Source organism: Xenopus laevis, chromosome 9_10S, assembly GCF_017654675.1.
Source record: "Xenopus laevis strain J_2021 chromosome 9_10S, Xenopus_laevis_v10.1, whole genome shotgun sequence".
Taxonomy (NCBI): Eukaryota; Metazoa; Chordata; class Amphibia; order Anura; family Pipidae; genus Xenopus; species Xenopus laevis.
Window position 1 is genome coordinate 80,545,804 of NC_054388.1, and position 144,179 is coordinate 80,689,982.

The window sequence follows — 144,179 nt, forward strand, 5'->3', positions numbered from 1 at the left end:
TTGAAATTTATCATGTACCATCTCTTTAAAAATTCAACTTCGACCATTCGCAATCTAAAACCTGCCGACTTGCTGTTTTAGCCTATGGGGGACCTCCTAGAACCTATTTGGAGTCAATTGGTGGACTCTTCGAAACTTCAAATCGAATTTGATCAAATGCGCTATTCCTTCGATTGGTACGATTCGAATACGGACCTATTCGATTGAAAACTGACCTATTCTACCAAAAAAAACAGACTTAATTTTGGTTGGTCTTTTTGAATTTTGAAGTTTTTTCAATTCAAAATTTGACCCTTGATATATATATGCCCCTTAGTATTGAAAAAGAACGATCATTCCTGTGACCATTGGTTACAGGAAAGATCATAATTGTAACTTCTTTTGCCACCTTAAGTCATTGAGCCACCCCGATGTACAGTTTTTCCAGTGTTCTAGTATGCTAATTGGGTTTCTCATGGTGGCCTTGCTTAGGAGAACACCATGTGCACAAGATTTTTTTTTATTTTAGAAACTATAATGTTAATGTATACAGTGGAAAGTATATGGCCATTAGTGCAAGGTGTATTGACTTTTGATTCTTCTACTCTGTGGCTAGAATAACAGTAGGTCAATAATAAGCAGAACCACTTCACTAATAAAAAATTCCACAGTGTAAAATGTCCTTTGAAATGTATTTACCAATTACATAAATATGGTGTTCATTTTGTATATATTGGACCATATTCAACTGGTTATTTAATTTCATACGTATGCACAAAGATGACTGAGTTTCTGAGGTTTTTTTTTTTTCTTTGATACAAAGGAAGATTTCACTAAAATGTTCCAGTTTTTGGTTTCCAAAAGTGGTCCTGCCTTATTCGCTAGGTGTTTTGAGACCTAAATAAGAGTTAAATAAAACCAATAAACAGCAAAGCACTCACTCATGTTTCCTTTTAGCTTACAATTGAAGTTTTAGAAGCTCCCAAGTATGGTTTTAATTAAAATACTCTATTATGAATATTTAAATACCATAAAGCTTTACCTAAAATATTCTTGGAAGTCATATAAATTAAGTACAACATTATGGGAATCTCAGCATCTTAGTCTGAAAGATGCCATAATAGAGGAAAATCAACTTTTATGCTCTCTTAATACTGTGTGAAATTGTTATGCAAAGTTGCACACGTTTTACGTATTTCAGCATGAATAGATCATGGAAGGCTATTTTATATAGCGAGTTTGAGCAAAAAATCTCCTTAATGTTGTCATTTTACACCCCGTTTGAAATCAATGTGAGTTTCAATGAGAAAATGACAGCTACAAGTATGAGGATTTAAGCCATGACAATAAAATTAGCAGCCCTGCACATGGTGACATCCATTGACAATAGCTGCTCTGGCATGTCTTTTAAACTTGAAATTAAATGCAAACAAATATGGAAACTATTGGTTCTGCATAATCTGCACAATTAGCTAAGGATGTATAAAATTATTTATGATTGAGATTAGGGATTTAAGATACATGGTGGAAAAATCTCATAAATGTAGGGCTTTTTCCCCCAATTTAAAGTGTACCTGATTACTACAAAAATTCCTTCTGTAAATCTGCAGTTTAATGGCCTTTTTAAAGATATGGAGATTAACAAATTAACAGAATTTTCTTTCTGAAATAGATTTTTTTTTCATCAGGAATTTTGATGCAGTGGAACAAATCAATGTTTGAAATATTAGAAATAAACAGTTTCATGGGTATATTTTCACCTCAAATGCAGTCTGGGTGGGGGAAGAGAAACAAGGAATAAAATCTCTAACACAAACCAAATTTAAATTATTTATGTGTTAATGTAGTCTGGGCATGAGGAGACATGCTACATTAGGGCTATGCACCAGAGAGCACCTCTTCCCAGTATCTCCCTGTCTCTCGGCTTTATACATGTCACTCCGTCTCCATGCTGTCCTCGCTGACACCAACCCATATAGACAAATTTAAGGTAATGTAATTCAAAAAAAAAAAGGCAAAGTTTAGTACAGCTGTAGTAACCCATAGCAACCAATCTGATATCTCTATTCAAGCACCCAACTAGTAAATGCCATAATCTGATTTAGAGATAAAGCTTCCCCAGTGACCACTCCAACTACACACAATGCCAGGTTCTTTTCCTATTCCCATCACCCCAATGCAAAAACAAGGACTGAAAATAAAGTGTGAGTTAGCTTAAAACAAAAGTTTTTAAGACTATATAGTCCATAACAGCCTGCACTTTTTTATGCTTTTGGTATTCATGCTAATTATTATATAATCGCTGTGCTTTTTAGAAACACCAAGGAAAATAAAACAATAACAAAATAAAAATAAAAAAATCTTTTTTACAAAATTATATGGTTTATTTTTGTACCTTAGATGCACCTAATACATCAAAAGTATCTCCACTAGCTGTGTAGACTAACAGAGCCTACACTACCCTAGGGGAAAGGTATAGTTGACATGTCCACCCAGTCCTTCAATGTGCACATTGAGAGAGCTGAGGCATTGTGTCCATGTGTGTGACTGGTATGGGGGTTGGCAGATGCTCGCTAGGATGTTTTTTCTTTAAAAGAAAAAAAAACATTGTTTGCCCCATCTGGAGTGCAAACATAAACAATTTTGATGTGATAGGCACCCTTTACTAAAAACAAAATTATTGAAATCTATAATATTCTGAATATCAGAAGCTGCCCCTTGATTTATCTTACAGGGTATTGCCTTATTTATTCTGATGTAATAAGCTCAAATTAAATTTTAATGGAATGGACAGTAGCCAATCTTTATTAAGTTTCAATGATGTAATACCATTAATTTAAATCAGTTTGAACCATAGTGAACTGGAGACTGGATGTAATAGAATATACTCCCACATATGCCAATTACTGTGCATAGCAATGAAGTGCCATAACCTAAACTTTTTCCACCTTCCTTTAAGATGCATGATACAAGCAGGATAGTGTTGGCGTGGTATTGGTTCCAATGTAAATGGCAATCCTATCGGCCCTAAATAGTTGAATGCAAATATTTGTTGCCCTGTTGGCAAAATCAAGTCAGTTCTAACTATTTTAATGTTAAAAATGAATATATCAATAGAGAATATAAACTGTATATGTATGCACACACACTCTAATATGCGTTTCAGAAGAAACCCACTATAGGTTTTTTTCTTGATCATTATCATATAAGAAAAAAAACAGACAGAATAGTGGTTTTGTTTTGTCGCAGAAAAATAGTTGCATGCAAACAAAAATCCCATTGTTCCATTTATATTAAATATGTCAATAATCTGGGGGAAAATAAATTGCTTGACATAATCAGATACAATTCCCATTGACTCGGCAGCATGTACTTGTCAATTTTTAATGCAAATTTTTTTTTGCCTCATTGTGACTATATGAGTTTTCAAAAATATATATTTGCTTTTTTTTAATTGTAGAAAAATGCAATCACAAATATTGATAAATCTACATTATGGTTTAAGGCAGAGATAGAGACAAATCATGACAGAACCTCAGCTGCAAATACAATTTTACTACAGTGAACCATTTAAATTCTGAAAGGTGTTTATTTCTGGTGGGACAGACGGTTGAGAGTACAGAGTTGTCAATTTGAAGCCATCTCCTGTTTCTATTGGGGTACATTAAGAGACATTGATTTTGCTGGCAGAGGCTGAACAGCAGGTACATTGTATTTATGTGTATTTCATGTAAGTGTTAATTGAAATGAAAATGATGCACAAAGAGGCATTTAATCATTTCCAGGCCAAACACATTCTACGGTTTATTACACATATTACATTCTTAAATAAAAATGCGTCACATAACATTTTTGCATAGATATCTTACAATAGACCAATTTAAAAAAGAATTATGAAACAGACCAGTAACAAAAATAAATTTTTTTCTTCATTAATAATTTTGTTACATTAACATACCACCATCATATAATACAAATAATATTTTATTTAAATCTTAAGACTTTTGTACAGCAAAACAAAAAAGACAAAGAAATATTTTCATATACGTATAAAAAACACAAAAAAGTAACAAAAAAACTCTGAATGAAAAAGGTAATTAAAAACAAAAACCATAAAGGGTATACGGAGAGCTAGAATTGGGTACTTCTTGGATATAGCAGAAATACCATAAAAGGCCTGAGAGAATATAATTAAGGGTCTCTCCATAAGCACTTGTTCGACACGCCAGCCAAAAATAAAAAAGAAATAATAGTGCAAAATGAATTTTTTTTTTCAAGCAGTTTTTCCAGTTTGAGTAGCATTCAGAATTTTCCCAAAGGTTTTTTTTAAATAGATGACTACATTTAGGGGCCCATTAACTAAGGGTCGTAGTGAATTCGAAGTGAATTTTCGAATTCAAAACTTCGAATTTCGAAGTAATTTTTGGTTACTTCGACCATCGAATAGGCCAAAATTCATTCAAATTGAAAAAACTTTGAATATTCGACCATTCGAAAATCGAAGTACTGCCTCTTATTTCTACAATTCGATGCTCAAATTTCGAAGTTTTACCACTTCGAAGCTCGACCCTTAGTAAATTTGCCCCTTAAAATATAACCCCAATTATATAACTGAAGGCAGTATCATCTTACTATATGCTCTTAGAGCTGTTCTAATTTATTGTCCATCTATTGCAATGGACAATACTCTTTTCAGTGGAATGTTAACTTATTTTACCCATGTTGTGTGGTTAACTGTAACTGAGACAATGACGAGTCATGAATGCAGTTAAATGTGTTTGCTTTTAAAAGACTGCATCATACATTTGTTGAAAATAGACAATGTTAAATGGCAAAATGACTAATGGGTGCAGAACCTCAAACTGAAATTAATGAAACCAACTTGTACATTTAAAGTGTTTCCCTAAAAATAGTAGCTTTTCTAAATTTAGAACCTTTATGTGGCAGTATTAATACGGTCATGAAGTATATAGGTAGATTGTAGGGCATTGAAAGCATATATGGCACAATCAAATCATTAAATAGGACACTCCCAAAAATCAAACTTTGCCCATTCCACCTATATTAACAGTTAATCAGTAAATTGGTTCGGAAAAGCTATTTTTACTGAAATATTTACCCTAGAGGTATCCTAGAACTGTTCATTAATGCAACATCTCCATTATGTTTGTCTATTAAAGGGGTTTTTAAATACTTAGAAAGCAAGATCTAATTTTAAAGATTCCATCATTAAAAAAAAATCCATCACACTGACTCTTTTTTCATTGGTTAGTGGGAGAGCAAATGGCTTAAAATAGAACTGTGCATTGCAAGTCATTAGTAGGGTTCTCTGCTGCATGAGTATGCCACTGATATTAATAAGAATAATTATAATATTAACATAATATATATATTACAATATAATAATATGTAATAATTATATTATTCCTATTAACTATAATATTGATATTATGACTGCTATTGATTTATCTTAACTCTGAAATCATATTTAGAGTTCAGTTGTAATAAATGTATACAAAAACCTTTTTGTACCCAGTTACTTTGTTCAAAATTCTGAATGGTATCCAAGTTAAAAAAAAACAAAAAAAAAACACACACGCACACACACACATAAAAAGGCCTGAAAATGAAAAGTTACAAAGGAAAATGTTCAAACCCTCCCAGTGCCAGAGGACAATCAAGACACTGGTTTGCTGGTCCTTCTGGCATTGTAGGAATATATAGAAAGAAAATAACAGACTTTTAAAAATTTCTACCTAGACAACTCCATTAACGGGGTTGAAAATAAGGCAGCAGAATTACCCCATACTCGCTGAAAATCTGCTTACCAAGAATTACCATTAGGGGAGTTAGACAAGACCACAGTCACTCTTCTCTTTCATTCATTCAACGGAGGGTAGCAGAGGGTGTTCACCTACTCAGCCTCTGTGTTCTCAATACAAGATTGAAAAAAGTGCAACATTTATGAAATACTACACTAGTCTTGAGCTTAATGTGATCATTTTCAGGATTACATTAATGATTGGGAGGTAAAGGGCCCCAAGACCCTGCAAGCAATGAGTGATACTTTAATACATTGACAATCTTCACCATAACCTATTGTGTAAAAAACAGTTATTACATGAGCTGTGGAAAAAAAAACATTATTTGATTTGAAGAGATCAGTTTGTTTTTACTTTTTGGTGAATCTTCATCAGCTTCTAAAAAGTGATTGGCCATTTATAAGTACAAGGGTTTTTATTTGGAGTGAAAAGCCAGGTTAGGGCTTCTTGAAAACATTTTCTTCTTTTTCTGTACACAAATATAACACACAATAAGAACATGGAGACCTATACTTTTAGAATAGTATTTTTATGTTTCTTTGAAAGGTATATGTTTTGATTGTTAGTGTGGGTTACTTTAGATATACAAGAAATTACCAAAGAACATAAGCTGACATCTCAGCAATTCCTGATTATCTGACAATGTGTTAAATGGCAACGTGCCCAACCAGATATCTATTGCCAAGTTAGAAAATCTTAAGGAGGTGTACATAGGCCCCACTGATTACAACTAAATATATGTATGGCCAGCTTTCATCTATGACATATCAGCACACTAGGTCTAAAAGAATAATTCTGAGTTGGAGAATTGTGTGTTGCCTAAACTCATTAATTTCAACAGGGCATACAAATTTAAAATATTGTATGTGCTTGTCACATTTTAATATTGCAATTAATCAAGTGTAAGAAACTGTTGACAATTTTTTTTCTAATCTCATTATTGTCAATGTTATTCTCTAAGCCTAAACAGCAATAATATAGGTTACAAGGCAATTGACTGGCAATTTTGTCTTAACTGCTTATCCTGCACATGGTGGTACCCACAAACCAACACTTTGAGTCAACTAACATTTTTGTATGCAAAAAGGTTATAGATTGGCTTTTCTTATAGACAGTTCTTTGGGGTTTTTTCTCTGCAACTTTGCATGAGAAAAAGTCACCATGATAGAATGGTCACGTGCCATAATGCTAGGGCAAAGAAGAAAACTGGGCAAAAGAGAGAAACTACTTTCTGTTTCAATTCCATGGGTTTGCCTTTGGCACAGATTAATACTAGAGATCACTGTGATAAAAAGGTTAATTGTTACAAGAAAGGTTCAAGAACATTTCGTGGATTGTTTATGCTTGGTTTCTACTAGCAGCAATACTAAATATTACATTTAAAATGATAGGAGCCTTAACTTAAAGAACACAAACTGACAAGCTTCTGTACAGGTTACCGCAGTTTTTTAAATCTATTGTTTTCTAAGAATATCACAATTGGTGTAAGGGGGCTATGCTGAGCAGGTATGCCAGTGGCTGAAATCTGCTCCTTAGGCTAAATGTACAGTATCCAATTTGTCAGTATTTAGAGCAAGAAGATATTCTGAATCCCAGTTAATTGAAAATCTTACCATAATAGCCAATGTTTTAATCAGAAAGCCATTATAGCGCCAGGCACCAGGAGCAGACATGCCATAAATATGTTTTAAAGCAACAGGTTTACCTTCCTTGGACACAACTGGGGTCCAGGACATGTGTCTTTTTGTTTTTATGCTGAACATGGTTCTGCTTTCCAACATAGTGCAGCATTAAGTGCATCATGTCAATTAGTTTACCTGTCTGGCAAAATAAAGTCTGGTTATTAAACTGGTTATTGTTGTCAATGATAATGTCTGATGTTAGGAATCTATATAGATGCATCTTAGACTTACACACTGACTGCAAACAGTGCAGGACTGCTGCATGCATTTATATTTCTGTGAATAGTAGATAATATTAACACCAGGACAATTAAGGGATAATTCACTGTGGATCTGGCTACCCTAGGGGGCACATTTACTATTGGTCGAATATCGAGGGTTAATTAACCCTCGATATTCGACCCTCGAAGTTAGGATTTAGCGCAATTCGTTCAGTCGAACGATCGAAGGAATAATCGTTCGGTCGATCGATTGAATCCTTCGAATTGAACGATTTTTCTTCTATCCCAAATTGCCTAAAAGCCTATGGGGACCTTCCTCGAAGTCGAAGGTTGAAGTAGCCAATTCGATGGTCGAAGTAGCCAAAAAAATACTTCCAAATTGGAAGTATTTTTTATTCTAATCCTTCACTCGAGCTAAGTAAATGTGACCCTAGGTGTACCCGAAGCAGTGGGTGGAAGTGAGATTTGGAGTAAATGTTTATTGTTGTTTCTAGATACTAAAGGAACAATAGCAGGGAAATGCTTTAAAGCAGGGCTCACCAAAAGGGGGGCCTCCAAATAAGGGGCCGCTTGAATCGAAAATGTCTGAAATGCTCAGGTTTAAGGCCTGTGTCACATCAAGAGTTATGATTGCTGCTATTTGTCAGTAAACCAAGAGGTCTTCTTTAGATGATTGTCACCTGCACTGCATACGTTAATACCTACTAGCAGAGCATTGCCCCTTCATTCCTTACCAGTACCATGGCCCTACCTACCATTCCAGTCATTTTCAGACACATAGTAGTAAACAGTGACTAAAAGTATAAACCTGTAGCAGAACAGAAAAGTGCCCTTATTATTCATAAATGTTTGTCTACCTTTGATACCGTTTCGTATACAAAAAAAATAGGGGTGCAGAGCTATTTTGCCAAATGCATTCAGCTCCTATGCAATAATACACAGGGTACAGATATAGTTAATGTACATTTTTGTGCGTGTTAGGGAAATTTGATGAGATTAATAATGTGAATGTGTGTTCTCTACAAAGCTATTCTTAATTTACAAATAAAAGGATAATGATAATACTATATTTTGCATACTGCAGTTCCTAGTTATATGTATATATGTAAGTATACAGATTATGAAACAACTGTGCATTATTAGAAAATAACTTGACACATACAGGGCCAGGATATATAGCACCCTGTGCCCAATAGTACAGTGGCTGCCCCTCAAAACATTTGAAATGCAGTGTTCAAATTACAGTGATCTTTTGAGCTACCACTGGCTTGAAAATCTTCTCACCTTTAAGTACATACTTAAATGATTTTACTATGCGTGTAAAATCATTTCCTGCAAACCCAACATTTTAATTGGATCACAATGGATCATTCCTAGGATGAATTTTTCCTTTATAAATAAACACTGGGGCCTTGGATCCTTATCAGGGCACTAGCTGTGTAAATTTTTTTTATGAATTTTCCTGTGTTTGTGTGGGTATTTTTCACCCATATGTTATACATCCCTGCAACACGTCATACGTCATAGGGGTATATTTATCATAGAGTGAAGGTAGAGATTGTCACGGCAGATATTCAGCCACTCTCCATTTATTTCTATGGGATTTTTAAAAGCGTATTTATCAATGGGTGAAAGTGAAAGTTCATCCTTTGATAAATGCGCCTTTCAAAATCCCATAGAAATGAATGGAGAGTGGCAGAATTTCACTCTAGAGGACTGTGGCGATCTCTAACTTCACTCTTTGATAAATATACCCCATAGATTGTTAAAATAATAATATTGAAACAAATCTAGCACCAGTGAGAATCTGGAGGTGACAAGCTAAATGAATTTGCATGCGTGCACAAGAAAACATTTCTGATTGCAATGTCCTTCACTGTCTCAGTCCTATATTTCAAGAGCCAGACCCAGACACCCTCTCAGAACTGCCTAACGTAGAATAGACACATTGAAAGAGGTTATTAAAGCCTCACTCACTGCGGGTCAACAAGGGGGTTAAGAATGTCTAACATGAGTTGGTTTGTATGTGGACTTTAAAGGAAGAACAATTACTTTTTGTATTTAGTGTCCTAGAAAGTGATGGATTTGGCTAATGCACTTACATCTTTTCACCCATCCATTTATTAATGCGTATTAATTGTGGTTCAATCTGCATTTTTGTTCAGTCCATGAAAGCCCAGGCTTACCTATAAATCTAGAAAAAGCCAATGTATACATCTCCAGTGAGTAGCTCTTTGCACTGGACAAGGTTTTAGGCAAACCTTAGCTTAAACAATATACAATACATATAATATAATATATGTTATTAAACATCCTATTGAGCAGGTAACTATAGCATTCAGTGTGATACGTGAATGTGTCAGTAATTCAGTGCTATGAAAAAGCAGGTTACACATGACATAAGTGATGCAAACCAGCCATTTTAAATTGATTGAACACAAAAGGACAAATTTTTGTGGTATAAAATGAAAGCTTAATTAATTCTCCTTCTGAAAATGTATTGTATGATTTAGAAATGTCTACTGTAAAAGCTTGTGTGGTTAAATTAAACATTTGCATCAAGATGCATGGGGTTATATAATAATACAGGCAAAAGCGTGTACTGTGCCAGTAACCATGGCAACCACTCAAATATTTGCTTATACTGACAGCACAATATGAGCAAAAGTTAACTGCTGATTGGTTGCTATTGGTAGATGAAGAAGGGCAAACTGTGCCTATTCTACCACATAACCCCTACAATTTCTTAATGCATATCAATGACCTTGGCTTTTATCACCCAATTAAAAACCCATCACAATGGCCATAACATTAAAATATATATATAATATTTTTTATATGCAGAAGCAAAAGGCTACAAGGATTGTCAACAAGCAGTGCTTCAGGTATATTTAAGTACATTTTGTTTTTTTAAATCTTTGGAATCAAACATTTTCTTTTATCCGTTTTTGTTCATAAGGATCTTCGGAACACCTAAAATGGTCTTAGATTTTGGTCTCTGATCATGTACATTTTTCAACGCCTTACCACCAACAATGAAACAATGGGAATATAAAGAAAGAATTCAGTGACAAAAAAAAATTACCTATCTATCGGCAGGTTCTCTACCTCAATTTTAAGGGGAGGTAAAAATCCATTTAACAGCCCGAGGGTGTTATCTAGGCCCTTTGGCAGTTAATGGCTTAAACCCCAAGTGCCAATGATGCTCTTTACGTTATCAGTCTATCATTTTTATTTTTGAAATATTTATTTTTTTAATTATAGTTTTTAAATTTTTTTTATATTACTTTTTCTTTTTATAGTTTTTTTTGTTTTCCGTTTAACAGTCAAGGAGTCAAAACAAGTTAAAAATATGCCAGTTGGCTGGGATAAAAGAGCTGCTTTTGTCAGGGACACCATGGGACCATATGTGCAATTTTACTAGTTGTTTAGGGATGGCCCCAGAATATCCAAAATAGATAACCTATCCCCCTCCACAACTACTTGAATTGACCACTTGTTACAATTTGCAGTCTCTAGAAGCAAGACTAGTGACAGCATAGTAGTATGTACACAAATTTCCTGATCATGATGGATTCAGGGCCGTTTTAAATATATGAGAAAATGATTGATTTTGTTGGGTATATAAAGCTGTTTTGTGACCCGAAGATATTACTAACATGAGATTACAATGAATTTACAGCTCTAACATATTACTGTAACCCTGTAAAAAAATCACCAATGGAAATTATATCCACTTAGTTTACAGATATCTGAGCTCTTAACTAATTTAAGAGCATCCTAAATAATAACCTTGGTATTCAAGGTAGTGTCTCCTCTTTCGTTTATTAATGAGTCAATCCCACAAAATCAACTTACTGTACTTTAAGGTGTCCTCCAATATCCAGTGTTGTAAGGATTTATATATTTGGCTTTTTTGTTGTTAGACACAAACAAAATATTTAGTACAAAAATGCAGCTGCTCTCGAAATAACATCAAGTTTCTAACTAGTTATATTGTTAGGATTAAAAATCACTAATCAAGCACGATTTTGGAAAGTTCAGTTGGTGATGGCTTACAGCCCACTGACATTAGAAGTCAAGTCTAAATTGCTGGTCCAATCCAAGCTAAAAGTGTCCAGACAGAGAGCAAGAAGTTGAATAAGATAAATGTTCAACGAGAGAATGTACTGTAACTGAACAATGTTACTCATTGAGCCTGTTTAAATTAAAAACAAGTTAAAAAAAGACAAAACAAAAACTGTAAGGTCTGTAACCTTTGGAAGTGTGCACACTGGTAGTCACTGGTAGGACACTCTAGCTAAATCATTTTGATCCCACTCAGTCAGTGTTAGCGGCTTGAAAAGTCACTAGTGCATAAGGTGTGCCACACCAAAATAAGTAAAAAACAAATAAATTAAGGGAATGAGGGGATATAAATGTTTTACCATTGAAGAGTTCTGTATGAAACATAGACCAAACAATTGCAGAACCTTGGTCATGCTTGGAACTTCACCTGTTTACTGCCAGTAAGGCCTATGGCATTGAGTTAAAAAGGGTTTTAAAAGCTCCATAATCAGGTAAAACCACATGTAGTTAGATCCTAATAGAAATAGGACAGTTTTTTGTTTTTGATTTGCAGTCTTCAGATTCACATACATGAAGCAGAAAGCTCATGGACTGAGATTTGGTTTCCTAGTTCGCAAATCCATCTTTTTTTAGCCTCAAAGATTTAAAACAAAAAATTTAGTTCTACAATTCGAAAGTGGATTTTAGCAGCTTCTGAGATGCAATAAATTGAGTTCTTCAGAGCCTCTCAAATCTACTGTCCACTTGCAGAGATGTCTTGTTCTCTTAGTTGCCATGGTGAGACATACAAGATCACCCAAAATGCAATTGCTTAGGATTTTGTAGATCTTCAATCATTCAAATCTCCATCCATGTCTTCCATGTCTTTCTCACTTAGGCTGGGGGTAAGGCAGAACAAACAGGTGTTGTATGCATGAATGTGTGACGGTGCATGAACTTTTGATATGGATTTTGTGTACAGAGTTTTACATGTGACAATGTTCTCCTGCATAACCACAATTGCCCACTGCAACAGATGGTCTGTTCAAGGCTGGGATGCCATCTCTATTTTTGAATGTCCTTAAATATGTCTCTTCATATGGAGGGCAAGGTGATCAGACCTTGAAAAACACCTACAGGTAAAGCAAAGAAAAAAGCATTTAGTACATGTGTTTATCATCATCATAAATATTTTAATAACCAGGCATATTATGTAGAGGAAAGCAATTTTTATCTGTCAACTACATGGGCCTAATATACAACACCAATGTGAATAGCTATGGGGGACACACAACCCAACATTTTGTGCCTCCCATTTACACATACATATTGTGATGCCAAAATGTATTAAAACTAGTGTTTAATTATGGGTGCTGGAAAAATAGGATGTTGGAAATTTGCCACATTCAAGGCTCTTTTTTGTATTTTGTATAGAAAGAGCAAATTCCTACAAGAATATATTTGCAGTCTCATTTAGGTCTAAGAGTTAAATTCAGGAGCTCCAATGCATATACATTTGAAGTGGTACCCATGGAAGTTGCAATCTGTGATGTGTGCCTTGTACTGGATTAAAATAGGCACAGTGGAACCCTGTATTAAATACCTGTCTTTGGTAAAGGGCAAGTACTGGGCTCATTTGTGCCTAGCATCCTTATAAAGTATTTCCTTGTGTGCGCTTAATGACATGGAGAGGTGTGCTTGGAATGCCCACCTCTATAGTATGTGGCCACTAATAGTTGTGCTTATAGGTGCCACACTAGCTTTGGAACCTTGCTCTACTATTTAGGGCACTATTGTATTAAATTTCCTTAAAGGGAACTGCATTGTAGTAATTAATTGGTGCACTGGACCTCAGGACAAATCATGGCCAGTGATACTGTAGTTCAACCCTTACTTGTATTCTTGGAGCAGCACTATAGCTGTTATTTAACCAGGAGTCACAGTAAAACACTTAGGGGGTTATTTGCTACGCTCTGAATACCCGAAATTTCCCCGAAATCTGAAATTATTTTTTGTGTTATAATAGGCTTAAAAAAAATTCACGAGTTTTTTATTAAACCCCGAGGGCTAAAAAGCCAGAATATAAAAACACGGCATCTTAAACCTGTCGAGTTTGCATAAAAGTCAATGGGAACAGTCCCATTGATTTTTGGTTGTGTCGTGGGTTTTGGACAATTTCACTTTGTTTTCGGAGCTTTCGGGTGAAAATTCACAAAAAAAGTCGTGAAAATCTGAGCTTTTCCCGCAAAGGTAATTTTAGGGAAAATGTAATAATAAATAAGCGTTAAAAACCTGAGCGGGTTAGATCGGAGATTGTAGCAGGCGATATTGAGATAAATTCAGACCTTGATAAATAACCCCCTAATTGTATTCATATTAAGGTGCATTTAGGGCCCTTTTCCAACGTATCACTTTAATCTGCTAATATTAAAGAAAATTAGATTACTCTCCAGATCCAACATTTCATCTCCTATAAGACTTCCTACAAACACTATGAATTTTATGATTATTTACCTCTCCCCCACCTCTGCACCTTCTGCTTGCCTCTGATTTTTGAGCCATCTGTTGAAGATACATTAGTCTCAGACTGAGTACTTCCACCTCCCTTAATGTTCTCCCTGAAAGCCTGAATATCTCAGGCACGGCTACAAAACTCTAAGTTATATTCTCCCCTCCAATATAATGCACATTATTTCATTAGGATGTCAATTAACAGGGTGCTGACTAGATTGTCAATTAGGCAGGGCTGAGAATGTTTAAGAAGAGACTTATAATGAGACTGTTCTACAATAAAGGTATCTATTAGTATCTGAAGGCTTATTCTTAAATAACCAAGCCATTTGTATGAGAATTGATCAGGTCATTAATATGTTTAAGGTTCTCTACTGGCACAGAGGTAAGTACAACAACAACAAAACATACAGTAAAGAATGGAAGCATAAATGATTTTGTGCATAGGGAAGTTCTAAATTGCATATATATATATATATATATATATATATATATATATATGATGGCTGCCATATTGCTTCCTACTACTTCTGAAACATTTCCATAGATAATAAAAGACATTGCTTCAGTTAAAGTCACAAGGGATGGTGATGCTACTGCGGGCTGTGCACAGTTGTCAAGCATACATCTGTGGAGGCAACAATATAGCTACAATTGCATAGAAGAAGAAATGTTATTGCATAAGGTTATGATATATGAGCTTACTAAAGCTTGTAAATTTTACTCCAGTTGCTTCTGCATAGATTATATAAATATGAAAATGACAAGAAAAAGGGAAGGGGTGAGGAAGAAACTCACCCAACTAAAGTTCACACCAAAATTAGGCTGGAAATTAGTGATGAGTGAAATTTTTTGCCAATATTTGGTCGCCCATAGACTTCAATGTACTTCAGAAAATTTTCAGCAAAGTAAAAGGGGTCAGATTCACCCATCACTACTGGAAACACTGTGGTATGCTTTGTGTTTCTGTAAAAGGCCTATCAGAGCCTCCGAAAACACCCTTACTATTGTGATTTTGTCTATATTGCATATTCAGCAATATTCATCAAAAAAGGTAAAGAACATGAGATGCTGTCAGTTGCCTGAACTAAGGAACTAAATCTCAGCATAAAGTCTGTATGCTATACAAGACTGAATCACAATCAATACAGTATCAGATTATGGTACGCTGTACCAAGGAAAATAGTTAATTTATTAAATATTATTTTTGTATAATCATTTTGATTCCCAACACCTCCTAAACTTAGCTTCTCAACAGCAGCCCAGTGCACATTGAGCATGTGTAGTGTCACTGACACTCATAAGATGGCCTGACAGAATACGGAGAGCTGCTCCGGACAGCTTTGAAGGCATGGGTCATTACTGTTAAAGGGTTGCTAAACCTCTGGGTTGGTACAGTTAGTTCAGTATATAAATTATAGCTATATTCATTTTAGGCATTACTTCTATTTTATGAACTTAACTTCCTAGCAGTTTCAGTGCAACAGCAGGCCCTTCAGTGTTAGAGTGCCCCTGTCTGGCTCACACAGACCACAGCCAGGTAAGTTGGGAGGGGAGTCAAGCTCTGGAACATATTGGGATAAATGTATAACCCCTGAATGCTATAAATTTGATAAATCAGTTTTTATACTTTCTGGTGGTTGTCTAGTATACCTATGAGTAAGTGCCCCAGCAGGCACGAAACGCGTTAGGTCTTGCTCTGATGTCCTAATAAATTTTTCAATTTTTTAATTGATTGATTCATTATTTTTGGGCATACTCACACTTTCCTTTTTTGAAATGTTGATTTGGTTGGCTAGTATCCCTAGTTCAGGCTAAATTCAGTGGACAAACTCCTTTTTCCTGGATCTCACAAGTTGGAGTATCATGAGGTGTCCATCTGGGGAAAATGCTCTTGCCTATGAAATTGCCTACCCTAGCTGACGGCCCCATTTTCGAATGATTCCAAAGACTGAGAGACTTTAAGCCTGTTTAGTGTGGTGAATATATATGATAAAGGCAGGCCATCCACCAGCAGATCTGCAGTGATCAGTGAGCAGGTTTTTAGAAGAACAGACCAGTTGTCACCTGAGGCCCACATCCAGGATCTGAATTAGTCTTATTCTATTTCTATTTGGCCTCAATCAATATCTGCGTAAGCCCAGATACTTGAATAACGATAAGATGCTGTTAAATTATCAGGTGATAAGTAATGCTATAACATTGTATGCAAAGGAACAAGTTTATGTAGGCCTGTATGTTATCTGCCTACTGGCAAGGACTGCCTTCATTCCATGATGCCTACCACATGGCACTTAACTATTATATATTTATAATAATGTCTGTCCTTCCTGTTTGTGCATCTATACAGACAAACAATCCCCTAATGCTTATGTACTGTGAGCATTCAACTCGATGAAAAAATAAAATCCAGTGGAAAGCTTAGACAAAGGCTGCTTTGGATAGACATTTGTGATAACACTGCAATAATCTGAAACCTGAGATATCTGGCTACTTTCCATTCCTTCTAAATGTAACATTAAATGTTTTCTGCATTACTCGAGAAGTGATAAGCCATCATATATTAGAATTTCCAGTAACTTCATCCCTCCCTGTAAACATTTAGGGTTCTGTTACAGAAAGCTAATGTATCAATTAAGAAGTAAAAAGGCAGAAAATGGTTTAAAAAAAAAAAAAAGAATCATCATTGCTCAAGGATATAACATTGCTCTACTAAAAGGCCGTAAAACATTTCCTTTATTCTTCCTTACAGGTTAGTAATTGCACATCTCCCCCCATTATATGAAGAATAGTTGCTGTCAATCCAGAATATGAACCCCTAACATAACATAAACCTCCCTCCACCCTAAAATACATATTTCTTTCACAAGGGCATCAATCAAGGAGTAGATTAGCGATGACAGCTTTGAAGCAAGTACTGCACATATACATATGTTTAGTGGAAATCCTGCCTGCGGCTTTGCATGCTGAATATGGGTTTCTTTTTCATTCTTTCCTACCAAAGCAGTATTACTGTATATGGCTGATAAATTGTGAAAGGTAGGAGGAGACATGATGTTTTTGATATGACTTATTGCATTTCAAATATAAAGCAGAAAAATATTACAGGCAGAAGAGGAATGTGCTAAGAAAGTTCATGTATTACCCAGCTTCTCCAAGTAGTTTTGATTGAAAAAGGACAACTGGCCATCAAGTTCAGCCACTCCAAATGAATTCCTAATGTGTATCAGTTTAAAATAATTATGGACGATGGTCTTCCTGTAGAACTTTCTGGTTAAGGGTTGTTGAGATTCTAGATGTGCTTTATACAGTTAGGCCCATAAATCTTTGGACCGAGACGACTTTTTTTCTAATTTTGGTTCTGTACATTACCACAATGAATTTTAAATAAAACAACTCAGAAGCAGTTGAACTGCAGACTTCCAGCTTTAATTCAGAACAAAAAGATTTCATAAAAATGTGAGGAACTAAAGCCTTTTTTTAACACAATCACTTCATTTGGGGGGCTCAAAAGTAATTAGACACACTAAAATTCAGCACTACTTCTGACAAAGTAATTGTGGGAGGCCTATTTCTTTTTCCAATCTAAACAAATTACAACAACATAAAATAAAACATTTAAATCAACTAAGCCCGTCACTCGCCCTTGCTAGAGGGGTTTTAACAAATCTTCTACTGTATACGTTGCAGTGAATCCTGGGAGGCAGCCACTACACCCATTCTTTTTAGGTCGTTGTTGCTAGAATTAGAGGGAAAATGTTAATTTCTAATACTTCGTTGAAAACCCTTTGCTGGCAATGACAGCCTGAAGTCTTAAACTCATGGACATCACCAAATTCTGTGTTTCCTCCTTTTTAAAGCATTGCCAGGCCTTTACTGCAGTGGCTTTCATTTGCTGTTTGTTTGTGGACCTTTCTGTCCGAACTTTAGTCTTCAACAAGTGAAATGCATGCTCAATTGGGTTCAGAGCAGGTTACTGAGTGTCCATTCAAGAATATTCCACTTCTTTGCTTTAAAAAAAACTCCTGGGTTGATTTTGCTGTATGTTTTGGGTCATTGTCCATCTGTATTATGAAATGCCTCCCAATCAGTTTGACTGCATTTAGCTGGATTTGACCAAACAGTATGTCTCTGAACACCTCAGAATTAATTCGGCTGCTTCTGTCCTGTGTCACATCATGGATAAACACTAGTGTCCCGGTGCCACTGGCAGCCATGCACGCCCAAGCCATCACACTACCTCCGCCATGTTTGACAGATGATGTGGTATGCTTTGGATCATGAGCTGTTCCTCAATTTCTCCTTACTTTTTTCTTGCCATCATTCTGGTAGAGGTTGATCTTGGTTTCAGCTATCCAATGAATGTTTTTACAGAACTGCGCTGGCTTTTTTAGATGTCTTTTAGCAAAGTCCAATCTAGCCTTTCTATTCTTTATGCTCATGAGTGGCCTCTGTATTTACTTTCAAGCAGTCTTCTCTTTATGGTAGACTTGGATTTCGATACGCCTACCTCCTGGAGAATATTGTTCACTTGTTTGGCTGTTGTGAAGGGGTTTCTCTTCACCACTGTTGTCTTCCGTGGACATCCAGGTCTTTTTGCGTTGCTGAGTTCACCAGTGCTTTCTTTCTTTCTCAGGACCAAACTGTACATTTTGCCACTACTAATATTGTAGCAATTTCTCAGATGTGTTTTTTCTGTTTTTACAGCTTAAGGATGGCTTGTTTCACCTGCATGGAGAGCTCCTTCGACCATATGTTATTTGTTCACGGCGAAATCTTCCACATACAAGCATCCCCCCTCAAATCAACTCCAGGGCTTTTATCTGCTTCATTGGTAATGACAGAAGAAAATAAATTGCCCACACCTGCTCATGAAATAGCCTTTGAGTCAATGGTCCAATTACTTTTGAGCCCCTGAAATCGTAAGCATGACCACAAGGTCAGATAAAGCTAACTAGATGCACCTTGATTCCAGTTACCGTTTCCCCAGAGGGTAACAGAAAAATAAACCTGAAAAGCTAATGGTAGAGAGATAGGGTCAGAGACAACAAAAAGGAGGGTGATGAGTACAATACAGAAAGAGGGAGCCAAAAAGATTTATAAGTTGCCTATTGAACTTATGTCAGGCTTTACTGAAGAACCTTAGAACATTTAGTATAAAATCAATAGTATGTTTTACCAGGATTTGTTAAATAAACATAATATTATTACACCATGTCAAAAAAACCAATGATATAAATGTTATTGCTTTCTGAACTCTGTCAGATAACAGGCTCACACAGAAGAAGTGTCTTCTAGGTACAAAGACACAAAACAGGGAACAATAACGCCACAAATCTGTGCTATTTATTGGATTTTACCATAGCATGGTTTATTACAGTATCTTGACAAACAAAAGACAAACCTGACAGGAATCCTAGTAAAATTTCTAAAGCCTGTCAAAGAATTTACAAAGAAGCCCAATAAGGCTCAAAGCACATGGAATTCTCTGCCACTGTTTTTCAGAAAAGTAAAACCCGACACAGCAGCCTGTTATTCTTAGTAATGGAAACGCCTGTCACCACTGGTTTTCTTCCAGAAAAGATGCATCTGAGCAATCTCTGGCCGAAATAAACTAATGACAAGCTCCTCAGCAGACATTGTTTGTGACTGGTTGCATGACACTCTCACCATTAATGTCACTGGGAATCAGGAGGTTTGTTCACATTGTGCAATCTGATCTGATGCCCAGCAATAACAGTAATAACAACATAACAATAATCTCCACATCTGAACTTTATGTACAGTTGATTCGACTGAACTGCACAGTCACAACTGTGATTGAGTTTGAATTTGTTACATTGTAAGAGACAAATTACAATTATCAGTATAGAAAAGTGAGAATATAAGAGTAATAGTATAATAGAAACGGTAACAGCTTCAGTACATCATAGCCTTACCATTGCTAACATTTCTGGGTGTTTCTAAATCAAGTAGAGGTCATATACCCTAAATATCGACTTTGGAAAAGTTTAAATGTGGAGTAATTTCTCGGAAATTAACTGTACAAGTGCATACTACTAGGGGGTTATTTATCAAAATCTTTCAATAAATCAATAAAGATTTTTTCTGATTTTTTCAACCAAAAAAGTCTGACCAAACTAGAATCCACGATTTGCCCTTATTTAACATTGAAAAAACTCAATAAAATTGGTTCTGAATAAAACTCGGACAGTTTGGGTTTTTTCAAATTTTTCTTGTTTCATGCCTGAAACGCTTAAATTTTTCATGAAATTGCTCAAACCACAGAATTTTTCAAATTTGAAATGGGACCATTGCCATTTACTTCTACAGGACCCCGACAGCTTGGAGATGGAGTATTTTCGGATTCAGACTTTATGCAGCTTTGGGGTATAATAAATCAAAAAAAATATGAAGTTTATTTCCCACTAAAAATTTGGATCTTATATTAAAAGTAGTGAGTTCTTGGCATTCGGACATATAAAAAATAACCTCTTTAGTGTCCATACATGCTCTTTTGCAAATTACAGAGTGCTAATGCACCCCTTCAGTCTGCTGCATTGATGCAAGGGAAATCTGGAACTGCCTAGATCTGGGGGTAATTCCAGGGTATCTCCATGTGCCACAAATTCATTGCACATAATTTATCAAAACAGATGCAATTTTTCATCCATGAGACACTGTACGGAAGCTGAAGAGGATGCAACTCTTAAATGAAATTACACCAGCATAGTCGTGAAAACGCTGCATTGTGGCCAAAAAAAAGGGATGGCTTGTTTGCACTGTATTCAGGTGGAGCTGGCTGACTTATATCACATCTCATGAAACTGGTTTTAATTATCCAGTTCATTTGGAACGAATATGACACACAGCAGCATCAGAGATAAGGATATTCAGGATATACAGGTATGGGATCCGTTATCCGGAAACCCATTATCCAGAAAACTCAGATTACGGAAAGGTCGACTCATTAGACTCCATTTTATTCAAATAATCCAGATTTTTAAAAATGATTTCCTTTTTCTCAGTAATAATAAAACAGTACCTTGTACTTTATGCAAACTAAAATATAATTAATTCTTAATGGAGTCAAAACCGGCCTATTAGGTTTATTTAAATTATTTTCTAGTAGTCTTAATGTATGAAGATCCAAATTACGGAAAGATCCGTTATCTGGAAAACCCCAGGTCCCAAACATTCTGGATAACAGGTCCTATACCTGTATAGGATATTCTGTTTGCAAAGAGGAAAATACTGAAAATTTTGGTCAAAGGGGGAAAAAAAGCAAATATACAGGAGCTTGTTATATCAATCAGTGTATTTAACCAATAAGACTGTTAAGGATAGAAAGGGCTTTGAAAAGCAGGATGTACAAGAGCCCACATTTCCTTGCAATCAAAGTCACAGACTGTCTTCCTGTTTCCTGACCTGTTATTCTACCAGTAGCTAAATATAACACACTGATTGTATTATAGACATTTTCCTGGCCTTTTCTTTTAATGCTACTCCTGAGTTCTTTGGCTTGATAACTCATCTTTTTCTCAATCCTTTTCTAATGTGATTAAAAGCACATCTTTATTCAATAATGTTGACAGCAGCTTGACCAAAGGCTTTGCTTAGCCTGCTAGGGCCTAGGCATCTCAGCTCTCATAAGATGATAATGTCAGGCCTGTCACTTGTAATTACACAAGCACTCACTTTCTTTCACCCTTTTGACACTTCTCCCCATAGCAGAAATACAGTAGTTGATGCTTCTGGGAGATTTCTGCTTTTTAAGACACTACATAATGAGGAAAAAAGATTCAGCAGTGATGCCACTAACAGGAGGGAGACAGTTCTTTTCAAACTAAACATGACATCCAATTTCTATTACTTATTCAAGCATTCATAGCTGTTGTAAGCTCATTTTAATATCTCAGCTGTCTGCCCCTCCTCTATGCCTTAGACAACTACTTTCACTTTCCATTCAGCACTTCCTAGATGTCACTGCTCTCCCCACATTCCCCCGTTCTCTTCACCTTTAATTGTGTAGCCTGGGCATGGGGATGGACATCAGACCCCCATTCTGGTGCACAAACAAGATTCTGAGATGATGCAAGGCTTGTCTTAATAACAGTGTCTACAAAATGGCTTCTGCCTGCTTGCTCTAATTATGAATTCCCAGACTGAAGGAAACAAGATTAAAATAATTTATATAGTGTAATTAAAGTTAATTTTGCCTGACTAAGGTGATAAAATAGGATTTTGAATAATTTTTATGGGTGACATGTTCCCTTTAAGGTAGGGGTGTCCAAACTTTTTGCAAATAGGGCCAGATTTAGTGAGGTGAAAATGTGTGAGGGCCGACCATGCAACCTGACATCAGTTCCGAGGTAGCTAGCTTGTGATCAGGATCATTCACTCCTGGAGATGGACACGTACATGGCATTTAGGAAGTGGAGAAGTGGAGTCTGTTTGGACTTATTCTCTGCGCCTCATTTAAACAAGAAATCGCGTAGCCGTAGCAGTAATATTTGGGCACATGATTAGTGAAATGATCTGTCACTTGGTCTATACTGCTGCCTGTGTGTGTTTACTGTACTGGCACGTCAGCACATCTATTGCATTTTTTTCTATGCAAATGGGATGACTGGAATATGGCTCTAGCCAGGCGCCAGGCGACTTTTCGATCTGGCGAACAATCGTTACTCCACAAATTCACTAAAATCTGGATTTTACTGAATATTACCTCTTTCGCCAGAGTTGCCTTCGCCACCTCAGACCAGACGAAGTGCAATAAAGTAGCTAGATCTTCCTCAATCTTCTGTCACTTACATCATATCCTGTGAGCCGAAAATGCATCAAAGTCCAGAAAAAGCTGTCGACTTTTCCTTTTTTCAGCGTGATTGCCTGCAAAACTCCTAACTTAAACTTTTTTTGGGTAACCGGTTTTCCCCATACATTTTCAAACATATGGAACATTAATTTTACAGTGGGCACATGTGTAGGGCATTATATTAACTCTATTGTGTTTATTAAGGTTCCCTGGACATGTGTTTTAAAAAGTGTAATTTGTATTTGCACCAATATTTAACCTTTAATTAAATTTCCTGCCCTATGCAAATTGACCTGAGCGCAAGATCACTAGCCAATTTTCGCTAGGCAAAAATGAATGGTAGCTAATCTTCGCTTTGTTCAGGCTGCCAAAGAAACGCTAGCGAACAGTTGCAAGCATTCGGCGCCCAGGACAAAACTCCACATATTAGACAATTGTTGTAGTCTGAGTGCATTTGTGCCTTACGAAGTGTTGCGATGGGTGTGAAGCGGACGATGGCGAAAATTCATTGGTTAGTGAATTTGCCCCCTTGAGTGTCAGCATGTTAATTCAATATAACCTGGAAACCAATGGGGGCAGATTCACTAACCTCCAAAAATAAGAACAGATACTAAACATAAAGAAAATGTACAGTAGAAAACATTAATTGGACCAGATTCAGACGCAAGCAATTCAACATGAGGTAAAACTGCTGTTCTCACCTGTCGCAGTGGTTGCATTTGAATGGCTTTGCCCCTGTGTGCTTCCTGTAGTGCCTTGTCAGTTCATCACTTCGAGCAAAACGCCACTCGCACCCTTCCCAGGAGCACTTGTATGGCTTCTCACCTACATTGACAAAAGAAAGAATGCTCTAAAATTCCAATTCACCTAAGGATGTTAACACATTACCAAACATAACAAAATCAACTCTTGTATAAAAATTGCCGTTTGGAAAGAAATTCTTTCAATAACACGTATCATGCCTTAAATATTTTAAAGCTGCATTTTTGTATTAAAGGAACAGTTCAGTGTAAAAATAAAAGCTGGATAAATAGGTAGGCTGTGCAAAATAAAACATGTTTCTAATATAGTTAGTTAGCCAAAAATGTAATGTATAAAGGCTGGAACACTGCTTCCTTCTTTTCAGCTCTCTAACTCTGAGTTAGTCAGTGACTTGAAGGGGGGCCACATGGGACATAACTGTTCAGTGAGTTTGCAATTGATCCTCAGCATACAAATCAGGTTCAAAAGCAACAGTTATGACCCATGTCCCCTCCCCCTCAAGTCACTGATTAGTTACTGCCTGGTATCAGTGGAAACCAACAGAGCTCAAAAGCAGGAAGTAGTGTTCTGGCTATTATGTTAGACATCCAGTCACTCCAGCCTTTATACATTACATTTTTGGCTAACTAACTATATTAGAAATATTTTTTATTTTGCACAGCCTATTTTCCCTGTTTTTATTTTTATACTGAACAATTCTTTTAAGAAAATAAAAACCTATTTAAAAACATTTATAATCACCATGGATAGGAAAAACAATTTGTGGCTACTGTATATATATGGTATATGTATTTCTCACACACCCTACTTGTGCTCATCAATACAATCCTTATGGGCCAATTTCCCAGTTACATCTGCTTTGGTGTAAGATACAAAAAGGTACAAGGTACAGTGTGTAACTAAAGGCTTTATAAATATATGCCCTTGTTCTGCTTGTGTGCTACCCCTTACATCAGCGGTACTAGTTGTGCACATTGTATTCAGTTTACTAGTTGGCACAAATAGTCCATGGTATCTGGAACAAAATTGTATTTTTTTCACACAAATGTTAAAAGCCCACACAAAACATAATAAAAGAATAAGTAAAAACAAAGAATCATTTGACCTATAAATATCCAATAGGTAGTGAAGCGCCCTAAAACAATCAAGGGGAAATTTGCAGTTATGATTTCATAAATGTGATCAAATTAATTTTTTCCTGCAATTGCGGTGAGCCTTCATGTTTGACATTCTGCACTTAGGATAAACAGATCGTTGGTAACCTGGAGGTATGTGATTACACTGTAATTTGTCGCCTTCATATTTTTGTTTTATACTTTTTGATGGAAAGTTTAGAAGAACCACTACTTAATTCTTGTATTGATGCAGGCAAAATTGAGACATCCTTATTATTTCTGGGGTTGTGTTTAGGTGCAATATCTAAAAACTATCGGAGTGTAATTGATAACATTTATGTCCAGAAAGAGAACAATTCATGGCAATATTTTAAAGTGTTATGGCACTCTGATGTGCTGGAAACCCCCACATGTAATCAGACATTTATGGATGAACATGTATTAATGGCAAGTCGGAGCACTATTTCTCTAACAAGCCAAGCTCATTTTTGCCAGCTTCAATCATACATCATTAGGTAGAGCAAGCTGATCTCTTCTGGATATATCCAGACATGGCTCCAAACCACCTAGATAAGAACATTTTTAATTGTTTGTGTTTCCCAGAGCGACACTGATTTTTATAATCCCTTTTTTGTAATTAGTTTATTTTTGTAGCTAATGCTTGTTTTTCCAGTTCACGGTATCCCAGTGCATAATTAGGAGGAAGGCTATAACAATTGGCAGTTTTTCACTTTCCACTCCGTTTATATTCATCTACCTGTTTTCACAAGAAAGAAAAGAAGAAAACAAAAGAAAGAAAGAAAGCAGGAAAGACAGACACAATTTTTCCAGCTCTAAATTATTGCAGAGCCATCTCCAATCTGAAGCAAATATTTCACATTCCTAAAAAATGTTTACATTTTCTCTGTAACAATAAAACAGTACCTTATAATTGATCCTAACAAACGGCATTAATCCATATAAGTGGCAAAACAACCTACTGAATATATTTGAGAAGAAGAAGCAGGCACCCAAACGGATCCACAGGACCAGAGAAGATTAGTTAAAAAATAATTTTATTTATACAAAGTTAAAAAATTTATATTTGCATCTCTATCCGCCCTACGCGTTTCGCACCCACTTAGGGCACTAAAGGTGGCCATACACGGGCCGATAAAAGCTGCCGACAGACCGTGTCGGCAGTTTATTGGCCCGTGTATGGGGGCCCCCGACGGGCTTCCCCGATCGAGATCTGGCCGAAAGTCGGCCAGATCTCGATCGGATGGGATTAAAAATCCCGTTGGATCGCGGCCGCATCTGTTCGTTGATGCGGTCCCGCGATCCGACCGCCCGTTTGGCGAATGCTAGGATCCGATCGTTGGGCCCTAGGGCCCACGATCGGATCAGCCCGATATTGCCCACCTCAAGGTGGGCATATCGGAGGGAGATCCGCTCGTTTGGCGACATCGCCAAACGAGCGGATCTATCCGTGTATGGCCACCTTTAGTCATGGGCTCTTATTACTGAATATATTTAACATTTTAATGAAAAATATATTCAGACAAAATACGATGATTCAAATTACTAAAAAAAACCCTCATCCAAAAAAACCCCCAGCTCCCAAGCAATCTGGATAATCAATCTAATACTTGTATAAGCATTCTATTTTTTTTATCTCACAAAAATATTCAATACTTACTAGCATTATCATTCACACATATATACCCTCCTAACTCCCAAAAACACCAAAGTATTTCCCATTATAGTTACACTTGCTATTCAGTTGCAGAAAACAAGATTAATTTCAGCCCTAAAGATACTTACAAAAGATATGAAAATATCTCTAGTCTCAACAAAATAATTTGTATACATATTACCCTATTCCACGGGTTTTACCAACAATGCTTTATTTGAATACTTGTATTTTATGTTTTGTAGGTCTTTGATATACTTCTGGGTTTTAGACTATTCCATCTATTCAACTGGATACAGATATGTGATTTAGTATCTGTAATACTTTGGACTTGGGGGTTTCTGGATAACAGCTCTTTATGTAATGTGGAGCATCAGTCTTAAAAAAGCTTGCATTACAACATATATAAAGAACACATATAAAAATAGTTGTGGGGTGAATGTTCAACCCTACTTGTACAACAGTACTTGTTTGTAATACTTTTGGGGGGGGGGTATGTAGTTACAGTTTTTCATTAGGACAGGGTTTGCCCTACACAAAAGTCTACTCTTTCTTTATATTAAGAAAATATGTATAAATATTACATTATTCCAGTTTCTAAAACCCTTCTTATTATAGGGTAAAATATCAGAAAATTGAATCCCAAAACACAATATGTAGCTAATAATCCCAAAATGAACTAACATATGTAAACACAGATAAAACATGTTTTCAGACACAACGGCATCCATTGAAATTGGAAGGAAAAATGGTTCCTAATAATAAGCGGACATTTTTTTTAAAGTGAGTTATGAAGTTGTGGAAATATTACCTGAAGAGGTTGCACTAGCAGATACATGAGTAGCTTCAAAAAAAGTAATGGATGGCTTTTTTACAGGGTTACTGTATTAGGTCATAGCACAATGTTGATCCAGAAAGGAAATATTTCCCACTCTGAGGCAAATTCAAGATAGTTTCAAAAGGGATTTTTGTTGCTTTCCTCTTGATCAACAAGCAGTTAGGCAGGTTCAACTTAATGGGCATTTGTGTTTTTCTAACCACATGTTACTATACATGTTTCTGTATATTCTGGATTGCAAAAATTGATGGAATTATTCTAATAAATCAGTACTATTGGATACTAACGAAAATTAAACTTGTAACTTAACTTGCAATTAAATAAAGTAACATTGCAGAGAGTATGAGTAAGCATAACTATAAATCAAAATTTCACATTTAGCATTTCAACAAACATGCAGCAAAATGTTAACTGTGGCAGGAATGTACACAAACAGCCAATAATTTATGCCTTACCCTATATGGAATTACACTATATTTATGCTGGGCTTTGTGCAGCAGTTCTACAGAGATATATTAGGTCTGATAAATTTCTCCCCATTTTTTCAACATTTAGAAAACTATGGGTACATCTATCATTTGGTAGACAACGATTCATTGCTATGCCTGAGGCTACAGTAGACGGTTCAGAGTGAATCCAACTGTATTGCTTAAAGCTAAATGTGTAGGTGACCTCTTAAACTCAGTCAAATTAGATTTTTCACCCTCAAAAGATTAGAGACAGACTTAAATGAGATGTGCTTCTTTGTATTATGAATGGGCCAGAAGCCATGGCCATGTGTGAAGAGTAAAGCATTTAATCAAACACTATTAATCCTAATTGTAATTATCCTTTATTTTATATAATGCCAACATGATACACAACAGAGAATAAACAGAGATTGTTTAATAGTCACATGAACCCAACTCCTGTCCCAGTGGTGCATACAGTTTAAAGTCTCACAGCCACATAACACAGAGGGGCCAATTTACTTAGTTCGAATGAAGGAATAGAGGAAAAAAAGTTCGAATTTCGAATATGGCTACTTCGACCATCGAATGGGCTACTTCAACCTTCGACTTCGAAATAAACGTTTCGAACTAAAAATCGTTCGACTATTCGACCATTCGATAGTCGAAGTACTGTCTCTTTTAAAAATTCTTCGACCCCCTAGTTCGCCACCTAAAACCTACCGAGGCCAATGTTAGCCTATGGGGAAGGTCCCCATAGGCTTCCTAACAATTTCCTGATCGAAGAAATATCAAAGAAATATCCTTCGATCGATGGATTAAAATCCTTAGAATCGTTCGATCGTAGGCATAGCGCAAAATCCTTCGACTTCGATATTCGAAGTCAAAGGATTTTACTTCAACGGTCGAATATCGAGGGGTTTATTAACCCTCGATATTCGACCCTAGGTAAATGTGCCCCAGACTATAGTCAATTTTATTAGCAACCAATTAACCTTCCTGTTGTTGGAGTATGGGAATAAACCAGAGTACCTAGGATAATCCACATTGACATGGTAGAATATACAAAACCCATGCAGATAGGGGGCAAATTGAAATAAAACTTAAAACTGCTGTGATGTAAGTTGACATTGTTTATCCCAAACTCAACCAAAGGGTTTTTAACAGGATAGGATAGCCTAATCAAGAGCTATTTATATTCTTTATAACAAATCCTGTTAACAACATCTACTGTATGTTCTTAGTGTGCATACAGTAAATCTCCACAGAAAAATATAAAAAAAGATGTAGTCAAAAATGTGTGTCTACAGACTCACACAGTTGACTTCTCTGTGGAGTTAATGACAGAGATCCCAGAAAAAAAGTGGTCACCTTCTAAGGATTATTATCTACTCAAGATGAATGTTTACACCTTCTGTGCAGGACAAGAGCTGAAATTTATCCTACAGGCATTCAGGGAACTAAATTAGTCAGATTAATTTCTTATCCCATAGATGCTTATTAAGTGTCCAGATTAGAACAAAGGCTGAATAAAAAGATGGCATCCAGTATTATTACTGGAAGACCTGGGGTTATTGGAAAAGGACTATATTAAGAATTTTAGACAGAATTTTTTTTTAAAGATTGCTTAAAAATATGTAATATAGAAGTTTAGGGATATGAGCTGGTAAACTGCCCCCCCACCACCACCCCTCACACACAAAGAGAGCATATTCATATATAGTTATACATTCTTCAAGGGAAAAGACTTCTATTGGTAGCCTTCCAAACAAAACAAAAAAAACCACAGTTGCTAAAAGGCTATGGTGGCATTGGGCTACTACAGAAGGCCAAAAAAATTGCAGTAGTGGTCATAATAAAAATAACCTTCTGTAAAGGCACTGGTATCTAATACCGCTTACTTGCACTTGGAGCTTTGCTTTGCTTGGTTCCTCTTGTAAATCTACACAGGAGGAGCCTGGAGCTAGCTATCCTCAAAAGTGGTGGTAGATCTAGGGTTCCCTTAGAAGTTTGCAATAACTTAGACAACTCGTCACTAAAGAATCAGGTGCGGACTTCATTTTGACACAGAGTACCCCAAACAATGACATCCAAACATGTCATAGAGCTACACACTTGGTTTGTTCTAATGTGATGGCTTCAGGTGCATCTGTATCTTGTGGCCACAATTAAATTACAATTAGGGCAAAGAAAGCTGTATTGTGGGTAAAAAGAAAAAACATAGTGACTTTGCCCAAAATTGCATTTGAATGTATTTATTTGTAACAAAAGCCTCCAGTAAATCCACAATGCTACAGATTATCTAATTGAAAGCATGACAAGGGGTGCGTATATATACACCTTATTAGTCCAGCTCTACTGGCTCGGAGCATGCACACGCACAAGGTAGGGGGCGTGTGTTTGTGCTGCAAAGGTTTATGGGCGGGCGCTAGGACCATGCGTCCTAGGGCTGCCACAAAGGTAAATAGCTTAAATTGAAACTGAGCAGTTAGCCTTTTTTTAACTATTGCCTATAAAAAGAAGTATTGAGTTTGAGAGATGTAAATCTGCAACTTGCTACTCAAGCATACTATGTATGAAAATGCAGCTAATTGCTACTCCTTTGATTTTTCCTTGGCTATCAGCACTGCTTCACATTCTGTAATTACTAAGCAACGTTTCTTCTCATAAAAAAATACAGTGTCTACAATCTATTGTTACACTCATGGCTACTAATATTGAATAATATCTTTAGGTCAGATATGATCAGTTGGTACATCCCAATCATCTGTTCACTTAAACTTGGTTCAGCTCCAAACAACAGCCTTATAAAAATACTTAACATTTGTATTATTATATATAATATTATTTAATATTTTCACAGTTCCATCTTTTTTACAGTGTGGACAAAGATGCCATCTACACTACAGTTAGGAGACCTTGGTATATACATATGCTACTGGTGCACTATGTGGCTGTTTTTTGCACCTAAATACCTCAAGTCTACAATCAGTGTAAATGTTGGCAAAGACTTTATTTGGACATGCACCAATGAACACAACAAATCAGAGGCAAGAAAAACCTACAAATATAAGAATTCAGATTTTTAAAAAATTATTTCCTTTTCTCTGTAATAAAACAATATCATGTATTTGAGCCCAACTAGATATTATTAATTCCAATTGGTGCCAAAACAATCATATTGGGTTTAATTAATGTTAAAATGATTTTTTATAGACTTAAAATATGGAGATCTAAATAACAGAAAGACCCTTTATCTGGAAAACGCTATGTCTCATTCTGGATAGCAGGCCACATACCATGACTTGGCATGATAGGTATGGGATCCATTATCAAGAATTATTCAGAAAGATCTGAATTAAGGAAAGGTCATTTCCCATAGACTCCATTTTATTAAAACATTTTAAAAAAGATTTTTTTTTTGGTAATAAATAACTAATACCTTGTAATTGATCCCAACTAAGTTATAATTAATCCTTATTGGAAGCAAAGTCAGCCTATTGGGTTTATTTAATGTTTACAGGATTTTCTAATAGACTTAAGGTATGAAGAACCAAATTACACAAAGATCTATTATCTGGAAAAACCCAGGTTCCGAACATTCTGGATAACAGGTCCCATACCTGTACTACAAAAACAAGATATAGTGATTATATAATAATTCACACTTTTTTAGTTGATTTATTTGCATCTATTTACTTTATCAGGGGAAATTATGAAAAGAGCATTGCTATGTATGCAGCATCGGACTGCAGCATTGGGGGCCCACCGGGGCTGCAACATCGAGGGCTCTTCTCCTGGAGTCTCGTGCATGCGCCACATCAAAACACATCATGTACATTCTCCAAATTAACTCAGCAGCTGTTTGGGGGAGCAGAACTGGGCTGGCAGAGCCCATTAAGGGGCTGGGCAGATTTATTAAGAGTCAAATTGAGATTTTGAGATTTATCTGGCCCTTTAAGAACTCGAATTCGAATATTCGCCACCTAAAACCTGCCAAGTTCATATATAAGTCAATGGGAGAGGTCTAGGGACCAATTTGGACATGTTACTAGCCTTCCTGACATCGTGTTTAATCAAATTTGATTCAAATTCGATTCGAGTTTTGGGAAAATTCATCCGAGTTTTAGATATTCAATTTTTATTTTTTTTTATAAATAATCCCCCAGTCGAATTTTAAGTATATTAAAATTTAATAGAGTGTTAAAAAACATGAATTCGAACTTTAATAAATGTGCCTCTATGTGTATGTTTAACTGTGGAAGCATCTGTAGCATTCTGTTGGAAAATGCATATCTTTCAGATTTACCGAAAGAAGGAGAAATGAACATGGCAGTTTTGCACATATGATAAATACTAAAACAAAGATATTTATTTATGATATTATACGTTTAGGCTAGAAGCAGAGAGTCTCCACTAACATATCAGTTTCTGAAACAGCATTAAAAATTGTGCATGGTCCCTCAGCTCTTTCCATAAGAATATACTGTTACATTCTCAATTTCTTTGTACATGCACAAGATACAAATCATGCAGTCCAACAAAGATGAACCAGAAGTGCTGTACAATAGTCACGCAGCAGCTTTGATTTTGAAACAGTTCATTCTATAATTCTAATTTGGGGAGGATTCTACACACCAGTTAAGAACCACCCTAATTTGGCAGTGCACTAAAGGCTGCAGCATCATCTCCAAATATATTTGCAAAAGTTTTATTTTATGAAACACCTTGGTTTATTGGGAATTACAAAAACAGCTCTGACAATGTACATTACTTATTAACTTATAAGTAAATATGTAAGGATGTGGAAGAGTCAAGAGGAAATTGACATTTCCCTGTAGTTATTTACAAAGGAAAAAGTACAGGAAGGGATATCAGAAAGAAATAATTTGCTGTAACATGTGGTTTTGTGGGAAATCACTTTAAAATGAACCTAGGGGCAGATTCTAAAAATGACAAGCCTGGTATAAACAAGAAGAGAGAAATGCATATTCACTGACTGTTTTAAAGAACGATGGAGTTTGTGATATCACACCTAATGTGAGGGAAAGTGAGTCTTGAGAAAAGGGAATGTTCGAAAAAGAGGTGAAAACAGCCTCTGCCCTTTACACCTCTAACAGATACTGAAATATCCCATGTTATATAAATGTGTAGTCCTCCTGAAACAGTATCGTGAAATAGCTAACCATAAATAGTCGAGCCGTGCAGGAGGTATAAATTCCAACTTTCCTATCCAGCCACACTGTTTAACCCAGCATTTCGTGGAGCACACAGTCTCAGCTGTAGTGATGTTTTCTATCACAGGGCACCGGGGCAGGCTGTCCATCACTCAGGAATATGTGTGTGCTGCATTCTCCCCCAACCCCCCCCTCTAAAATCTTCCTATTGTGAAGAAATTGTTTTGCACTAAGAGACTCTCTTTCATCCATCTCTCTTTCATCCTCACTGACAAGACTGTCAGATTTACAGCAGCATGGTGGAATTTACTCATGTTTGGGGCCTGGGCAACAAAAGTAAGTGTGTGAGCAGGGGCGTGAGTACCTTGCCTCAGAGTCTCAGACGGCAGCTGCCCAGGTGTTACCAGGGGCGGCAAAAAGCCACTCCTGTAATTTTAAGAGCAGAATTTCCGTTTTTTAACCCGGAAATTCGGCTTTACTGACGCAGCGAGCACAATTTCGCTCTCTGTGCTAGTTGTGAGCCTCTGCTGCAGTTTGTGTTGGGCCTGCAGTTATCCAGCCTTGTGTTTGGTGAATTTATGAATGAAGTTCTGTATTTATCCTAGTTTGTTTTCTGGGGGATTGATACATAACGCGTTCATGGTTTTTATTCTGCCAAATGTTCTGGGTGCAGGCCCGGATTTGTGGAAAGGCCACCTAGGCCGGTATGATTTTAGGGGGGCGGCATGCTGCCCAACCACACCCACATTGGTTCAAAAACACTTGGTATGCGCTGGAGATACAATCATTTTTTAAATTTCCCATGCGCCAATCCCCATTGATGATGAAAATTTGAAAGAATAAAGGGGTAGGGACAGGGGCAACGAACGCCAGTGGGCCTAGGGGCACCCACTATGTAAATCCGGCCCTGTCTGTGTGCCAATGTTCTGGGTGGATTATAATTTAAATTTGCAAATTTGCATTTACCTTGTTGCATTGCCCTGATTGTACATAAATTGCCAGGGGTGCCAGAACGCATTGCCTCTCAATATTCTTAAAGTGCAAGTGCCACTGCATCTTCCTTTGGAGAATGTGTTTGTTGTCCCTGAATCCAGTGCCTTAGACTAAATAATGTGCTGGAAATGTTATGTCTCACTTTATATTGTGAGGACGCTATCTAATTGTGCTCACTGTACAATATAATTTTGGATCATATACAATACCTTTTATTATGTTATAGAATGGTCAATTCTTAGCAACTTTCCAATTGGTCTTAATTATTTATTTTGTATAGTTTTCAAATGATTTGCCTTCTTCTGACTCAAATCACTGCCTGGTTGCTAGGGTAATTTAGACTCAAGAAACCAGATCAGTTATTAAATTCCAAACTGGAGAATTGAACAAGATATTTTAATTTAATATTGGTAGGCCATTCAAGTTTCTTTTTTTTTAAAATAATAATGTTGATTTTGATATTTATTTGTGGGCGCCAGGCATCCCAGGCCGACACTGTCTATATATTTAGAGGTGCCTTGTCGGGTTGTGTTGGGCGCAGGTTGGGAGTGATGGGTAAGGGTTGAATGCAGGTTGACTTTTTGTCGACCCACACATCACTATTACTCACATTCTAATTTACTTCTGTCAGACATGCCCACTATTCATTTTTAAAACAGAGGCATTTTGAGAAATAATACAGAATTATTTTCAAAAGGGCCGTAATAAACCTTATGATTAAAGCATATAGTGTATTTTAATGTACTGTGACTGATAATTTATTTTTAGGGGACTGTATAGTTACAGGGTTCCAAAAAAATCATGCCTACAGCAAAGGGAATTCTGGGGAATGTAATGTAACACTATTAAGGCATAGTAGAAGCTCTCCCTGGATTCTCTTCATGAAGAAGCTACGTTTAGCAGAACGTTATGCATGCTAGTTATAGCCTAGATCACTCGGATTGGACTGTTTCCTCTGGGACGAAAGGGAACATAAAAATCTGCAGAAAATCAGGTACATTAGGACCAGATGAAGGATCTCTAACAGGACAATAGCTGAGTTTCCGCCAAACCCCAGTCTGCAGCAAGAGTATGAACCCACTGCTACTACCGCTACTGAACAATAGTTACAAAATCATACACTACAGCAGATTCTTGGTTTTGAGCCAATTTTTAAGCAACAAAGAAATATGTTCTCCTTGCCAAGTGTAATATAATAGTACAGATACCAGAAAATAGCCAAATACAGTATATGAAATCTTCCACCTTAAAACACTTATTTTAAAGTTACTAAACCCACTGAGATTTTCCCTTTAAAATGCAATTCTAAAAATAACAACTGTCTTCCCATTTTATAATGTGTACACATTTAATTATTTGGTGTGTTACATCTTATCCCATTTAAAGTAATGCAGGCAGTCAAAAGCATATACAGCAAGCAGAATAAAACACCCTACATTTAGGGGGTTATTTATTAAAGTCAGAATGCCTAAAATTCCATTTTTTTTTTTTTACTATAAATTCTGAATTTTTAGTGAAAAAAAACCTCAAATTTGATTTATTATACCTTGAGGAAGTCAGAATCTGAAAATCCGGCACTTCAGTCCTGGTGAGGTTGTACATAAGTCAATGGGAGAAGTCCCAAAGATATCCTGATTAGGGATGAGCAAATTTTTTCGCTGTGTGGAAATGATGCCCATAGACTTCAATGGGAGAAAAAAATATTGTGTTTCAAAAGAAATTCGCCACGCATCAAAAAAAAAATTGTCAACCATAGACAAATGCATTTTGGCAAATTTTCGCAGGCGGCAAATTTTTGGCAAAGAATTCGCCTAATCCTGATCTGCGCAGGGTTTTGTGCATTAATCCGAAGATTTTGTGGTTTTCCTGCAAAAATCTGTGTTTTCAGGCGGAAAATACCAACAATTTGTACGATCTGAATTTTTCATGATTTCTTCTAATTTTTTCGTGCAAAGGAAATTTTCGTTAAAAATGCATTGATAAATAAGGGGAAATAACCCATACTGATTTGGTCGGAATACATTTCAGAAATAAATTAGATAAATAACCCCCTTAGCTAGCTATGGATTGATAGAAGAAAAAAACGCATTAGGCATTGTGCATTTTCTGGTATGATCTTTACAGATCCAACTGTAAAAACTATTAACCAAATCATTAATTATGGAAGAAGCCCTTACTGTGCATCACAGCTGCTGTGGGATTGCAATTTATTTAACCCTGTGATGCCAGAACAACGGGAATTGGCATTTACAGTAACGCGGCGCCTATAATAAAACAGTAAAAGAGAGAGTTTTTTTAAGGTTCTTAACAATCCAAAAAGCTTATGCAAACTAGAGAAGTGTTTGATGTGTTCTTAGTTGTACAGGATTTGGTTTAAGGCTGAATTTGGGCAGGACGCAGGTGGCAGACATTGTGTTGAATTTACACTTGTGCTCCATTAATTGCTGACATATCCTTCTCTCTCTCTGTCTCCCTCCCCCTCCTGCCAAGCGCCTCCAGGGAGAACAGCAGAGATGCACGCTCAGACTGGTACCCGGCAGAAACACCAAGCAGCCAGTCAGCCAATTAGCCCTCAGAATGTAAAGTGCGAGGGAGAGAAAATATGTGGTAGTCTAGCAACAGAGCCACTGAGAAACAGCTGAGAAGCAAGGCAAGGGCTGGTACCCAGGTTTTAACATGCTAGACAATTAGCACACTGCATTTAATGCTGATGAGGTTGCCTAGCAGCCAGCATCATCATCACTTGCTCTGCTCCCCTCCTCACCAAACACACATACAGCTCATTTCCTTTGCCCTATGTAGCACCTTCCTCCTATCACTGTACATGCCTCTAATTATAGATCTCATACCTCCTCTCTATTATTTTGGATCCCTGGGGTGTGGAGATAAACATGTAAGTGCAACCCTTAACCCTTTATTCATAAGGAATATTTGAAGATGTCATTCTGAGCCATGTAAGTTGGCTGCTGTTCAACCCTTGGCAATTTAATGGTTGCTCTGCAACACAAAGGATATGGACTAGGTTACCTTAAACTCAAACTTAACAGTAATTAGTCTAAAGATCATTAGCAATGTACAGAACCAGTAACTACCGACTGTAACTGCTGTAATTTATAAGAATGAAAAAAAAATTAGAAAGAAAAATTAGCATGCCATGTGGAATTATATTTATCATATATATTGCTCTTAACGGCAAGGGATACTTTTTAATTTTTGCTCAACTCTTTGCTGAATTTGTGCAACTGCATAAAGTAGCCCCAGAAGTAACTTGAAGCTGTAGTAACAGGTCGGTTATTTGTGGGCAGCTGACTGCTACAATATTGTTTCAATGTTGCATGTCGTTATAACCAGCAGGCCAATGAACAGCAAAGGGCAGCCAGATATTGCTTCAAGGGCAATTGCATTTACACACTGTAATTAAATTGTAATTAATATATAATGGGAAGTTGCACAGAATTAATCATATTATATCTGGATACTATCGGCAAGGACTTTGTATGTTGTTTCTGTGTCTGTAAGGGTGTTCTCCCACACAATAAGCAATCGCTGTATAATGCTGTGTAAAATGCAGCGTGCAATGGATAGTGTAACAATTTAGTTATGGTGAGTAATGTCCACCACTGTGGGTGTCCACAGCTGAGTCTGTTATATTTACAGGGGTTCAAAAAATATTGTAATTACTGGAAAAAAGGTGGAAGTATAGAAAGGACGATAGATAAATATTAGCTGGCAGAATTACTGCACTGTATTTAAGGCAGTGGTAAGCCATGTAGGGTTTTCTGAATTGAATAGTTCATCATATTCATTATGTCTAGGATCACTTTAAGACGTGGTTCCTTAATATACAAATACACAACATTTAGGATAAGTGCAAACACAATGATCATTTGAATATTTTTGGAAGCTCTATCAATTATAACAAAAAACAAAACCCTCCCTAACTGGCACAAGGAACTCTGCCAGAAGCTAAAGGGAAAGAAAAATCAATTTTTGGATGCTATCCCATTTTCAATTTCATCTGCCATCAAATCATTCCAGGCAATGTCCTCCTGTGATCTCTCTATAAAATTTCTTAGTTTTCACTTTAAGTCCAGTTTAACTATATGAAATGAATTGAACTGAATTTCAAACAATGTAAATAAACTGAATTCTGAATGGATAGCTACAAAGGTTTGATAAAGCATTAACACTTTAAAGCTTTTGTCACAAGCTCCTTTCAGCTTGCTTATTTCAGGCGGCTGAAAAGTACCCTTGACTACTGCCAATAGGAACTTTAGGAAATAAGCTGAAGCAGAGATGTGAATCAATTGTTCCTTTTATTGGGTGCTTTTTGGTCATGTCCTGGATTGCTCTCTGAGCTCTGTCCAAAAGTGCCAGTGTTAAAGGTATTTTATGGGGATTTTAGTACTTAGTGTTAATAGTAATTTTCAAATTAGTGCAAATTTCAAGCAGCAGAAGGCAGGGCTATAAAAGTGGGAAGGGTTGAGTAATCAGTGTCAGACTGGCCCACCGGAATACCAGGAAAACTCCCGGTGGGCCCTAGTTACCAGATTGCTTAAAATGCAAATCGAAGAGCTGTTGAATAAAAAGATAAATAACTCAAAAACCTTCAATAATAAAAAATTAAAACCAAATACAAATTATCTCAGAATATCATTCTCTACATCATACTAAAAGTTATCTGAAAGGTGAACAACCCATTTAAAGGGTTTTTTTAACTTTGAGTTAATTTTTAGTATGATGCAGAGTGTGATATTCTGAGATAATCTGCAATTGGTTTTAATTTTTTATTATTTGTGATTTTTGAGTTATTTAGCTTTTTATTCAGCAGCTCATCAGATTTCAATGTCAACCATGCAGTTGCTAAGGTTCAAATTACCCTAGCAACCATGCATTGATTTGAATGAGACTGGTTTACAAATAGGAGAGGGATGAAATAGGACAGATAAGAAATAAAAGTAGCAATAACAATACATTTGTAACATTACAGAGATTTTGTATTTAGATGGGGTCAGTGACCCCGGTTTGAAAGCTGGAAATGGTCAGAAGACGAAGGCAAATAATTAAAAAACTATAAAAAAGAAAAAATTAAGGTCAGTTGTAAAGTTTCTTAGAATTAGCCATTCTATAACATACTAAAAGTTAACTTAAAGGTGAACTGCCCATTTAATCTAAACAAAATGGGGCTGTGCATTACAGTCTGTATATTTGTGGAGATACACAGGAAATATGTAAGGAGCAAATATGTAAAATGAATTGATATGTAAGTTGTTTCAGACAGAATAGAGGGGGTGATGAGAGGTAACTTGAATAAAGCCAAAATACACTGAGGCTGGCAGGTTAAAACAACGGCACTGTTAAAGATTAGGCAACAAAGGAAAAGAAGATTTAGAGAGTAAATATACAAAAAGAATTGGAAACATGGGGCGAATAATACGAGGTCAAGAAAGGAAAAATACAGTTTAATGCTACTAAATAGTGATGAGCAAAATTTTTCACCAGGTTTATCACATGAAAAAAACCGTTTTGAAGTCTATGGGGAAAAAATGGAAGTGAAGTCTATGGAGAAAAAATGGAACTGAATTTGGAGAAAAGTTTTTTCTTTCCTTTAATTGAATCTCGTCCATAAATTTCCACAATATTAAACCATAAAAATAACTTTTCTCATTTAATTGAATCTGGCCCGTTGTTTCAAAATCAGGACCAGGAGAGAACTGAAAGAGATACTGCCTTGATTTATAATCTCAAACAAATGTGTATTATAGTATTTAGCACTGTTTAATTAAAGTTGCTTAGAAGAAGAAGTAGCAGGGAAAGCATTGTGGAAACTGGTGTCTGTGCTGGAGGAGGGTTGACTTCTGCTACATTGTTTTAGAAGTCTGAAACAGAAGTACAGAAAGGGACTAATAAATAATGCTTTCAATTTCTATTACATTTATATACACAATTACTTTAGAACAACTAAATATTTTGAATTTATGAATATTGGAAAGTTTCTTAGAATTACAGTTTCTTTCATTGGGTTAAATGTACACACAAGTATGGGTTCAAAGCCCCTTCGATAGAACTTGAATAAATAAATTCATGTGCCACAAGTCACTACAATGTGCCTAAACCACTGGTCATTCAAAAACCCATGCTGAACTCTAACAAAGTAAAGCACAAAACTGTTGTGCAAAACCAAAATCAAAGTATAAAGTACAAAGTATAAAGGAGAGAATTGACCTGTTGCTGAACTACATCACTCAGTAACCCTGGAGGCCTTAAGTGTTACAGGTCAGTAAGAGCTCCATGGTCAAGGGATGAATATCCATGAAATAAAATGTGTGCTGGTCAAAACTAGAGCAGTACCTGTGTGTGTCCTCTGGTGGGCTTTCAAATGTGAACTCTTTGTGTAGACTTTCCTGCAGCCATTAAATTGGCAGCGATGAACCCTTTTCTTATTTTCAGGGGAAGCTTCTCCTGGGCCCCCAGTCTGTTCACTATCACTATGGCCGCACTTTGACGTCACCGCCGTTGATGCTGACTCTGCAGCCTTCCCCAAGCTTACTGTGGCCTTTTTTGCAACTAGTTTTAAGGTCACGGTGCCATCTACAACAGAAAGGGACTGTGGGGTTTTGACTAGATGCCTGCTAAGTTCTGGGGATGATGGCGGCGTTAGAGATGTAACTGCATTCAACTGCGCTTGGTTTACAGACGTATAGCATTCTGTAGCGGGCTGTAGGCTGACGCACGTCTCTGATAGTAACTTGTCTTGTGAAAGTAACACATCCATGCTTGGACGTTTTTCATAGGTACTAATATCCACTGGAATTACAATTGAATCAATCTTGCAAGCAGTGCCATCAGCAGCCTGAGCAATGGAGGTGTTCAGAAAACAGTCCAAATCTTCTCCAAATGTTTCTGACATTTTTTTAGGTTCTGTCTGCAAATACCGCTCCAGTTCCAGGCATGTCTGTGAAATAAAGGGGATAAAGAATAATTAACAAGTGAAGGCCAACTACAACACAGAACTTTACAAATCACATACTGTAGTTCTAGTGCATTTGCCATAACCAGGGCTGGTCAGTAACAACCAAGTTTTTCATGATTCAAAATCTAATTTAGTGAAGTGTCACCTCTTTTTTGGTCTGTGTGTTGGAACTTCCCTATTCTCTATCTACTTAGTACTACAGGTATAGGATCTGTTACCTGGAAACCAATTATCCATAAAGCTCAGAATTATGGAAAAATAATTTCCCTTTTCTATGTAATAATAAAACAGTACCTCATACTTGATCCCAACTAAGATATAGCAGATTAGTAGTCAGCACAACTGTAACTCTCTTCTTTGGCTGGGTGCACGTCCTCCAATGGCCACCTCCCACTGGCAATACTGGCGAAGAAATTAGTACAGCACCCACTGTTTAGAATAAAACGGCCTTTATTGGACCAAGGGCATTACAGCTGTAATGCCCTTGGTCCAATAAAGGCCGTTTTATTCTAAACAGTGGGTGCTGTACTAATTTCTTCCCCAACTAAGATATAATCAGGCCTGGGTTTGTGGCAAGGCCTCAACGGCCCAGGCCTAGGCCGGCAGAACTTCAGGGGCGGCATGCCGCCCAGTGGCACTCAAATACGAGCACTGGAGATTGGGTGCGGGAGATTTGAAAATCGATTTCTGCGTCTGCCTTTGAGCGCTTGCACTTAAAGGAAGTGGGCGGGTAGCAGACCGGGAGGGGAAATCATACTATTGGGTTAAATTCATGTTTTTCGTAATTTTTTTTATTAGACTTAAAAAATATAGATCATGGAAAGACAGGTCCCACACCTTTATCACTTAACCTACCACCAATACTCTTTCTAAAAGTTGCATGGCTCTGTTTTATACTAGAGGCACATGTATTAGAGAAGCACCTATTTTTTGGCCAGAAAGTTGGCAGGTGTCAACAGTATGCAGCAGAGGCAATTACAGTAATTTATCTGGTGGCAGAAATATACTGAAGGAGATAATGCCTAGTGTGCCATAAGCCTTAGATGGAAGCTGGAGATACAGGTATGGGATTCGTTATCCGGAAACCTGTTATCCAGAAAGCTCCAAATTATGGAAAGACCGTCTCCCATAGACTTAATTTTAATCAATCCAATCATCCAATTTTTTTAAAAATAAGTTCCTTTTTCTCTGAAATATTAAAACAGTTCCCTGTACTTGATCCAAACTAAGATATAATTAATTCTTATTAGAAGCAAAACCCGCCTATGGGGTTTATTTTATGTTTAAATTATTTTTAGCAGACTTGAAATTACGGAAAGACTCATTATCTGGAAAGCCCCAGGTCCCTAGCATTCTGGATAACAGATCCTATACCATATTATAAGTTCCACTTTCCAGTTTTACAGTGTTCTATATTAATAAGCAAACGGGTCTATTGAAATGCATACTTTCAAATCTTTGATTTTCATAAAATTCCACACCATAGCAAATTAAATATGCGCCTTTATACCTACTAAACATTCCAACCCATATTTTTTTCTTTGCCAGACTGTAACAATTTCTGAAACCTCTGAAATCCAGAAAGAGCGGAACAAATACAGATTTATCTGAAACACTTGCTTAATACACTGCCACCAAAACAATAGACTTGATGTTCCTTGCCCTGAGAACTGAAGTTTGATTTGGAGTTTTCACACTGCTATACTGCGAGAAATGAACATGCTATTAACTTTAGGTAATGGGTAGCAAGCTGACAATAAGAGCTTTTATAAAACATAATGGACGCCTAGAGACAATAGGAACTTAGACAGATTTCCTCTGAGCTTAAATGCCTAGGAAATAAGCTATTTCGTGGTTATTAAAACGTTGCCCTGGGCGAGTGTAATATGATGGAGATTTAGACGCTGACATACAGGGAGTTAAAATTTTAATAAAATGTTATGTGAGAGCTATTCCATAATTTGTCACACAACTGCAATCCAGCTAAAAGAAGAGAGGATTATAGACTTGTGCAACATTCACAAAATCACACAGGGGAATCAGCTTCCCAACAGAGCACTCAACATTGTGGAAATAGAGGGACAAAAAGATTTGCCGCAAAATGTTTTGAACACGCCCATTGTTGTGGCCACACCCCCTAACTACCATGTTCATTTTACAAAATTTGACAGGTTATGAAAGTTTGAACACATTTCTGTGGTTTTTAGGTATTATTACAGTTTTGCTAATTAAGGTGAATTGCCCTTTAAGCTGCAAGTCACAGTTTCACCAAGAGACCTGCTTATCTTATCCCTATACCCTATAAAGGGGTACCTTCATGGGAAAACATGTTTTTTTTTTCAAAACGCATCAGTTAATAGTGCTACTCCAGCAGTCTTCTGTACGGAAATCCAATTCCTAAAAGAGCAAACAGATTTTTTTTTTATTCAATTTTGAAATCTGACATGGGCTAGACATATTGTCAGTTTCCCAGCTGCCTCAGTCATGTGACTTGTGCCTGCACTTTAGGATGGAACTACTTTCTGGCAGGCTGTTATTTCTCCTACTTAATGTAACTGAAACAGTCTCAGTGGGACTTGTCTGTTACTATTGAGTGTTGTTTTTAGATCTACCAGGGAGCTGTTATCTTGTGTTAAGGAGCTGCTATCTGGTTACCTTCCCATTGTTCTGTTGTTAGGCTGTGGGGGGGGGGGCGGAGGGGGTGTACAGTACAGCAGTACAGCAGTAAAGAGTGACTGAAGTGACTGAGTGACTGAAGTTTATCAGAGCACAAGTCATGTCAGATTTCAAAATTGAATATAAAAAAATCTGTTTGCTCTTTTGAGAATTGGATTTCCATGCAGAAGACTGGTGGAGTAGCACTATTAACTGATGTGTTTTGAAAAAAACATGTTTTCCCATGACAGTATCCCTACTTCTTTGCTTATCTTAAATTGTTACAAAAGTATCTAAGTGCACCTGCCATGTATTCTGGGCTCTCTTTTTCTGGCTGTTCAGTGCAGGAGATCAAAGAAAAAGTTGGGACATTTCAGTAACAATCCGAGACTGCGGGTTGAGCTGTCAAAATCAGGGCTGTCCAGCAAAAAACGGGACAGTTGTGAGGTATACAAATGTATAGTGCATAGTTGGAATGATTACAAAATGTAACAGGTTCTGAAAGTTTTAACACATTTCTGTGGCTTTTAGGTGTTTTTACAGTTTTGCTAATGAAGGTGAATTGCCCTTTAAGTTGCAAGTTACAGTTTCCCCAAGAAACCTGCTTGTCTTAAATTGTTACAATTGTTTGTTTGCATATCTTAAATTGTTATAAATGTATCTAAGTGCACCTGCCACTTATTTGGGGGCTCTCTGCTGAAAAGACAATTAAGTTTTAGAAACATTGTATCTTTTTCTGGTTGTTCAGTGCAGGAGATCAAAGAGAAAGTAGGGACATTTCACTAACAATCTGGGACTGTAGGTTGAGCTGTCCCAATTGTGCCTGTCCCATGAAAAAACGGCAATATGGGGGGGTTTGTGGATGCACACCTAAGGCCAATTTCAAAAAGTATAATTTCAAAAAGTATAAAGCCCTGTCTAAGTAATTCAAGTAAATATGCCAGTGCATGTAATTTTGAAACAGGGTTTTTTTGTTACAAAGTTATGATCATAATATTGATAAGCCACCATACCACGTCAAGGTAAAACCCCACATGGTGGTCCCTAACTTATTTATCTTTAGTCATAGTAAACAAGGTACATTACCTCTCTGTAGTAACAATTCTTTGTATAAACATCTCCTGTGCCTTGGTTTCAACTCTGTGCTAGATCCTCCCCCGCCACCTGCTGAGCGGCTTTTAAGAGGGAGAGACTGCCTTAACCAACGCCCATTTTAGAAAAGTAGAAGTCAGGTGTTGTAATTAAAATCAAGGTAGAGTGATATGTGCAGTTGCACAATAGTGTGTATACATGTGTAAGTGAAATGTGAAGGTATGTATGGTAGTGGTAAGGGAAAGTGTATGTGTATCTGGGAGTATATGTGTAAGAAAGCATAGAATAAAGAATGTAAAGAAGAAATAAATGAGAGACATAATAAGTGTATGTGTACATAGAGTAGTGTCTAATGGGACGTTGGTTTTTTCACGGCTAGACCCTCCCATGCCGCCAGCACTTATGGCTTTTAAGAGAGAGCGATTGCACAAACCAAGGCACAACAAGTGAGGGGGACCACCAAAAGTATAAAGGGGGGTATGAGGGTGCAATAACCACATGAGCTTAGCCAAAGCTTCAGGCAAATACATCAATATGGGGGGGGGTTTGTGGATGCACACCTAAGGCCAATTTCAAAAAGTATCATTTCAAAAAGTATAAAGCCCTGTCTAAGTAATTCAAGTAAATATGCCAGTGCATGTAATTTTGAAACAGGGTTTTTTTGTTACAAAGTTATGATCATAATATTGATAAGCCACCATACCACGTCAAGGTAAAACCCCACATGGTGGTCCCTAACTTATTTGGTTTGTGCAATCGCTCTCTCTTAAAAGCCATAAGTGCTGGCGGCATGGGAGGGTCTAGCCGTGAAAAAACCAACGTCCCATTAGACACTACTCTATGTACACATACACTTATTATGTCTTTCATTTATTTCTTCTTTACACTCTTTTATTCTATGCTTTCTTACACATATACTCCCAGATACACATACACTTTCCCTTACCACTACCATACATACCTTCACATTTCACTTACACATGTATACACACTATTGTGCAACTGCACATATCACTCTACCTTGATTTTAATTACAACACCTGATTTCTACTTTTCTAAAATGGGCGTTGGTTAAGGCAGTCTCTCCCACTTAAAAGCCGCTCAGCAGTTGGCGGGGGAGGATCTAGCACAGAGTTGAAACCAAGGCACAGGAGATGTTTATACAAAGAATTGTTACTACAGAGAGGTAATGTACCTTGTTTACTATGACTAAAGATAAATAAGTTAGGGACCACCATGTGGGGTTTTACCTTGACGTGGTATGGTGGCTTATCAATATTATGATCATAACTTTGTAACAAAAAAACCCTGTTTCAAAATTACATGCACTGGCATATTTACTTGAATTACTTAGACAGGGCTTTATACTTTTTGAAATTATACTTTTTGAAATTGGCCTTAGGTGTGCATCCACAAACCCCCCCACCATGAAAAAACGGGACAGTTGGGAGGTATGCCGCTGTATTCCTAATGGAGACACCTGAAAACCTAACAATTATACTCATTGCTAGGTAGCGCTCAAAGGTCTGTAAGCCTTTTAAAGGGATTTTTTTTTAAGTAAATGTGATGAACTGTATTATTATTATTATTATTATTATTATTATTAACATGTATTTATATAGTGCCAACATATTTCTTAATGTACCCAGTTTAAAGGGTACCAACAGTACATGATTTAGGTACAAAAATAAATATTCTTGCTGTTCTCCTAAAATAATTATATATATATATAACTAGTATATATGTATATGCTAGTATCTGCTACCTACAGCAGGAATAATATCTTTTTATTGTAAGTTAACCAGTTGTCACTTAAAAACAGCTTCCCGGTTATTTCCTGTTCCAGTTATACAGCTGCATCCTTATTTCCTGAGCCTACAGCAGGGGAACTGCATCAGGCAGGAGAAAGGCTACTTTCACCAAAAAGAAATTTGTCTGTGAGACTGGGTAGGGCTGATAGGAGAATTCCCATGTACAGCAGCCGTATTTATAATGAATTTTTGCTCCTGAGAACTCTCCTACTCTGTCCCACTATAAGTGCACTGATCAGGTAGGGAGTCTATAAATATATTATCAGTGGGGACACCAAATAGAGACGAGCAAGATAAAAATTGAGCGGCTGAGAGACTAAACAGCTAGAATTATGTTGAGCAGGGATAACATTTGCAGTGAGCCATTGACAGGTATTCCAGAGAGAAACACAGAAGTCTTTCTGTTTCATTATACTTGTGGATTTTAAATGGAATAACAAAGATGTGATGTTTCTCGTATCTATTCACCAGATCACTGTCCTGCTGATTAGAACAGATAAGTCTGTAGCTTTCACTTACGTCAATAATACCCAATACAACATCTCAATCTGATAAATGAAATGAAGACTTTGTGCCTGCTTCCCGTTATTTACACTGAAGCAATTTATTATTTTAGGTTTAGTACAATTTGTTTTCCCCCCATATGCCAGGAATATCCAAGCAACAATTTTCTAAACTCTTGCTGAACTACAGACACCAACATGCCATTCTTAATGGGATACTGTCATGGGAAAAAAAAATTTTTTCAAAATGAATCAGTTAATAGTGCTGCTCCAGCAGAATTCTGCACTGAAATCCATTTCTCAAAAGAGCAAACAGATTTTTTTATATTCAATTTTGAAATCTGACATGGGGCTAGACATATTGTCAATTTCCCAGCTGCCCCAAGTCATGTGACTTATGCTGATAAACTTCAATCACTCTTTACTGCTGTACTACAAGTTGGAGTGATATCACCCCTTCCCTTTCCCCCCAGCAGCCAAACAAAAGAACAATGGGAAGGTAAGCAGATAACAGCTCCCTAACACAAGATAACAGCTGCCTGGTAGATCTAAGAACAACACTCAATAGTAAAAACCCATGTCTCACTGAGGCACATTCAGTTACATTGAGATGGAAAAACAGCAGCCTGCCAGAAAGCATTTCTCTCCTAAAGTGCAGGCACAAGTCACATGACCAGGGGCAGCTGGGAAATTGACAAAATGTCTAGCCCCATGTCAGATTTCAAAATTGAATATAAAAAAATCTGTTTGCTCTTTTGAGAAATGGATTTCAGTGCAGAATTCTGCTGGATCAGCACTATTAACTGGTTCATTTTGAAAAAAAATGTTTTTTCCCATGACAGTATCCTTTTAATATATTTCAGCCATGGCAGTGCTGCCTTCCAGAATGCTGATAAAATGAAACTTGTAAAAGTAAGAGGTACTTTCCTGTAATCTTTGATTTAAATATGATTCACACTGTTGCTTCTTGTTTGATAGATGGTTAGTTTATGTGTTTCTCCATAAAGCTGTGTTACTGGAGGGATTTGTCCACTCAGGCATAGCACTATAAACATACTAATTCAGGCTATGGCCTTCAGAAACAAAGTCATTTTTTACATCCCACTGAACCCATATTCAAACTTAACAAGACTAATAATAAAAATTACAAACAATGAAGCTACAAATTCATACCTCCCAACATTTCGGAAATAGAAAGAGGAACAAAAAGATGTTTGGCAGGTTATGAAAGTTTGAACACATTTCTGTGTTTTTATATATATATAATACACAAAAGCCATGAATATCTTGTAAACAGTGGTGTAACTAAATATCACTGGGTCCCACAGCAAATAATTTTATAGGCCCCCAAAATGTCTAGAGATTGACTTGTTTTATTGAATTTGTATATGAATTAGAGCCTCGTGGGGCCCCTATACCTTCTGGGCCCCCCTGCAGCCGCAGGGTCTGCTTCCTCTATAGTTACACCCCTGTTTGTAAATTATATCCTTATAAACGGTGAGTTCTGATGTCATCAGTTATAAACGATGAGTTCTGATGACTCCCTAAAACTTGTGTATTATAATAAATAAAGTACCCCCAGTTGCAAAATATGAGGATATTAGAAGTTACCTCGGAGTTCCATGACCTGTATAAAAACACTCGGCCTTCGGCCTCGTGTTTTTATATGGTCATGAAACTCCTCGGTAACTTATAATATCCTTATATTTTACAAGAGGGGGTACTTTATTCACTATATATATATATATATATATATATATATATATATATATATATATATATATATATATATATATATATATATATATATATATATATATATATATATATACAGTCCATGGAGGAGTCGGCACTCACGTCACAAACTTCAAATATGCCTGGGTGCAGTGTCCAAAAATTAGATACAATATCATACAGAATAAGGTCCGCACTCTCAGGACTTAGGAAAACTAAAAAATTTTATTCACAAAGGAGACTGACGTTTCGACCTCTACAGAGGCCTTTCTCTCACTTTGAGAAAGGCCTCTGTAGAGGTCGAAACGTCAGTCTCCTTTGTGAATAAAATTTTTTAGTTTTCCTAAGTCCTGAGAGTGCGGACCTTATTCTGTATGATATTATATATATATATATATATATATATATATATATATATATATATATATATATATATATATATATATATATATATATATATATATATATATATATATATATATCTATCTCAAATACTACATTCAGAAAATATATTTCATAGAAGGAGATAATTGTCCATGGTACTTGTTTATACTGTATAACTGAACTAAATGAACATATAAAATGTATCTTTGTCCTTACTCAATTCACAATCCATTCTTGCCAAGCTAGGCAACTTCTTTACTTCTGGAGACAATGATGAATGCAGAATTCACCGTTAGAAGTCAGTGAGTTGTGTTCCAAGACGCAACATTCACGCTATGTACCTGTCTTGCAAAGGTTTGTAGCTGTCATAAACTAGTGTGAGATTTGTGTAGTCACAGCTTAATAAAATGACAACTTAATGGGAAAACACATTGTGATTTGAAAAGTATATTAAAGTCCACTGAACTGAGAAATGAGAGGGACTTATCAGTGATGAAAGCAAGAAAAACTGTGTCAAAACCTGTTTATTGTGCTTGCATTATTCCCACACAATGTTACACTTCTAAGGTAGAGAAAGAATATAGTGCTATTGTGTAAATCTAGTACATGAGTATGTGAGGACCATTCTAAGTAAGATGATGCAGCTTAAACAGTCATGTAGTTTGTAAAACCTGTGCAACAATTTAATCTTGCTTAAGTGATGCAGGCACCTTTTATCACCTGGACCAGTGGTTCTGTGGAGAACTTTGCTCAGCAATTATTCAATGTGTCATTTTCTGCACTCCCATCAGATTCAGTGAAATGAGAAAGCATGTATTATTGGATATTGGATTTCACATGTAAAAACAATGTAAGCCTATGGTAAAATCTGGAATTAAATAAGGGAAGTAAGGGAAGGTTTTAGAGACATTCATATTTTTTAGCGCATCGTTCGTACTTTTTATATTCCTTTTGTCTCCTTGACACTGAGCACTTCATCTGTGATATAATATTATTTTATATTTATGTGAATTGTATTTCTAATAATGCACTTATTATTGTAGTGAAAAAATATCCATACATATTGTAGTGAAAAAATATCCATACATGTTCTGATCTTTTAATCACTTTCATGGTATTCATGATTTTAGATAAACATAGTTTAATTGTGGTTTCAAAAAGCTCTAAAACCACAAAATGTAATAAATGGGCCTCCATATTTTAGTAATTTATTTTTTATTGGCAAAAAACTGGACCCATAGATGAAACCACTGGACAATGAATACATGTTTTTGTGCTTAAAGGAAAGAGAAATATAGACCTGCATCCTGGCATGTTTACTAACATTGGAGATAAATATCTGGAGAGATTTCTGGCAAAGTTGCCCATAGCAACCAATGAGATCTTTTCTTCTGTTTTCTAAATTATAGGTGGCTGTTTAAATCTAATTGCTGATTGGTTGCCATGGGCAACATCTCCAGAAATCTCTCCAGATATTTATCTCCAATGTTAGTAAACATAATGTCATACGTGTCTTAGGAGAGGTTAATGGGAGTGGAAAGCAAGAGGGTGCATTTGTCCAAATATCTACTCCAGCTTCAAATTACTTTTTTTTGTTTCCACAAATCTCTATAAATGTGTGGTTTTTCTGTATTCCTTTAAAACTAAAAAAATTACATTTATTTAAATGTAAAAACCACAAAAAACTCTAATACTAAAATTTGCCAGGTTTAATATTTAAAGGTCCTATAAAGTCAGTGAGAGCTGCGCTGTTCCTATTGGACCAATTTTAATCAATTTGGACTTTTAAAGGCCCATTTATCAAAGGTCAAATTTCAAATTCATGTAAAAAAAATATAGGGATGCACCGAATCCAGGATTCGGTTTTGGATTCAGCCAGGATTCTGCCTTTTTCAGCAGGATTCGGATTAGGCCGAATCCTTCTGCACGGCCGAACAGAATCCGAATCCTAATTTGCATATGCAAATTAGGGGCGGGGAGGGAAATTGCGTGACTTTTTGTCACAAAACAAGGAAGTAAAAATGTTTTCCCCTTCCCACCCATAATTTGGATAAATTAGGATTCAGATTCGGTTCGGTATTCGGCCGAATCTTTCACAAAGGATTCGGGGGTTCGGCCAAATCCATAATAGTGGATTCGGTGCATCCCTAAAAAATTTTAATTCGAAAATACTCACAATTCGACTAGGAGGTTATTTAAGATAAATTCAAATGGCACATGAACTCGGTAGGTTTTTGGTGGTGAATATTCAAATTAGGACTGTTTCCATGGTCGAGGTGTGATAAATCTCACATTCTAATTTGTATTCAAAATAAGGGGATTAAAATTCAAATGTGTGAATTTTGACACTCAAAGATTCGAATTCGAATTTACTAATCGACTCCTGATAAATCTGCCCCTTAGAGTTTAACAAAAATTTTTTTGCTAGTAATTATCTGGAAAACACAAATTTTAAGCGGTTATAGTATTTTTTAGCACATTGTCCAGCTCTAAAATTCGACCTTTTAGTTTCTGTAAGGCAGTTGGGACTTTATGCACATAACTAATTATTATTTTCTTACACAGTAGCTGAAACAATTAGAAGAACTCATAAGAAACCTATTGATGAAGCTTATGTTGAGCATAAAAGTAAACACATATGCTACAACAAGAGCTGCAGGATAGGAGTAACACTCTGGTTTTCAAACGGCATTAGCAAGAAGTATAAAACATACGTACATCTATCAATGTGGGTTCTAAGGACTTCTGTAATGCAGGAAAAAAATAACCTCCAATGCAAATTCAGGGGTTGACTTACAGTATATTGAACAATTAATACTGTACCCAAACATTGTAAACTGCAACAATCCATACCTCATGTATTCCACTACAAGTAATATTTTACTATGCATCAAGGGACGTGATTTAGGAACACTCTGCTATTATCTGTGGTAGATATAAATGGACTTTCTTCAACTGTTAAATAATATGCCATCCCCAATTTTCTTTTATGTGTGGAAACATGATATTTTACTGTGCCCTATTAATATATTTATTGCTCTATTAAGCGGTCTGCTGGCCACTATTTTTTTTTCATATGCAATTTAAACAATGTACTTCACATTTAGCTTGCCAGACTAGAGGGCCTATTGTTAGTTATTTTCCTTGATGATTATGCTATCACAGTTAAACTCAGATATTCTGTAAATTCACATGAATAAAGCTTCTACAAATGATAAATGTAACATTAAGCAATATGTTGTAGCAACAGTATAGGAGGTAGAGCCCATAAGGGCTGGGGCCCACTGGCCCAGTCCGACGACCCTGCACTCATTATTATGCCTAATGATGTCCCTTGTGCTTGCAAATTACAACTACAGAACAAAGGGGCAGATTCACTAAGAATCAAATTTCCACTAGTGTCTGCTTCGCTCACATCGCAACAATTCGCCAGGCGTAGATTCGCCAGGACAACGCTAATTCACTAAAATCTGAAGTTACGTCTAGGGCGCCGAATGCTGGTGAAGTAGCGACAGGGGCGCTCCGCCAATGAGGCGAGCTGAGCCGCTCGCCTCAGGCGGCTGCGCCAGACAGGATTCCAGGGGCGGCAAAAAGCCGCTCCTGCACCTTTAAGAGCCGAATTTCCGGTTTTTAAACCGGAAATTTGGCTGCGCTATTGCGAGAGAGCGCAATTGCGCTCTCCGCAATCGTGTTCCTGCCTCCCCTCGCCGACAGGTAAGTCGGTGCGGGGGGCGGCATTGCAGGAGCCGCCTCAGGCGGCTCCTTCCCCAGAAACGGCGCTGAGTAGCGATAGTGTTACTGCGGCAAGAGAAGCGAAGTTGTGCTAGCGTTGGCTAATTTGCATATGGACGTATAGGTTGCACCAAATACATTACACTACACAAATCCAGGGAACTTTAATAAAAGAAAATAGAGTTGTTATAATGCCATACACATGTGTTCAGTGTGTAGTTTAAGTGCCATATGTTAGGAAATGTAGGGGGGAATGCCGGGTACCCCAGAAGAAATTTCCGATCTTTTGCAGCCTATCACCCTGAAAAATGAAAAGTCGCCAGCGTTTTTTGGGACTATTTTTTGAGGAAGTCCTGTCTATTCTATTGCACTTTGCCTGGTCTGAGGTGGTGAAGGCAAGTCTGGCGCAAGAGTTAACGTTCAGTAATGAATTTGTGTTTTTTTTTGCGAATTTTCTCTAACGTTAGTCACTTCGCCCTTTAGTGAATCTGCCCCAAAGTCATTTATTTTGTTACATTTTTTTCATTTTCAAGTGAATGTATTTGTTTCAGTAGCAAATTAGTCATAAGGGGACATTTACAGTTCCCCAGAGGGCATTTAAAAGAGCACTATGGGGTACAAAATTGTTCCCTGTAATGTTTACTTAACAAGAACTTGTCCCTGTGATCCTGTATGAAGAGCAGAATGCAGCAGTAGGAGGCATAGGAAAGTCCTGTCCTTACCACCTACCACAAGGCTCAGAATCTGCCACACTACCCCCTCTCCAATTACACCTTCCAACACTTATTATGTTACAATGTACCATCCAACAATGTGCCAATGCAAACATGCCCCAAGGCATGAGATAACCTTTTTCTCATCCAGCTGAATTAGACCAAATATCTTCAGCAGGTTGGCTGACATGGGCATAATGAGATGTGTAGTGATTATCCACAACTTACAGGGGCATCTCTGAGCTGCCTGAGGCGACTTTTCCGATTCTCCCCCCCCTCGTGTCCGACGTTTACCTTTCTGAGCGCCAGAGGGGGTTGAAAGGGGTCTGCATCGAGATTGCGCTCTCTGCACTAGAAGACCCGAAATTCGGAATAAAAAATCAGAATATTGGCTCTTTAATCAGAAGAGGCTTTTTGCTGCCCCTGGTAATCTGATTGATACTGCCGACCTGAAAAGAGTTTCTCAACTTGCCTCATGGCAGCAGCACCCCATACAACTTAATATAATATGCTCCCTGTTCATGAAGAAGCGCAAACAAACTTTTCTTTATTGGCTATCACTCTGCAGCATTTGGAAGCACATTTATCAAGGGTCGAATTTCAAATTCATGTGAGTTTTTTTAAACTTCCCTAAACTTCCATAAATTCGAAATTCAACAAATTGAAATTTATTAACAAAATCAAATTTTGTCAAAGTCAGATGAATTGAAACGACCTGAAAACTCGAAAAAAATCGAATCGAATTCAATCAAACTCCATTCGAGTGAAAAAAAAACTTGAATGTCAGGTAGGCTGCAAACATCTCCACATTGATCCCTGGACCTCTCCCATTGACTTAAACAGTAATTCAGCAGGTTTTAGGTGGCAAATAGTCAAATTCGAATTCTTAAAGGGCCAGAGTATGATACATTTTGAAAATCTAATTCAAATTTCTTTTAAAAAAAAACTTGAATCGTATTTGGATAACTCCTTAGTCGAATTTAAGAGTTCTGACCATAAAAAATATTCGAAAATTCTAATTTTCAATTCAATCCTTGATAGATCTTCCCCTATATATATAGCATAAAATCATGGCACAAATTTTTGCATCAAAATCCTTAATCAGGTAAAATTAAAAAAATTAAAAAATGAATGAACATACAGCACATCCTTATATATCTGACTGCCATGGAACAACCTGGTAGTGGTGCACTGGCAAATAATGATAGTGATGAACCTAAATCTATTTTCTTATGATTTTGATGGACTCATTTAAGTTCTCTCTATTACATGCACACTGTCAAATAGTGTGCATAAAAGTACAGATAGAGTATCTGTTATCTGGAAATCCAGAAAGCTCAGAATTATGGAAAGGCTGTCTCCCATAGACTCCATTAAAATCAAATAATCCAAATTTTTAAAAAGGATTTCCCTTTTCCCTGTAATAATAAAATAGTACCTTATTTTTTATCCAAAAGTTAGATATAATTAATCCCTACTGGAAGCAAAACCAGCTTATTGGGTTTGTTTAGTGTTTACATGATATTCTAGTAGATTTAAGTTATGAAGATCCAAATCTGCAAAACCTCAGGTCCTGACCATTCTGGATAACCGGCCCCATACCTGTACCTGCAAAAATGTGACTGCAGACTGCCGAAATTAAAAGAAGATGCAATTCCCTTTCTTTAGGGCTGCTTACATACACTAAGGGGCCCATTCATTAAGTTCGAGTGAAGGAATAGAAGAAAAATACTTCGAATTTCAAAGTGTTTTTTTGGCTACTTCGACCATCGAATGGGCTACTTCGACCTTCGACTACGAATTCGAATTGAAGGATTCGAACTAAAAATCGTTCGACTATTCGACCATTCGATAGTCGAAGTACTGTCTCTTTAAGAAAAAACTAGTTCGCCACCTAAAAGCTACTGAAGTCAATGTTAGCCTATGGGGAAGGTCCCCATAGGCTTGGCTATCTTTTTTTGCTTGAAGGATAATCCTTCGATCGTGGGATTAAAATCCTTAGAATCGTTCGATTCGAAGGATTTAATCGTTCGATCAAGCGATTATTCCTTCGATCGTTCGATCGAACTATTTGCGCAAAATCCTTCGACTTCGATATTCGAAGGATTTTCATTCCCCAGTCGAATATCGAGGGTTAATTAACCCTCGATATTCGACCCTTAATACATCTGCCCCTAAGGGGCATATTTATCAAGGGTCAAATTTCGAATTGAAAAAACTTCGACATTCGAATTCAAAAAGACCAATCGAAATTAAGTCGAAGTTTTTTTTGGTTGAATAGGTTTTCGATCGAATAGGTCCATATTCGGCCGAATTAGAATTATACGAATCGAAGGAATAGCGCATTCCATCAAATTCGATTCAAAGTTTTTCCCCAAAAAACCCCCAATTGACTCCAAATGGTTTAGATGGCGAATGATCGAAGTCGAATTTTTAACAGTACATGATAAATTTTGATATTCAAATTATCGATTTTTTTTCAAATTCGAATCAAATTTGGACTATTCCCTAGTCGAAGTACACACAAATTGGCTTGAAATTCGAATTTTTTTCATTTGAAAATTCACCCCAACCTTTGATAAATCTGCCCCTAACACAGCCATACACAACAATTTTTACATGAAAGGCCATCATGCCAGTGTTGTGTTTTTATATAAAAATCTATCTGATTCCTAATTTCTCCTTCTAATCCATTATAAATGGAAGCTATTATGTCCAAGGTGAGGGTTTGCAGCAGATCAACAGTTCTTTAAGTGCAATTAGAATTTGAATTGATGCTACTTGAGAATAACAGCAGGCTGTTAAACTTCTGTGTATAATGGTGTTTACTGTAAGTGCTATTCATCTAATACTGTGGATTGCATGTGCATGGGTCTGTGCACATTATACCAGTTAATTAAGTAAATATACAGTCCTTAAGGTAGAAATATTGTTCCCACCTCGGATGGACCCTACCAAATAGCTATCTGCTTGTATACCAAAAAAACAGCAATCCCATTTTTAAAAGTAACATTTGTGATTATAAGAAATAAAGGACAGATAAAAGTAAACAATTAGTAAATTAGAGAAAAAGAGGCAATTAGTGCGATGAACATTTTGAAAGCTAAAAGAGGCAGGCACAGTGAGAAGATTATTTGATAAGTGTTACATAAATAGATCTTTTCTTACTAATGAGCATCTGAAAGCGAAAAACAGCACAGAACAGAGCAGCTTACTGTGACATCTCTACTAGCACATCATTCCAGGGGTTGCCCCCATCCTCGAGGCTTGGGCAAAATGCTGAAATAACGTGCCTTTGTATTGGGCTACAAAACATGAACCTTTGCCAGGAATAGCCCACGAGCACAGTTTAATTCTATTACTGTTCATTTGCAAGTTCAAAGCATTTTCATAGTGATATAAAACTAGAGAAAATAAACTAAAAAAAATGTAGTTTTTTTTTTACGCCACGGCGCGGCGGTTTTGCGAATTTATTTGCCAGCGCCGAGTCACGGGAATTTGCCGCGAATTCGCGCCTGCCGAATAAATTCGTCCATCTCTAATGCCGTCTTCTCTGTATTATAGGGAAATACTTATAGGGAGTAAGTTTATCTTCCTTTGCTTTAAATGCTTATTTAGCATCTGGATTTAAATTATTTATCCATTAAGAGCTTTATTTAACTACAGGTCTGTATTTGGGGATATGGCCAGAGCTGCATCACTGCTTCCTCTGTTGAGGCAACATAAATTGCATACATGGACTCCAATGCATGGAGTCTACTAAATTAGCCAAATCATTACAATAGATGTTTCAATGCTTGCATCTCTTTACCAAGAAATACATTTTTACTTAAAAATCTGACATCTTATAATACTTAGTAAAGAAGTCCCATAAATCAGTTGTTTGTGTAATCCACACTTAAAGGGGACCCGTCACCCAAAAAAAACATTCCAAATCCTATTTCATCAAATTAGTCAAGCAAAATGAACTTTACTTACACTTTATAAATTATTTGAATCTTGTTTCCTTCAGTCTGGGAACTCATAATTATAGCAAGTAGGAAGCAGCCATTTTGTGGACAGTTTTATTAAGGCAAGTCTTGCATCATCTCAGAATCTTGTTTGTGCACCAGAATGGGGGACCTGATGTCCATCCCCATGCCCTGGCTATACAATTAAATGGTAAAGAGAACGGGGGAATGTGGGGAGAGCAGTGACATCTAGGAAGTGCTGAATAGAAAGAGAAAGTAATTGTCTGCCCCGCCTCTATGCCACTGGCATAGAGGAGGGGCAGACAATATTTGATTGACAGCTGAGATTTTTAAATGAGCTTACAACAGCTATGAATGCTTTAATAAAAAATAGAAATTGGATTTTATGTTTAATTTGAAAAGGACTTTTATTATACAGATTTTTGGGTCTGGGTGACAGGTCCACTTTAAAGGGGTGGTTCCCCTTTAAGTTTACTTTTAGTATGTAATAGAATGGCCAATTCTAAGCAACTTTTTAAATGGCCTTTATATATTATTTTTTATAGCTTTGAATTATTCGCCTTCTTCTTCTGACTCTTTCCAGCTTTCAAATGGGGGTTACTGACCGGATCTAAAAAAAAAAAAAAATGCTCTTTAAGGCTATTTTTTATGACTCATCTTTCTATTTGGGTCCTCTCCTATTCATATTCCAGTCTCTTATTCAAATGAATGTGTGGTTGCTAGAATCATTTGGACCCTAGCAACCAGATTTCCAGAAATGCAAACTTGACAGCTGCAGAATAAAAAACTCAATAACAACAAATAATAAAAAAATTAAAACCAACTGAAATTTGTCCCAGAATATTTCTCTCTACATTTTACCAAAAAGTAGATTTAAAGGTGAACGATCCCTTTAATTTGGAATAACACTTATACATAATTCTGAATCCCCAACACAATATGATATATTGTGGCTTATTCTTTTTAGTTGAGCATTTGACTGATGACCTGGGCATGACTGCTATCTAAAAAAATGGAATGCTAACTGATATCGGACAGAATAGGATACTGAAGCTGCCTGCAAATATCTTTCACATAGTCAGTGTTCTTCCTTCCATTCTGGTCTGATGCTCCAGTAACCTGTAATTATTAGGAGCTTCCCTAGACTCTTCCCACTGTTCCTGCACCAGTGTTAGTTGCAGGAGGCATCTGGCAAAGCAAGCATCTTACATGACTGCTACCTGCTCTGGCCCATTTAACTACTTCAGTGGCAAGAAAACCTGATGCAAAGTTAAAGTGGTAATTAATGATCGAAGGAAAAAAATGCTGTGCTAAGGATCATTGTCTGTGACCTATTTCCACACTTAAAAAGTGTTATAATGTTATTGTCTGAGAATTAGTCATGTTCTACCTAGCTCAAATGAATCTCCTTTGTGCACGTTACTAAGCTAGTTAGTATTATATAGGTACATGCATTATATATACATTTGACAACATTCTAAACTAAAATATGGTAAATCATTAAGCCATGGGAATATTACATTTATTTTTATCTAAAATGCAAAACGAAACATCATTTTTTAGAAGCTGTAAAGCTGCGCATGGAAGTAAGTTCGCTGTTGATGACACAAAGTCTCACTGAGAGAATGCATCTGCAATATGTTTTTTGGAGCGGATTCAAGGCTTCCACTGATTGTGTGGTGTGACCGTGAAGAGAGGTTTAGTGTCCCTGTAGCATTTTCTTTAAATCATTACAAGTGATTTTAGCCTTGCTTTGAAAATGCCTGCTTGATCCCTAGGGAATTTCCATAACTAACCTTTCGAAGTTGAGAAAATGTGTTGCCGAAAAAAAAGGAATCAGATAGACAGCCCTAAATATAGCAATAGATATGGTTATTAAAAAAAGACATTATGAATACATTTTTTCTACAACTAAAAGTTGGAACAAGATAGTCTTTACTGTAAATCAAAAAATAAAAACATTTAAATAGAAACCTGAAGTAATGAGGATTTATACCATAACGGTAAACCTAACTACAAGCACGCTCCGTTATCTGAAAACCCATTTTCCAGAAAGCAAAAAATTACGATAAGGTCGTCTCCCCATTATAATCAAATAATCCAATTTTTTAAAAATGATTTCCTTTTTCTCTTTAATAATAAAACAGTAGCTTGTACTTTATCCCAACTAAGATTTAGTTTAGTGGAAGCAAAACCAGGTTATTGGGTTTATTTTTGTAGCTCCCACCCTTCCCAACTATAGTCAGGTGATCCCACTGGTGTCTAATAAAAGGGCAGCCAAGTTTGGGAGTTTTACTTTGAAAGCAGCAAGTAAGTTGCAGGTAAAACTTAGTCCCTTTGTAAAATGTATAATGAAGCAATAGAATTCTAAATGAATCAGATGAAAATTGAGCGTAGGACTGGCCAGATATGGGATGACGCTGACGTAGTTGGCCAGCTTAAATATATTGCAATATATGGACAAACAATCCCTGTTTTGTTTAAAGGGTAAGGCATTTTTCAGTAGCAGTATGCACAAAATGTCGCTGTCTTAAATATATTGATAATGGGTTGAGTGCAGAGGACTCTTGTATTTGTCTATATGGGTTTATTTAATGTTTACATGATTTTCTAGTAGACTTAAGGTAAGATCAAAATTATGGAAAGATCAATTATCTGGAAAACCCCAGGTCCCAAGCATTCTGGATAACAGGTCCCATACCTGTATTAGCATCAGTACTCTCCTGAAATACATTCAGTATATCTTGGGCGATGATCATACAGATTACAACGGATTCACCCACGGAAAATGGATATTCCATGTGCTTCAACACTGTAGAATCGCTGATCCTGCAGCTTTATCTATAGTCAATGGTAGATGTAGCCTTGCATAAAAAATTAAGGGCTTTTGTGACTATGAAAAATCCGATATGAGCTTGGGATGTCCACATGGGATTACTCTATTAGTGACAATGACAATAAGCGTGGTACTTTTGTAGAAGACAGGTTTTGTCACAATGGTACAGGGTCTCAAGGGAAGAGGACATACTAGTCTGACTTCATGGGTATCAACAACTGATTTTAGATTTTATGAGCCTTAATATTTCTAAAATCAACATTTATTGCACTCATATGCTCTGCTTCCATTTCCTGCAACTCAAGGAATACACAACATACCTGTTTATTTCAAATTTTTATAAAAACTTATAATTTACCATTAAAGGAAAACTATACCCCTCAAACAATGTAGGTCTCTAGAAAAATATATTGAATAAAACAGCTCATATGTAAATCCCTGCTTCATGTAAATAAACCATTTTCATAATAATGTACTTTATTTTATTTTTTTATTTTATTTTTAGTAGTATGTGCCATTGGGTAATCAGAAATAGAAAACTGCCATTTTAAAAAATAAGGACAGCCCCCTGGGATTGTATGATTCACGGTGCAAACAAACCAAACAAACTGTACTTGTTAGGTCACATGAGCCAATTAACAGACAGAGTTCTATCTTTTGCTTCAACACTTCTTCCTGTTAGAGTTGTAGTATTTCTGGTCAGGTGATCTCTGAGGCAGCACACAGACCATCATAAAACGGTGGTTCAAGGCATGAGATGTAAAAGGGCAATATTTACTTAAATATATATTCTAGTTTGATAAGATTCTTTAATATGCCACTTGATTTGATATAAATTATCCGTTGCTTAAGTATTCATTTTCGGGCTATCATTTTCCCTTAAGGAAACAAGCAAGCATACACTGTTATAATTGTGTAGGTTCTGTAATTCTGCATAATGCTGACATATGATAACACGGTAATACATTCTTTCCATGCGTTATCATATATCACTAATCATATTGTAGCGTAATGAAGACAGCTAAATGTTTGCATGAAACCACAACTAGACAATATTATAACAATATTTTATAACTATTTCATAAAATGCCATGTTTTCTCAGTCTTGTCCCCTTACCTGTCATTTGCCCAAAATCACAATTCTTCATAAATTTGAAAGAGTTGCGCACAATTATGTACAGAGCACTCATCGTAGTAGCAACTGGCATTGCATACAACAGGGGCAGCACATAGGCATCCAATGGCAAGTTTAATTAAAGAGCAAGGCTGGAGTATTGCTTCTTACACAGAACAGTTTGCTACTGCCATGGGTGTCCATAACCTGTACCCATGGTAAACAGGCATATTGCAATGTAACAACTCAGTTAGTTTTTTTACAATCTGGTCAGTGCAATTTAGATTAGCGCTAAACCATACATAATTCAGTCGTTCATTCATTCATTCATTTGGCCCATGGGTGTGCAGTTGGAGCCGTTTTAGAGTAAAATGTAAAATTGTCATTGTCAGAAAAAAGTAATTCTTACATGGACTATACCTGTATGTGTCTGTTATATAAGCTAGTGTTTTTGCTTGAAAATATTAACTGGCTTATATTTTAAATGTACTATTTTTACTCGCAAAATTCAAAACATTTGCACAGTCCAACTAAGGTCCCGCTTACTTGTTAGAAAGAGGCCCAGCGCATGTCAGGTTCTTGCTCTTGCAACCTCAACAAATCAGAGCAGAATGAAAGCAAAATGCTGCCAAGAAAACATTACATAGGCTTTAAGATTTCCCTGAGCACTGAAGCGTTCAGTTTTTCTACTGTGGATGATTTGTTCGTGTAATAAACTTTTCTTAGTGTTGTTGAAAGCCAGTATTGGTTTCTGAAAAGGCTTTTTCATGGTATGAAAAGGTAGTGAATTACGCCCCAGGGTCATAACTATAGCTGTGTAAACAGATGAAAACGACAAATCGTGTATATTAGAAACATTTGCTTGCGGTAAAGACTATGCTAGGCAATCTTGTTACTGTGTAAGAAAATTAACTATGCATGATGAAAAGTGCACCCGTGTATCCAATACCAAATAACCAAACTTTTGTCAATAAAACAGTAGAAGCTACAACGAAGCATACATAGCAAATCACAATAGGATCCTACATATGATGATAAAAACAGTTTTTTGTTTTCACACTAGCTTACTCTGTTAAACTCTCCAATGTTTACAAGGGCTGGAACGTGGGTTAGACAGAAGAGGCACCTGCTTAGGGTGCAACAATAGGAGTTGCTGGGCAGGTACATGTAAAAGGGTCTTGTGCCTACCACTAGTTCATGTGCACTCTCTGATGCTCTTTCCTCCGCTCTGCCACTCTCCCCTTCCCATCTACCGCTCTTCCCAACCATATCTTCCCTGTCTACTCCACCCACCCCTGCACTCCCTGTCATGTGGGTGACAGTGTATATGCTGGGTTGCATAGGGCTCAGGTAGGCTTGGCCTTGCCCTGATGTAATAAGTTGCCAGAATGCATTTATGAGATAATGACAAAAATGACTTTCCCTTTAATAAAGAGTGTATCACTTCATGTAAAGTGTATTGTTCCAGAATAATAGCTGAAAAAAGTCAAATAAGGCATTTTCCTGTGATATGTGATCGCCGCATGTAAAAGCTGTTTGTGATCCACAGGTTAGCAAGGGGAAAGGCATTTATGGAAGATTTTGGAGATTTCACAAGTCTCCTTTGTGTGCCTCTGCCCTAAGGTGGATATGTGCCTTCCAGAGGTAACCCCCAGGGCACATTTATACATCTATAGCGTAATGTCCCACTTGTATATATGTGCATAAATGTCAGTCTACACAAAACTCTGCCAAGAACTTTATATGTAAACAGATAGAAAAGAAAACCTATGTACATTATTTAATGCCAAAATGTGTCAAGGTTTGAATGACACAAGAATACTGTATACAGCAGAAAACAAATAAAAAAAGGCATATATGAAGCACATTGAAACAAAAGCACATATCTATGCTACACACTCATTAATGTGTAAGCCTGCAAAGCCTGTAATCGCAAAACAATCTATATTGCCACTTTCCATTGTTTTGAATTCATTTCTTCTGGCAACTTTCAAGGCCTGCAATTCCCTTCCGTGAGAATATGCCTTTGGGAAAGCCATGGAAGTGGCGGTGTACAGAATGCGGATACATGTGTGTATGCAGGAAGGGGAGAGGCTTCCTGCTTACTTAGAACTTTAATGAAAACCTAAATCTGTGAACTGCTGACATTTATGTCACTGAAACTATACTGTGACCTTAGTGCTATAATCAACAACTAATTAAAAGTGAAATTAAATGTGGAGTCAGCTTACCAATTTCAATATTATATCTACACCAGGCATAGGGATTCATTAGAAACAGGGCTCCAATCTTTTGAGCTTATATACATTATATACTCTGACTCAGTTGGCCATCTTAAATATATTGTAATATATGGATAAATAATCACTGTTTTGCTTAAGGAGGGGGCAGTTTTGGTAGGTAGCTGTATGCACAAAATGTCGTAAAGTCGTCAATATATTGAAATGGGTGAGTGCAGAGGTTTTCTTGTCTTAGTACAGATATAATCTATTGTCCAGAATGCCTGGGACCTAGGGATCTTTTCATTATTTGGATTTCCATACATTAAATCTGTTAAAAAAAATTAAACATTAAATAAACCCAACAGAATAGTTTTTCCACCAATATGGCTTTATGCAACTAAGTTTGGATCAAGTACAAGGTACTAGCTTATTATTACAGAAAAAGGGGAAATCATAAAAATAGATTAGAATTATTTTCTTATAATGGAGTCTATGGGAGATGGCCTTCCTATAATTCTGAGCTTTCTGGATTACAAGTTTCTGGATAAGCAGTTGTGTTCAAAATAATAACAGTGTGAACAGTGAATAAAGTTCAAAATCCTTATAATAGCTTTTATTTCCATACACACAAATGCATTGGAAACACTGCACATTCTAATCCAAATTAAAGGAAAACTATACCCCCAAAATGAATACTTAAGCAACAGATAGTTTATATCAAATTAAGTGACATTTTAAAGAATCTGGTATGTATAAGTTTCAGTAAATCTTGCCCTTTTACATCTCTGGCCTTGAACCACCATTTCATGATGGTCTGGATGCTGCCTCAGAGATCACCTGACCAGAAATACTACAACTCTAACTGTAACAGGAAGAAGTGTTGAAGCAAAAGACAGAACTCTGTCTTTTAATTGGCTCATGTGACCTAACAAGTATGGTTTGTTGGTATGTTTGTGTGCACAGTGAATCGTATGATCCCAGGGGGCTGTCCTTATTTTTTAAAATGGCAATTTTCTATTTATGATTACCCAATGGCACATACTACTAAAAAAGTATATTATTATGAAAATGGTTTATTTACATGAAGCAGGGTTTTACATATGAGCTGTGTTATGCAATATCTTTTTATAGAGACCTACATTGTTTGGGGGTTTTAGTTTTCCTTTAAAACATGAAGAAAATGTATCAAATTTGTGTTATTCCTTTACAGAAAGTGAAAAAAAGGGAATATTAGACTGTTTCAAAAATAGTAGTGTTTGCATTCTTCTTTACAAACTCAAACATACACTGTATAAACTGAAAAATGTTTCAAGATTTTGCTTTCCTTTGAATCGCTGAACTAATATTTGGTTGTATAAGCAGTGTTTCTGACCTGCTGCACATCTGTGTTGCATGGAGTCGACCAACTTCTGGCACCTGTTACATTCCACAATCTTCTGTATTTCTTGGTTTTGTCACAGAAACAGCATTTTTGATGTCACCCCACAAGTTTTCTATTGGATTAAGGTGCAGAATTAGGCTGGTCACTCCATAACATCAATCTTGTTGGTCTGGAACCAAGATGTTGGTCGTCTAATGGTGTGTTTGAGGTTGATGTCTTGATGAAACACCCATTTCAAGTGCATTTCCTCTTCGGCATAAGGCAACATGTGTTCACTGCTTCACTGTCTTCACATTGTATTGTAGCTTGAATTCAGTGTTTGGGGGTCGTCTGACAAACTGTCTTTGGCCCCTAGACCCAAAAAAAACAATCTTGCTTTCATCAGTCCACAAAATGTTGCTCCATTTCTCTTTAGCCCAATCAAAGTGTTCTTTGGCAAATTGTAACCTCTTCAGCAGATGCCTTTCTTCAACAATGGACCTTCGGCTTTTTGCCGATAGCTGGGCTTCACATAGGCTTCTTCTAATTGTAACTGTACTCACAGGAAACTTTAGACCTTCTTTGATCTTCCTGGAGCTTGCAATTTTGGCTATTCTTCTACCCATTCAAATGGTAGTTTTCAAATAAGGGTCGTAATAAACACCTGTTTTTTCACAGAATTAATGAACTCACTAATTGAACTCATCACTGCTATTATTTGGAACAAGCTATTATTATATTGAACACTGCTATTATTTGGAACAAGCATCAATTAATGATTCAATTACAGAGAATCAGCAGCATGCCTGTTGGTTTTCTATTACTCTACTACACCTACTAGTAAATTATTTGGCATGTAGAAATATAATTTCTACCAAAAACAGTGATTAGGTTAGTGAGGTCAGTTTATTACTCAACATCTGGAGTAAAAAAGCAACACCTACGTATATGTGCACGTTTACACACATATACACACATATTGTGTGTGTATATATATATATATATATATATATATATATATATATATATATATATATATATATATATATATATATATATATATATATATATATATATATATATATATAGGCAAATACAGACACATACACACAAACATTTTTTTCATTCATTTTCTTTAAAATAACTGCAGGTTTGAAGCATGCAGTGTGCACAATACAGTGAATACAAATGCAGTTACATTTCTGTTTTGCCCTCCTCCATTTGTAAATAAAAGAAAGAAAGAAACATTCCTTCTGGTTATGACGAGAGCGCTACTATTGTTATTTATGAAGAATGTCTCAATCATTTGGCATCACCCACGCATGTACAGAAAAGCAAATAAGCTGAGAGGGAATAGTCAATCAGCATAATTATTTATACCCTTTTTTGTTACTGCTTATGAGAAAATAAAAGAGGGTTACAATCAATATATGTCTAAATTCTCTTTTGGGTATTGCTTGTTTTGTGAATAGACACATTTTCAGGCGTAGAAGAATTTTTGGCCCATTTGTCATAATTGGATTGCACAGTTTTATTTTATCTATATAAAAATGCATCTGTGATCGTAAGCAATATAGCAGCTACCACGTCTATAAACAAATGTGCACAGAGTAAGGCACAAACCATAGTTTATTTATTATACTCCTTTAAACACATCTAAATAAATCTAATCATATTTTATTTTTCCTTTTACTATGCTTATAAAAAAGGTGCATTTCATTTTACATGAAAATGTATAGTCCACGTAATACTATATCCGTGTACTATCAATGCACATTACAAAGCAGTAGCTATAAAAGCAGTGCAGTAGTGTTGGTAATGACGGCAAAGCATAAGTAGTTTCTAATCCTTTGTCAGTACTCTCATTAGTATAGCACCAAAAGGGTTAACATTTTTGGAACGTCACCATTTTCCAGCACGAGACTTGGTAGCCTTGAAAGAAAAAGCAGCTCTGTTTTATCTTGTTAAAAATAGGAATTAAGCATAAAAAATATTTATTCAATATTTCAATACAGCGAGCAATATATGTTTTTATATTAAACTAAAATTAAAATATTTGAAAAGTATCTTTGCTGTTTTTATTAAAGTCTCCAGCCACCTGCTTTTAACCTATGATTGACAGCCCTGCCAATAGCCCTCTTTGTTCAAGACTTGTGACTACACAGATACGGCTGGCAATGACTGGAATATGGCCTTAGATGACTCCATACATCTCTCCATTCTGTAAGTTGTCCTTACATCCCTGAATTAGCAACATGGTGAACAAATACAAAACATGCTGAAAAGGAAACGGAGTGGGATGTGGGATCGTAGACAGTGAGTAATGGTTATTTCAACACATACCCCAGCAATGCTGTGTAGGATTAACCCATATCTCTTTAACAGCATCAGCAAACTTACAACAAGTAAATGGAAAAGGAGCTTAAAATACACCAAGATGGAAAAAGTCAAAGATAAACCCAACAAGCTATCAGCAAGCTACACTTACAGTAATAGATGAAAGAAGCTATCACCAATGAAGGCATCTGTTGGGAAATAGACAATACTTTCTGTTGAGTATTTTTGTCCAGCTTCTTTGCTTTTCTTTAACTAAAATATGAAAAATATGTTTGGCATTGCTGTAAAATATGATAACAGTTGTACTGTATTTAAAGGGCAGCAATAATTCTAACCCATTTTGGAGAGGCAGGTAGAAAATCTCTCTCAGTTATTATGTTATTTTTTTACTGTAGGATAACATTTTCACAATTTCTGTGTTTAATGTTAGAAAGAACCTAAACAAGAATTTAAGTTCATAACAGGGTTATTTAGATCTAATGACATTTAGAAAATAAAAAAGCTGGAAAGCCATTTGCAAGTAGAATTGTATTAATTAATTCTTATTCAAAAAGCCATTATGTAAAGAGCTTAGACAAAAGAAAAGTAGAACAATTCTTACGGTCATGTTGAATTTAAGTTTTATTTTTTCATTTTAGCAACATATCTTTAAAACCTTAATAACAAGCATTATTAGACTACAGATTGAATTAATGTGCTGTTTTCTGGAGATAATCCTCGATGCATTGTAAATCTAGCCAATGAAAAGCTCAAAGCAGATTTTTAAGACGGCTATAGCAATTTTTACTGATGCACCGCTGAAAAGAATTGTGAGCCAACACACTGGTAACAAAGGGGCTAAAGAAATGTTCAGTTGGTAGTTTCACAGTCTGAATTCTAGTACAGTGGCCTGAACAGATAATTTAAGAAAGTCTAGTATTTTGCTCAGATTTAATATTTTTTTGCACTAGGTAGAAATTTACTAGAGAGTAACTGATTCACTCCAAAGGGCAGAATGCAGATAGCCTCTATGGGACCAGTAAGTTGTCAAAAAAAAAAATCAGTTTTAATTTCAACATTGGGGGACTTCTTTCTATGCTATACTGTTAAAATAATCTCTATAAAAGTAGGCATGTATTTTAAATACATTGTTATATTTTCTTTTAAATTAATCATTTACTAGATTTCATGGTTCTGCTCTAACCTGCTAGAGGAAGAGAATCTCTAACCCCTCCACTTCCCTTAAGAAACCGTCAGGGCAGCACATTTTTAGGTGCAAGGACCATGACCCCCACCAAGGGGCAGATTTACTAGAGGGCGTAAATTCGCTAACGTTACTTCGGCAATGCGAGCAATTGAAAGTATAGAAGTGCTTTTCGCAAATTCGCTAGAGGTCTTGCGCTCAGGTTCATCTGCATACAGCAGGAAATTTAAAGTTGAATGAACGTATATGTTGCAGCAAATACATTACATTACACAATTCCAGGGAACCTTAATAAAGAAAATAGAGTTGTTATAATGCCCTACACATGAGCCCACTGTATAGTTAATTAAAATTCAAAAACCAAAATTAAGTCAAATTCGAATCAAAGTTTTTCCTAAAAAAATATTAGATTTTTCATAGTCCACCAATTGACTCAAAATAGGTTCTAGAAGGTCCGCCATAGGCTAAAACAGCAATTTGGCAGGTTTTAGATGGCAAATGGTCGAAGTCAAATTTTTAAAAAGACAGTACAGTACAGTATAAATTTTGATATTGAAATTTTCGAATTTTTTTCAAATTCATATCGAATTTGGACTATTCCCTAGTAGAGGTACACAAAAAATAGCTCGAAATTAGAATTTTTTTAATTTGAAAATTCACCTCGACCTTTGATTAATCTGTCCCCTTAATGTTTACATCAGTAGACATTAGGTTAGAAGATCCAAATTACAGATATATCCGTTATTTGGAAAACCCCAGGTCACGAGCTTGGATAACAGGTCCCATACCTGTAGTACAATTACTATAACTGCTAAATTCTAACCAAATGACAGATATGTGCTTACACTAACACATTAACACAGGAGAAAATCTGTTAAATCACCAAAACTTTTGCAAATTCAACATTTTTTTCAGCACAGAAAAGGGTTCATAATATGAAATCTATTACACATTGCACCTGCAATTCTGCAAATGGCTGGCTTGTTGCCACATACAGCTGGATATATTAGTCCTATAACATCAAAAAGGTGTTTAGTGCCTTTTTTAGTGTGAAATAAAATGAATTGGTCCACAAAGTCCCAATCTGTCAAAGACCAAATATAGTTAATAATGTACCCCTTACAAAAAGGTGGATGCTTAGCTGTAAAGGAGCATTTGTAAAAATGTTCAAATCTTAGAAAAATTTAAATATATGAAATTGCATTTCCCCATTCATGTGGGGAAAGTGATCAAAGTACTGATATAAAGAATACAATATCTGAATCCAGCTATTTGAATTGGGAACTTCTGATTTATTTGTGGATATCCAGTTACTTCCACAGGGAATCTGTATTTTCACATTTTCTTACGATGCACTGGCAGAGAAAGGGTTCCTTTTCTGCACATTAAATCTGTTTAATTTTGTAATTTTGTTTAATACCATGAAGGTGAAATTGACTTGTCATGTCTGTATTAGCTACAGAGACAGAAGTAAAAGGAGCAGGAGGGCAGAAAATCAGTGACAGATGGATGGGGAGCCAGGTGTCCGAATAGAGCAGCTTATGGTTAATTGGTAAGTAAGCAGCACAGCCAGTATTTTGAATCCCACTGCACTCTCTGGCAAATGAGGCATGGCAGATAACCCTGGAATGGGCACATCTGCACACATTTACAAGCTCTTATGTACCTGCTGAAATTTAGGCCAAATATGGTGACTGGACAAAACATGTTATAATCTGGAGTGCACTTCTACACATAGAGGCACATTGTGGTGACTGCACAAAACATATTATAATCTGGAGTGCACTTCTACACATAGAGGCACATTAATTGAAGGTCGAATTTCAAATTCATGTGAGTTTTTTAAAACTCTATGTTAAGCACAAAACAAAAACTGTGGTACTGTGTTGTATTGCAACAGCAACAGATGTGAAACCTGCAAATACATCCTATGCAAAGATCAAGTTGCTATACCAAATAACACAAACAGTATACACCATTCTGGACTACTATACGTGTGCTTCATCCAATGTGGTATACATGATTACATGTATTAGGTGCTCTACAGGAGGCATATACATTGGTGAAACAGGACAAAAACTTGATTAGAGTTTTTTCGCCGAAAGAAGAATGTCAGGAAGGCTACTAACATGTCCAAATTGATCCCTGGACGTCTTCCATTGACTTATACATGAACTTGGCAGGTTTTAGGTGGGGAATAGTCCAATTTGAGTTCTTATAGGGCCAGAGTATGATAAATCTCGAAATCTGAATTTGAATTAAAACTCAAATCGAGTTTGGATAATTCACAATAATTCACAATTCACAACCATTAATTTTTTTTTTAAAAATTGTATTCAAATTTTCAATTCCACCAACATATATATTCCAATTTCAATTGGAACAACATATACACAAGGTTTTGTTCTTTAGCCTCTGGGCCTTTGTCACACTGCTTACAGAGTCCTAATAGCACCAGAGCTTTTTTGGACAGCAACCAAATTAGATAATTAAATTTGCTGGACAATATTTTAAGTTGCTACAGTGGCATACAGTCTCTGTAACTGCTTTGCCTAGCAGGTGGCTACACTGTACATTACCCACTTTTTGGAGAAATGGCACCAAATTATCTGCATATTTATCTGCATATTTATGAAATGTAAATCCTCAAAAAACATATTACAGTGCACAGTATCTTTTCAGTCATTGAATGCAGGATATCCCTGACAGCTGGGAGAGCCTGTGCACTTATATAAATAATACCTGTGTGAGTTACAATCATACAGACTGAATATGTTCACAGAAACATATTTAATCTAGTATTTTTAAACGTAAAATATTTTATGCTAATAATTTGGGGGATCTCTTCGTCCACTTTGCTGTTTTTCCTTATTTCTATAACTTGCACTAAATTATTTCAAGACTCCCTATATGGAGATCACATATGGGCAGTGCACATGGGCAAAAAAATCCTCCCTGAGAATCCTGAATCTGCCCAGCAAGCGGCCCACAGTAATCTCAAACCAAAAGAACGTGATCATCTGCAGTTAGTGGAGCAACAATCCAAATGGTGTGTATTGTGTAGTGCAACTTGTGTCCATGTGTAGTTTGCAAAATTACACATTCTCCATCTGTATGAAGTGAGAAATATGCAGTATGCTTAATAAAAATTGTTGCAATTTTAATTCCATTTTTGTATCCTCCAATAAATGGACAATCTGGCAATACTACTATAAGCAATTTCCCATTCTTCTATTTGGACATGTATATGGTATTACTGTCTATCCTGAATATACTGTAAAACAACTTGATGATGTCTTATAGGTGTATTGATTACTTGGATGGAGAGAAAATTGTGCATTTACAGAAATCACATAAGAACTGTGCTAAAGGCACTTTCTAGTGCAGCTTATGCTTTATTATGATATATCGATATTTCGTCTGAAACCACCACCTCTGATGACTCTTACATATGTAACAGTGACACCCCTTACACCCTTTAATTGATAAGGGGCTGCAAACCCAGATGCCTCAAGTAACTACTGACATTTAGGTCATTAATAAATGAACAGAATGATGAAAACTGGTTATTTCATCTTAATTTTTCAAACTGAACAGCAACACAGTGCCTTGCCCTTAAAAAAACTGGGCTTTTTGTTTGTTTTCCTGTGGAAACATTCAGTTCAGTAGAACTTTTCTGTTAGTATGGGGGGGGGGGGAAATTACTATTCGGCCGAAACAAAAATGCATGCATACCCACAGGTGGTAATTAATTAATTAATTTGGAGTTACCAAATTTGATAACTTTACTGGTAGTCTGTTGGAAAGAAAGGCTAAAAACATAATTATCAAGCACACAATATATGTGAGTATATATGTATAGGTGTACATATAAAATACAGCATTTCTTCTTTCTCCTTTTTATCAGTCATTGCACTAACGTTCTTACAATCTATAAGGTTACAGAGTCAAAAAATATATAGTCAAAAAAAAAATATATATATATTGAACATTATTAATTTTAAGATAACTGACGTAGTGTCTTTTTATTCACTGAAGAACCTCTGTTCTTGGTGTTACTGTTCCTTTAAAAACAGTTGGAAATCATTAACTGAGGAGTCTGAGTCAAAATTTATGCCAAAGCCCCGGACATTAGCTACTTTTCCGTTGGGCTTCCTCATTTATTGTGCATTTTTTCAATAGTTTTCTATTTCTTTCCAAGTTGCAGCTGAATATGCTGTCTGGTTGTTATTGACCCAAGCAAACAAAAACAACTGAAAGACTTTGTAGCTTTATAATTTAAATATTATTCCTGTTTCATTGGATATTTTCCTTTTCAGGCTTTCTAGTAGTCATCTTCCATTTTGATTTAAAACTGCTAGCAGGGGGGGGGGGGGGGGATTAGCCCCTAGCAACCAAATAACAGTATAAATTCCAAGCTTGAAAGCAGCAGAACAAATGCATAAATAATTCAATTGTTGTATTTTCTGGGCTTCCATGTCAGAGACATAAACAGATCCTGCTGTTTTCGGATAAGGGATACTTACCTCATAAATCATATAGATACTGCATTTACATTTCTACAAAGGAGTATACACCAACATTGCTATACATGAGCGCAGATGTTTTCCCTGGCCAACTCTATGTCATACTTAAAGGAATAGCCCGTCCCAGTGCTCCCATCAGAAGGATCCTCCCCAAAGCTTTAAAAGCCCAACCCCACCCCCCAATCCATTGTCTTTTTGTCCTCCTGCTTCAGTTTATTTTTGCTGCTGTTGGAAGCAAGTTTTTCTTTTTAGCCTTGGAAAAGCATTAGGGTTTGCTGCAAAGCATCCTGGGGACTGGGGTTTTGATCCTTGAGATCTCCCCCCCCCCAAGCACATTGACTTATGTATAGGGTTGCCACCTTTTGATAAAATTTCTACCAGCCGGTGGTGGGAACAAAAGGGGCAGGCCATGTTGTAAAAGGGGTGGGCTGTGCCGTAAAAGGGGATGGAGACGAATCTCACAATGGCCAGAAGGCAGGTTGAGAAGCTGAGAAAAGTAACGTTTTGAGTTGGGGGACAGGCCAAGGACTTTTGTTAAGGGTATTACAAATTTAACGGCAACTACATTGCTGGTAAATTTGTTATACTGGCCACGGCATTGGCATGTGTTTTACCAACTAGGCCGGTAAAATAGGGTGGCAATCCTGCTCTTGTATGGAGTCATCAGTGTTTCTTCATTTGGATCAGGAAGGCACAGTGGTACTGTGACTAATATCATTGGTTTGTCCTTGATCCATGTGCACTCTCAGCCTGTTTGTAACCTGTCCGGTGGCAAGTGCTATGTCCCCATCCGTGTGCTGTAACTGAAGTTTCAGACCTGACCTGAAAAAAAAAAACAAAACAAACAAAAAACCCCCCCAAAAACCCTGTTTTTATCCAGGTTATTAGTCACAGTTTCATTATAACAAGTTATTATTTCTGCCATGGTAATCCTTATTGTTGACAGTAGGCGTGCAATCATTGCATGCTGGATTTTAGGGTCTATGTTACTTTGTAATTTGCCTAAAGGTGGCCATAGACTCAAAGATCCGCTCGTTTGGCGACATCGCCAAACGAGCGGATCTTTCCCCGATATGCCACTAACTGCATGGCTATATCGGGGGTAATTTGAACGTTCGGCCGTATGGCCGAACGATCGAATTACGATGCGCCAAGGGGCTCCGACCGGTCGGTTGGTTTAAAAATCAAACCTTCCCGATCGATATCGTGGCTAGATATCGATCGGGAAGACCCGTCGGAAGCCCCCATACACGGGCAGATAAGCTGTCAAATCGGTCCAACCGACCGATATCGGCAGCTTTATCTGCCCATGTATGGCCACCTTTACTAGTTGGGGTTGGTATCCTATATGTCACCTATATGTTAACAAAAGTTGTCTTATTGAGATTATACTTTTTAGACAAAGACTGCAGTGTTTGCCTTTAGTTAGGCCCTGGTTATGGCATGACTAACTATGGGTTTGGACATTCTAGTATAGGTAGTAGGGTGTTACTATATATCCCCATACCTAGATTAATTCTTATGTTGAATACTTAAGAATAGTCTTGGTGAAATATCTATGTTCCAGGCTGGAGTAATTCATAGTCCTAAAAAAAATAATCTCTAGCAGTATTACATTAGTTAGTTATACTTCTTGGCATCAGTCAATTTCCTTCCTATTTGATAGACTCACGTGGGAGCATGCCAAACAGGTTTTGGTTTTAGGCCCAATCTATGGGGTATGATAACTTTAATTCTGTCCAGGTCACATCCTTGAAGGCTCAAGAGAACTTTGCACAGGAAGATTTGCCTAGGCTGCTGTATGCTCCTAGATACCTCTCAGCGCAGGTAAATTATGCCTGCAGTGGCGGCAGTCCATCTATGTGAGTCACTCTATGAACTTTTCATTGATAAGGTGCATTGGTTATGGGCCAGGACAAATACAAGTTCCTTATGTGCTCTGTAGATTTTAGTATTGAAAAGACTGGGAGCTACACTAGGTTATGCTTTGTATCTGTAGTGTTATACATATCTGGGACATTTAGAATTCTAGTGATGGGATGTTTCTTTCCCCTACAAAGTCGTCTTTTGCAGGTGCCTTGCTTTTGAGCTATTTCCAAGAGTGCTCTTGTGGATGGTAGATGGTTGGCACAGCTGTGCTTTTAAGTAGTGGGAGTAAGACTCTGGAGAAGTGATATTCTGGCTTACAATGCTCTTTTCTTTCAGTGGTGTTAGTTCTCTCCTTTCAGGTGGAAGTGTCATGCTGGCTTTACACTCAGTGTAAAGTAGTGTGGGTTTTGCCTCTAAAGAGTCCTATTTCTTTTTCTTTCTCTGTGTTTCCTCTGCAGAAAGAGTTCACAGGTTCTCTACAAGGTTTTACTCTGTTCAAATGTGGAGGTTTCATTCTTCTGAGTTTTATCTGGAATAGATTACATTTGTGATCCAGGTTTCCTTATATGGAACAATTACCCTCCCATTGGGGATATATTCGGTTGCTAGGTTTCGGTAAGTATGACATGGAGTTGGCCAGGGAAATTTGTACCATATTTACTGTGATTTTTCTTCTTGGACAACTCCATATAATCGTTTCCATACATTTTTCGGTAGTTTCTAGAAGCTTATTACTAGACACCGGATTGGAGGGTGGTGTTGGGCTTTTAAAGCTTTGGGGAGGGTCCTTCTGATGTGAGCACTGGGGTAGAGCTATCCTGGTAAGTAAAACATGGAATTATCCAGGAAAGGAAAAACACAGTGATTATGGTACAATTTACCATTTTCTTTACCGTGGTTCCCACTGTAATACAATGCCTTGATTCAACAAACTTTTATTTACCAAGCACCTTTCCTTTATTATTTATATCCTATCCCAGGATACAAATACAATGATTTCAGAATTCAGTGCAAAGTAGGCAGAATTGTTTCCCTTTATATAGGATTACAGGAAATAAAAGCCCCAAAAATGTGCTATGGCAGCAAAATAAAATATCAGCAGTCTCTTACTGAAGTGATGTTTTTTTATAATACAGACTCAAGGCTGTTACATTTTTATTTTGTTTATTGAGTCTTTGTAAAAGAAAATGGTAATTTTTGAAGGCTGTCGTTAATAAAGAATGGTGATCCAAATTCTGAAAAAAAAAATTCTTATCCAGAGAAAACACCAGTTCCTGACATTCTGGATAACAGGTCCCATGCTTGTATATATAACATTTTAAACAGTAATAAATTAGCAAAAATGTTTCATCTATGTGTTTATCAAACAAATAAAAAGGTACACTTTTAATATCTCTACAGACTTTTTGAGAACAGTGTGCAACCTTTCTGCAGAGCTTTCAGTTGTACTGCTGAAGTATTTTAGCTGCTGCAGAACATCTTCACCAATAGAACATTAATAGATGTATAAATCAGTTTACCGTATATACTCGTGTATAAGCCGACCCGTGTATAAGCCGAGGTACCTAATTTACCTAAGAAAACTGGAAAAATGTATTGACTCGTGTATAAGCCTAGGGGCCCCATGTCAGATTTCAAAATGTGAATGTGTAAATGTGTAATCATGTTTTATGGCATAGAAATCTATCTAAAACTATTTAAAAGAGCCTCCCCATAATTCCATCAGCAGGAACATGACACTGCAAAAATATGCTTACCCTGAGAAGGATCAGTGTGGGCCAGGTTATAAATAGCCATTGAACCTCACATACTGGCACCCAGTACATTTGAATGTTGGAGATCCCTGTGACTCCCACCATAAGTCACAAGCTTGGCATGTTTCTATCTGACAACAGCAAGAACTTGCCAGGCAGCATTGTTCTCCGCCCTATGTACCTGGCGTAATGATGACAGAATGAAAGGGGAGTGACAAGGCAATTTATATGTACATGTACAGCTCCACAGATAGCACTCTGCTGCTGGCAAACTTGGAATCAAGCTTTAGGACCTTTTAACAATGGCCGCCAGGGGCCCTGTGAAAGAGCTGCAGGACGGTTCACTGTGTCCACTCTCCGGGCGGCGCGTCCTTCCCTGCCGGCGTAGATACCGTAGATATGCCCAGCAGTGCGACCCCCTGTGACCCGGCCCCAGCAGGACTGTCTGTGACGCCGCCCGGAGCAGGTCCAGGAGCTCCGGGCGGCGCGTCCTTCTCTGCCGGCGTAGATACCGTAGATATGCCCAGCAGTGCGACCCCCTGTGACCCGGCCCCAGCAGGACTGTCTGTGACGCCGCCCGGAGCAGGTCCAGGAGCTCCGGGCGGCGCGTCCTTCTCTGCCGGCGTAGATACCGTAGATATGCCCAGCAGTGCGACCCCCTGTGACCCGGGCGCCGCTACCCACGTGGCGGCCATGGGCGCCGCCATTTTGGGAGCGAACGCCGGCAGGGAAGGACGCGCCGCCCGGAGCTCCTGGACCTGCTCCGGGCGGCGTCACAGACAGTCCTGCTGGGGCCGGGTCACAGGGGGTCGCACTGCTGGGCATATCTACGGTATGACCCGTGTATAAGCCGAGGTTGAGTTTTTCAGCACATTTTGGGTGCTGAAAAACTCGGCTTATACGCGAGTATATACGGTAAATAGGGTTTTATGTTTTTTTTATTGAAAACTTTACAACAGTATGTTAACATAAATAAGACAAACATGTCAGACAATAACATAGGTGCTTTTTAAACCAAGTGCCTGGAACTGGTTTATTTCGCTCACATGGAACACAAGCAATGAGAAACCCTCTTTAAAAACCCGTTTTATGAATAACATGGCATTAGCAGATAATCACCTTCCCAAAAACTCATTAAACAAGCCCAGGGGCATGCTGGATTTTTATAGCAGAACTGCACATTTCCAGACTGCCATTGTACAGCTTTGTAAGGCAGTTTTATCAAAAATGGATTACAATTGATTAACACTCTGTTAAAAATGCATAGTAAATTGCTATGCTAATGAGCACAATTAGGCCATTAAGACCATGACAAGATATGCAAGTTACTGTATAATTCTGCACTAAAATAGAAAGGATTTTCTGCATATTGCGGGGTTTATGTAAATGTTTTAGTCTATTCAGGGATATGAAGTAGGCTGCAGTTAACCGGCTCAGTGCCAGTCATTTTTAAAAACTACATAACCACAACCTTTATTTGTACTCTTAGCAGACTAGTTTGGGGGGTTTTCCTAATACGAAATGTGTTAAACCTACCGAGCAGTGAACATCACTACTTCAAATTATCAGAGCTAAGAATGCCAGGAATCTATTGCTAATCTACACACCAAAGATATCAAATAGCAAGTATATGATCTGGCAGCCTCACTTCTTTCAGCAGACATGTATTTTGTATTTAATGACCTCAAAGTGTTAAGTTCACAAGTCTGCCCTTAATCACTGTGCAGAAGAACTGTGAGTTCATGAAAGATCAACCAGAAAATAAGCAAACAATAAAGGCTGCAAATCAGGATCTTTGCATTATGCTCATCTTTGTTGACACTCTCCTTTGTTCTACCATTGGCATGCAATACAATATGTTTCCCTTGAAAGAAACTTGAAGGAAAGAAAGTCATATATGACAGACAGATAAACAGTTAAATGGACACCCATTGACTTTAATGTGCGTCAAATGTCGCCAGCGTCAAAATGTGCGTTTCGTTAATTTTTCATCTGTTTCGTGAATTTCGCTTGAAATTCGAGAATTTCGTGGTGAAGCGAAACAAATTCGCCCATCACTAATAATGAAAAGTGATGCCATGTTGGTCACATGCCTCAATGAAACTTCTGCATTATAAAAATACAATCCATATACTCATAAACAATCGGAGTATATTAGAAATCACCTTGGCATTCCATTACTTTTTGTTAGGTCTATTTTACCACAATATTTGAAATTGAAATAAACTGAAAAATATTTTCAATTTACATTCTATATATTTTCGAACTTCTTTCCAGTCTAAATTTATGTTTTGAAAAGATCTTTATTCCCAAACTGCAATATTAGCGATTCCAAAGCAGAACTGCATTAACCCAATTAACTGGAAGTGATGCACCCTGAAACTTGCTATGAACCAGCCTAAAAAATAAGTAGGTAAGAGTGTTAAAATTTAATTTAGAAAATATATACACAGTGGCGCAGTTTAAAATGCAATTCTTCTATATGTATTTTTCATTAGCATATTCTATAAAACTGCCTCCACAGGGACTCTTCCATGGCTCACCACTGATTTTTACTAGCTTCCTGAAAGCCCTAATGCATTATTTACAATGAAATGTAAATAATAATTTTTCTTTGCAGACACCACCTTTAAATAGGATAATTATGGACAATTTTAAAATGCAGAGAAGCATTTCTAGCAAACTGAATGGTATCCTTTTCATAAGTCTTTCATTTTAAAAATGATGTGAAACCCTAAGGGGCCCATTTAAAAACAATCAAATTAAATTTTTTCCCACGAATCACGAAAAAATTGTGGTTTTCCTGTATTTCTAAAAATTTCTAAAAATGTGAGATTTAGTAATCTTCGCCAAACTTCGCCAAGTAAAAGTTGTCGAGCTGCTACAGGTCAATAGGATACTATTGGACCATTTTTTAACCAATAAGAATGTTAGTGGTTTACAGATACTATTACAGGTCAATGGGATACAGGACAATGGGATACTATTGGACCATTTTTTAACCAATAATTGAATTTTCAAAAAAACTATTTTTTTTTTAAAATTACCTCGAGGTTTGAGGTATTTTGTGGGTTTTTTTCGGATCGATGATTGTACGATTTCATAGTATGGAAAATCTACTCAGCAGCTTAATGTTGCAAAGGAGAAAATATATGCCTTGGGTGCTGAGGTTATATTATAAAATATAAATATACAAAGAAGTAATAGTTGTAAAATATGCATTAATGTTTGTGCGGTATTCAGCCGAATCTTTCGCAAAGGATTTGGGGGTTCGGCCAACTCCAAAATTTACCAGAAAAATAAGGATTATCATATACACTGTTTTCTGTAGAAAAATGCTTTTTTTCAAAATGAGCTTTTAATGCATTTTCAGGGCCATTAAAGGTATATAAAAAATCCATAATGCATTTTTTTGCCTCTACAGAAAAATGTTATAAACCCTACCATTCTTACCAATATGCCCTTTACAAATAGGGTACTAGTAAAATGAAGCTCATACAGTATGTTACTACAGAGACTTACAAAACAGTATGTAAGGATACTTACAAGGATTTAGAGGAATATCTGGTACTATATCAGCTATTCTTATTCAATTAACAGTTATGCAATGCTGAATGATCTGTTTATTTTTGTACTATGGAAGATGATAATCTAAATGCAAAAAAAAGAAGAAAACATGCACAAAGACACTAGCCACATGACAGAATATGACAAACACTATATTAAAAGCTTGTATAACCATAACTTATAAAAGACATTTTAAGTCCAGGGAGATCCATCCAAATTCTCAGAGTTATTCCCCACAATTGTTAAGGCTGGCTCGTCTTTACGTTAACTTTTAGTTTATTATAGAATTGCCCATTTTAAGCAACTTTTCAATTGTTTTTTATTATTTCTTTCTTTTAAATGAATCGCCTTATTCTTCTGACTCTTTCCAGATTTCAAATGGTAGTCACTGACCCCATCTAAAAACAAATGCTCTGTAAGGCTACAAATGTATTGCTGTTGCTACTTTTTACTACTCCTCTTTCTATTTGGGCCCTCTCCTATTAATATTCCATTTTCTTATTCAAATCGATGCATGGTTGCTATGGTAATTGCAAACTGCAGAGATGCGGAATAAAAAGCTAAAAAACTCAAAAAGAACAAATAATAAAAAATGAAATCCAAAAGCAAATAGTCTCAGAATATCACTCTCTCCTCATACTAAAAGTTAACTTGAAGGGTGAACAACCCCTTTTAAATTGCTGCAACCACAGCTCCAACATCAATAGGTGCGAGTCAAACAGTAGATAGGGTAGATGCACAGGCGCCAAGCAAAACCATAGGGAAGTGCAAGGAGTGTCTTTGGATGCAAGTATCTTAAATGAATGACAGCAATTTATACAATGACTGTTTTCACTGCATTCATAAATGAGACATATTTTAAGGTATAGCCAGGTTTTCAAAAGCAGTCCAGTCCCATATTCTCACCCTGCCTTCATTTGACCACCTATTCTTAGAGGGCTTGTTCCACAGTTTTTCAACACTACAGAAATGCATAGGTTAAGACTGATTCTGGTTGCATACAAAATAATTAGCTTTGATACTTTTAAACTGCAAGGAAAGGTAGAATGTGATAAAACAGACCTCAGTAGACGTATTGGCACTCATGGGGATTCACAACTAATTTTGCCTGCGTTAAAGGAAAACTATATCCCCCAAACAAAGTCTCTATAAAAATATATGGCATAAAACAGCTGATATGTAAAACCCTGCTTCATGTAATAATTTTTATAATAGTATACTTTTTAAAAGTATGTGCCATTGAGTAATCCTAAATAGAAAACTGCCATTTTAAAAAATAATGGCCGCCCCCTGGGATCATACGATTCACGTATCAAAAATTTTTTTGTGGCTCCCCTTCCTCCCCCCTACATTTCCTGACTCATGGCAACTTACCTAGACAGTGGGCACATGTGTAGGGCAAAATAAAAATTTTATTTGCTGATTTGAAGGTTTTCTAGGCATTTGTAGTGCAGATACGTGTTCCTCCATTGAAATTTGAATTTCGCGCCGTATGCAAATTAGCCTTCGCTAGCGTAACTTCGCTTTATATAGCAAATCAACGCTAGCGCAACTCCGCAACCTTACGCTACCCCTGTGCGCAACTTCGGATTTTAGTGAATTTGCGGAGCCCTGGCGAAACTACGCCTGGCGAAGTGCGGCGAAGTTGCGCCTGGCGCAACTTCGCATCTTAGTGAATTTGCCCCTATGTGTTTAAGGCATTAATACAAAGGCCATCCATTTCTGCCTAATTCAGTAGCAGCGGCATCCAAACTAAAATGTAAAGCCAAGAAAAAAAAGTGGATTGTTGTAAGATCACAGTGTCCTCTACATTTTGCTACAAAACAATTGTAGTTTTCCCCTTTAAAAGTCCAACCAGAAAAAAACTGGACTTTGATAAATAACCCCCTAAAAGTTTATATTATATAGTGTTAAAAGGAATTTCACAGCAACATGGAATCAAAGGTCAGAATAGTGTTTTGGAAGGACAATGGAATCAAAATTACTTTTTAATACTGGTTCGAAAAAAAGGTCATAAGGAACAAAATGGTATAGTCTTATCTGAAAGGAAAATATTAATTTTGCTGGAAGAAGAGCACGCTGTGCATTCTTTAAAATTATTTAAGACTCAGAAACCGACCATTTACAAAAGAGCTTGCAGCACAGTGCAAAAGGCATGTTACAAGTATGCCTCTACTGAAATGGCTCGAGAAAGGATAAAAAAAGTGATTTTTGTCTTCTATGAGTCGCACTGCAGAACTTACAAGTCCATTAGAAGATATATCAGTTGTGTTCTCCAGCCCATGCTGTTCAATAAAATTAAAATAAACCAAACAAGTACAAATTTAAAATGAGCTAAGTGCTCTAAGGCAATATGCAACTGATCTTTTCATTTTTTCATTATTTAACTTTTTTTGTTGTAATTCTCCAGTGTAGCATTAAAAATGGAAGCTTGAATGAATAAATGTGAGATAAATAGTAAAGAGCCTGCAATATAAATAGTATATGAGTTTGTTTAGATGCTATGATGTTCCAGTTTTGGAAATGACTAGCTATCTGTTCACCTGCCTGCAATTCTTCTCTTATTAATGGAAACTAAAAATCTAAGGGCCAGAAAGCTATTTGGTTATGATCACTCTCTTCCAAAAGTATTTATTAAAGTAAATACCGTGGGCAAAGTACAAGTTCAGGGACAAATTACAATATTTTTTTACTCAAATTGCAGCTTTTTCCTTATAGTTACCCGAACAATTGTGTATGGTTTTTATGTTTCATCTGCCAGATATTTTGTCCGATACATCAAAAAGGGTACGTATGCATTTGTGTTTGGTGTAAAACGGGTGCAGGGCATGGCTAGCATTTTCAGAGTGGGGGTTGTGTTATTTCCGGAGTATGTGTTCAAAGAGGAATTTGAATTTGGATTCACAAGGCCCAACTTGAGGCTGTTGGTGGTAGCTGCAATGTAACTCAGTGTCCATAGGCTCAATTGATCATCATTCAGCAGAAAAGGCTGCATGGAAAAGTTGGCATCAATGTTGAAGTGCAGTAGAGCATTGAGATACAAAACTATTATAGATTAAGTATTATGATTTTAATTATTATCAATAAATATTAGGGCTGGTAAAAATGAATACCTGGGGGCAATGTATTAATAGGGAAGAAAGACAAAATTTATAAGAAGGCCAGTATTCTTTCCCAGAAAAAGTAGTAACATAGACTCCATTACATCCATTTTAAAGTATCCGCACTTGCAGGTGCATTTAAAAATATATGTGTCATATTACAAATCCTCCACAAAACTGAAACCATAGGGCAACATACAAAGTGAAAGCAAAAAAAAAAAGGTAAAAAGGGGGAGCGTAGAAGAGAAAAGGGCAAGGAAAGATTACAATTTAAAAAAAAAAAATCAAAAAGTTCTAAAGAAGGTCTATACAGTAGCAGAAGATAAATGGTAATGGTTACAATAAAATAGCAGACTAGGGGAAAGCAAGAAGAGTTAAGACAAAAAAAATTGGTACATTTTAACACCAGAAACTCCCTGTAGAATGCAAAATGATTTGAAAGATAATGGGGTCGTTTAAGAAGGGTAGGCAGGAAACAGTGTGGAAAGCCCAAATTCAACGTCCAATGGAATTCCATTAAAGTTTTAGAAAACTACTAGTTAAAACTACTGTGGAGTGGATGATGGTCTAAGTAATTTTTTTAAAAACCAATACAATTTAGTTCAAGTTCCTACTCTCATAACTTTACTTCCAGCCCACTATGGGTTATTCCTTTCTTTGCAGGCAATAGCAATGGTTTCCACATCTAAAAGCCCTTCATCTGTTCCTGGAATAGCTATTTTTCCAGTGGAGACATCAACATATCTGGCACAGGCATAGAGGAAAAATTACTCAGCAGATGATGACCCCATATACAGTATTTCCAGGAGCCTTCTGAAGCAGAAAGTGGAAGTAGCCAAACTACTGAAAATGCAAACAATCTGTAATATTTATCAGTTACATTCAAAATACCTGAAAAGTCTATTGAATTGTTGTAAAAAAAAATACACACACTTTTTTTCCATTAGGTATTTAACAGATACAAATGAGTGAAGACATGGTTGGCATCCTTAGAATCCAGTCCTCAGTGTGTTTCTGTATTGCTAAATTAAATTTTAAAAATAAACATCTGTGGCTTAAGAACTATTTTTCCAAAAATGCTGTACAGTAATATAACAAAGCTTTCCCCACTCCCCTCCAGACATACATTTCTCACCAGAAGTGCATGTGTGTAAGGAAAATCCCTTCAATTCTACCAATCTGGTGAATTCTGAAAGGTTGCTAGCTGGGGTGCAATCCCCTCACAGTTACACCAATGATGTTGTACATCATTACAATTCCATTTGACAGTGGCAAAACCACTAAAGCAGGAGTCTAAGATATTCAATATGTCTGGGGTAACAAATAGGCCAAATAAATTAAGAGAATGAAGAAAGCTCTCCAGTTGCTGAATAAAAACTTTAGAATGCCTCAAACAGCCTTTAGGTTCAGGGTTGGCGGCTGGAGGACGTGTCTTAGCATAAATACAAAATGTTTTTATTATTATTATTTTATAATTTCATAGTACTTTGTACTTCTAACAAGGACTTTCTTCCACTCAGCTTTACTTTGCCCTAAAATGTTTCCTGGTTTCAGACAAATGTGAAACAAGGTGTAATTAATAGTTGCATTCAAAACAGAATGTTACTTTACTGGACCAGTTCTGTATAAATCAGTTTGCAAGCAGTTTGGTGAAGTGCAAAGGGGAAATAATATGATCAGTAATAAGCATGGGACTTTATCACCAGTAATCAAAAGTAATGGCTAAGGGAATGAAAGACATAATGGTAAAGCATACTGCTTCAAACAGAAATAGAAAGCAGAAATATCTATGTGGGGAATAGATATTACCTGTAAACATGATTTGAGTTCTATTTGAAAATGACTCATTTTATGCAGCAGGATACAGTGAAAGGAGAAAAAATAAATCTAATGAATTTACTATTTGCAAAGAAATCTGAAAGGCAAAGAGACAGTTTTAAAAGAGACAGACCGACAGACAGAGATAGATAGATATAATTTCACAAATGAGATGTGGTTACTGAGCATAAGATGGAAAAACAGAAGGAGCATAAGAAAAATATATATCAGTGAAATTCAATGCAGAAGAGAAGAAATCTGGCCAAAAATTAACAGATCAAATAGATTGTCCGTGTGTATGAAGTTCTGTTAAGCTGGTAACAATGTACTATAGCTTGGCTTGGGGATCGGTACATTGGCCGATGAAGTAAAGCGATGCCACGGTTTCTCTTCACTTCCTGCACTTCCAAACATTTGTCTGAATAACTAGAAAAAGAAAGGCATCTGCAAGGTGTATGGCCCTCCTGCTAGAGCCCTTCATAAAGTTGAAATCCATGCACATCCCAAACCCTCTGATCCACAACCCAACCCAGTCCCAACTACCTGCTTCACACCCCCACCAGACCAGAAAGCAGACCCTAACTACAGGGTATTAACTTTAATCCCATCTCTAAACAGCATAAACTGGAAAACATGTAACTCTCGAATGAGGGTGGCATCCCTGTGGGAGGTGGATCAACTAGATTACATAAAATTGTAGTTCCTTGGTTTGTAATTGTAGTCAAATTCCCCTAGATTGTTCCCCACTTATCCAAACAAGCTACCTTCTAACTGCCTGCATGGTCAGGAAAAAACACAAACATAATAGCCCCTACTTCAAAATATAAGAAAGACAATAATCATCAAAATTATAAATACAAAAAGAATGTTTGACTTCCCATGACTGATCTATGGTAAGTTTGGTTATTCTGCAGCAGAGCTACAATAATACAAGTTATGCATTCCATTTCCTTCCCAGCAAACTTTTTCACACTATTATACCAGTTAGATATACTAAAGGTCTATTGGCAGAAAAAGGTTAATGCTGAAACTAGTTGTGTCTAGATTAAAATAATTGTATGTGCATTCACTACCTATAGAACTACTCTACATTTTCTTTAGAACGTACACCATTTGTATGTCACAATGCATTATGCCTGTGTGTAGTAAGGTATATTTATGAACTAAAAAAAGTCACTTGGATGAGAGGTCAAATGTATTTAGATTAATCATAAGGTCCAATTGCTTTAGACTTACATACCTCCCAACATTTGATAAATGGAAAGAAGGATAAAAACATCTGCTACCCATTTTATGGCCACACCCCTAATACCATGTCCATTTTACAAAATCTGGCAGGTTATGAAAGTTTGAAATCATTTCTGGGTGTTTTACAGCCGTGTTTTAGGTGTAACAGTTTTGCTAATGACGGTGAAATTTAAGCTGCAAGTTTCAGTTCTCCCATGAGACTTGTTTATCTTAAAGTTACAATTGTATCTTTGCTTAGCTTAAATTGTTACAAATGTATCAAAATGCAGATTTAGTTTTAATGGCTCGCATGAGTTCTGAAGTAGTAAAATAGAAGTAGTAAAATATTGTTATAAAATAAGGCAGTACTCACTGAATAAAAATGTACACCTTTCTAAACACACCATTTATTTTACAATTTTTGTGGCATACATCATTTTACACAGCTTTATAAATAAGCTCAATAGTGTAGATACACTATTCCCATACATTTTTTTATTGCAAACCGGTGGTGATTGGTCATTTTTCTGAACCTTTGTCCAGTTTCTCGAATGTAAATAACTTTTCTAACACAGTACAATAAACTTCACCAGAGTTAATTCTGTAATGAAATAGCTGGTAAGTACAACAATGCTGAAACTTAAGCCTGGCTTCTTATATGTACTGATGACACAATGATATCAGGTGATGTAATAGTTTATATAATTGCTTTGTTTTGTCATGAAACCTAACCTTATCAGTCAGAACTATGCAAATATTTTCAAGGATTTTATTTTGAAACAGGATTCAATAACTTAAGCAGCCTTGCATGAAAAAGTCTCACACAGGTCAGAAATACCATTAATTATATATAAACATTTTGGAGATTTAATAAGTTTTCCTTGATAAAACAAATAAGTAGCAACTGCATATGTAGAGTAATCTTTTCTTCACTAATAGGATGATCAGGTTTATACAAGAGCAAAGCCTAATAAATTACATTCAATGCATTATAATGCTGCTTCTACTGTCAATGTCTAAGAACAAGGGTATAACACATTTTGGCAAAGTTCACTCAGTGCCCCATTAGTTGCTAATGAGTTCTTAGGGGTATCTGTACATGGATGTTTCTTCTGGCAGATTATCTGATTTAAATTCACTGTTTTGAAATTTTAGCATGAAAGATAAGAGGAGCTTCAAACTGATTTTTTATGTATCTTAGTAATCAACAGAGACATGTAGGCATTCATTCCTTACAAATGTCAATGTAAGAGAATAGGAATAGGCTTGAGAGGATCGTAACTGTACTAAAATCCCAAGGGAGCCAACAATCAACCAAAACATCTATACTGTATGTATAGTATATAACATGTGGGACCCTTGCTTAAAGAGGGATGCAACATAAAATGTATAACTATGCAGTTTATAAAGATAAGAAGCCATTTGTCTCTATAAGAGACACAATCCAATAATTTAAAGGGGTTGCTTACTTCTCAAACCTTTTTTCAGTTCAAGTGTTTTCAGATAGTTCACCAAAAATAAACACTTTTTCCAATTACTTTCTATTTGTGACTATTTTCTAAAACTGAATTGTTTATAGTTTCATTTTCACCTTCATTTTCATCTTCTTTAAGCAGCACTGGGAGGGGGACTCTGTAAACTGTTCTAAATTGATACATTTAGTTGATACATTTCTTATCTTTTTTACCTGCTGAGTAAAATTCTTAGTTTCATTAATGGCAGAAGATATAACAGATACAATAGTTGCTAATACGCCACAGATACTACTGAGAAATGTATCAACTAAATGTAGAAATGGTAACAGTTCAGAATCTGCACCCATATTAGAGCGCATGCACAAATGCGCGTCTGACTTCACAAGCATGCGCATAATGAGCAAGTTGCAGCATTCGTTCATTTGCTTTTCATGAAATATATACTTATCTAATAGTATATGCCAGTGGATAGTCCCAAATTCAAAAACTGCCAGTTCAAAAACAAAGCTAGATTATGAGTCACTGTGCTGCAAACCAAGGGCATGCATCCTTGCACAGCTATGCTATGGCCAGGGGTGTAAAAAGAGAGGCCCGGCCCGCATAGACTCTCCTGCCGCATGCTTCCACAGGCACAAGAGCGTCAATTAAAAGAAGAAGAACAAATAACAGACCTGTGGGATTTGAATTACAGATAAGACATTTTAACCAGGTATGCCAAATTTACATCTCTAAAGTTGTTACCAACTTGGAAGCACACAACAGAGGGAAAAATGTGAGTATTGTATGCTTAGTTGTTGCATCTGTCCACAAGATTTGGTACCATTACAGTTTTGTGGTTGCAGCAATATGTACACACATGCACCCATACAGCTCTAAGGCTAGAGGCTCGTAGCCACACTAGAAGGCTCATTTACCCCCGTAAGTGCAGTTAGCAAAGTGCAATTTTCAGCACTACTGTCTTTTTCCCCCTCACAGTGTAACATTTTTTACATTGTAAAGCGCAAGGTGCCCATTGCACTTGCGTTTAACATTAAACCCTCCTAAGTTACTATATGGTAAAAAGTAGGGATGCACCAAATCCAGGATTCTGTTCGGGATTCAGCCTTTTTCAGCAGGAACCAGATCTTTTTCAGCAGGCCTAAACCAAATCCGAATCCTAATTTGCATATGCAAATGCAAATAAGGAGCGGGGAGGGAAATCAAATTTTACAAAAAATAAAAAATGTTTTCCCCTTCCCATCCCTAATTTGCTTATGCAAATTTGGATTCAGATTCAGTTCGGTATTCAGCCGAATATTTCGCAAAGGATTTGGGGGTTCGGCCGAATACAAAATAGTGGATTCGGTGCATCCCAACTAAAAAGCATTCAAGTAAAAAATCGCCTGTCCTCAGCTAGAGCAGTCACTGCTAAATACCAAACTGCCTTTGGAGCCGCTGTTACCACAATTAATATTTCTGGAAACACAGGTACTATAGGCAAACAGCTCCCAGAAAAGAACATCACCATGTGCAATGCCAGGCACCAGATGAAGTGGTGACAGGTTGCCACAATGGACATTATTATTACTTGGTACAAGTAACTGAGCCATGATAATTCAAACCCAATTGTCATGAAATATAAAAAAGGAAAGTATCTTTGTGCTGTTTTTAAATGATTATATTATTATAGCACCAATATAATGCAAAATGCTCACCTTGGCTCTTAGTCATTGGATGGCTAAAGAAAGTTCTATGTTCTTAAACCTCAATTTGTACAATGGCATTCATAGTCAAGAAAAAATGTAATTTGATTATTTTCCTGTTTTTCTGTTTTCAAAAAATGTACAGTGAAGTCTTTCCAGCATATTACACTGTAATACAAAGTCAGGGAACACAGATGACTTTCTCTTTCCTCTTCGCAATGTCAAAACAAACCAGCCACATCCATAATGAAATAAACTTGTCTCTGGCAAAAGAAAAAAAAATTGCCAGAGTTCTTTTTACATACAGCTCAGACACCAGAAGAAATGTCGGATGCCTGTCTAGACATATTTTTCAAGATCAATATGTTCTTGCTAGGTATTGAGTAGAATAATAATAATAATAATAATAAACAATAACAACAATAATAATTATAAAAAATATTTCAGAATCTTCATGTAAGAAAAGGCAATGGATAAGTGCATACACAGCAACTGACAAATCGTCTTTTTTAATTTATAATTTAGTTCTGCTAGATAAAATAACTACAAAATGCTTCAAATATGAGAAAGTCTGGTTTGGACATGTAATTAAAGGAAAACTATACCCCCAAAATGAATACTTGAACAACAGATATAGTATATATTATATAAGTATATTATTATGAAACTGGTTTATTTACATGGAGCAGGGTTTTACATATGAGCTGTTTTGTGCATTAAATTGTTTGAGGGGTATAGTTTTCCTTTAATATACAATGGCTTCATAAAACTGTTTTACAAATAAATCCAATGGGCAATCTCAAAACAATTAGTGAATTTAAACACACTTCCCAGACAGATGGAAACTCTGTTATGAGAGAAACAGAATTTAAGAAGAATGACTTCTACAAGACTGGATATAAAATAACTCACTCCAGGTTGAATTATGCTGTAATAAGTATTACTTAAGGAAGCAAACAACCAGTCAGGAGAAAAATAGGAAACGGCAATAGTGGACCTGATTATTTTTATCTGTCCTTTAAATTGACCATGGCTATTTTCATTCTAAATAGGGACATGTATAAATCTGTCAAACAGATTTTAAAAATCACTGACCATCTGGGCACATTCATGAACAGTCCACAGAGTGAGTTTGAACCAGAGCCCCAGAATTACAGAAATATTCAATATACTTCTTGCCTATTAATGTTAGACATAGCGTATCTATGTTTTTTGTTATTTCTTGCACAAAAACAGGACAAATTCTGAAACGGAAATAGTCACATTCTACTTCCTAGTTCAGTCAAACACAATAAAACAAATTACCAGTCTACCGACAATACCTCTGCATAAACAAACACCTCTGTCTACTTGATTCCTAGCATGTTCTAGTGACAATGTAACCAAAAGGACCAGAATTTGCATTGTTGACATAAATGCATGCTTAAAATGGATGAAAAAAAAGTAAACAAAAATCTCAATAGCACTACAGTAGAATTTTGTTTAAATGGGACTTTGCATTTGTTATTAAAATGTGTGTAATGCAGTACTCAAACAAAATAATGTATGCTATCTTGGTGGTCACTAGTCCTTTAGAATATAGTTATTACACTAGATGAACTTACATTTCAGTGTCATTGTGCCAGCAGCAGCATACAGCAGGCAACGTTTCAGAATAATATAGAAAGAAACCAACAAGTCAGGGATAGCAAAATAAGATTAAGTAGCGTGTGTCATTGATTTTAAATAATTCACCTTTATCATTATTGGCCTATTAAAAATCTGGATAGGCCTACACACTAATAAAAAAAGTATTTAGCAAATTTAAGGTTTAGATTTATAATAAAAATCCATGTTAATTAAATCAAAGCATGGACAGACTTTGTGATCCATCTTACTTCCATGAGACCTTACCATAAAAAATGCATTTACTAATTGTATCTGCTTTTTTTTTTTTACAACATAATAAAGTGAGGAGTCATTTGTAGCAAGACCTCTAGTGCAGTCCTATCTATTGCTGATATTGTGAGCTTACAGAATTTAAATTAAACAATATCAATGGATGCCATGAAGCCCTATATTTTAAAAATTGAATTTTTGTGCAATGACCAAAAAAATATATGCACTTATTAGTATAACACCATTTCTCAAACTGCATCTCAATAACATTTGTGATATGCAAGTTTCTTTTCATGCACAGATGATAAAGAAATATTGGTTAACACTTGAAAAACAACTAGCAGTCTATCTAGAGTCACATGGTTTGATTATTTGCCCGATATACCTCTAACTCAACAATTTCTGCTGGGGTCAGTAGGTTTTGTGACTGCAGTTGTGAAGGGTAAGCTAGCTCCCTGTAAATGACTAATGACATCTTAATTAGCTCACTTTGATTGGATGATGATCAAACAGGTAAGCAACTTAATCGCTGTATGTGTGATACATGGCTAAGGCAAAACAGACGCCGTCTTCAATTCGCAAGCGTCAAAATTTATGCCCGCACGAATATAGACGCCGGCATCAATTAAACGGACGCCCATTGACTTTAATGTGTGTCAAATGTCATTGGTGTTGGAATTCTTGACTGCGTCAATTTTGTCATCCGCGAATTGACACCGTCAAAATTTGAGTTTCGCAAATTTTCCACCCGTTTCACTAATTTTGCGGGAAATTTAAACATGAACTCGATCATTACAGTTTTTTCTCTGTCATTTTTCATTACAATTTTTCACATTCTGATTTTTTCATAAATACCCAAACATTTGAAAATTCTACTAACTCACAAATTTGATTCTTGATAAATATGCCCCTAAGTTTTGTGTTTTTTGGTATATAGCAATAAAAGGTCCACAGCTTCAACTGCAAGTACTTGCTGTCCAGGACTGTCACATGTGCATTACAGATTCTCAGGGACAGAAGGTGCTTAATGGCCATGTTTCTTTGTGAGGCAACTTCAGGCGGAAATCCAAAGCGATTTGTATGCCATCCCGCCAAAGCGATTTGTATGCCATCGTATTCTTGCCGACTGAAGGCATTTGGGGAGATTAGTAGCCCGCAGCAGAGATTTGACGCTGGGCAACTAATCTCCCTGTCTGTTGCCCTGAGTCTGCAATGAATGTATGTAGTCCTGGTCAGCAAGTACCTGACCTGGTGTCATGACATTTTGGGTAAGAGTACTGCAAGCAGAAAATATGAACATCCCTGATTACAAGGGGGGTGGTTTAGCTAAACATACCTTTGTACCTTTTCTGTGTCCTATCAGGCTGCAACTCTGGTCTTCTGGATGTAAATTTAACCACAGGAACATAGAGGAGTAATATGCATGTCTCCATGCCTGACATGAGGAATGCTTCTTAATAAACTATTGACCAAAACTAGGCAGAGCCTTAAGTGACAGCACTGGCTATAATGACATAGTCTAATCTTAGTTATGCTAAATTTCTTATTAGATATCAAAAATATTTTAAGAGCAACAACAAACAATCTATGTGTATCCAATATGTATTCCTTTTATCCCTTTAAGATAAAAGCAAGTATCAGATCTGTCTTAAAATAATATTAAAACTGTGCATGTCACAAGCTTTCAAAAATATATGAGCAGCCATGGTCACACATGATTGCAACATTTTTCCTAGAGGAGGACTAAAGAAAAGAAAAAAATATTTTGTGAAAGCACATCAACCCAACAGCAGCATTACACCCCAACAAATAATCCATTACTATTGAAATACCTGGCAGTATGGAATACATGGTTCCATGAGTCTTTCCAGACTAATAGGATTAAATGACAAGGATATTATTTGCATCACGATATGCAATAATGATGTATTGAAAAGGGCTTCATATGTTCTGTATCCATGAAATGCAACAAATCCTATACCCTAGACCAAATTTAAGGTTCAGCTTACTGTGACACCCCCAAGGACTGCCAGAAGTACCACATAATTACCACACAACAAACGACAATGCAAAATAGATTCAAAAGCACCAAAACATTTATTTTTATACATTAAAACATAATTTCTCATTTCAATCTGCAACCCTCCAGTTGTTATGCAACTACATAAACCAGCCCACTGAAAGCCTGCATGTTGCTCATCAGTTTTTTTTTATTATATTAACTGCTTTATAGACTACAAATATATTTTAAAAAGCAGAAAAAATATGAAATTCAACTTTTTCACATAATATTATTTCTAAAGGTCGCAATCAGTGAAATATTTAAAAAAAATACAGAGATTCTCAAGACTATAAATTATGCATTATTCTTTGAAGATTTTGCTCTGCATACAAATTCACTATTCTTTTTCACATATTGGCCCTAATGTATTATATCCAAATTGGTCATAAAAAAAAAAAAAATTATGCTAATGGAGTTACAAGGCAACACAGGCTTGTATACAAGCAGAATGTATACAGACTTTAGAAACTAATGGTTTTGCAAGTGATTTCATGCTGAATTATTAAAACATCAGGGCATTACTCCCAGGGTCTTATTTTAATTATTTATATCTGTGCTTCAAAACAGACAAGCCATTTTATTCTAAAACCTCTCTTTGTTTGAAATAACAGCAAAACATTGACAATCGATTCTTTTAAAATTTAGTAATGAAAAGTAAAAACAAATATGAAAAACACTGCTACACAGTTTACACCATGAATCAGTCAGGTAGTCATTAAATGCAAATATTTCTGATAAGATTCTGCCACCCATGTGGTTTTAGGCCACACTGTTGAACTCAAAAGAAAAGAAGCCTAGTCAGCCTTTTCACATATCTTCAATGACAAAATGAAGAACAGTGACTCTCACATTTTTACATTCAATACACAAGTGATGACGACTGTAAAGGGGAGAAAGGTTGGCAATCTGAATGTGTTAATATCTTTTTTTCCTAGAATCCCATGTGTAGCAGAAATATGATCTGACATAGGGGAAGAAAAAAAAAACCTGACACAATAGAAACATCCAGGCTGAAGTATTAATAGAGTGTCTAGACCATTATAAAGTCTACCACACTTTTTTTTGTTACACAAACTACGAATCATCAGTGCAAACACCAAAACACAATAATATACATAAAATGACATCTAAGAAATATCTTCCATTTTATTCCTTGAGACAACATGGCTCCCTTTTTCATTGCTCCGTGTAAAATCCACACACACATATATATGGAAAAGTCAATGAAAGAGCAGGTGCCATAAACTTACAATGATGGCACCAAATTTCAACCTGTCCCACTCAGTAAGCCGGAAACATTGTTCTAGCTAATTTTTGATTTCTCAGCTTGTCAGTTTTTTAAACAGGAAAAAAGCAGCCACAGACTGCCATTTTAAACGCATACACAGCCAACAGTCGACTTTTTAAAGGATGCAGAAAACAACCCCATGAAACTAGGCAAGCTTCTCATTATTATGATTCAGGACATCTAAATGAGAATCCTACTGTACTTTGATCTATTGTTCTAAAGTGCAAATGGTTTCCTACTGGGGAGGGCAACAGCTGCAGCCAAAGTATCACATACAATATGCCTTGGGCATGCTGGCTATGTCAACAGATAATCTTGCATTGTGCTGTCTAGACTATTATTAATATGCAACTGATTCAGGGTACTGGCCTTACAAGTAGCATATTTTAAGGGGGGGGGGGTTTAAAACATCTTTATAATCACTTTAATTGGCCTGCCCACTAAACAAGGCAGCAGGCCTTTTGCTTACCATTCCAAAGGTATACATACATATAGTGGAAATAATATGAACTACAGAATTAATTTTTGACATAATAAGCACTGCACATCAAAGTGACAGTGTTAATTATGCAGATTCTGCACCCAGCTACACAACTTTTTCTGATGTTACAACCACTACAAAGACTCAATAAAAAATCTTACCAGCAAACAAAGGTTTAAATTGAATCAAATGGTCATATATGCCTTTTAGTTACTGCACATTCAATGGAGAGTTGGCATAGTACAACAATCTCTGAGTTTCACTTTAATACCACATGAACAGCAAAATATATATATAAAAAAAAAATCATCATTCTGCCTTGAAAGGAAGCCGATGTGATTGTAGGTCCTTGTGACATTTATCTGCTTTAACCCTCCAGCATATTCACCAAGTGGTTGTAAGGTTTAGAAATTCATCCATCAACCCATATCTGTGAAGCAGCACACAGCAGGTCGGTTTGAAGTACAAACCAGCAGCACAACTCTTTTGTTTAATACTGTAAGTGAGTTTTCATTCTAAAGCATCTATCGTGCTACAGTATTTCATCAGCACCTTGGAAAAATAGGATTTTTGCCCAGCATGAATGAAAACACAATAGATCAAAGGGATATCACGGATATACACGTGTCTTTGCTCTATAAATACTTTTATATGGAAGATAATTAACAATATGGCATGCACTAAGACTCAAGATGAACGAATCACATTTCTCAGTAAACCATTAGAATTCCTTTTACCGTAATCGTTGAGAGATAAAAAAAAAAATGATGCTAGTCTGTGAAAATGACACTGGGTTTTGCTGATTAAGCATGTTGCTTTGGGGAAATCTCTATCATTGCTGAAATGACACACTGCTTTGAAACATCCTGATTCTGTAGATTGATTGTAACAATGTAACCCACTATGCAAAAAAGACATTGTATCTGGTGGCTATTACAGATTTTATTCAGAGTACTCGTTAGCCCCCCAACTCCTTCTTTTATGAGAGTATTTAAATGCAATTAAATCCACACACACAGGCTGATGAAAACCTGATGCATTTTTGGAAATGGGATCCGAGGGCTGGAGTGGAATGCTATGTATTGCTTATAGGAGCTGCTGGTGATTATTTTGCAAGGTGCCATGGAAAATCCAGGCTAGGATGTGAAAGTGAATGTAATGTGCGTGTGAGTGAGTGCAGTTAAAGATTTACAGGATTAATTTAAATCATTCACCTGCTGCCAATTTTCCTCCAGGGATGGCATTGCTGAGAAGTAGCCCGTGTCATGTACAATCTGGAGCTCCTGGAATATACTATAACTAGCCAAAACATCCATGTTTGCTATGCAAGAAAAAAAAAATATGTATATTCCTTGATCGCTGTCCTCTTAAAATAGATCCACAGTCCCCCCCCACACTTTTTTTTTTTTTTTAAATTGTTTTGTGTTGGTTGTTACAGTCAATGGAGATGACAGGGGGGAAAAAATCATAGAAGTGCTGCTCACTCCAACCCAAGCATGTGAAAAATAGGAAGGATGCTTAAGAGACAGAAATGGGAAAAAAATGAAATAATAATAAAAAAAAAGTCAACATCCAGTGTGGTTATGGGAGGCAAGAAATCCTTTTGCAAAGGCTGTGGTCACTCCAGAGCTTGTGCCAGAAAGAAAGATGCACTGACATCTATTTGTGTACTAGTGCTGCCTGCTCCTGGATCCAATCTTTGCTCTCTATTTTAGGAGGAAGGGGGAGAAAAAAAAAAGCTTTGCATTTTCCCCTCTCGCGAGCTTTTTTTTTCTCTCTCTTTCCCTTGATTCTTAAGAGACTTTTCTCCCCCTCCTTCAGATCTGGGAGATGAGCGAACGCCTCCTCTTGCTCGTCTTTTCTCAACCATCCCTCCTTTTTTTTTTTTTATCTCATGCGCAGGCGCGAAAAATTCTAGGAAAAAGCTGCCACTCGTGGCCATTTTCGGGTAACAGGGAGGGAGGGGGCGTGCCTAAACTAACCAGGGGCCAGCGATGTCCGAGAGGACCAATAGAATTAGCAGAAATGGATTGTGGGCGGGGTAGTTCGAGGACAGCGATCTTTGATTGGTTGTTTAAGCCTTCAACGCTGCCTTACAAGGCAGTGTAAGTGGAGCTATTTTTAGAGGGCTATATAAATTGGAGTAAGGAGCGTAGAGCTACCTGTGAGAGCGAGACGCGTGCTGAGCTGTTCCTAGCAGTTTGTAGCTGAGTACGGAAGAAAAAAAGCGAAATTGTGGCGTGATTTCTAAACCTTGTATGGAAGCAGCAGGACAATGTCAACCCACTGAGCGGAGATAATGCGCGAGCTCTCGTCTTGCAAAGCCTATTGAGCATGCGATAGCGTTATCAGTAGCACGTGTTATCGCGGGAGCCGCAGGTAAATGGAGGCGTTCTGGTTCAGGCGTTGAACTTGGCAACGTTTAGCAAACGAATGATGGAATGTGATTGGCTCGCTAATACAATCGCATCACTTCATTCAACGCATGACAGTCCGCGGCGCTCAGGCAGCTAAATTGGCCTAATAAAGTAGTTCCTGCGCCTGAACCGAGCGCTATCCTGTTGCCTTACTCTGCCTTGACTAAGCGGCTCTGCCTCGTGACGTCACGGCGTCCATGTGCGTGGTTACGGTGCTCTCTTACCAGTTTGGCTTTACCTGCGTGTACCTCAGAAGTGGACATTCGACATGGCGGCTCCAGCTTTAGAAGTGTACCCCAATTCCATGATAATCGTTTTGTATTGCTCTTAAATACAAAGTTCCATATGTCCAATACAAATCAGGGGAATGTGTATCATCTCTATCTACATCTCACAGTACAAAATGGGAATTACAGATAACATTTTATTAAAGGAGACATATTGTGTTAAAAAAAAAAAAAGTACCAGTGTGTTATACTCATTTACATATAGAAGGGTTGTGCTTTAAAAGGTAGTGTTTCAGGCTGATTTATTGAATATTTTCGCAAAATCCCTCCCTTCTCTTGCACTTCCTAGTCCCTGAATTCCCAGGCTGTGCAGGGGAGCCAGCAGCTCTCAGCGCACTGCACAGTAGGACAGGAACCAATCAGCAGCTAGCAGGACCTGATAGGGAACTGAAGCCTCACACTTGAGAAAGGGCAACACTTGCCCGAAACATGTCGTGTAAAGCAGCATGAATAATAAATAATCACAAGCAGTTAATCTGCATTTGAGTGCTCTCCTCTCCTCAGTTTTTAGGGAACTGAAGCCTATCTGTGCTTGTGTGACTGCAGGGCTGTGATTGGCTGTCCCCCTCCTACTGTGGTTCTGGAAAGACCTACTAGTAAAGAAAGCATTAGAGATTATTATATGAACAATAAGTAAGGAGTATTGGGGAGCACCTCCCATCAAAAAGAAAACAACCGATGGTGTGCAAGGTCAAATAAAAATAAACCAATATAGAAAATGTTCACGCTAGAGAAGAGGCGCTTAAGGGGTGATATATGTATAAATATATAAGGGGATCATATAATAGAAGAAAAGAAAAATAATTGACCTATTGTTTTGCACCTTCCCATCCCTCTTGGTCCAAAAACACATATGTCTACCCCACAACATGTATTAAAACATAACTTTTAACCTTTTAAGTGCCAGCAGAATTTCACATTTTGGTTACGCGAAATGCCAGCCGTTTTTGAAACATTTTGTGCTCTCTCACTTTAGGGGCATTTTCTGAGGGGAAACCTATAGTTTACCTAGGAAAACTATACATTGTTTTTTTCGGTAGAAACTGAGCTTTCTAAATCTGCCTGAGTTTTCATGTATTTACACCTGTGCAAAAAAATTTATAGTGCTAAATACCAAAAAAAAATGAAAAATTACCATTTTTCATCGTATATCAATTTATACCAGAAAAATATTTCATTTTACGGATGAAAATCCAACGGATTTGGAAAGCCTTATGTCTCTCGAACGTGCCAATACCAGATATGTATAGTTTTAGGGAGATTTAGGATTTCTGTACAGCAAAAACTCCCGGCAGTCTATTACCAAATTTTGAAAGCACTAAGGCAGAAAACGGCATGCTTTAGATTCCAAGGCAAAAAATCCTGAAACCGTAGGTTTACCCCAGAAAACCATACATTTTTGAAAAGTACACATTCTGCCGATTACAAAATGGGTAACTATGTCTCTCTACTCCCAACTACCAAACATAAAAGCTTGTCTGAACATAGCGGTTTTTCAACAAAAAATTCAAAATTCTGAAAAATCATTTCAAAGGTTTTATTTTGCTGCTCCGCATATCCCAAACTATATTAGGTACCAAGAAAAAGCACCTGAAATATGATTGCCAGGGGTCCACTGAACAATTTGATACCCATTATGCATAGGTTTACCAAAGTATCTGGCATTTAGAGACACCAATATGTAGTTAGCACATCCAAATTGTTCAGGACTTTACTTCAGCTACTGAGAAATCAACACATTGACTGCATTTTTTGTGGGGTAAAACACAGAATTATATGTTTACCCCCCAAACCCATATATTTTTGGAAAGTACACATTCTACTGAATCTAAAATGGGTACCCATGCCTTTCTGCTCCAAACTACTGAGTCGCAAGGCTTTCCCAAAATTGTCGGTTTTGGTGAAATATCTGAAAATTTCCTCAAACCTTCAACTTCCCAGCACCATATCACCCATGTATCATTACGTACTAAGAAAAAGCACCCTAAATATGATTGCCAGGGTTCCTCTGAACATTTTGGTGGTCATTGTTCATAAGTTTACCAAAGTATCTGGCATTTAGAGGCCCCAAAATGAAGTTAGCGCATACAAACAGTCCCGTGGGTAACTTCAGCTAATGAAAGATCAACACATTGACTGCATTTTTGTGGGGTAAAAACACAGAAATATATGTTTACCCCCCAAAACCCATATATTTTTGGAAAGTACACATTCTACCGAATCTAAAATGGGTACCCATGCCTTTCTGCTCCAAACTACTGAGTCGTAAGGCTTTCCCACAATTGTCGGTTTTGGTGAAATATCTGAAAATTGCCTCAAAGCTTCAACTTCCCAGCACCATATCACCCATGTATCGTTACGCACCAAGAAAAAGCACCCTAAATATGATTGCCAGGGTTCCTCCAAACAGTTTGGTGGCCATTGTTCATAGGTTTATCAAAGTATCTGGCATTTAGAGGCCTCAAAATGAAGTTAGCGCATACAAATAGTCCTGTGGGTAACTTCATCTAATGAAAAATCAACACATTGACTGCATTTTTGTGGGGTAAAAACACAGAAATATATGTTTACCCCCCAAACCCATACATTTTTGGAAAGTACACATTCTACTGAATCTAAAATGGGTACCCATGCCTTTCTGCTCCAAACTACTGAGTCGCAAGGCTTTCCCAAAGTTGTCGGTTTTGGTGAAATATCTGAAAATTGCCTCAAAGCTTCAACTTCCCAGCACCATATCACCCATGTGTCATTACGTACTAAGAAAAAGCACCCTAAATATGATTGCCAGGGTTCCTCTGAACATTTTGGTGGCCATTGTTCATAAGTTTACCAAAGTATCTGGCATTTAGAGTCCCCAAAATGAAGTTAGCGCATACAAACAGTCCCGTGGGTAACTTCAGCTAATGAAAAATCAACACATTGACTGCATTTTTGTGGGGTAAAAACACAGAAATATATGTTTACCCCCCAAACCCATACATTTTTGGAAAGTACACATTCTACCGAATCTAAAATGGGTACCCATGCCTTATTGCTCCAAACTACTGAGTCGCAAGGCTTTCCCAAAGTTGTCGGTTTTGGTGAAATATCTGAAAATTGCCTCAAAGCTTCAACTTCCCAGCACCATATCACCCATGTGTCATTATGTACTAAGAAAAAGCACCCTAAATATGATTGCCAGGGTTACTCCGAACAGTTTGGTGGCCATTGTTCATAGGTTTACCAAAGTATCTGGCATTTAGAGGCCCCAAAATGAAGTTAGCGCATACAAACAGTCCCGTGGGTAACTTCAGCTAATGAAAAATCAACACATTGACTGCATTTTTGTGGGGTAAAAACACAGAAATATATGTTTACCCCCCAAACCCATATATTTTTGGAAAGTACACATTCTACTGAATCTAAAATGGGTACCCATGCCTTTCTGCTCCAAACTACTGAGTCGCAAGGCTTTCCCAAAGTTGTCGGTTTTGGTGAAATATCTGAAAATTGCCTCAAACCTTCAACTTCCCAGCACCATATCACCCATGTGTCATTACGTACTAAGAAAAAGCACCCTAAATATGATTGCCAGGGTTCCTCCGAACAGTTTGGTGGCCATTGTTCATAGGTTTACCAAAGTATCTGGCATTTAGAGGCCCCAAAATGAAGTTAGCGCATACAAACAGTCCCGTGGGTAACTTCAGCTAATGAAAAATCAACACATTGACTGCATTTTTGTGGGGTAAAAACACAGAAATATATGTTTACCCCCCAAACCCATACATTTTTGGAAAGTACACATTCTACCGAATCTAAAATGGGTACCCATGCCTTATTGCTCCAAACTACTGAGTCGCAAGGCTTTCCCAAAGTTGTCGGTTTTGGTGAAATATCTGAAAATTGCCTCAAAGCTTCAACTTCCCAGCACCATATCACCCATGTGTCATTACGTACTAAGAAAAAGCACCCTAAATATGATTGCCAGGGTTACTCCGAACAGTTTGGTGGCCATTGTTCATAGGTTTACCAAAGTATCTGGCATTTAGAGGCCCCAAAATGAAGTTAGCGCATACAAACAGTCCCGTGGGTAACTTCAGCTAATGAAAAATCAACACATTGACTGCATTTTTGTGGGGTAAAAACACAGAAATATATGTTTACCCCCAAACCCATACATTTTTGGAAAGTACAAATTCTACCGAATCTAAAATGGGTACCCATGCCTTATTGCTCCAAACTACTGAGTCGCAAGGCTTTCCCAAAGTTGTCGGTTTTGGTGAAATATCTGAAAATTGCCTCAAAGCTTCAACTTCCCAGCACCATATCACCCATGTGTCATTACGTACTAAGAAAAAGCACCCTAAATATGATTGCCAGGGTTCCTCAGAACATTTTGGTGGCCATCGTTCATAAGTTTACCAAAGTATATGGCATTTAGAGGCCCCAAAATGAAGTTAGCACATACAAATTGTCCGGTGGGTAACTTCAGCTAATGAAAAATTAACACATTCACTGCATTTTTGTGGGGTAAAAACACAGAAATAGATGTTTACCCCCCAACCCCATATATTTTTGGAAAGTACACATTCTACAGAATCTAAAATGGGTACCCATGCCTTTCTGCTCCAAACTACTGAGTCACAAGGCTTTGCCAAATTTGGCGGTTTTGGTGAAATATCTGGAAATTGCCTCAAAGTTTCAACTTTCCAGCATCGTATTGTCCATGTATCATTACCAGCATAAAGCATCCTAAATATAAACATATGGGTCTACTAAACAGTTTGATGCCCAATGTGCATAGATATACCAAACTATGTGGCGCACAGAGACCCCCAAATGACAATATGTATAGACATTTTCACGGCTGACGCTCTGGCTGCTGCAATATGAGCACCTGGAGTGTGTATTATGCGACATTAGACCCCCCTAACAGTACAGAGACCCCAGAAAACCATATATTTTCAGAAAGTACACATTCTGACGAATCCAATATGGGTAAATAAGTGTTTCTACTGCAAACTGCCAAACTGCAAAGCAATGCTGAACATAACGGTTTTTATCAAATTTCTGAAAATCGTCACAAAGCTTGAATTCTACCCCATTATATGCCACACATTTCGTAACGTATCAGCATAAAACATCCTAAATATGAACGCCAGGGGTCTACTGAACACTTTGATGCCCAGTATGCATAGATATACCAAACTATGTGGCGCACAGAGACCCCCAAATGACAATAGTGTATATACATTTTCATGGCTGACGCGCTGGCTGCTGCAATATGAGCACCTGGTGTGCGTATTATGCGACATTAGACCCCCCTAACAGTACAGAGACCCCAGAAAACCATATATTTTCAGAAAGTACACATTCTGACGAATCCAATATGGGTAAATAAGTGTTTCTACTGCAAACTGGCAAACAGCAAAGCAATGCTGAACATAACGGTTTTTATCAAATTTCTGAAAATCGTCACAAAGCTTGAATTTTACCCCATTATATGCCCCACATTTCATAACTTATCAGCATAAAACATCCTAAATATGAACGCCAGGGGTCTACTGAACACTTTGATGCCCAATATGCATAGATATACCAAACTATGTGGCGCACAGAGACCCCCAAATGACAATAGTGTATATACATTTTCACGGCTGACGCTCTGGCTGCTGCAATATGAGCACCTGGAGTGTGTATTATGCGACATTAGACCCCCCTAACAGTACAGAGACCCCAGAAAACCATATATTTTCAGAAAGTACACATTCTGACGAATCCAATATGGGTAAATAAGTGTTTCTACTGCAAACTGCCAAACTGCAAAGCAATGCTGAACATAACGGTTTTTATCAAATTTCTGAAAATCGTCACAAAGCTTGAATTCTACCCCATTATATGCCACACATTTCGTAACGTATCAGCATAAAACATCCTAAATATGAACGCCAGGGGTCTACTGAACACTTTGATGCCCAGTATGCATAGATATACCAAACTATGTGGTGTACAGAGACCCCCAAATGACAATAGTGTATATACATTTTCACGGCTGACGCTGGCTGCTGCAATATGAGCACCTGGTGTGTGTATTATGCGACATTAGACCCCCCTAACAGTACAGAGACCCCAGAAAACCATATATTTTCAGAAAGTACACATTCTGACGAATCCAATATGGGTAAATAAGTGTTTCTACTGCAAACTGCCAAACTGCAAAGCAATGCTGAAAATAACGGTTTTTATCAAATTTCTGAAAATCGTCACAAAGCTTGAATTTTACCCCATTATATGCCCCACATTTCGTAACGTATCAGCATAAAACATCCTAAATATGAACGCCAGGGGTCTACTGAACACTTTGATGCCCAATATGCATAGATATACCAAACTATGTGGCGCACAGAGACCCCCAAATGACAATAGTGTATATACATTTTCACGGCTGACGCGCTGGCTGCTGCAATATGAGCACCTGGTGTGTGTATTATGCGACATTAGACCCCCCTAACAGTACAGAGACCCCAGAAAACCATATATTTTCAGAAAGTACACATTCTGAAGAATCCAATATGGGTAAATAAGTGTTTCTACTGCAAACTGCCAAACTGCAAAGCAATGCTGAACATAATGGTTTTTATCAAATTTCTGAAAATCGTCACAAAGCTTGAATTTTACCCCATTATATGCCCCACATTTCTTAACGTATCAGCATAAAACATCCTAAATATGAACGCCAGGGGTCTACTGAACACTTTGATGCCCAGTATGCATAGATATACCAAACTATGTGGTGTACAGAGACCCCCAAATGACAATAGTGTATATACATTTTCACGGCTGACGCGCTGGCTGCTGCAATATGAGCACCTGGTGTGTGTATTATGCGACATTAGACCCCCCTAACAGTACAGAGACCCCAGAAAACCATATATTTTCAGAAAGTACACATTCTGACGAATCCAATATGGGTAAATAAGTGTTTCTACTGCAAACTGCCAAACTGCAAAGCAATGCTGAAAATAACGGTTTTTATCAAATTTCTGAAAATCGTCACAAAGCTTGAATTTTACCCCATTATATGCCCCACATTTCTTAACGTATCAGCATAAAACATCCTAAATATGAACGCCAGGGGTCTACTGAACACTTTGATGCCCAGTATGCATAGATATACCAAACTATGTGGTGTACAGAGACCCCCAAATGACAATAGTGTATATACATTTTCACGGCTGACGCGCTGGCTGCTGCAATATGAGCACCTGGTGTGTGTATTATGCGACATTAGACCCCCCTAACAGTACAGAGACCCCAGAAAACCATATATTTTCAGAAAGTACACATTCTGACGAATCCAATATGGGTAAATAAGTGTTTCTACTGCAAACTGCCAAACTGCAAAGCAATGCTGAACATAACGGTTTTTATCAAATTTCTGAAAATCGTCACAAAGCTTGAATTTTACCCCATTATATGCCCCACATTTCGTAACGTATCAGCATAAAACATCCTAAATATGAACGCCAGGGGTCTACTGAACACTTTGATGCCCAATATGCATAGATATACCAAACTATGTGGCGCACAGAGACCCCCAAATGGATATAAAGTAGATAAAATTTACAAGGCAAAACAAAATAAGGCAGTAAAGAGTGAAATGCAAAAAAATCCAATAAAACCACAAAAATCAATGTTTTTTTTCCAGACTAGTGTTATCGGCCGTCAGAATCACAGTTTGAATATTTTAGCTGGGCCAAACAGGTTATACGGCTAGAAACAAGTGAACACAACATACGCAGAGCTGAAAATGCAATAAAATGGCTAAAAATTCAATAAAATGGCTAAAAATGCACCAAAATACCCAAAATTGCAATATAATCACCGAAATAACATAAAAAAGATATTGCACAGTACGGTTAGCGAATACGCTATTCGTAATGGCAATAAAACATTTTTTTCAGCCAAAAAAAGAGACGATGCGATAAGAAAAAAAAAAAAAAACCACAATGCCATGTATGTGCGTGTGCGTGTGTACAAATGGTAAATTACATGTTATGTGCGCGTGTGTGCGTGTGCACATGTGTGTAAGTGCAGTGAGTGTAAGTGACCCCCCCAATCCCCAAAAATGTATGTGTAAGTGTGTGTAAGTGTGAATCTAAGTGTGTATTACTGTAATAAGTGTGTGTTGGTGTGTTTGTGTGTGTAATTGTTGCACTAACCTGAAAAAATCGCTGGAGACTGTTGCAGGCGATCAGGAAGACTCCCTGGAAGACATCTGCCTCGTGGTTCCTGTCTGTGTGCTGTGGGGGCGGAGATCGTCGATCCGGTGCAGGCTGCAGCAGCAGGACACGTAAGTAACACGTGCCTGCTGCTGTTTTTGGGCCCCTGGGCGATCGCGCCCCAGGGGCCACTCGATCCCCTGCTCTGCTCGTTGCCTAGGGGCAGGGGATCGAGCAGGAACGGAGCGAGCGGCTCTAACAGCCGCTCCTCCGCTTCTGAACCCGGAAGTGCTGCAGAACGTAGAATCTACGTTCTGTGGCATTTCAAGTACCTTTGCCACAGAACGTAGATTCTACGATCTGTGGCATTTAAAGGGTTAATAAATATTGTGACATGCCACTGGCCTGCACATGCACTTTTATGGGGGAATTAGCGTTTGGTAGGCAGGTAAGCGTAGGATTTTTGAGCTTCGAGACAGGGACACCAAGGCTTCAGACAAAAACACAGGTTTATTAAGCACTGGACATTCCCAACGAAAAGGCAACAGAAAAAATGTTCAGGTTACAGTTCAACAACTTCACTGTAGAACATGCAGGGTACAGTTCAGCAAATACATTCCAGGGTTTTCCCCCCTCTGGTCGCTCACCATCAAGGGAAACTCTCACCCTCTTGCACTTAGAAGTATTTGGACGTCACACTCAGCCCTGCTGGCTTCCCCTCCTGGGACTCAGACTCACCAGCCTCTGCCAGTCCTTTTCTCTTTCTTTCCCCACAAGGGATTTAGACTCCAAGCTCTGGAACTCTCTTGCTGGCAGCAAAGCTCCTTCTGCCCAGCTCTGTCTCTCACAGCCCCTCACTTCCCTGGAGAGCCCTGAACTGTGCTCACACAGCCCTTTTACATTGCCAGGAAGATCCTCTCTCAGCTGCCACTTAATTACCTGGCTGAGAGGGAATATTAACCCTACCTGAGCCAAATATTCCTTTGCAGCACATACAATGCAGTTTAAATGCACTCTTTTATGTGCCTTTTGCTCTAAGACAGTGGTGTTTCTCAAACACCCTGTCACAATATTAAGAAAGAGAAAGAAGTCCAGATTAACACCCTTAAAAATACGTTAGGGACAGGGAGGCGAGATGCCACAGGATAGTGGGTTTAAAACAAATCTCTGCGGCAATATAAATGCCGAACAATCCCACAAAATAATATGGTGGCGTGTGGTTGTGTACTGGTATCAGCCTTACATACATAAACAATGGTAATCCACCATGCATAGCATTTTATACATTTATTTGATATTACCGCAGCATATAACGTCTAAAATATTAATATCGTAGCAGACTGCTGCGTTTTGACCGAAAAGGCACTATCTAGGTGCGACTCTTAGATTTATTGCGGCAGTAGCAGAAGTAGGTTCAGTTTCCCAACAATTCCGAACCAACCCCTTCACCCACAGTATAAACCCTTCCAGGTACTGAAAGAGGTAATAAGTGAGTGCAGCTCTAAGCTTGCTGCGGCAATGAACTTATGATTCCATTTACCCACTGTTGCCAAGCCAACCCATTCTCCCACAGTGAACACCCTCCCGGTCATTAAATAGGAGCAAAAAATGTACTCGATGGAAAAACATTAATTGTGTTGTAGGATATAAAAGAAGCCGGTCCCAGCACCACAGCCACACCAACCCCTTCTCCCACAGCGTAACAACCTCCCAGTGGTGACAATTATCCCATTTCTTTCAGGTATCTTGCGACGCCCTGCCTAACGAAATTAAAATTGTGAAAGAGTATGCACCTGACGCGCGTTTCGTTCACACCACGTGAACTTTGTCAAAGGCTACAAATCTGCCGACAGTGCACATCTACTTATAGACACGGATCCAACAGTTTGATTTAAATTCACCAATGACTGCATGCCACATCATAAGGGGCGGGCCTGGAGGCAAACGGAGCAGAATCCCTCTACCCTAAATATTGTATTAAAGTGGCCACATTCATGCATCCTGCATCGTATTTAGAGCGGAGTCCCTCTACCTTAAATATTGTATTAGCGTGACCACATTTGTGCATCATGTTTCAGGGCAAGAGGATTATAGACACAATGTTGCGGATTATTTGAAACAATTACATAAAGTAAAATACTAATGAGGTGCCATACAGTAAAAATCATGTTGTGGCCAGGATTATATTGTTTAGATCTTGATTGTAGTTATTATTATGTTTCCTCATTAACATTCTGTCATTATTATTATGCTAACACGTTAACATCACGGGAATATACTACGTTCTCATCATGAGGAATTTGAGCCAATATAGCCTATTGTACCCCAGCTGGTATGTATGGGAATATACCCATAGTCAGGGATGGTGAATCATATGAATACATTCATAATTATACTTTCATTCAAACCAATAGGGTTGAGTGCATTCATAGTGAAAATCCATTCACTTTCTTTGGCAAGGAGTGCTTTCTCAAGATCACGACCTCGTTTACCCAGAGATATTTTAGACAGCCCCATGGCTTTAAGACCACTACTGGAATCGTTATGATATTCCAAAAAGTGGCGGCTGACCGGTGGCAGTTTCTTATTAGCCTTAGCTAGATCTGGGGCATTATCAATGCTTGCGACATGCTCTAGCAGTCTCTTCTTAAATGCCCGGTTGGTCTTCCCAATATAGATTTTGTCACAAGGGCAGATTAGCATATAAACAATGTTAACTGTGATTCTGCGAGTTTTCCCAAATCTGTCTATTAATGTATTTCGGTTATGCATATATTTGCATGCTTTGCAATTACCACATGTAAAAGTACCCGTAAGTACTGACCGATTTTCTAATTTGGGCAGATGGCTTTTTACAAGCCTATCCCTAAGGTTAGGTGCCCTTCTACAACAGGTTAGTGGTCGTGGCCCCATCATTGTAGATAGTACTGAATCTGTTTGTAAAATGTGCCAATGTTTAGACAGAATTGTATTGATGGTAGGCCATTGTTTGCAGAAAGTACCTATATATCTGACCGGTTGTTCTTTGTCATATGAGTAGGTCGCTTTCGTCCCTCCAATAATGTTTCTCTGTGTGTCTTTAGTGCTCTTGAATGGGCCTTATTAATCACATTTTGTGACTAACCCCTTGCGATCAATCTTTCTGTTAGATCACACGCTCTTTTATTGAAAGTCTGGAGTTCTGAGCAGTTACGGCGCAGTCGAAAATTCACCCACAGGGATGCCACGTTTTGTAGCCATGGTGTGATGCCTCTGAAAATGAAGAATCTAATTGGTAGCTGTCACTTTCCTAAAGAAATCAGTACAGATAGTACCCTGCTCATTTATTAAAATTGTAATGTCTAAAAAATCAATACTGGTACTGCTAATGGTGTGCGTCAATTTGATGTTAAGATTGTTCTGATTGAGCTGTTCTATGAATTCAATCAGTAATTCCCGATCTCCTTTCCACAGAAACACCAGGTCATCGATATATCGAAACCAATGTGTTACATGTTGAATGCATTGGGACATAAGATCACTAAAAAACCAAATAGCTTCCCACCAACCCATGAAAATGTTGGCATATGTGGGAGCAAATGCAGCCCCCATTGCTACTCCTCGCACCCTTAGATAGAATTTCTCATGAAATATGAAAAAATTATGGTTAAGGCAGAAATCTGTTAGGTCAGCCATAAAGTTTATAAATTGGCTATCCCTTTCACTTTCCGTAAAAAAGCGAATGGCCTGTAAGCCTGGTTGGGAAGTGGAACCAACTTTTGCTACCGCCGCAATAAATCTAAGAGCCGCACCTAGATAGTGCCTCTTTCAGTCTAAACGCAGCAGTCTGCTACGATATTAATATTTTAGACGTTATATGCTGCGGTAATATCAAATTAAATGTATAAAATGCTATGCATGGTGGATTACCATTGTCTATGTATATAAGGCTGACACCAGTACACAACAACACGCCACCATATTATTTTGTGGGATTGTTTGGCATTTATATTGCTGCAGAGATTTGTTTTAAACACACTATCCTGTGGCATCTCGCCTCCCTGTACCTAACGTATTTTTAATGGTGTGAATCTGGACTTCTTTCTTAATGATATTTATTAAACGTTATGTTTTAATACATGTTGTGGGGTAGACATATGACTGTGTTTTTGGACTAAGAGGGATGGGAAGGTGCAAAGCAATAGGTCAATTCTTTTTCTTTTCTATATTATTATGTGATCCATTTATATAATTATACATATCATATCACCCCTTAAGCGCCTCTTCTCCAGCGTGAACATCCGCAATTTGGCCAGTCTTTCCTCATAGCTAAGATTTTCCATACCTTTTACCAGCTTAGTTGCCCATCTCTGCACCCTCTCTAATACAATAATGTCCTGTTTGAGTGATGGGGACCAAAACTGTACAGCATATTCTAGGTGGGGCCTTACCAGTGCTCTATAAACTGGAAGAATGACCCCGTCCTCCCGTGAATCTATGCCTCTTTTAATACAGCTCAAGACCTTTTTTGCCTTTGATGCTGCTGACTGCCATTGCTTGCTACAGCCAAGTTTATCATCTACAATGACTCCAAGGTCCTTTTCCATAATGGATTTGCCTAGTGCAGTCCCATTAAAGGAGAATTCAACCCCTAGGCGCAAAAATCCCTCCCCCCTCCCCCTCTTTGATAAATATACCCCATTGGGGTCCCTCCCAACCTAGAGCTTACTGTCTCAAAGTGGGTTTAACAGGAGGTTTAATGTTGCCCTTTGCTGATTTCTGCTTAAGCTCGTGAATGGCACCAGTATTGGGATAAGGAGCACTAAGATACCAAGAGCATTGCTGAGGCTAATAGAGAATTGGCCAAACAATTTGAAATTCTATTTTTTGTTAAAATTTAAAGTTTCACAATATAGTATTGAGGAATGTGGCCTGCCACCTTAAACTGTGAAGTGATGGCCTTGTTAAAGTAGCAAATGACAAAGTGTGAGTCAATGAGCCATGATAGCTATTCCTGTGAACCATAATTAAGACAACTAATTTAGCTCTATCTGCTTTATCATTAAATCACCATTGACATCTTCAATTCATTTAGTTCTCCTCCTCCACGTAAAGCAGCGTTTATAATGTAACACTGCCTCTTTTAGAAGAAGTTGCCACTGTCGTTCAAAATAATTACAAATGTATAACATATTTCTGCCTTTAACTGTCAAATTATACATAACTGAGTCTTAGAAATTGCTGTTGTACCAGAAAAGGTGATTTAACTTAAAATATCTTGAAATAATCCCTTTTATCGTGTTATTTTTTTTCCATGTTGTGTAATATAGTCATAATGCGCTTTGTACTGTACATAAAAACCAAGTGTAAAACATAAATGTGCTACATAGATAAGCTAGACACAAAGTATTCAGTTTATACATTTATTCTATTTAGAGGAAATTAGTGATCTATTTTAAAGGAAAGCTGCACTATATTATTTATTTATTTATAATTTAAATGTGATGTAGAGCAGTGCAATAATGGATCATATTTATTCACAGTCTTCTGAACAGATCTGTTTTTGAACAAATTGCCACCCATTTAGGCCAGTATTACATTTTCAAAAAAATTACTGTTTATTGTGATCAAGTACTTTTCATTTTGTAACTGCTGAACTGTAGTAGAATGGTAAAGCATGGCTTAGTGGGTTCGGTCTGGCCAGACCCAGTTCAATTCCTGCCTCATCTCTTTGTGCATAGTTTTATTTGATTCCCTTTGACTCATGGCACCACAGGTTAAGCAAACTAAGATCTTTTGTTCCTCAAAACAGTTGTGTTTGGGGTTCTACATAAACCAGCTGTGCTATATAAACAGCTCTGCGTATATTATTCTTTTTCAACATCTTCCAGGCAGAAGGACCAGCTTCTCCTTGCAGTTTTTTTTTCTGATGAAGGGCTAAGATACATTTACATGGACTATTTTAACACTAAACCTAATGTTTGGTTATATTCTTTGCTAGGATAATCTTTTTGTGAAAGACATGGGACTTAAATCTCCCAGTTAATTGTGGCGCTGTTGTATATCGAAACCTTGTCAATTCAGTTAAGGACTCAGTGTATTAATTTGAGTGTTACATATTATGTATTCATCATCAAATGAACTGTTGAATAAAGATAATATTTTTCGTGAAATAATGCAAAGACTATGTTGTACACATAACCGCAAAGATGCTTTCTTAAGTTATTCTACTGGCTCCTTATATATGCTATACTAATTTTTTCTGCATCTCCTTCTTTTCCCCCAAACCTTTCACTTGTAGAAGCCAGAGAGATGTTTGTTTTAATAACTCTAAATGCTAGAGATCCAGCATTTAAAATATCTTAAATAAAAGCTAATATTAGCAAATGATAACTGTTCACACTGCATGTGTTTTTTAATGTCAACAATTTATTACTGTCCATCATATGTGCTTGGGATTTTGATTTTGTATAGGATCTTTTTCTGATTTTTCAGTATAGTTAATTACAGTAATATCGAATTACCCAGTAGGTGGATGATGATTATAAAGAGTCTTTATTGCTTTTATGTACATAATATAATAATACCATCAAGTTTACCGACTTCTCTACTGTGAAATGGAAAGATTTTATGTTAGTAGCAGAACATCTGTTGATTATGTTCCTAATAATTTTTAGAGTCTTGTTTCAGTATTTTAAATCCTTCAGTTGTTGAATGTAATCTCGGCCTTTATGTATGTCCTATAGTATACCTACTGCATTCGGCACATTTTGCATTTGCATTTCTTTATTTATATTCAAAGGAATTCTATGGCAATCCTGAATTATATCTATTATAGAATGGCAGAACTTCCTCTGTTTTATCTCAACTACATATTATCTTTATTTTAGTTGGTCCCCGTCCCATGCTAAGTCCATCATACCTGAACTCTTGAGAACCAATATAGAAGGAAACTTGTAGAGGCACATTTATCAAGGGTTCGAATTTCGATATCATGGGAGTTTTTTAAAACTGCCATGAACTCAAAACTTGACCAATTTAAATGTATTTAATAAAATCCAATTTGTTAAACTCGGATGAATAGAATCAACCTGAAAACTTGAATCGAATTTGGATTTGATTCGAATTAAAAAAACTTGATTCGAGTTTTTTCTCAGTTTTATCAGGAAGGCAGCAAACAACTCAAAATTGATCCCTGGACCTATCCGATTGAAGTGGAGTCTGAACAGGCAATGTCATTGGCATCAGTGGGGCTTAAACTGTTTGCATTTCAAAAAACATGGGGACACTTCTGTCTGCACTTCCGATCATGGTCCAGGAAATGTGATGTCCACCATCGGGGGGGGGGTGAGGGGGATAAATGTGGTTCTGGTACTGGTAAAACTCTTAATATAACTTACATACAGTATAAACTTTTTAAAACCTACACAAAACTTGAAACTTTAAGGAACAGTAACATCAAAAAATTAAATAGTATTAAAGTAATAAAAATATAATGCAGTGTTGCCCTGCACTAGTAAACTGCTGTGTTTGCTTCTGAAACATTACTATTGTTTATATAAACAATCTGTTGAGTAGCAATGGCGAAAACTGAAAAAAAGCTTATATGGCACAGGATAAATAATGGATAACAGATAACATTATGTTCTACAGAGCTTATCTGCTGTGTAACTTGAGCCTTTTCTCCTTTGAATGGCTGCCCCCATGGCTACACAGCAGCTTATTTATATAAACAATAGTAGTGTTTCTGAAGCAAACACAGCAGTTTAACTAGTGCAGGGCAACACTGCATTATATTTTCATTTCTTTAAAACAATTTTTTGATGTTACGTAACTTATGTTGATGTTAAGTAACTTATGTATAAAGCAATGGCAGTGGCAGAGCAGCATGACAGGGGGTAGGCAGGTGTGAAAACTCCACTGACCACAGATGTACTTGCTGACTTAATAGCCAATTAATTAATTATTTTACTAATCATACCAACTACTGTACTTAAATAGAGTAACATCAGCTGTTTATATTGGGATCTATTATGTAATTATATCAACTGTCACCTACATGAAGTTTTCAGCAGTGGAATGACTAGTTATTGGGCTCCTAAACTTACAGCAACGCAGAGTAGATTGACTGAGGTAGGCAGGAGTGTGGCATTTAGCCTTATTAGCAAATTAATTAATGGAACTATTTAAGTGAGCTTTGAACTTAATTATATGAGCTATTGCCTACCTAAACTTTTCAGCAATGGAATGACTAATCATTGGGTCCCACTGCAGTATCATTTGGCCCCTAAACTTGGGAACACAGCATTTTCTATAAACATACATTGCAGCTGCTTATCAAAGTCAATGGGCCCCTATAGTTCCTGTTGCAGGATAGAAGCTGTGGCAAAAATATCCTGCCTCTATTTGATCATTTATGTAGTGTATACAAGGGGTGTGACCAAAAATGTTTGCCCTAGATAAATAACCTGTGTGGGGCTCCAAAATTTTTGATGGCAGCCCTAATGACACCACCTCTGCGTTGGCGGGGACCAGAGACATCATTGCCATTGGCAGGTGAAGCAATTCTAACTGCATCTGCCTTTTCTAAATTATACTAGCCTAGCATTTGAAAAACTCCTGTCTGCATAAAAGCCTAACAAATAAAGCAAAGCACATTCCTTCTCTTCTGCTACTGCACTATGTCATCCACATTCCACATCTGGATCATCAATATAGAATATGTGTCGCATCTGTTTTATGATACAGGGCAGGAAAAGCAGCAATGCCAAATCCTATTCTGGTAAGAAATCCCCAGATGCAGCCTTATTCAACTATTTCATTGCCAGATAATTGCACTTTTCCTATTACTGTTGGCAATCCGTCAGGGCTTAAAGTTAGTATTTTTGTAAATCTGCGAAACTATTAATGTTCAACTGTAAATTGCATTTAGGCCCAAGCATTGGTGGTTTAATCAAAACCTTGCTTTGTTTAGCTGTACCCTTTTAGCTGAGGCAAGTACCCCTTGACTATATGAAAAACCACATTATTCAAATCATGATCAAAGGATTTTTTTATGAGGGCCCACCATGAGTAACTTCTGATATTCTTATAATGTACAATGGTTGTGTATACACGTGTGACTATAGCAATAGCAATGACTTAAGATATATATTCTTAAATGTAATTGTAATAGATCATTTTGATAACATAAACCTGACATCTTCCTAAAATACAAACAAAATTATATAGATTTTGATGCTAGACTTGCATAATTCTAACATTGCTTACTTATCACAAACCCCACTATGCAAAGTAGAATCCTTACTTTCTGCCTTTCAACAGTATTCAATGCACAATAACCAATGTGACAAATTGTTACAGATAATCTTTTTTCCATGCAGTCACCATGTGTTCTGCATACCAGCAGAACATCCCCTTTTTTAACATGATATCAACAAATATTGCTTGTGTTGTTTAATGTAGTTTCCCCCTATTTTTCTGCCATGTTTTTTCTTTGTGAGTTAGATAGATCACCAAAACAGTGAGTGAGGGTTTATACAAAATCCTTCCTTCACCCTTTTTGTTTGCCTGAAAGATTATCTGTGCACTGGTCCTTGCCTTGTATAGACCGAACATAGAGTTGTTCAGTTTCCTTGTTTGCCCTGTTTAGCTCAAGAAATATAAAAAAAAAAAAAAAACAGTCTTGTGATTAAAATGAAAATCAAAAAGTATTTTTGGCCCTTGGACCTTTGATTGAATCATAATGGGGTCTTCAGAGAGTCATTAGCAGGGAGCCCATCAATGCCCCTATGTGGCCTTATTCCAATAAGATTTCCAAATTTGCCTGATTAAAATCTGACCAGTTTTTGTCAAGCTATAGATAGGGCAGGACTTCCCGTATAAGGGACTATAAGACGTCAATTCAGCCCGTTGTATTCGCTTGTATTTCTTTCTATGTGTAGGATAGTTATTTTCAAAAATTAAAAAAAACTTGGCACCTAAAACAAATAGTTTTTTTTTCAAAATATGACTGTGAAGGATAAAACCACAACTGATTCTTGAAAATGTGAACAAGTAAAAGATTGTGCGATCTTTACATTATCCATAACCCTTTGTTCAAAGGGCAATAAATCAGCCCCTAACTGACATAATTAAATTTGAATCCACATCAATTCAAGTTTGCACATTGAATTCAACTGCACAGAAAACCAGAGTCCCTTGAAATAAATCCAGGCTCTTTGCTATGGTTGGTAACTATGGAAACCTAAGTGACAGTATCAGGCTTCGACTGTACCAGTAAATAAGAATGTGAATATTCATTTATCTATGGGTTGCCACAGGCCAGCAGCAATCAATCCCATGGACACTATAATGAAATGCAATCCAATTTTCCTTTTTCTGTTTCTAAATGTGAGGGCTTATATCTGATTTTTAAGACTGATTTAAATAAGAATACTTCTGTTACAAGCTGATTTCAATCAGAGAATTCCTTTAACAAGCAATATAAGCAGTCACAGGGGCTTATTTAGCAACACCAGGCACATTTGCACCTGGGCATTAATTCAGGTTAGACTTTATTGATCAGTATTTTCATTTATTTTCTAGCAATGTATCTTTATTTGTTGATACTGTTTTCTACAAATAGCTTATAAAGTAATCCAACAATATGTAAGGGATTAAATATGTAAAAAGACACAATTAATTCATTTCGGCATTTGACGTAGTCTGATTTGCGAACTATTATCCTTTTCTTTGCGTGTGGGCTTTTTTTTTTTCAATAAATGGGACCATATTGGGCAGTTGACAGACTTGCAGTTGGACAATAACAAATCAACAAAGTGAAAGAATAAATGGATAAGAGGTTTGCGCCTTTTCTAACCAGCACCTTCGGCAAAAGCATTGCATTTAAGTAAGACCTTGATGGCAAATGACAAAATGACACATTGAAAACAACAGTGTACCCATGGAAATATGAGTTGAAGGCTATGGAGAAAAAGAAAATTACAGCTGTATGGGTCCTACATGCATATATATATATATATTTTTTTTTTAGTTCCTGAAGACAGCTCCAGCTGTTGAGCCGAAACGTTGATCAAATAAAACCTTTTTGTTTATTTCATATAAAGACCTGTTTGGTGTGGTTTTCTTTTTGATTATTACTATTGTTGTCTTTAACCAGCACACAGGCATTGTTTTTTGTTTGTCCGTGTTCACCATGTCTAAGCTTATTTTATATATATATATATATATATATATATATATATATATATATATATATATATATATATATATATATATATATATATATATATATATATATATATATATAAAGAATAAAAGCTATAGGAGTGTTTTGCCTGTAATATGAATTATTGTAGCTTTCTGGATAATGGGATTCCTTATAATGAATACCATGCCTGTGCTGGAATATTTGTCATAGAAATCACTGCTATTATTGTGAGACTTAGGTAGGTCAATAGAATGCATTAACTTAAATAATGCCTGAATGTTCTGCAAATGTTCTGTGCATCTGCACTTTGGAAAAACAGATATTGGTCATAGTTTCGCTAAAGGCCTTAAGATAGATTGTTTTTAACTGTCATCTGCCATGGCATAGATTGGGTTAGAGGCCTGTGGTAAAGGCTGCAAAGAAAAAAAGAAAATACCATAGGGAAGAAAATTAAGAAATAACCTTCAGATTCCTGTAACTCCAAGATGCTTTTTCATTAACTAGTGTATCCAATTTCAGCTGTGATTCTCTTACCGAATCTGCAGTCATTACTTAAAAACTGACATGACATATATTGTTAACAGTATGAACATTTTCTTGCCCAGTGGGTCATGTACAATATAGCTGGTTCCTGAATCCAATATAACTGCTTGTCTCCCGCAAGAGTATGTAATTTATTTTAAGAAGCAACCATTTAACTTTCTTTTTTCTAAATGAGCCAGCTCGACATAGCTCTGTAGAAGTCAGACTGGCCTAGGTACTGTTGTCACTGGGGTCAAAATCAATCTGCGCTCAAACTGCTTTCAATGTATATGAAAGTATTTACAGTTCTCCCTCTTTATAACTTCATTGTAGTGACAAGGTCATGCTAGACATAATAGATAGTACGGCATAGGGTTAAGGGTTATTTTGTAGCAGATAGCATAGCATTACTATATACTGTATTTGCATTTTTATATTATGTGGTAGAGCCTTAAAGATGGCAAACAATATATAGTAAAATAATTAAATAACCAATTTTAACAGAATGGGATGTTTAATATAAATGTATCTTGTATAGAAAAGTGTTTTTTTTTGTATTGTTTTTAAATTAACAGTTTAAAACCCTGTTTACTCGTATATTTTGTCCATGTGCTCATTGTGTCCAACCCAGTTTACTCATTGTATATTTTGTCCATTGTGTTTAGGTGTCTATGTAGACTGTGTATAGGGATGAAGCACACCAACTTTCTTCTGGAGATTTGCCTTATTTACATCTTATTGCAGAAATTCAAAGATCTAGCTTTCTGGGACCAACCTCTTCCTCTGGTGCAAGCATTGTTGTCCACATTTTTGCTCTTTGTTATTATGTTTAAAAATTAGTACTGTTTTTCAAAGAATATAGGATTGTGTTTTGCATTCATGCACTGTAAAACAAAGTAAGGATGAGCACACTTGTCCTAGCAATATAATAGAGAATTACAACATATTTAATTGAAAATATGTTTTGTTAATACAACGGGCATTAAAAACCCTGTCCCAAATGCCAGATTTTTAGCTGTTGTCCAATTATACTTTCAGCTCCAGGAAACCAACTGATGGAAGTGAAATGTAAGTATAATTGATGGTTTAAAATCATTATTTTGTGGTTCTTAGCTACTTTTAAAACAGTGGTAAAATCAATCACAAGTCAATGGAAAATGTCAATAAAACAGTTTCCCATTAACAAGCCTGTATACAAGCAAACACAAAACCTAATGATTATTGCAGTATCAGCCACAAAGTTTACTATGTGATGGTCTTTTTACAGGTCTCAGCTTTGCTTTTTCTCTTTGTAGAAAGAGATACTACAAATCTGTATTCATTGCATTGCCTTTATATGTTACAGATGGAAAGTGTGGTAATGTTGTATGGAAAGATGACAGCGCACTCTACTAAATATCAATTGAAGATTACTTTACCTTTTAAAGGTGGTGCGTGGGACTAGACTAGTTTAATATGTTGAAACGAAAAATGGTCCCTTATGTCGCACAAAATTTCTTCTTAATGAAATATAATAATCAAATAATTAAACGATTTTTGGAGTAAATTGATTTAAATTAATTGAGGTTTTTTATTTCATCACACAATATATATAAAATTATGTACAAAATTCATTTATCAAATTTCATATGTAGCAATTAATTTATAGCATTAAATTCATATTAACAGTTCGTATATAAATATTTATTTCATCTTAATTATTGTAGCAGCAACTTGAAGCATAAAAAGTTCTATACTTACAATAGTGCGGTAATGTGAATGAAGTTGTGCTAGAACGTGCCTTTTACTGCAATATGCTTCTACTCCATGAATTTTTTTAATTAATCACAGAGGTTTCGATCATTTACTCAGTAAAACTCGATTATATGCATTACAATGGTGTCTTGCAGTGCATTGTGTTCAATATGTACAGTAAAATAATAAATGGGGCTGGTAGATCGCATTACTACAAACACTAATAAAATATTCAGTTATGTTACACAGTAATTTAGGTTAAAAAAGGCACAAGTCCATCGAGTTCAACCTTTTTTTCTAAATTAAACCTACCTAAATAAAATTTGATTGGGAGGAAGGAGAAACATTCCCATCTGTAACATCTCCAATTTGCCTCAAAGAGAAAAATATTCTTCCTGATTCAAAAAGGGCAACTGGATCAGTCCCTGGATCACCATGTTAATTTCAGTAATTCTTGCTAAAAAAAAGTAGTCAGTACAACCACTTCATGAATTTCCACAACTTCAAAGCTTTCACTATAAAATCCATTTGCATACCTTAAAATAGATAATATTTACATGGGTGCTCCTGTGTCAGAGAGTTGATTGTATCCTTGCATCCGTGTTGGCTGCTATAGTATGCAGAATATTGTATTGTTCATCTGTTGTGATAAGCAAAAGCCCTTTTACCAGAATGTTGTGATTTGGAAGGGTTATCACCAAGCAATGCTTTTTATTACAAATCTACTAGCAATAAATAACAGGCAGAAAGTCAGAAAAATGAAGTCAGTGCATTCATTTTTTGAGGCACTTGAATCCTCTTCTATGAAGTAAATAATCAGGCATCTGATTCATTTTCTGGGAATGTTTATTACTTTTGAGTAAATATATTGCTTGGACATTTACCAACATATGTATTCAAGTATGCTTAGGTGCAGTAACCCATAGCAACCAATAAAATGTTTTGCTTTTGAACAGATTGGTTGCTATAGGTGACTAGACCTATTGCAATCATTGCACCTTGTATGACATAACTCTATTAGGGACCATGTTGAGTGCAGCAGAAATCCTATCCCTAGTAGTTAAATATTAAGGTGAAGGTAAGTTGTGAACCTTGAGTGCACTTAAATGAGTAATTATAAAAGTACTAGTAATTTTTAATTATTTAAATTGCATTGACAATTCAAAGGCAATTTTTCTTTGTGGCTTCTAATAAGTTTCAGTACAGTGTGACTATAAGGCATATTTAACGCTGTTCAGATATGGGATGCTGATGCACTTCTTTCAGTTCATTCCACAGCCTCAAGTATGTCTTCATTGTCAATATGAGAAGCACATACTTGAATAAAAATATTGAATCCACTATGCTTTCTTGCTGGATATGCTAACATATACCTTCCCAAATCACATGCTCCCATTTTCTGACCTAATATTTCATAATAACCTCTGAATCATATTCCACTGCATCACACATGATTTGTAATTTGAGATGTTTTACAAAGGATTGTACTTTTCCGTCCATGAACATTTTCTCTAAACAGAGAATGGCATTGTTCAGTATGGCAGCTTTAATGCAGTGTTTTGTTAAAATACTTGTTTGTTTTGAATTACTCAGACATTTTCAAAATTTTGAAAGGTTGCAGGGAGCAAAATATGTTTTGCTGGTATTTAAGACTGTTTCTCGATATGGCAGAAAAATATGGTTTGCATGAGAAGGTTAAGAACTGATTTGTGACCTATATTTGTGACTTTCCTTACTGCATGTATTTCTTCAGGGTAAGTACAGTAACAGAGCTTAACTGGCACCTTCTGCACAGTTCATACCCCTTGCTATGCTAGCCAGAAATAGAGAATCTACTAGACAGGTCATCCTCTCTCTTTCACTCCCATGTATAATTATCTGATCATATAAAAGGCTTTCCAGTGGCAGGGATTCAAAAAGACTTTGGAATCTGTTTGAATATCTGTTCAAAAACATTGGGGCTGCCAGTTATCTACAATGTACAACAAGGATGTATAACCCCACAGATTGTTAAAATGGTAATATTTCATGGACATTTGCATTTAAATGTGTCCTCAAGGGTGATGTCAAGCCAGGCGTTTTTATAGCCACTGTCTTCTCAACGAAAATCACGGCAATGAATATGCCTGAAACCACCTTGAAGTCATATTGTGTGAGAGTTATGTGGCCTGTAACAGACAGGAATGGGAATTCAGATGTTTTCTCATGCTACTTACTCCCATTTGCTATAAGCTGTGTAATTGACTTACAGTATAGTGAGAAACAGCTGTTGGTTTTTCTCAGGCCTTTAAATTAGCACAGTTTTCCTTTAGAAAGTAATTGCAGTCAAAATGCTTTGTTTGGTGTGCTAAAACAAACCTCCTTATATTACCCAGTCTTATGTAGTATAACCATTGTGTAAAAATAAAGTGTTTTATATTCATTCAAATCAAGCTTCTTGCATTTAAAAATATTGTATAGGAAGCTGATTCACATGAACTGCAGCTCTATATACAATAAATGATGCCCTTATTCTCCCCTTCTTTGGATTGTGCTTTGCCTATTTCCCTTGAATGCATATAATTACTAGGAACCTGTAGACCCAAGTGATTCACTATGTAAGATTAAACAGGTTTTAACAGATGAAGCTATCTGAGGCAGATTTTGGAAATATGTTAATCTGGGTATTGGCACAGAAGCCTTATGAATTATAAATCACATGGTAAGCAGACATATTAGTCATCCTTAATAAAGCCTGATTGATTTGTTTGCCTAGTACTGATCCTTCGGTTTGTTACTTATTCTTAAACCTGTCATGTCTGCCCTGCTCTTTGCCTAGATATTATCACTTCTTCAATCCTTGCCCATGATCTTCACTCATCTGGCTACAATCACCTTCTGCTGGTCTATTTTCTACTTCAAATGGTGTACTTTCTGTCTTGAGGAAAACTTCACTGTAAATTGATTGAGAATGGCAGCCCTCTACACATCTCACATAACAAGTGACAACTACAATAGTGAAACATATATATTTACAATTGCATTGTAAATTAAATGTAGGTTTGTTGAACATTAGAACACATTTTTACATTCAATTTTGAAAGACTTAAGGGGGAATGCAATAAAAGTCGGTAACGGAAAAACTATTTTCAATGTGAAAATGTAAGCCTTTGCCAGAACAAATTTTCCTTTGCACAAATTTAATATAGATTTTGCAAACTTGGAAACATTAGGGAGGAAGAAAGATGCCGATGATATAATGTGCGCTAATACACAGTTCATGTAATGGAACTTCTTACTGCAAAAGTTATGTTTGCTCCAAAAGATTACAACACATTCAAGCACTTCTTAAAAGTGGGCAGTGCAAAATTAAAATTTACAATGCAATAACAAACCAATGAATATTAAATTGTGAAATGTGTTTTCTCTTTTGACTTTTTTTACATTTGCCTCTTAATTTCTCTATTTAGCCTTTTAAGGATATACACATTTTAACAAAATATTCTTTTCATCCATAGCTGTTTGATTACAGATCCATCAGTCATGGCATCAGGTGATGTGGTTCATGTTTCTTCTCTGTCCCATGTTTTAAATGACCTGAAATAAATGATGTAGTTTTAATACAGTCTTCACAGAGGAGGTCCAGTCTGTTTTTTGCATATGGTTTACCGATCATGCTCAAATCTCAGTGTGTTCCTGTCCCCTAATATTTAATAATAGGACCCCAGTTCTCTTGTTTCAAGATGCCATTTAAATCAATTAACATGGTTATCATATTTGTTTTATCTGTATACACCTGAATACACGCACAGGTTTTGCATAACCACTGATTGAAGATCCTCTGCCATTGACTTTTACATGACCTGGACAGGTTGAAGATAGAGTATTTTTGAATTCTGACTTTTTGCGGGGTACAATAAATCTCTAAAAGATTTGAGGGTTTTTTTTCCAGTAAAATACAATATTATAGAGTGTATTGGATTTGTTTGGTTTTGAAATGTTTTCTGTTTTATAGTAGTGTTCTTAAAATAAATTGAGAGAAAATATTATTTCTTTGAAAACTATTATGCTTGTGATTGCTAAAGCAGACAAAACGGTGTAATTTGCTTTTTCAATAGTCACACTCCCCCCTTATTTGAAAAATTGACTCCATTCTTTCTGCTGTATCCAAATGATAAAATATTGTAAAATATGCATTTTATTTAACTTGCATTCGGATTCATGGGTACAGATTTAATTAGCGTCTTCTTTCTTGATTACAAGGGTTTTTTTTCGTGAAATTGCTGTTAAAGGATAAGTATAAGGATAGAAATGAAAATATTATTCATTAAAAGTGCATGTGTATTTGAAATCCTTTCTGGTTCATGTGGCCTGTTTTTCTAGACAATGAAATATAGGAATATTCTTATTTGTGCAAGGTTTGTTAAATTACAATTCTATTACATTCAGCCTAAAATCACCAGTTTTATTATTTTATTCTATGGACTACTGAATATGTCATATATAAATTCATTTATAGGATGCCGTTTAGAAGGTGAAATAATTGCAAGTGCTGGAGCACAAAGGGGAACAAAATTTCACCCCATGATGCTCACAACTGGACTTTGGAAGTTGCAATCTGTGCACTGTGCCTCACACTGAATTCAAAATCTGTCACAATATGCAGGATTCAGAACGCAAGAGCTACTATATGTGCATTTAGCAAGATGTAAGTACAAGACACCTTTGCATCTGCCATCTCCTGCTATGAAACACCGAGCAGGGCATAAGCCTATGGGCAATGGACATAAATCCCAAGGGGACTAGGTGAATAGTGCAACAAACATGGTTTTTGCACTTTTCAAGTTGCCCTGGGTTGTAAACAAGCCCTCAGACCAATACGTTAATTGCATTTCAGTGATAGCATTTAGAATTGGTCTAGTGCACACGCAATCCTTTGTTAATTCTATATTTTCCAAAACTTCTAAACACATGAGATAAGAATAAGGTTACTTGATCATGTGAGAAGTTTTTTTTTGAGTGAATTTTACCGTTTTTGATCGAATTAAAATCGTTTGATCGAACATAGAAATAGTTTGATTCGAACGATTTAATTGATCGATTGAACGATTTTCGAAAAAAAATTTTGACTTCTAAAAACTTAGCCAAATACTGGCTATAGGTTCTAGGAGATCCCCATAGGCTAACATAGCAATTCAGCAGGTTTAAGGTGGCGAGGTGTCGAAGTCGAAGTTTTTTAAAGAGCCAGTACTTCGATTTTTGAATGGTCGAATATTCCAAGTTTTTTCAATTCTGATCTAATTTAGGCCTATTCGATGGTCGAAGTACCCAAAAATCACTTCAAAATTCAAAGTTTTTGAATTCGAAAATTCACTTCGACCCTTAGTAAATGGGCCCCCTAGAATAAATTGCTCTTTTCATTTTATATAACTTTATAAGATATTAAGCAAGGGACAGAAAGGTGTACATACAAAACAAGAATTTGGCATGACAGTGGCAACAACATGAGTCCTGTGTCCAAGCCACTTTAATGGACCAAGAGTTCATTGACTGCATTGATTACAACTCCATTTCTGTGAATAGGCTTTTTGTAACCTCATGTTCAAGGTGCATCTGCTGTGTATAGGACTGTAGTGTATCATATTTTGAACCCTGACAAAAACACACATGAAATATATTATGATCATGCGTGATTTTTTGTGATTTACACTTCCCCAGTTCCTGATTATTCTTTGAAGTCTTAAATCAAGTTTCAAATGGGAATTGAGCGATATTAATGTATATTCTACCGGGAGTAAAAAAACAAATTATATAACAGGTGCATACTTTCAATTTGTCATGAGAATTCCATTTTAATTTTTGCTCAATGATCTAGTTAATATAGAGACACAGAATCCTGCACTGAAATGCATTTTTCAAAAGCGCAAACATATTTTGTTTATATTTAATTTTGATGTTGGGCTAGACAACCAGCTGCCCTCAGCCTTGTAACGTGTGCTCTGATAAACTTCAGTCACTTTTTACTGCTTGGATGCAAGCTGGAGTGGTATGACCTTCTTTCCACCACCCCCAAGCAGTGGCCCAGCAGAACAATGGGAATGTAAAATGATTACAGCTCCCTGACACCTGTATTACATATGAGAATGGCACTCAATAGTAAAACACCCAAGCCCGACCACTTACAATTCCTTCAGTTACATTGAGTTGGAGAAACAATCGTTTATCTGAAAACAGTTCCATTGTGAAGTGCTGGCACACCAATATTACAACTAAAAAATTACACTTATTGGTTCAAGAGTAAAATTTGCAATGGTAGAATGAATTACTTGCAAGGTGCACAGTGTAATTTAGCTATATTAAATAATGAATTAAACATGATTTCTATGATGTTGTTTTATTTCTAAATTACACTGTTTACACTGCAAATAAATTACTCTACCATGTAAAATTTAATTCCTGAACCAGCAAGTCTATTTTTTTTTTTTGTTGCAATAGTGGTGCGTAGGCAGATATCTCAGCCAGCACTTTAGGATGGAACTACTTTCTGGCATTCTGTTGTTTCTCCTACTCAATGTAGCTGAATGTGTCTCAGTGGGACCTGGATTCTTACTATTGAGTGTTGTTCTCAGATACAGCTACCAGGGAGCTGTTGTCATGTGTTAGGAAGCTGTTGGGGGGGGTGTGATTCCACTTCAACTTGCAGTAAAGAGTGACTGAAGTTTATCAAAGCACAACTCACATGACTGTGAGCAGCTTGGAAACTGACAATATGTCTAGCTCCATGTCAGATTTCAAAATTAAATGTAAAAAAATATGTTTGCTCTTTTGAGAAACTGATTCAGGGCAGAATTTTGCTGGAGCAGCGCTATTAACTGAGAAATAATTAAATGCAGAATAAAATCATTTGCATTGAACTCATAAAAAAAATTATGAATTAAACAGTTTCCTAAAACAATGTAGATCGTGTGTCCATATTGTACTGTAACAGGAGGGATGCAGAAAAACCTGTTTGCAAAGGCCTTTTATGTATATACAGTACTACATGAACAATTTCTCTATATTAAATTGATTTGTTTTACCACTAGACTGGGCTGCAGTTTTCTTTTTTTTAGTGACCCAATTTCCAGTGGCTTTTGCTTTAGAACAAAGCTGACAGTGGTTGAAAAAAAGATCTGACATAAGCGAGAAACTCCTCTGAAACCACCCAGTACTGTAAAATGTCTTATTTTAGGCTACATAAATTAATTATGATTACAACTAACACATTCCTGCCAGTACACATTCTTTCTGGATAGAGAAGTTCTCTCCAAGTGCAACATCCGATCAATTACTCATTATCTCGAGCTATACCATCATAGATGTTAACAAACAACTTTCTTTAAATATATACATTTCTTCAGGTTTGTGCTCTAGGCTGAGGGAAGTAATTTGCTCTTGCTGAATGAAATATCATCTGCGCTTTTGTGAATTTGTCTCATGCATGAAATTTTACTATACCAACTGGAGATTGTACAAATACCATTTGAGCTTCTCTAGTTGAGTGCTACATACAAGAACAAAATAAACATTTTAAAAGAATAATAGAAGTAAGGCCAGTTATAACTTTCATATGGGACCTTGCTAAAGGTACCATTTGTGTAACGACTTGTCTGTTAGGAACTTCAAAGGCAGCTGGAACTGTTTTATGGCGTTACTGGTGTTCACGACGCCCTTTTGGGTCCCCGTGCTGCTGCGTTCCAATAAGGAACTTGCGCAGTTTAGAGAGAGAGTGAGTGTTATAGCAGCACCGGGAATGATCAGGCAAAATCGTAGTCAAAGCAGGCAAAAAGGGTCAGGACAAGCAGCAGGAATCGTGGTCAGACAGGCAAGGATCAAAATACCATGGAATCAATCAATATAGTAATGCTTCAGCAGGATCTGTAAACAGAAGTCAGCTTGGGCACTGTTACAATGCAAGAAAGGCCTTTTAAAGGGGGGAATTAGTGGCAAAATCGAACATGACAAACATGTGACGCCATGACAAACATGTGTGTCACACGCGAGTTTTAGACGCCCGCGACTAACAGCTTGATAAATGCCTGCATGGCCTGAAACATTGCTATAATGCCCTAAGTGTACAATAAAGTATTTTAATCAAAATTAATCTGTGGTGCTGCTCAAGTCCGCCTTTGTATTGTGGTTCATGTCATAGAAACCGCAGGTGATTCTCATGGATCAATCTATGGACTTTTTTTAGTAAAAATCTTGTGAATGTGACAATTTCGGGAAATATTATTGGATTTAATCCCTCGCCTACTGTAAAATCGCAAGTATCCACTTTGAAAGACTTGACTGCCAACTGCATAGGTTTTACTTTTGCAAGTTATATTACTTATTACTTTTGCAAATGATATTATTTACTAGAACTAATGAAGTTAATCTGATTTTTAGCTATACAGGTATAGGATCCCTTATCCAGAAACCCGATATCCAGAAAGCTCCGAATTACGGAATGAATGTCTCCCATAGGCTCCATTTTATCCAAATAATCCAAATTTTTTAAATTGATTTCCTTTTTCTCTGTAGTAATAAAACAGTAGCTTGTACTTGATCCCAACAAAGATATAATTAATCCTTATTGGGAGCAAAACCAGCCTATTGGGTTTATTTAATGTTTAAATGAATTTCTAGTAGACGTAAGGCATGAAGACCCAAATTACGGAAAGATCCGTTATCTGGAAAACCCCAGGTCCCGAGCATTCTGGATAACAGGTCCCATACCTGTATACAATTACCATAATATACTCAGGGTTTCTTACCAGAAGTATTTTCAGTTCTGCGTTATGCAGGTGTTGAATTATGCCTGCGTTTTATTTGCCTGCCCCTAGGGGAGGGGGGATTTTAATACTACAGAGGCCCCCTGTTCCCCAGGCCCCCCAGTGACCACAGGGTCTGCTTCCTCTATAGTAAGCCACTGGTTCTTAGAGTTACGCATATATTGTTATACAGAGTGAGAAGGTCTCTCAAAACAGAGACCCAGTTTTATTCCAGCGAACTGTTTCATTTCCATGTAACTAAAATTAAAAGAAAAGATTTTTCTTTCATGTACCATGTAACATGCTTATAACATATTGTAGCTTTCTAGCCATCCCTGTATTTGCTATCATTAGTAGTACTAGAAGGCACTCTTGCTTCTGTGAAACCTTTGCTAGAGCAAAATTCTTAGGTTGCTATTTTCCATTTCGTAATAATGTTCTTTTATAAAAAGCAGCTTTTTGTGACTTTATGAAAATCTGTGAAGGTCTTTGACTTTTAAGCAGTAGGAAAAGCAATGTCTGTCTGTCTGCCTTCTTACATGACTCTGTTACTAGCTTGTCAAAGTTGCCAATCAGAAACGAAAGCAAACAAAGCCATTTTTGTGGTGCTACAGCCAATTCCACTTATCAACGTGGTGCCAAAAACACAAAGCCCCACAGGACACAAGAGTTTCTCTTTATGATAGTATTCTACCTGATTCTGTCTCTATGAATCAAACACACAAACCTTGAACCTAACCCCTTTTATAATCTGCAAAACATTCTCAAATGCTTTTATTAGCCACTTTTGATCATTATCATAAATATGTCTGTTTATCTGCAGTTCTTAAGTAAGCCCTGTGAATTACATACAGAAATACATATGTACACATTTATATTATTTTGTTTTACACGTGTTGTATTTTACTGTTTAATGGATATATTTAACCAAATCACTTTGACATGACATTCTTTAATTCCGTTCACATGAAGCCACTAACTAAATTTACTTTCTATTCATGAATCATCCAGTGTTCTTGGCCATGCCTATACTGTATCTGTTCTATCATTGTTTTTTTAAAGTGTTGAAAAGTGTGGCTGCAATGTGATTATTCAGGGGGATTTACATTTATAGAGAAAGTAAACAGACGATGGGAGGACACATATAAATAAATTGAGTAGTGCATTGGGGCAGAGAAGGAGGAATAAAAAGTTAGAGTGGAAATAAAATACTTTGTATTGGAAGAGAAAAGAGATACAATAAATGACAAAATAGAGTGGAAAGATTATAAAAATGGTGGTAAGAGAAGGAAATAGCAGTAGATATTAGGATATAGGTCAATAAAGAAAGCAACAATTATTCATAAATGGTACAGTTATGGGATCCCATTATCCTGAAAGCTCAGGATTACGGAAAAACTGTCTCCCATAGACTCAATTTAATCCAAATAATCCAACTTTTTCTTTAATAATAAATCAGTACCTTGTTCCTGATCCAAACTAAGATATAATTAATCCTTATTTGAAGCAAACACATCTTATTGGGTTTATTTAATGTTTAATGTTTACATGATTTTCTTGTAGACTTAATATATGATCCAATTTAGGAAAATATCCGTTATTCGGAAAACCACAGGTCCTGAGCATTCTGGATAACAGGTCCCATACTTGTAGTAGAGAACAGGAAAGAGAGAATTGGAGGTTTGTGTGTGATTCTTTTAGCATAAATCTGATGTGCCCATTGACGCAACCTGCTGTGAACACATATTCAGGTGAGTCCAGGGTTCCATAGTGTCAATTTACATCATCTAAGCATGTAGCACCTTTTTGTCAATTATTCTCTCCTTAGGTTAGGGAGCCTTCTGCTTACAAAATATAAGTGTTTAGATGGCTTTATGTATGTATGTATGTATATTTTTATTTAAACTGCACTACTTAATTTTAAGTAACTACTTGTACTTAAAGTAAAGTATTTGATGGGTGTTATGGATAACAGATTGTGCAAATGTAGGCAGAGTTAGTCAGTCTCTACTAAAGCGTATAAAGTATTCTCTCATTGGCTTGAGGATTGTGTCTTTATAGATCACTGGTAAGACCTCCTTGAGTATGAACCAAAGCGGTGATCCTAATTAATATATTCCCCACGTAATTGTAAGGCCACTATTAAACATTGCATAAACAATCCTATAGATATGACCACATATCTAGTTTAATTTAAACATCTTTTTTTAAAAAAGTACTTCTCAGTGTTTAACTATCCTTGAGTATACAGTCTTGGACCCCCCCAGAAAAATATTTAAGGGCTGGAAGGTGTTCAGAGATGTGCAAATGAACTGGTATAAAAAAAGAATGGAAGAATTAAACTACTTGGAGAGAAGACTCAAACTAATTAGAATGAATCCAGTGCACTGCCAATAGCTGTGTCTCATGAAGAATGCTTCTATCCCCTTGAATATAGATGTACCGCACATCCAAAATCAATATTAGACCAGAAAAGAGGAGAGCACGCGGATGCAGATTTACTGCTGTGAATTAGTGTTTATTGTCGACTGACAAACACAACATGTTTCGGGCCCTCAGTGCCCTTTCTTAAGTGTTGGAGAGAAGACATTCAAGGTTGGGATTGTTTTCTATGGAGAAACAGAGCTTTTGAGGAGACATGATCAATCTTTACAGAGAGATAGCATGAGATCTTTTTCCCATAAAAATTAACAAAAAACAGTAGTCCACTCCTTTACACTTGAGGAACTGAACTTTCAATTAAAGCAAATTAAATGGTTCTACACAGTGGGGGCAGTAAATTTGTGGGAGGCCTTGCCGGGTCCTGTGTGTGAGAATATATTTACTTATATACACACACATGTGTGTATATATATATATATATATATATATATATACTAGGGATGCACCGAATCCACTATTTTGGATTTGGCCGGACCCCTGATTCCTTCACAAAAGATTCGGCCGAATACCGAACCGTATGCAAATTAGGGGTGGGAAGGGGAATTTTTTTTTTACTTCCTTGTTTTGTGACAAAAAGTCATGCAATTTTCCTCCCTGCACCTAATTTGCATATGTTGAAAAAGGCAGAATCCTGAACAGAATTCTGGATTTGGTGCATCCCTAATATATACACAAAGGGAAGTGTCTGCACTCTTACTTCTTGCTTCCTGGTGAACGGTTAATAAATGTGTATTATATATGTACTCCAGTTTTCTTCATATAAAGTGATTTATTTTATAACATGATGTATCCAACGTTACAGCTGCATCCAAAATATATGTACAAATATTTGAACAATTATTATTATTAGTTCAAACACATTAAATTACAAGAGTGAGTCTTGTCCTCTTTTTTTTAAGAACTGCTGGAACCGTGTCCTTTAGTGATAACGCATCTCTACATGTCATCAAAGACATGCCATCTAATCAATGCCGTCTTGTTGAATAAATGAGCACTTAATAGATGCAGTGATAAAAAAAAGAATTGAAGTAAATTACTGAAGGTCGTATTTCCAAGATAAAGGGTAAGTTGTAACTACAAAGATCAGTTTGCAAATATATATTCAAAGACAGTGGATGGAAGATTTATTGATGTTAACATGTTGTCCATTTTTGGTAGTATTGCATGTTCCAAACTGTTTCTATTAAGTCTTTGACAAAGCCCGATCACTGCGGGCGAAGCGCACATCAGGCGCATTTTAGGAACGGTTAGGCAGGGGGACGTATTAGAACTGGCACTATAGAGTACTCGCTACCTACCGAATTGGGAGGGATGCTCTGTGGGTGAAGGGATGGGTAATCAACGGAGTGTGATTGGGCAGAGCTCGTCCACAATAACACTACCACTTATTTGCGCCTTTGATGACAATAGCAATCCAGCCAGGCAGGCTCGATATAACTACATGGCGCTCTAGCAAACTATCCATGCCCACGCAACCGGGAGGGGTGCATTGTAGATGAAGGGGTGGTTGGTGAATGGCACATTGAAGTTCTTTTTCCCTCTATCATTTAAAGAAGGTTGTTGACTGTTTAGTATATTTATGGACTCAGAGTCGGACTGGGCCGGCGGAACACCGGGAAAAAGCCCGGTGGGCCCCCGCCAACCTAGACCCCTCTCCGATCTGATGGCCCTACAAATGGCATAACACCATGTACCTGCAGGTGATTAATAATCAGAATATGCAGACTGCATTGGGTCCTGTGTTGTCATTTATAGTTTTTGTATTGTTTAAAGGACATGTAAACCCCCCATAAAAATTTAATCAGTGAATGGCCTCTTTGAAATCTTTAGATAACTGCCACTCTGGTTGTTAAAATCTTAACAGTAAGGATGTATGATCCCACTCACTCATGCATAATCCCACTCACTCATGCATAATCCCGCTCACTCGTGAATAATCCCACTCATTTGTGCTTAATACCACTCACTCATGGATAATACCACTCACTCATGGATAATACCACTCACTCATGAATAATCCCACTCACTTGTGCATAATCCCACTCACTCATGCATAATCCCACTCACTCATGCATAATGCCACTCACTCATGCATAAACCCACTCACCACCACTCATGCATAATCCTGCTCACTCATGCATAATCCCGCTGACTCGTGCATAATCCCACTCACTCGTGCATAATACCACTCACTCATGCATAATACCACTCACTCATGCATAAACTCATGTATAATATGTCATAATCCTGCTCACTCATGCATAATGCTGCTGACTCGTGCGTAATCCAGCTCACTTGTGCATAATCCTTCTCACTCATGCATAATCCCACTCACTCAAATAATGCCACTCACTCGTGCATAATCCTGCTCACTCATGCATAATACCACTCACTCATGCATAATACCACTCACTCATGCATAAACTCATGTATAATATGTCATAATCCCGCTCACTCATGCATAATGCTGCTGACTCATATGCATAATACCACTCACTCATGCATAATCCTGCTCACTCATTGTTGGAATGTAAATTCTTCCTGCATTCATCAAGTATCAGGAGTCAGCAGTTGTTGGAAAGTTCTTTTATTTCCAGAGGAAAATTATACAAAAAAAAACAGAAGAAAAGTATTTTTTCACAGAAAACACTGTGATAACTCCATATAACAAAAATAAACAGGGTACTTTGCAACTACCCCTTTCCAGGCAGCTACCCTCTGCACTCAGACTGCTTGCTCTGAGATCAGGAGTTCTACTAAACAGCATTTTGTATGTTCTTTAAGTAGGTAAGTAGGTAAGTCTGCCTTTCCCAGCAGCCCATGCTCTTAAAGACACATTCAGCTACAACAAAGTTGAAATTATTAACAAAATAATACCTTCATATACATTTTGCTTCCTATCTCCCCATAATAGGAGCTTACAATCTTATTATTCACAAAACAAACACAGGCAAAACCCCATTATCAGCATATAAGAAAAACACATTTTGCTTACATGTGACCTGCTGCAGCTTTTACCAATTGGTAATTAAGCTCAGTGCTTGCATCCTGCAAACACCCAGTGCTTAGGTTTTGCTCCCATTATACCAAATGGGAACAGACACACTTGGTAAGTAATATTTTTAATTCTTGTAATGCTGGGTAAAATGTGGAGAGCATAGTTTATTACTTTGTCTGCATAGCAAGAAAAATGGGAAGAAAAAGAGATTTGCTGGCCAGCAATAGAGAGAGAGGAAAAGCATTTATATCACACATACAGGCAGACAAAATAAACCACTGTGCATATCCTAACACTCATGCATAATCCTGCTCACTCACATGCATAATCCCACTCATATGCATAATACCACTCATAAATGTATGAGTGAGTGGGATTACATGTATGAGTGAGTGGAATTACAGGTATGAGTGGGATTATGCATATGAGTGAGTGGAATTGTGAGTATGAGTGGGATTATGCATATGAATGAGAGGGATTTTGCGTACTTGAGTATGAGTGGGATTATACATGAGTGAGTGGGATTAAATGTACACATGAGTGGGATTACAAGTATGAGTGGGATTACAAGTATGAGTGATCAGGATTATGCATATCAGTGAGTGGGATTACATGTAGGAGTGAGTAGGATTACACATACTTGCTAATAAAGTTACATTACCAAAAAAAAGGTCATCAGGCGTGGCTGGATATGCAAATATAAATGATGATCTAGCCGATAGTAAAAGGCCGCCTGGTTGAAGCACATCTTGCATTCAGGAAAACACTACAGTGCAGGCTAACGAGGGCATTCAGATACTACCTGACCCAATACAGAGACAATGATACATTTTGTGTGGGGAATATGTGCCCAACCTAAAAACATTGTAAGGGTTTATAGGGGTTACATTTCCTTTCTCCAACTCTCCATAACCACTGGCTGGAGCAAAGTATCCTCCAAATTGAATCCCAGTTTATCTGTTTAAATCTGGCTCCATGGTCTTTGTCCCTACAGCTGGAGTTGGAAACAGTAAAGGGGATGTAAAGGCAAAAATAAAATCCAATACAAATCTCTACACAGTCGCCTGCTCTACAGGGAAAAAAACAAAACTGCTTGAGTTCTGCATGGCTGGGAAGTAAGCGGGGGCTCCCCCTGCTGTTCATAATTATGATTGTTTCCCTGCCCAGCAGTTAGGGACCATCTGACAATTCCTATCCACAGCAGTAAATGAAGGGGGAAATTCACTGCATACAGTCAGGTTTCTTATAAAAACGGTACACATTTTTTAATAAAAGTATATTGGAGATAGGTTTCTTTTTCATTAAAGAAAGTAAAAATGGGATTTTATTTTTTTGCCTTTCCTTGTCCTTTAATAACTGACCACTACGGACAATCTGGCCATTGCTGAACTTCTCTGAACCCTCCAGAACATTCAGCGTCTCAGAATCATTTCTTAATCTTATTTCAGACAGTCTTGAACTATCTTAGAGCTGTCAGCACCAACAAATGAAACAATTTAATTTGTGCTGCAGACAGAAATAATTTACCTTAGGTATGGGTAAGGATTTTACACCATAGTGATAACTCCCCCCAAGAGCACATTTTTAGAACAAAATAACTGCTATCAGTAGTGAGACATAAATGTCAATTATTATGGGACGCTCTAAAGTTATGTTGTGCCATATATTATCTGAGGTCAATAAAACATATTTTATGTGTAAATAGCTTCCTGAAAGTTATTGCTTTGCTATGATCAGACAGTAATTGAAATACAATAATCAGTTACTCAAGCAAAATTATGCATGGACAAACATGGAAATGAAGCTACGTATACCAACAAAATAGAGCAATCTATTTAATTTCATGTGCATGTGCTCTTTTCATTTCCCTTAAGGATCTCTATTTATGTTTTCATATTGTTAATCACTTGCTAGTTTGGTTTTATTCTGCAGTTAAATCAGAAAATCTATCTCTAAAAATAGGGTGAATAGCTGTAAATTTGTGTCTAATTTTGCCATTATCAGTCAGTGATGTTTTCCAGGTTTCTATTATTTATCCATAATTGATCTGTGCATGGAACTGCAATATGGCAAATTAAAGATAATGGTATAGGAATGCATATATTCTTTATAAGTGAGTATGTGATGTGTTTATTTTATTTTTTGTGGCTGAATATATATGACCCTGAATTAATGTGTGGGTAATAATGTACACAAAGGGAGACATGTTTCCAATATGACTTTTTGAGTTTGAGTTGCAACTGTCCTTTTCCTTATAATTAGCAGGGGGCTAGTCAGAGAGCCAAATTCAAGGCAAATTTAGCCAAATCCCCAGGCACTCATTATCCCCAAATAATCACACAGCATAGAGTATTACATTGGAAAATTGCTGCAGCTTTATTAATTACAAAGCTAACAATGATTTGAAACCATTAACCTATTCCTGGGTTTCATTTGGAGGGGCTGAACTTGATGGACTTTTTTCAACCCAACTTAACTATGTAACTATGGGGCAGATTGCCTAAAGGGCGAAGTGACTAACGTTAGCGAAAATTCGCCAGTGTGACGTCATTTCGTAACTACACTGATTCCCTAATGGGAGCAGACGTCACTTCACTAACGAAGGAGATAGACGCTAGCGTTGCTTCACACTCTAATGCCAGGTGAATTTTCGCTCTGGTGAACGGAGAAATTCAGTAAGATGCAGATTTTACTGAACGCTACTTCTTGCGCCAGAATTGCCTCTGCCGCCTCATACCAGACGAAGTGCAATGGAGTGCATGGGAATTCCTCAATTGTTTGTTGAAAATTTTTCTAAGTACCAAATAACGCTGACATCTTTTACTTTTTTCTGAGTGATAGCCTGCAAAAGACCGTAAAAAATTTTTGGGTAACCGGGTTCTCCCCTGGAAAGAGAACATGCTTACTCTTTACAAATACATTAGAAGACATTGTAGAAACATAGCAGGTGATATTTTCTCCCTTAGAGAACAAAATGCATCCCTAGACTTGAAGGAAATGAGCTTTTATTTAGAGCAACACAGGGATTTCTTCACAGTAAAGAGAGTGAGGTTGTGTAATATTCTGTTGTTGGTTACTATAGCTTTCTAGTATTTACTGGTCACTTCTTTAAAACCAAACATCTTATTGGTTGTTATGAGTTATTGCACCAAACCAAACATAATAACTTTTATTACATAAGGGGCTAATATTACACCATGTGGACACAATTGCTATTCAGTTCTATTCACACAGCAAGATAAAATTATTATTATTACATGCATTTGAAAAGCCCAAACATTTTTGGTAACACTGTATAATAGAGGTTTGTATCCATGACAAATATTGCATAGAAGTACTGAATGTGCTCAATAGAGCCTACAATTCCTAGTGCAGAAATGTAGCATAACCTGTTCCAGTCTTCTTACAGCCAATAAATTGGGCTTGTTACGACATAATATATACAATATTCCTTATTCAGCAACCCGTTGTCCAGAAAGCTATGAATTGCAGAAAGGCTGTCTTTCATAGACTCCATTTTAAGCAAATAATGCAAATCTTTTATTTTTTTCTGTTAAAAAAAAACCCAGTACCTTGTACTTGATTTTAGCTAAGATGCATGACCCCATAATGGTGGCAAAACAATACTATTGGAATTATTTAATTTTGGCAGGCTTAAGGTATGGAAATCCAATTTACAGAAAGATCCATTATAGGGAAGCACCTTGTCCTGGGCATATAGCAATGTGTTTTTTTGCTAAATAGCCTTTATATTTATGTGTGTGTGTGTGTGCATTTGTTAGTGCTGTGTGCGGTTATGTGTACACATTTCTAAAGTGGTTTGCATATGTGTTGCTTTCTATATTTAAATATGTGTGTTTATTACTTTGTGCTTGCATTGGGGGCAGTGGTCTCTTGTATGCCTTGCTATTATTATGCATATATGTGTGTATACTATGTGAGATAAAAACAGTCATAATCACAAAATTCTAATTTTCGTTTTCATCACTGCTGGTCACAGAATGAGTAATTAAACAATTGTGTAATGAGTAAGAAATGTCCATATAGCTTGATACTTTTGGTTGTGGGGGTTCTACAGTGATTCCAGCATGCTGTCAAAGGAGAAAATTTACTTTATCTAAAGCAGACAATGAATGGATCATGGTGTCGTAGAGTCAAATCACCAAAAAGGCTGGTAATTAGTGATGAGCGAATGTGACCCCTTTCACTTTGTTGAAAATTTGCGAAAAAATTTGTGAAAAATTTGCCAAATGGAATTTTTTGATGTGCGACAATTTTTGTCACCTATTGGAGTCTATGGGTATCTTTTTCCTGGCGAAACCTGGCAAAAAATGTTAATGTTAAAAATCAATCTATGTGCTCAGTTTGCCTCTACAGCTACAAAATAATTAAGTATGTGTTGAAAACTTTAGTAAGGGATAATAAAGCTAGTTTCCTACAGTATATTAGGAAAAAAGCCATGTTTTTTGAGGAAGGACTGTGTTCTATTGTTCCCATTTTATAGGCATGTTAATGGTTATGTCCCTGGAGTAACACAATCCTTACATCAGACGCTTAAAACTGAAGCTTTTCCTCTTTTTTTTTCAAATACATGTAAGAAGGGTAATGATAAACACAATAAAAGAAGGGCACAGAGGAATTCTGCACTTTCAATTAATCTAATTAAATATAGGTTCAGATTAAAAAGATAAAGCAATTTTTTGATAAATATAAATAAAAATATATCTTAAAATTGATTGTGTGTGTGTGTATATATGTGTTAGAATATGCGGTTTAGTCTTGTCAAGTCCATAAAGTAAATGAAAGAAAGAGAGCTGATAACTGATGGGCACTGAATCCCCAGAGAACACACTGCATGAGATAAGAAGCATGATTTCATTATCTGTGCCACTATTTGCAGGGTAAGGGTCATGAATGACTCACCACCATACCTCACCAAAGTGCTCAGTTAGATTCAAGTGAAGTCATCTACATCTCTTTTTGACAAAAGCTGCATACTGATTGAATTGAGCTGCATTACAGTGCACTTGTGCCTTGTTAAGACACTTCCAGAGAGATAACACTATTTACATTTTTCCATGCTTTGTTATTTTGCTTTTTTATTTTTTGCAAATGAATACTCATATGTATATATATGCGTATATATATATATATGTGTGTATATATATATATATATATATATATATATATATATATATATATATATATATATATATATATATAACAAACAAGGGAAAGTTGTGCTCACCACTAATTTTTTAAAACCATTAGGCGGGGGTGCAATGAGGCTGTGACCACAAAATACATATAGACACATACAGGAGGTTCTCTGCACTCAACCCATTATCAATATATTTAAGACAGAGACATTTTGTGCATACTGCTACTAAAAATGCCTTACCCTTTAAACAAAACAGGGATTGTTTGTCCATATATTGCAATATATGGACAAACAATCCCTGTTTTGTTTAAAGGGTAAGGCATTTTTATAGTAGCAGTATGCACAAAATGTCTCTGTCTTAAATATATTGATAATGGGTTGAGTATTGGTATCTTTTCATTTACTTTGTAATTGCTATTAATATTGCTAAGCATTGGTTAATGTTATAGAAATTCTTTCCCATGTGATGGATAAACCAATTTCTCACTATGAACATGACTTACTCTGAGGGAAGCTTTCACAGAAGGGTTTGGCTTAATCCTGGATTCCATTAATTCCTAAATGCTATAAAATGGTATGTTAAAAGGTTAGCTAAAATTTCCTGCTCCCTGGTCTTGTTCCAAATACCATAACAGCTCTGGCTTTTGTCCAGTCTCCAAACAGGTCTCTCCATAGGCTCCCCATTTTGGAGATGAACCCAATTTGGCCCACTGCAGGCAAAGATCCACTTGTTTAGCAATCAGCTTTAATTGTTAAAGATTACACTAAAGCACTCCCTAGGTCAAAATGCTTTCTGATAGCATTCCAGTTGTGTATTTGAAACCAGGCAATATCCAGTAGCATAAATAAAAAGATGGTTCTGTCTGTATTTATTTAATTAATTAATACTGATGCCAAGATCTTTACTAAGGTCCTGGCAAGACTCCTATCTAAGATAATAGCATCATTAATGCGAGACCAAACTGGATTTATGTCATTAAGTGCATAGGGATGAACATATTTAGCCTTTATATCCATCTGCAAATAATGTATCAATATATGGGTTACTAGTCCTAGTATTACAGAAGCAATTGATTCAGCTGAATGGCGATATCTTTGGAAAACCTGGGGAGATTAGGTATTGGCCCCATTTAATGAAATATATTTAAATATTATACAAATCACACATGTCCAAGCAAACACATAACTCTGTATGGGGGAAATGTAATACAATTTGCAAAGAGAACAAATTTGCAAATAAAAATTCCTATGTCTAAGTGTAATATTCTTCATTAGGCTATTATTGCATTCAAAATCTTAATTGCTAATTGAGAACATTTAACACCTGCTTGGAGGTGGTGCAATCTTTTGGAGCAAACGTAATAACTTTTTGATTAAGAAGTTTTATTACATACACAGTGCATTACCACAAACTATAAAATTTACAATCACTATTCTACTGTCGTTTGAGGAGCAAAGTGCTTCTAAAGGCAAAATTGCTCACTTTACGAACATTTATTTGCATTGTGAACAAATTGTGAATTATTTTTGCGTTAGCTACCAATATTACATTTGCTGATTTGTCTTTTCACTAACCAGGGAAACTAGGTTATCCCTTATACCAATAAGCCAGATTTAAGCATGTTGCCATTCAATGGATATGATTGCCAATGACAATCTGGGGGGGTAATAATCTGTTCAAAACTGTCTTTTTACTGAAGTGTATATTCTACCTGAAATGGATGAACAGCTAAATGTAATTCTATCATCATCCATCTGGGCCTATAAAGCCCCCAGGATGTCAAGACTAACATTAATGTCTTCACAAAAGTCAATGCATATTTATTTATAATCCCAATTCAGGCACTGGCCAAGACTAGCATATGCAAGATTTATTGACAGACAATAACTTCCCTTCACCAGACCAGCTTTATACCAAACTCAATAAATAGATACAGATATTCTTTGCGCCTCTGTGAGGCTCACCTCTGGAAACTCTCCTCCTAGCTAGTTTTCATCCTCTAAAAAAACCATAAAATCTGCTTTCTCTATGCCATATTCAGTACCAAAGCATAAATAGGAGGTGCTTATCCCAAATTTATATGCTGGAATGTGGGAAGATGCTACCAGTAGTTGATGTAACTTTGATCTCCACAAGAGACTTATGCTGTTCAGTTGCAACCATAAAAGAGCCCCATCATAAATACCAAATAACATCTCACTGGCAAACATCAAATAAAAACAATTTTTTTTTAAAGTCAAATTTTTATGCAATACAACAAACATGACCTTCACTTATGGTCCTCAATTAAAAAAAAAAAATCTTGTTCATTTATGAAGCTAATCGTTTCATGAAATATTTTATAGGAAAATAGATTTCCCTCCTGTACTAGAGGCTTAACATTTAAAGTGATTAAAGTATATGATTTACTCACACAAATAGGAATTTAATACTTAAACCAGTGGTATTCAGACTTTTTGGATTAAGTTCCCCCTTTGAGATCCACAAATTGAGCAGTGTATCATTTATAGTTTATTAGATTATATCTTAAACCAACTTTACAGATATATAACAACATTGTGTCAACCAATATAATCCCAAAATATATTCAGGAAATATTTTGACAAAAACATCTATCCCTAACTGACATTTGGGCAGGTGTTCTAGGAATATCAAGGAGATCAAATTTACATTTTGCCTTCCTAACTGACCTTCAGGCTTGGTCTTCCAGTACTGTTCCAGGCCCTTATACTATGTGAAGCAATTCTACACACTTTCTGAGAAAGTGACAAATTTTATATACTAAGAGCAACCATTTTATCTAATCAATTCAACCTCTCTCAAATAAGAAGAATTCCATCTTTGAAATGGCCTGTGATTTCAGGATAACCTACTGGCAGATTGGAACTTACTCCTAAAGGGGGGATTTATCAAGGTTCAATTTCAAATTTTTGCCATGATTTCAATTTTTTTGTACAAAAACAAATTTTAATCATATTTAAAAAAAAAAAATTAGTAAAAATGTTGTATTAAGCATAATAAAACCTGAAAAACTTGCATGTAAAAAAGCTTGCAACATGTAGAAAAATTCAAGCCATTTTTTTCATAAACTTGTATGGCGGCGTGCGTAAAAAAAAACAAGACGCGCAACAAAATAATTACACGCGCGACAATTTTTTTGACGCCTATAGACGTATAGATGGGCGTCTGCAACATTTCGCTGGTGGCAAATTTTGGGCGAAACGAAACGGGTCAAATTCGTCCATCCCTAGTGCTGGGGAAGGTCCCCATAGGCTAACATTACACCTTGGTAGGTTTAAAGTGGTGAAGTATGAAGTCAAAGTATTTTTTAAAGAGACAGAACTTCGACTATCGAATGGTCGAATAGTCAAACGATTTTTACTTCGAATTGTTCGAATCATTCGATCGAATTTGACCCATTCAAAGGTCGAAGTACGCAAAAACATACTTCAAAATTCGAAGTTTTTTACATTCAAATTCTTCAGTCGAGCTTAGTAAGTCTGCCCCATAGTGTCTTTACTTAGTAAATGATTATAGTTATGATTGGTGCCCTTTAAGATGTTAACTGCTTGCTTTGCTTTCTTGTATAGACTGAATTTTTGAATGTAAGATAGCTGACTTTTCTATATTGTTTCAAGAATTACAACCTGCAATGCTGACATTTATTAGAATTTAATTTACTAATGAAAAGTACCCCTTTATTATTGTTATGCTATACTTTTTAAAGATGATCAGTGATGGTGCAATGTTCCATTTTTATTTTGCAAAAAATGTATACATTTTAATTGTATTAATTTCACTGTTGTGTTTTACTATACATTTATTATTTATGAAAATTCTTAAACGGCTTCATTATGATTGTGGAGAAAAACCTTGATTATCATTTTCTTTAAAAACTGAATTTACATTTCCTATTGATTCCCATGTCTTTATAGATTCTACACCATTGGCAGTTAATTAGTTAGTTAGTTAGTTTGAGGGGAAGATCTGGTCTACTTGTTGAATCAGTGTTTTAATTTGCTGATTTACTAGCAGATTTGAACCGGTGAATCCAAAAATATAGATATTGTATCCAATTTATCAGCATTTCTCTAGTAAGAACATGCCCATGACAATCATGAAAGTTCTAAGGGATTTACACATTTAACAATCAATTTCTAGTGGGGGATTACTACTTTGCAACAGGTGTGTGCACTCATCTGAATTGTTCATCCCTGATGATGATTATTATGGGTATATTCTGAAAATTATTTTTGTTCCAACACAGACAATGAATGTTTAATTTTAGGTGCTTCATGGATACATTTACATTAGTGCTGCTCTACAAGACACATTTGTAAAATACCACAAAACACAGGAAAGTTTCCTTGTGGGCACGTTTTTGCATTGTGAAGTAAGGTTCTCAATTCCTCCTAAACACCTAATTTAGGCCTTACACGTGATCCCCCATAGTGTAACATTAATGGTGCACTCATTAACCCTTGTTATTAGCACAAAAAAACATTGTATTTTGAAGTAAGTCTGAATCATGTGCTTATATCTTTCTATTACTTGAACAATAAGTTGTTTAAACACATTTCCCTGATATAAAATTTCTCTGATTTTACATATTTTTTCCTGGTCCCCTGAAAAACGTGAAATGGTGGTTCTTCTGGAAATGATGTATATTAAAGAAGAACTAAACCTCAACATTAACCACACTTTGTGTGGTGCCCATTAAAAATGCTGTAATGATTTCTTGGCAATCCTCGTCCATTCTCTCTATGGCTTGTGGTATGCAAATTGCACTCACACAGAATAAACTTAGTCATGTCCTGTGCATGAGCACTGCTTCACCATAGTCTGTGATAAGAGAGGGAGAAGGAGACAGGTCCCCACTTACAATCCAGTTTGCCTACACTTATATGGCTTATTTGTACAACCTCGGCTGATTTTGGGGGATTTCTTTGGCAGGAGACTTTTAAAATCCACAGTTGACATCTCCCAGCCATAATATCTACAAGGCAGAATTGAATTCATA

The 144,179-nt window shown here is 36.7% G+C and overlaps 1 protein-coding gene and 1 long non-coding RNA gene across 2 annotated transcripts; one reads left to right on the plus strand and one right to left on the minus strand.

Annotated features, from left to right (window-relative positions):
* Nucleotides 1-11,006: 11,006 nt before the first annotated feature.
* Nucleotides 11,007-97,125, minus strand: klf7.S (Kruppel-like factor 7 (ubiquitous) S homeolog). Its single transcript, NM_001087437.1, is given in 4 exon segments — nt 11,007-12,884; nt 23,779-23,902; nt 40,435-41,038; nt 96,646-97,125. Coding segments are annotated over 4 exon segments (882 nt in total). The 5' UTR covers nt 96,748-97,125; the 3' UTR covers nt 11,007-12,832.
* Nucleotides 45,937-84,568, plus strand: LOC108703066. The gene is made up of 5 exons (XR_005964563.1): nt 45,937-45,989; nt 67,271-67,406; nt 67,569-67,734; nt 70,160-70,255; nt 84,184-84,568. It is a non-coding gene; the product is annotated as an uncharacterized LOC108703066 (long non-coding RNA).
* Nucleotides 97,126-144,179: the final 47,054 nt, after the last annotated feature.